The 144,179-nt window shown below is 49.4% G+C and overlaps 2 protein-coding genes across 2 annotated transcripts in view; both read right to left on the bottom strand.

Annotated features, from left to right (window-relative positions):
* Positions 1-32,556: 32,556 nt before the first annotated feature.
* On the bottom strand, positions 32,557-142,790 carry DCDC2C (doublecortin domain containing 2C). Its single transcript, XM_055327694.1, has 10 exons — positions 142,504-142,790; positions 134,829-134,880; positions 124,295-124,371; positions 119,360-119,488; positions 111,990-112,127; positions 109,112-109,154; positions 102,162-102,285; positions 99,837-99,937; positions 91,035-91,103; positions 32,557-32,775 (listed from the first exon to the last, which is right to left on the bottom strand). Exons 1-10 carry the CDS (start codon positions 142,788-142,790, stop codon positions 32,557-32,559), a joined length of 1,239 nt encoding a protein of 412 aa, XP_055183669.1.
* A 1,380-nt stretch (positions 142,791-144,170) lies between these two features.
* The window catches only part of ALLC (allantoicase), a 25,083-nt gene continuing 25,074 nt past the window's right edge, over positions 144,171-144,179 (bottom strand). Inside the window, exon 12 of the mRNA XM_055327491.1 lies at positions 144,171-144,179. This exon is cut by the window's right edge and continues 228 nt beyond it. The gene's annotated coding sequence lies outside the window, so the exon portion shown is untranslated.

Genomic DNA, 144,179 nt, shown 5'->3' with positions numbered 1-144,179 from the left:
TACAATTGCCAAATTCACGTTATCTTGTTTATTCAATTCGCATGACCCTTTGTGCAGTTCCTTGTCCCGTATTTCCGTTGTCCCAGATGGCTGGGGAAGTGGGCTGGGCTGACCAGTGCTAACTCATGACACTAACTACCAAGGAGCAGCCAATGTCTCTCCCTAAAGCCATCTGAACCCACGACCAGGAAGTGGTGTGGAGCGGGATGGGGGCTCTGCAGTAGAAAGTGGGATGGTCTGAGCCTTGCCCCGGGGCTGCTGTGTGGCCTCAGGCATCTCACTGACTGAGCTGGGCTCTTGTTTCCTGGGAGGAGCTGGTTCTAAAGACAGGCACTGAGGGGGGCACTTGATGGGATGAGCACTGGGTGTTACACTATATGTTGGCAAATCAAACTCCAATAAAAAAAATATACAAAAAAAAAAGACGTGCACTGAAATAACTTGCACAGCTCCCCAAGCCCTGCTGACTGCCAGGTACTGAAGCGAGCGCATTGACGGGGACGTTTATAAGCAGGAAACAAACACCATCCTTTGTCTAATTTTACAGATAAGACATATTCACAAAATCTCTGCCTCAACACTGTAGCTTCACCACTGGAATAACATTGCCAAACAGCAATGTTCGAAAATCCTACCAGGAAACTCTGGAAATCGTGGGGCACAAAACTTAAGCGAGTTCCCCTCCTCTCTCCTGCATGCTCAGCTTCACGTCTTAAATAGGCTCTTCCATCAGGTTCTGAGCACACTGCGGGGTCTCTCCATTACAAGGCAAGAAGACGGGAGCACGGCCCCCGTAGCAGCTGCCTCTCCCTCCTCGTCTCCACGGGCAAACCTCCTGCAAGTGCCATCCCACTCAGTCCACCCCCAGACCTACAGCGTTACCCCCATCTGTGCACACCTGAGACACACACAACACACGCTTCCACCTCTACCCGAAGCTCACTGTCCTGAGGCCCATGCAGCTCTGTCCAGATGTGCGATGGAAATGCTTGACACGGCCACTCCCCCATGTCGGGCCACCTGGAGCCCCGCATCTCCCCACCAGATCCATGTTCTTCCCAGACTTGTTCCTGCCCTGTCTTCCCAGCCCCACGCAACGGCAGCACCATCTGTCCACACATGCTAGGAACCTACACATCACCCCAGACTCCTCCATCTACCTCAGCATGTAAATCTATTCACTGCCAAGATGTGCAGGTTTACCTCCTAAAATAACTCTCACATCCATCAACTTCTCTTTATTTCCACCATCCCTAGTCCAACCTGCCATCACGTCCCACTGGGACATTGAAAAACTTCCTGACGTATCTTTATATCCACTCTGCCCTCTCTTGATAGATAGATGATAGATGATAGATAGATAGATAGATAGATAGATAGATAGATAGATAGATAATAGATAGATGACAGGATAGATGGATAGATAGATGATGAGGGATGATAGATGATAGGAGTGATAGATGACAGATAGATATAGATAGAATAGGATAGATGACAGGATGGATGGATAGATAGATAGATAGATAGATAGATAGATAGATAGATAGATATTTAGTTACAGATACACAGAGAGAGGGAGGGAGAAGCATCTCTATACTCATCTAGTTGTCTCTGTATTTACATATCAAATCAACCTGAGGAAACTTTCAAAATGTATATGTCATTCATCTCCCTAATGGGCCCTAATTGCTTTCAGGGTAAAGACCAAAATCCTTTGAATTTTCAGTTCTTCCAAAGCACTAGCCTCCCCATCTTCTGTCAGGTTTCTCTACTTACCCCTTCCACTCTGTTAGCTCACCTTCCTCCCCACCCATCAGATCCCAACTTGAAGGCCACTTCCTCCATGACCTTCCCTCCCGACCACAGAGAGAAATCTGCGTCTCACTGCCCTGCGCTAATCACAGACCGCAGTTAGGCATCTGTTAGGGACATTATCTGATTAATGTCTTCCTACCCTGCTTGACCACTGGTCCATTAGAACAGAGCCCATTATGTCCTTACTGCATAGCACAGTGCCTGGTACCCGAGAAAAGCTCAATGCAATCTTTAAATAAATATTTATTTTAAATAAATATTTGTTAAATGAAACGTATGAGTAAAAACATGTTTGTTGATGCATGATGGGGATCGACTCATATTCTGATTGAAGAGTTACCACAAAATACTTTGTTTCATCCATAAAGTGTGTGACTCCACTGTCCTACCTTAACACACAGCACAGAATGAACTTAATTGAATCTGTTTAAGAATCCAAGATCTTCCAGTGAGGTCATTGTCAACCTTTTCAGGGCCCCCGGTCCTTTCGTTGATTTTTGAGGCCTGCGTAGCCTCTCCCAGCAAATGCACACATAAACATGCGTGCACATCAGATGGGATTCGCTGCTCTACCCAGAGCGTTCCTGGACGTCAGGTGAAGGATTCCTGTCTCAGAAGAATCACCCTCAACAAATTCCGACAGTCCAGGATTCCAGCTGCAAAGAGAAGAAGGCAAGGCAACGGGGTTGAAATCATTGTCTTGAGGCCAAGACCTACCCTTCAGGGTGTTTTCACTTCCTTATATGACTTCCTCGCTCCCAATAGGCATTTTTCTCATTAAAAATCAAAAGCAGTGAAAGAGTCTGAGAGTTCTGACTAACGGGGTTTATTTCATAGTCACACTCTTTTCAGGACATGGCTCATATAAGGAACCCCAACCCCTCTCGCCCAAAACGATGCACACATTTATAGGTGAGAATTAACCCAATGGAATGTTTTTGAGTCTGATAAGTGGTCACTTTATCAAGAAATGATTTTGGCCTAATTGAAAAGGAAAATGTGAGCATCTTGGACTTCCTGATCCATGATTCTCCTTGCAGGGAGAAGCTGCTAGTTGTTATCAATCCTGTAAATAAACACACTGATGAGAAAGTCGGTCCCACTGTGTGCTAAATGAGTCCTTTGTGGGAAGCCACAGAGGCTCTGACAGTCTTTACCTCTTAGAGTCTGAGGATTGGAAATAATACGCGACATTCCTAGCACAGTGCTTGGCTCAGGATGGGGACACGATAAAGATGAGCCAATACTGAATCTTGCTAGTTAGTCTTTATTCTAAATAGCCAGTCCCAAATACCCCTTTACCATTAAATGTCTACTAAAGCTAAATAGCATTGAAAAGAAACTATGGCAAAACTCTACTTTCTTTCCAAAAATGCAAATTAAAAGCAACCATAAGAAAACAAATAATTTTCATACACGCAAAATGTGTATACACACACACACACACATATGAACCAGTTAAATGAACCAGATGAAAGAATTCACAGATGGTACTTTTAACCATATGCAGAAATGACAGTGTGAAGGGGAGTATGTCCTCTCCAACAGTCCCCAAAACGGGGGAAATCTATCAACAAAATGAGATGGGGAGACAAAAGAAATGATATTATTGTGGAAATGGTCAACTTATGGGTTTCTTGACTATTCATGTAAGTTTGGAGAAATGACTAGCATGTTAGTGAAAATGCATAACAGGGGAACAAACCTGGAAAACGTTGTTTGTGAACTGATTGGCAACTTAATATTTCAGAGGGCAAAGGGGATGTTTCAGACACATGTGAAAAAATGCCATCACTGTGACAGTCTTCATGCACCCTGTGAAAGCTCTGTGCTCGTGTCCCTCAGCCACGACAGCGAGCAGTGGGGGTGCCTCTCAGTTGTGCTCCTAGAAGACAACACATTTCTTCTCTCAAAACGTAAAGAAACAAAAGCATCTTTATGACTTAGGTCTAAAGCATTGGCTCCGTTACCAAAAAAATTACATTTATTCAAAATAACCAATTGGGAACTCTGCAAATCAACTGACCTACACTCTCAAAATGCCCATCAAGAACGATAAAGAAGCCAAGGAGCCATTCGATTACCAGAGAGTGGAGACCCAAGAGCTAGTGCTGTGCAGGGACTTTGATTGTTTTAGGTCAGCCTGAAGGACATCATTGGATCGACTGGGGGGAAAGAGTAAATAGTTACAATAATGCTAAATCTCCCAAGTCCGATAGAATAATATTCTCCCAGAAAAGGTTTTCAAACCCTAATCCTCAGACCCCATGCTGGATCACACAGCCAGAGGACGGAAGGCTGTAGATGCTCTATGCACTGGCATGAACAGGTCATGGTTTACTGGACCATCCAGGTGGATCCAGTGTCATCCCAGGAGCATCAGTGCCGGCGTGGTGTGCCTTGAGAAGTGTGCTCCATCAGCCACTGATGGCTTTGAAGACAGAGGGGGCCACGAGCCATGGGACGCAGGCAGCCTCCAGAAGCCAGAAAGGCAAGGACATGGATTCCCTCCTGGAGCCTCTAGAAAGAGCACAGCCCAACCGACACCAGAATTTGAGTCCAGCACTACTTGTTTCAGACTTCCGATGTCCAGAACTGCAAAATCATAACTTTATGGCTACTTGTTACAGAAGCAGAAGAGACCCCTACAGCAAGCATAGGAATCCTGTTGAAATTCTGTAGAAGGATGTGCTTGTTCCTGGGAAATGTACGTGGAAGCATCTAGGATTAAAATGGCACGCTCTCTGCAACCATCTCACTGACAGCTCAGCAAGAAAAGAAGGGGGCTGAGGTCAGACATCAACACGATGGTCTGAGCAATCTCCTGATCAATCTCCGTGAGAGGAATGTGGGTGCTCATCGCAGCAGCAACACTCTTGAGAAGGTCTACGAGTATTTCAGAATTAAAGTCCTGAGAATACGAAGAGGAAAAAAAAAAGGAAGTTGTAAGATTATGGATTATGTCAAAGTTCAGTCAGAAGCAAGGTTTTAATCCGTCAGCAAAGTCTACCATTGGCAAAGGAAGAGAGTGGCACCACCCACCAGGTGTCAGAGGATCCCAGACAGCCCACTGAGGAGGGGTGGCGGGTGATGGGACCAACCCCGGGTCCCCTCCAACCTCCCCTCCTTAGCAGAAATGAGGAGTTTTACTGTCTGGAGAAGAACAGAGGGTCTTTGGGTGGGGGCGCCAGGCCAAGTGAAGGTCGCTATAGCCATACCAGTCAGACAACGGGGGTTCAGTGAGCGTTTGCTTCCTGCACGCTCGCTCAGTCCCCACCCCCCCCCCATCCACACGGAGCCCCTAGAGCAGGAGCTCTGGGCAGGAGCCTGGCCGAGCCAGCCACAGCGGAAGACGTCACAGCACTGTTGGCAGGGTCCCCCCCACCCAACCAACCCTGCGGAAAAAAAAACAGGAACACAGGCCTTCAATCCCTGTTTCAGTGCCACTCTCTGAACATTTTAATACGAAACATACAGCCCAAAATAATATTCTTTGCTTTGCAAACATTGAAGACATCCCCTAAGATTTTACTAATAGTGTCAGAGAACAGGAAAAGGTAGTGCATCCATACAACATACCACTAAAGACATTTAAAAAAAAAAGAAGAAGAATATTTGGAGAACAAAAACATTTTGAGAATAAAACAACTTTTGGGAGTTGATATTATGGAAGAGCAGAAAACGTTTAAATTCAATGAAATAGTTGGAAGACAGAGAGAGTGGAGAAGACTTCACGGCAGAAGAGTCCCCGTGGGTCCCCATTTCCCCGTTTCCGTGGTGACCAGTCACCTTCTTACTGGCCTCTCTCAACGTGGCCACAGCCTAGATGCTCTGCCCCGGGGGCTGACCAGGGTCACCGGCTGGGGAATCTGTTCTAGAAACGCTGCACCAGCTTCAGCCAGTGCACGAAGCACGAGGCCGCCGAGGGACGAAGCTCAAGGTGTCAAAGTGTGAAACCAGATCCAGAATGTGGCAGGAGGGTAAAGGTGACGGGGACGGAGGGGCGCCGTGAAGCAGGACCCAAAGCTTCTCCCAGGCGTCAGGGCCGGGGTGGGCGCCCCTGCTGACCCTTGAGCAGCTCACTCGGCGGCTCTTCTCTGTCTTCGCCGGTCTCTGATCGGATCCATTCTGTTTTGGGTTTAAGGTGTAACTATCAAAGCCGACCTGATTTCGGATGCTTAACCAGCATCTAACTCTTGATTTCAGCTCAGGTCCTGACCTCAGGGTCCTGGGATCGAGCCCCATGTCGGGCTCCGTCCCCAATGAGGAGTCTGCTCGAGGATCTGCCCTCTCTCTCCCTCGGCCCCGCCCCTGCTCAGGGTCTGTCTCTCACACACACATACATACATACATAAATCTTCTTAGAAAAAGAAAAAAAAAGAAAAGTCAACCTGATTTTAGCCACTTCCATCCCAATATCTTAGGATATTCTTACATTTTCTGAAAGCAGAGAATCTTACGCGTATTGATGAACAAACACCTCTTCATTCTAACCTCACTGAAATTATAGTTTAGTCCGGGACCCTCCACCGGGGACACAGCTTCCCCTTCCTCCGGTATCTGTTCAAAAGTATTCGCCCTACTTCAGCGCGCAGCGCGCGTTTCTCCTAGGCGCCCTGGGTCTTGCCGAAGATAAAGGGGCCAGCCCTTATCTTCACATTTGGGATGCGTTCCCTCTTCCATCCACTGGTAATAATTAACATTTCATTTAACAAGGACCTATCATCAGCACGTGTCATACTCCCATTTCACAATTATTTTTCCAATTAAAACCCATTCTTAATTTGTCAGGTTTGTAAGGAACGACAACAACGTTCCCATTTAAGTACATGCTACTAGCAAGTGCCCTCATTGCGGAAGTCATCACTGAAAGAGCTCAAAGCTACGATTTCCATCACTTTACAACAATGCTTAATTTTCTTCTGTTTGATGACGTTTCCTAAGCATTCTCTCCTTGGAGACACTGACATCAAAGACAAGAAGGGCTGGCAAGCTACATTTTGAAAATTCCCATGTGACCCTCAGCCTGCCTGGGAGCCCTGAAGGCTGAACAGGGGGTCACCGGTTTCGCCCCCCCTCCCGCCGGTCCCCGATTCAGGAGCTCAGCTGGTCCCCTGCCAGGCCGTACCCTGTTTCCAAGTCCTCCCGAGTTCTCGGATGAAAAGCCAGTCTTCCCAGGAGCCTGATTGGCGCAGAGAGCAGGTGCCGAGCCCCGAGTCGCCCACACCCGCTGTGGCCGCAGGGGCGCCAGAGAGCAGACACCGGGTGTCCCCATGCCCTGCGCTCGCGGTGGCTCTGGAATTTACACCTAACTGGGTGCCTGCGTTCCGTCAAAACCAAACTCTTGGCCGTTAAAATTGATGTGGGCACGTGTGCTTCCAGCCACGAGGAAGTAACGGGTCCCAGACCCGCACACCGTCGGACAAGCGCGGGAGCGTGTTCCCTGAGATGGAACAGCTTCTGGAAAGGGAACCCGACAACCCAGCAGCAGCCAGACCAGGGTAGGGCCGGCCGGGGGTGCTGGAGCTGGCGGGCCGCTGGGGACGCTCAGAGCCGGCAGCGGGGGCCCCACGGGGACGCTCTCCGAGAGCACAGACGGCGGCCAGCCACGCGGTCTCCACGGCCCACACGGGGCCCAGGTGCAGAGGACAGGCTTCAGGGAAGGCGACGGGCATTCAGAAGAAATCCCAAGGGTGGCCCCGGGTCGCCCTGCAAAACCACCACCTGGATCCCCACCAGGGACCCGGGGGCCCTCTGGGCAGCACCACCCGATGGCCTCGGTGAATGGCCTGCCCTCGGGCCTCCTGTGGAAAGGGCTCTTGGGTGGGCTGGCCAGCCTCCGCCGTCCCTCTCATTCCAGGATGCCCACACCGGAGCCCGTTCCTCCCCCATGCTCCGACATGGGGTCCTGGTACGTGGGGTTCCTCCCGTGGCGCCGAGACCCCAGTACCACGCGGGCCCAGCATGCCGTATCCCTCGAGGTCCTGGACGTCAGCCGGACAGAGCGCCTGCGGGACGTTCCTCCCGCTCCTTGCGACCTTTGAGCGTCACTGTTCACATCCCCCTAGCGAGGATGTCGTTCCGAGGCAGCCGAGTAGGAGGTGCGCTGAGGACCGCAGTCGGGCCCGAAGGCCAGGCCTCCAGAGACCGCTCCCCCCGGGCAGGGGGGTGAACGCCAAGCTGGTGGGCGGCCAGCCGTCGCCGCTTTGCACTCCTGAAGCCCGTCCCCTGCCCCTGATGTTGTCCCTCACACTGGGTTCTGGATCTCTCCCCTCTGGCACCAGCTCTTACCTGGCTATTGCGATGCTGCTAACCTGGTCTTTCCTCCTCTCTGCGTCATCTCCTCTGCACACTGCGGCCAGAAAATCTTTTTTTTTTTTTAAGATTTTATTTATTTATTTATTCATGAGAGACACAGAGAGAGAGGCAGAGACACAGGCAGAGGGAGAAGCAGGCTCCATGCAGGGAGCCCGATGCAGGACTAGATCCCGGGACCCCGGGGGTCACACCCTGAGCCAAAGGCAGACACTCAACCACTGAGCCACCCGGGCGCCCCTGGAGGATCTTAACAAAACACAAATGTGAGCCCTCAATGCCTCTTGTCACCCTCTGGGTAGAGACCAAACTCAAAACTACAGAGCGTGGTCCCTCCGTGACCTCAGCCTCACCCTGTCCCGGCCACACTGTCCTTCCAACGCTGGCCCCGTGCACCATCCCCGCCCAGGCTCCGAGCCCTTCCTTCCCTCTGGAATGACCTTCACTGCTGACTTTCCCTCGACCTTCAGACCCAAACCCATCCCAAGCCTCACGGCCGTCCACTCCCCAGCAAGTCCCCCTTAGACGCCCCAGGAGCCCCCGAAGCTCTCACCGTGGCATTGGCACTTTGCACATGTCCGTGTAATGGTTTGACGAGTGTCTGTCTAGAGGAGGAGCCCGGTAAGGGCAGGAGGGCACAGAGACTGACACGGGGGGAGTTTCTTAAGAATTTTGGGAGGAGAGAAAGGGAAGAGAGAGTGAGAAGAGAAGGAAATGATGAGAGGAGAGGAGAGGAGAGGAGAGGAGAGGAGAGGAGAGGAGAGGAGAGGAGAGGAGAGGAGAGGAGAGGAGAGGAGAGGGGGAGGATGAAAGGAGGAGGCGAACCAGGAAGGGGAAGAAGGAAGGGCGGAGGATGGAGGAGGGGGGAGGGAAGGGACAGGAGGGAAGACTCACACCTGAGCCTGACCGTCACTCTTGCATTTCTGACTTCCATGGGGGATCGTCCGCCAGGGAGGGCGAACGGGGGATCTGGGCTCAGGGCACGACCCTGACTCTTCCCAGGAAAAAGCTGCATCAGAGGAGAAAATTGCCGATGATCACAGGCTCACAACGTGGTGCTCACATTTCATGTTCCCGGACCCCGGTCACTGGTGTCTGGTTGGGACCTTGGGAGCAGAAGTAGGAGGGGGTGAGGACATCCTGGCAGGAGCTCCCGTCCTGCCGCTGAGCAGAACCGGGCACCCGCTCATCCGTCTCCACTGAGAGTCTGTTACGTGCCAGGCGCTCTTCTGAGTCCTCGGGATCCGTGAGGTTAAAACAAAAAGCAGACGAGAGCCTTTCCGTTGTGCGATTTACATCCTAGTGGAAGTAGACTTGGCATTTTCTCATCCGGCCGGTGGAAATAAGTCGTTTTCACAGGTCATTGTAGAGACGAGGCCCCAGCACTCACCGATCTCAGCGGTGGGACTGTCCTCCTTCTGCCAGCAGCTCTGGGCTCTGTGCCTGGTCCCAGGCCACGACGCTGGAGAGACAAAGGTGAGCCTGGCACCCACAGGGCACCAGGGTACAGGACAACCCGCGGCGAGGGAGACACGGGTACGGTGAGCTTGGTGCCGTCTCCCGGGCCCATAATGCATGGGAGGCCCTTACATAACATAGGCAAAGGTTTAATTTAATCCTAGCAACGATCTACATTTAATTTAACAACAACGCTGCGAGCAAAGAACGGCCATCAAGTCCATGTTCCAGGTGGAAACAGGGCAGGGGTGTGAAAACACTCGCCCGGTGCACACAGCTAAAGGGGGGAGACTGAGATCCGAACCCAGGCTGGAGGAGTCTGAGAACCCAAGCTAAACTCCTTTCCACACTGTCCCCATGGATGCATCAAGAGTCCCTTCCAATACTCAGCACACACCTGGAGCATACCTGGTCCCTAAGAATGCTGAGTGATGGGGCACCTGGGTGGCTCCGCGGTGGAGGCTCTGCTTTTGGCTCAGGTCATGACCCCGGGTCCCGGGATCGAGTCCTGCAGGGAGGCTGCTTCTCCCTCCGCCTGTGTCTCCAACTCTCTCTGTGTGACTCTCATGAATAAATAAATAAAATCTTAAAATAAAAAAAAAAGAATGCTGAAGGACAAAATGGCATTCACAGGTAAGTCGTCAAACCACGGCTGCGTTAGCAAAAGTGAAGAGCGTGGAACGGTTTTACATGTGGTGTCTATTCCTCCGAGAGAAGCCCACTCATCCTGCCGGGCTGACCTGCCCCCGTAGGAGCGCGGTGTCGCACAGCCCAACCCTGCTGTCCCCGTCGCTGCAGCGCCTGACGCACGCCTGGCGTGGAGCATGTGCCCCCAGGTGTTGGCCCCGGAGAGTAAACACACAGCAGATAACCGCAAACACAGCCGTGCTGCGCCGTCAGTTCTGGAAAGCTGACTGCTCCCACCCGCACTCAGTATTACGGGAGCCCTTGAGACGATCTGACTTCGTTGCATTCAAAGCCCCAAGAATGGGGGCGCCTGGCTGGCTCAGTCAGTAGAGCGAGCGACGCTTGCTCTCGGGGTTCTGAGTTCGAGCCCCAACTTGGGTATAGAAACTACTTAGAAAATGAAATCTTAAAAAAAATGAATGGATAAAGAAGCTGTGGTCTATGTATACAGTGGGATATTCCTCAGCCATTAGAAACGACAAATACCCACCATTTGCTTCAACATGGATGGAACTGGAGGGTGTGATGCTGAGTGAAGTAAGTCAATCGGAGAAGGACAAACATTATATGGTCTCATTCATTTGGGGAATATAAAAAATAGTGAAAGGGAATAAAGGGAGAAAATGAGTGGGAAATATCAGAAAGGGAGACAGACCATGAGAGACTCCTAACTCTGGGAAACAAACTAGGGGTGGTGGAAGGGGAGGAGGGCGGGGGGTGGGGGTGACTGGGTGATGGGCACTGAGGGGGGCACTTGACGGGATGAGCATTGGGTGTTATTCTATATGTTGGCAAACTGAACACCAATAAAAAATAAATTTATTTTAAAAAGGCTTAGAAACCCCAAGAATGAAGAAGAAACTCCTGGGTGGTACAAATGGACAAGCATCACCAGAACTGATTTACGAAGTGTGCTTGTAATGGGCAGATATTACCTGCGTTCAGGAGTTCACGGTCATTTCCGTTATAAGCATAGGTCCCTAAGGGCCTACAATGATGAGAAATATGCGAAGGAAAAATGTCATATCTTATTCTCAGAATTGGGCCAGTTGGGTACATAGGCTGGAGGAAATCTGCTCAGGAATGCGTAAATATAAAACCATGAGTACGCGTCAAACCTATGTGAGCAAACGACAGAACAGAATTGCTACCGTAGAATATTTCCATTTCTTTAAAATTTTCACTAATAGCCTTGGTAATTACGCTTATAAGACTATAAGGCACTAACGTGGACTCACAACCTGTAATTCTATGGACAAAACATGGACATCGAGCGGCAGGTGCCATGTACACATTTCCACGCGCCAACTTCCAGGCTTTGCCCACAGACCTCTCTCTTTTTCACACCATCTGAATAGGGAATTAAAATTAATAACATGTTTTTTAGCTGGTTTTTCTAACTGGTGTTTTTTTTTAAGATTTTATTTATTTATTTTTATTTATTTATTTATCCATGAGAGACACAGGTAGAGGGAGAAACAGGCTCCCTGCAGGGAGCCCGACGCGGGACTTGATCCGGGACCCCAGGATCACGCCCTGGGCCAAAGGCAGACGCTCAACCCCTGAGCCACCCAGGCGTCCCTCTGACTGGTGTTTTTAAAAATCATAAATGCTTGACTATTAAGAAGTGGCACATTTTTCCCCACCTTTCCAATAACTGGCATGATTGGATCACGAAATAATCTCAAGTATTAAATTGCTTCTCCTTTCCTCAACGTCGTGCTTTACGGGAAGCCCCCACCCTTGGGCTTCCAGCCAAGACCCGATGACAATGCACGATTCGGGCCCCAAAGAAGCTAAAATGTCAGGGCGCAAAAGGTACCCGGTTTTAATTTGTGCAAAGCAGAGACATAAATGAGACCAACCTAAAAGCTGTGCCACGTCCCACTCAGGGGGCTCCTGTGTGCACACCTGCAGGCAGCACCGAGCTGCAGTTCACGCCAGGCTGCATTTGCACACAATTAACTTTTGCAGTCCCAGTTTATCGTTTTTTAGAGGTAATAAATTGCACCCCTTGATTTTTTGGCATGCCTAAGCATGTGTATTTGCTGTTGTGTCTTTTTCAAGTGCCTTTACATTTGAGTGCACATAAATTCCATCTTGCTGGAGGTCAGACCCTCATTAATTCACTTGACCCGGCTGCAAACTGCTCTTCAGAAAGAGCGGAGGGGGAGAAAATAAAACATTTTCCCCTGGTGCACCAACAAGGAATCAGCAATATAATAAATACCAGGAAAATCAGAGCAAAGGAAAACATAATGCAGCACTGACCGTACAATTAACATCCAGGTCCTACTGCGATTCCAACGTAATTGGTAAGAAGTAAAGTTAAAACACTTTTTTTTTTAAGATTTAAGTTTTTCCTTCAGCTACAACTAAGAAAGCTAATAAAACCACAAGCTGCATCCACTATCCCAATGAATCCTTAGACTCGGACAGACTTTAAGTCATGAAAATAAACGATGACACTGAATCTCCACGTGCTTGTGTAACGTGATGTATCCTCCACGAAGACCCCAAAGAAATAAATATTCCAAGCCGAGGTCGCCCTATTGATTGAGCAGGAAAGGGCATTCTGAAAGGCAAAGCATTTTTAAAAATTAACACTACACAGATGCACCTTAATGCTTTTAAGAAATGTCTCTAGCAGATGGAACATCAATTTAAAAAGCTCAAATAAAAAAAAAAAAAAAGAAATCTGCTCCTGACGGAGAAAACGCAGACTGGTATTTAGAAAGCGCAACGCACCTCCCTGCCCTGCGGTCCTGCCTCAGAGGAACGCGAGAGACGGTGGGCGACAGAGGAAGCAAGTCCCTTGGAGGGATGACAGGACCAGGGCACTTTGAGGGGCACTGACTTCCACGGTGATCTGAACACGGGATGAGAGGGGCCGGCCAAAGGTCATGAGGTCGGCCTGGGAGGTCGAGACCTCTGAAGCTCTAGTTCCATTTGTGAATAGCGGAGGTTTGGAGGGAAGAGAATAGAAACTCATTTATATTTTAGAAAATGTCATTGGGCCTGTGCCGCAGGGGAAGGGGGTCAGGAGGGCCAGGAGAGGTGGGTCACGGTGCTCTGGTCCCGGGGCACCGCGCGCTGCGTGGACGGTCCTCCTGCAGGGCGGCGGGGAGAAGGCGCAGTGACTCTCTGAGCACCGAGATCCCGACACCCTAAAGCCCCTTTTGATGCCTCCCGCCTCAGGACTTGGGTTTTGGCATCAAATAGCAAATCTCTGGTGCGCGAGGAGCTCTGACTCTCCGTTTTCATCTCTGGTTCCTCCCCCAGATCAATTGTGCTCATGGATGTCGACACGGGATTCCAGGCCTGCGGTCTGCAGTGCGATGACGTGGAACGCGCTCACGGGCACCCCTGTCCAGGTGCAAGTGGTAAGAGCGGTCGCCAAGTCCATCCCCTCAAAGCCACAGCGGGATCCGCTGGCTTCCGCTCTGCACGGCCCCCCAGCCCCTGTCCCATGACCACGGGCATCACCCTAAGTCTCAAAACTTTAGGCTGCAAGAGACCCAGGGCGTGTTTATTGGAATACGCTACTCTGCGCTTGACTGTGATTCCAGTTCAGTTAACATTTCCTGACTCCAGGAAGTGCCCCGAAGACCCCAGAACCCACGGGAAAGCGCTTCCTCTGTGCCCAGAGGACTTTGCCGATTTATGCTCCCCTTTGCAAGTCCCAGCCCCGCGATCCCCAATCTAGCGCAGGTTTGGGGATCCCAGAAGGTCGAAACCCCAACAGAGAGGCCGGATAAACTTCAAAAGTCCGATCTGCAGAGCACAGGGGCCCGCTGGCAGACCACGGCATGCCCACACCCACCTGGGCCCACAGTCCTCTGCCAGCGTTTGTTTCCTTTGACCTTGAGCTCTGCGCCAAAATGTTAACAGTTGGTTTGGGAAACTCAAGCACATAGCGAACGCTCTCATTTTTAGGAACCTTGAGCTTCCTAGAGTTTCCGTCAGCTGTTCCCAGCAGAGAAGTCTGACGTGGGGCCCGGCGGTGTCCGGGGGGGCTCAGACCCCGCACACAACCCACGAGGCGCTGGGGCCGGTGCAGAGAGAGGCGGGTCTCCCTCTGGTGGCCCCAGGGGCCCCGGCCGCCACGCCCTCCGTGAATCCTCCCCGAGACCCGGCGGTCGCCCTCCCAGCTGCTCCCGTGCAGGGAAGAGTTGAAGGTGACAGACGGCCACGCGGATGAAATTGCGTGCACTTAGCCTGACCCCTCGCAGCGACTCCATGCGGTGACCAAACCCTTCGGCACATCAGGGGTTTGCTCTCACTCTTCACCGTCCACACCTCTCTGCTCACCTGTCCCCACGCCCACGTCTCCACCCGCGTGTCTCCACCTGCGACACACGCCGCCTCCGCTGGAACGCCCATTCTGACGGCAAAGGACATTTCCAACATCTCGAGTTCACAGGCCCTGTCCCTGGGCTCCCAGGGATGTGACACTTGAGCATCACTGAGGACAAAAGGACGTGGGAAAACCTCAAAGCACAGGCTCTGTTTCTGCCCCGAGCACACGCCGTGCACCTGCTTCACTAACGAGCATTGGCAGGAAGCAGCACTTGGAGACTCCCTGGTTCCCACAAGGTTAAGGTCATGCAGCCCTGCAGGTCCTGGAAGCTTGACTTAAGGTCTGCAGCTTTCTGAAATGTCCTATGTCTCGTGATTTGTGACTTTTTGTGTAAAAACTGAACACAACCCTCCACCAGAAGCCCCTCTGCTGGAGCAGGCTTTTCTTCGTGAAGACCCTGCGTCCCGGCACCTGTCCTCACTGGGGCTGGAAGAAAACTCTCTGCCTTTCTTTCTGAAGTTCTTAAAGGTTTGTTCATTACGTGCCGACACTGACACGAATCTGCGCCCATTGACACGCGTGGACAGACGTGCCCCACGAGGCTCCGCCGTCCTAAAGTGGCCACGAGGAATCACCAGGAAGACTAGAAACGAGGAGACATCACGCGTCGCCTCCTCTTCTGTGTCACGAGCCGCGCGGTTCCCTTGCCGACCGACTATTCCTGCGATGTGACATCGACACTTTCCTGATGCCGTACAAACATGATAAAGGTTTCTAGGCTAAACTAGGCTTCCCCATTTAGCAACAACCAAAAAAATAAATCAACAAAGATAAAGTTCAAGAGGCTCATGTAGGTTCTCTGCGTTACTGAGTCGCCGAGCCGTCCGCCGGGATGCGTCACGCTTGCGACATCCTGCAGAGCTGAGCTTCACTTCCCAGAGGCATCCGGGGGAGGCAAGGGCTCAGCTCCGACATCACCTCTTTAATAGAATTGATTTGGGTTTTCATCGTGGCAGGAGACTCCCTCTGGGCCCAGCGGACAGTCCTCTGCTCCCGCGATGAGCCCCTCACACCTTCCCAAACGCACCCGCGGAAGTGGGTGAGCTGACGGCCACGCTTCCTTCTGCTCGGGTGGGGACCGCGTAGGTGGAGGGTGACAGTGCTCACCTGATTGGGCCCCCGCCTCCCTGTCCACCCCGGACCCGCACCTGTGCTGGAGAGGAAGGCCCAGGAGGGTGGAGGGGCTCGGGCCGGGGCAGCCACTGGGCCCCCGGCGGCCCTGCTCTGTGCCAGCCCCGAGAAGAGGACAGAAGAGATGCTCTGAAAGCTGCCACGGGGCTTCACAGCAGGAGTGGTTAGGAGACAAGAGGGTACGTCAGGAAGTGTTCGGGGCGCTTCTCCCCACGGAGCAGCACCTCCCGGCCTCCAGGGCGGAGCCCCGCTGCGGCCCCAGAGCCACCCGGACACACGCCACCCGACGGCACGTGAGGGGCAGCAGGCCGCCTTCCCCACTCTGAGCTCACCTGTCACTGCATCGGTCTCCCTCACGGCGCCCGGAAAGGAGCGGGGTCAAAGATCCAGTCCCCGACAACGATGATCCCGGCGTTACAAGTTCTGCTTGGAGCTTCCAGGAAGGAGTCACCAAGTCCACAAGTGCTCGCTCGCTTTTCCCACAGACCCGGGATCCTGAGCGGAAATGATTCCACCAATGAAGGTGGGCAGGGAGCGAGGGCAGGGAATTCCCATCGCCCGGAGCCAGAGCATGTCCTCCGGGTTTCCAGAGCCGCCCCTGCTGCTGGGCCCCACGCAGATGCTCCGTAACCTTCAGGACCAGGTGGGTGCTAGATGTGCTCCCGATCGGCCGTGAACGCCGGAGCCAACACGGGGTGGTCGGGAACCAGAGCGACGCCGGGAAACAGATCAGGGAAGAAGCAGAGGAGGGGAGAGCAGGGGAGGAGGGAGGAGGAAGGACAAGGAGGAGGAGGAGGGAGGGGAGGAGGGAGAGGCAGGGAGACACGCAGGAAGCCTCGCCCACATGCCTCTGAGTTAAATCCAGGCAAGCGAGTGTCGCCGGGCAGTGCCGCCTGGTCAGAAGGCCGTGAAGCGCCCTCGCGCCACACTTTGGGAAAAGGTAAGAGGTGAAGTTAACTGTGACCACACGGTTCACTGAACTTGATATGTGCAGACGGATTTTCATTCGAACATGAAATCAATGTAAAAAAATGATTCATGAGCCGTTTTACATTCTTTCTTCCTACTAAGCCTTGGAAACCGGGGTTTTGCACTCGCCTGCGGCACCTGAGGACGAGCCGTACTTCACGCACACAGAGGACGATGCCGGTCTGGACCCCGTGACAGTTCATCACAGGCCCTCAGGGCAGGTGCCCCCTTCCCCCCCACCCAAACCCCCTCCGGGGAAGCGTGATGTTTTAAATAAAATCCACGCCTTGTGGCTAAACTGGTCCAGGTTCTTTTTTTGGAACAAAAATCCTTTTTCTCTGAACCTCCAATGCTGTTCTACTAGGACTGGATTGCAGGCCTTATCGGCACAGGGCGAGGCTCCGCGTCTCCTTCAGCGTGCGTGGGAGGCCTAGAGCTCAGCACACGTCCGGTCGTGAGTCCCCGAGGACACCCGGGGCCCTGAGCGGACCCCCAGCCTCGAGCTTAGACCGATCCCCGCGTGCGGAGCTGACCCCGCGGCCCGGAGAGGAGCGCACCTCCCCTCCCTTGTGCTCTTCTCTGCTTTTGCACGATGTCACTAGGTCACTGGAGATGGTCACGGTTTTCCCTCCTTGCTAGTGAACTAGCGGCCGCTCTCTCTTTCGTGGGTGGTGACGAACAGGTCTGCTTGCCTGCAGGTGGTTGAGGGGGCTCGGTCTCTTCTGGGGGCCTGTGGTCACGATGGAGCCACCATCTTCTTGTCCTCGGATGTCACTCGTCTTCCTCCTCCCACGCAAACGGGCGTGGGAAGCTCTTGTGCCCAACGCCGCCTGGAGATAATGCCACCGCGTTGTCCCAAATGTCAACAATAGTGGACGTAATCAAAGACTTAAAACTCAACAAAGATGAACCCAACTTCAACTTCTGTGGCTGGAGCCCCGTGAGGGCAGCCGGCGGGCAAGTCCTGAGGGACAGCGAGGCTCGGGGCCGCCCGGCCAGGAGGGGCCTGAAACGCCTTCACCGCGCGGCCGGCGGGGGCTTTGTACCTGGCCCGAAAGGAGCCCGCAAAGATACACTACGACAGCGACAGTGGGTCCCCAGGGATCCTCTGATCCGCCAGGCCCCTGGGGGCCTTCCCGCACCAAGCCGAAAGCCTGAGCCTCGGCGGACCCTCGGCGCTTTCTTTTTAAATTAAAAATGATTCCAACCCAGAGAGGAAGACGGGTTCCCCGCGAACGACACTGCACGAGTGGCTGTGTTGAGCTGTGTTCAACCAGAGCGTTATGTCTAAGGGATACAGTATCTGGAAAAAACTCAAATCATAATTTCTGGTATTCCCAACTGAGCCACGCAGGGAGATAACAACCCCACGCCCGTCTGAGGTCAAGAGCAAGCAGCACGAAGCCTTTTACACGTTTTCTCCCGCCGGGAGTGGGAACTGAGTGGGACAGGGCGTCCAAAACTCTGTCTCGATTCTTCGCTGAGCTCAGCCTCTCTGGCTGGGAAAGTCGATCTTGAGAATCCGGAGTCTCGGAGTCTACAAAGGCCAAAGACGATTACACGGTCCACACCCGGTTTTTTATTTTGCTCCTTCATTGTGATAGAATAACCCACGGTTTGGGATGGCGGCTCGGGGACAACACTTTACGAGCATTTCTCAGGAGAATCCAGTCTGTGGTTCAAGGGCACGCTGTGTCCCTGTGAGCAATATCCAGACCCGTATGAGCCCCACGTCCAAGGGGCCGTGGACACCACCCATCACAGATCTCTGCTGGGAGGTGCACATCCTGGATCCTGGACGTGCCCCAGGAGTGCCTAGGTTGCCACGAGAACACATTCTGACTCTACCTCCCCTGTGTCCTTCCTTTGCATTGTCATCATGGTGGCATCATTATACACAACAAACAGGGCAAGGCAAGGCTGGCGTGGGGAAGCCGGGTCTTACCACTTTTGGGGTCCTTTTCAATCATAAAGTAAAGGGGTTTCTGGTTGCTATTTCCTTGCTTTTTAGGGCTAGGTCAGGCCTAAGTTGGTTTCTCAGCAACAAAAGATTGCCTTTGGAAGGCAGCCCACTCAAGAATCGTTTTTTTTTTTTTTAGATTTTTATTTATTTATTCATGAGAAACAGAGAGAGAGGCAGAGACACAGGCAGAGGGAGAGGCAGGCTCCCTGCAGGGAGCCCCATGTGGGACTCGATCACGGGACCCAGGATCATGACCTGAACCAAAGACAGATGCTCAACCACTGAGCCACCCAGGTGCCCCTAGAATCACTATCTTTATTTGAAACTGCTAATCAGTCCAATATCTTTCTGAAAGTGAAGGTACCATCCCATGTGTGTGCACGCGTGTGGATACACACTCCGTAGTAGACGATGGTCATTCACAATGTCCCAGGAAGCGTTTAAATACCTTTGCCCTAAAACCGAAGCAGAGCATGTGTTTCCTGGTTGCGTTGCCCGGCACCATAGAGTAGTCACCCAACAAGTTTCTTCCTCAATGTGTGTGGCAAGAAGTAATGAAATAAAGTGCTGGGCTCTGGGTCTTCCGGCCACAGACATGCCCTTCCTCGCACCCAGGAGTCGTCCTTACCTGGTTACTCACCTGGGAGCTGTCTGGCCCTTCCGCCCGGGGTGATCCGTGCCACATGCCATCCTGGTCCTTCCAGCCCTGCTTGGAAGAAGAGGAGGACAGCCTTCCCACACCTACAGTGTCGAGGACCAACAGCTGGAGGCACACAGCACGACTTGCACATGAGCAAAGGACAGGGCCCACGGGACGACCACAGGGGATGTACTCGCAGCGCGAAGATACTCTCCAACCCAGAGATGCCTTTTGTGGGTGGTGAGGAATCACGGGATGTCGTGGAACTTGGGTAATTTCAGCTACCTAGAAACTAACCCTGTCATGTTTGATGATTTGTCTTTTTTTTAAAAAAAAATAAAAGAATCTCCTGATATATTATGCATAGCTGATTTGCAACTGAAGGGCTCAGGGCTATAGAATATTCTCAAGATTTCTGGGTAGAGGCTTTGATTAAAAGGAGGATAAATACCAGGACCTCCCAAGCACTCATGCTGGTGTTTGGGGCCCTAAATCATCTTAACCTGGTTCGTTTACATGACTAGCTTTCTTTCAACTCCCGAATGTTCTACAGGCATGGGTAGCGGGCCCTAAGAGGCTGGAGTTGGGGCTCAGAGGCAGAGCGACCCGTGTCGTCTCCACTCTGGGGACGAGGAGACCCCGGCAAGGGCGTCGTGCAGACTGGCGTGGGGAGGAGTGAGGCTGTGCGGGTGCAGCTGGCTCTCAGGTGCGAGAGGGAGACACTGGGGTGGCGGCTCCAACCTCCTGCTAACCCGGGCTTGCGTGGGTGAGGTCCGAGCGCTGTCAACCCGCAAAGGAGGAGCTGCACAGCGCATGGGGCCAGGCCCTTCGTGCATTGGGTCCCAGAGACACGACCGGCAGACATGAACTGGTTTGCCCCTGGTGCCCAGAGCACCTCTCAGACCCTCGGACTGTAGGAGCACGTCACTCAGGAGGCCCGGGGACCACACGCAACCATGCAGCGCGGACGTGCGGTCCCCGGGCTGCGCGCATTGGCGAGCGGGCACCTGCCAGGCGCCTCCGGGGACTGCACACGAGGACAGGCCAGCACGGCTTCCGGCGGCGTCGGGGATCCACACCCCGCCTCCAGCTGGTTCCAGGCAGGGCTCATCCCAAAGCATCTCTGCACCGACACAACGCTGTTTTCTAAGGCGGGTCCCCTCGTCCCCACCATTTAACGCTGTCCCCTAAGCCGTCCAGGCAGTGACAGAAATTCGCTACTTTCTACACAGCGTGGCCGTTTCCCCTCCAGTTCCACCCTCCGTTCCCACCAGCTTCTCTGCGCATTTGCACGACCCTCGGCTTCCCACGAGAGGCCCGTCTTTCTGCATCCCCCATCTCAGCCAAAGCCAAGTGTTCCTGGGCTCACAAGCAGGTCCCACACCCACTCTCTTATTCAAGCAAGAAAAGGAGAAATATTCACTACGAGTCAGGTCACACATATGTAATGTCCACTCCAAAAGTCTACGTGAATTGTTAGAAAGTTGTAGGATACCAACTCTAATTCTTCATTTTTCCAAATATGACATCAATCTCTACCTTAGAAAAAAAATCTTAAGCCTTTTTTAATTTTTTTTATTTTTTTGCTATTGTTTGCTCTGCATCCCAGGAAGGCTTCATAATGAGATAAAAATCCAAGATTTTTTTTTTAGAAATGTATTAACGTATACCTCTTGTGTGTCTACATCTTTATTATTTATATATTTTTCTGAAATAACTGAATAACCTTTGAACCTTTTCTAGGTAATCATCCTCTTCCATATGATCATTACCATTTAATGAAGAAATACTCTCTCCTTCTGAGGTATTATCTACAATTCGGTTTTAAAAAAATTAACACTCAACATGCCTCAAAAATAATAAGATCCCATGGCAAAGCCCTGCTGTGAGATATATATGAGTGCAACCTGGCTAAAACAAACAAGAGTAGCATGTCTGTCTCTAAGTATAAAATTGAGCCTCAGTGAATTTTACTGTCCATGAACTTGCTCTGATGTTACAGAATTTACATTGCACCAAATGGGAACAATTAATCTAGGCCTAGCTGGTTGGCTGGACAATAAAAGAAGAAACTTCTCTTGATTTATTGCCATGCCTTTATTTATTCCATAATCATTTTTAATTTAGTCTAGAAACGAAATCTAGACTGGGTGGCTCAGCTGTTGAACGTCTGCCTTCGGCCCAGGACGTGATCCTGGGTCCCGGGATCAAGTCCCACATCAGGCTCCCTGCACGGATCCTCCTTCTCCCTCTGCCTGTGTCTCTACGTCTCTCTGGGTCTCTCATGAATAAATAAAATCTTAAAAAAAAAATAATAAAGAAACGAAATCCGAAGAGCTTCCAGGAATAGATCGGCTACCAAGGTGGGGTCACAGGGTCTTCATGGACGGATGGCCCCTCCCGCCCTTGCGACTTGGGCAGATGACGGGGATGGTGGACGGGGAAGGGTACATGGGAGTGGACACACCTGAACAGGTGCTTCCTTTGTGCAGGGCACCGTGTGGGGTCACTTGAGAAGGAAGAAGTGTTGGCCGCAAAGGGCTCGTACCCTGGTGCCCTCCTAATCCTGTCCCTAACAAGGCAGCCTCAAAAGATGGACTAAAGAGAGAAAGGGCTCAGGACCGATGCAGACACACGTCATCAGGCTCTGTGAAAACCCCACTGAAGAGCACACAACGTTCTGCAGAAACACATGCACACACGGAGGAGCTGAGCCCTGTGGGCCTTAAGAGGACCGTGGGTTTTGACCAGCCAAGGACGGGGGGACGGAGCTGGTGAGCGAAGCCGCACGATGTGAGAACACAGAGCATATTCAGCGAACAGTAAGAAGTCCGCGATTAATCCCAAATCGTTGAGAAACAAGTCATCTCACGTGTTCTCACGCTGAGACGAGACCTTTGTGGCTTCTTAGTTCCAAGAAGCTCCGTGTCACACTTCCCGATTCGCGTCTCATTAGGTGGCGATGGCAGGAGCCGCATGGTGAGGACGGACGCCTCTCGCGCTGGCCCATGGGCTATTGGTCCGGACTCGTGGTCCTTTTCCTGTGGCCTGACGGTCGGGGTCCACACCACTGGCTACAGTTTCTGGCAGCCCCTAAATGAACTTGGAGTCGCCATGTGCTGACGACGGTCACTCTAAAAATAACAAGGGGAGCTGTTGCTGTGGTCTGGGGTTTGCGTTCACCTGTAATGATTCTTTCTGTATCTACGGTTGCTGTTTTCCAGCTCAAAGATTCATCTTCTTTGATGATTACCATGAGAAAAGTCAAGAAGAAAAGTCAAAACAAGGACTTGGAAAAGTATTTGTGTCTCCAAGTCCAGATGTAAGGAACACGGGTGAAGAACATGATCTTCCAATAGGTCGGAGTCCAACAGTCTTACACTCAGCAAAATTATCTAAACACATATTGCTCGAAGGTACGAATCATCTGCCAAAAACCACCGCCTAGTTTGATCGTAGAGCTCCGTGTGCAGTTGCAAAAGGAGTTAACTCTGAAGGCTTCAAATAAATGTTCATCGTTGCCAAATCATTTAGGGATCTCCAGTGTATATGTGTATACACGTCAGTCCTTCAAAAACAACAAAGAATTGAAACATGTGCCCAGGGGAAGCCCAGGGGCTCAGCGGTTGAGCATCTGCCTTCGGCTCAGGGTGTGACCCCGGGGTCCTGGGATCGAGTCCCGCGTCGGGCTCCCCACAGGGAGGCTGCTTCTCCCTCTGCCTGTGTCTCTGCCTCTCTCTGTGTCTCTCATGAATAAATAAATGAAATCTTAAAAAAAAAAAAAAAAGAACATGTACCCAGAGCTGCTAAGAAAACACGGGAAAAATCTCCCTCCATGGGAACAGCTTTCTTGAGTTTATCAATTAGCAGAATCAGCAGTGGGGAGGAAGCAACAGGTTTCACTTTAACGGGACATCTAAAGTCCCGCAGGAGCGTCTTAAACACACACCCCAGTCTTGCCTTGAAAGACCCTAGCCCCACGCCATCTGACAGCTGTGGGGCGGGAGCGGTGCCCGGTACAGCCCCCGGCAGCGTTCTCACTCCCAAAGAAGTCCAACACTAAGGAACGATCCACCTCTCCCTCTATCAAAAAAAAAAAAAGTGATTCTCTGCATCTTCTATCAAACTAAATGACCCCACTAACAAAAGGCTGCCTCACATTTGGGAATTTCTCAGGGTTCCAGCTGTGCCCAGGAAGCGTATCCTACTCTCAAGTCGAGCAGGAAGTGCTGCTGCTCCCAGTCCAAGAGGAGACTTTGGGGAGCACCTTCCAAAGCCACAGGCTGGTGCTTGTGAATATGACCTCACTTAACCTTGGGGAAGCCCTAGGACATGGACACTATGTTAAGAGGAGGAAGCCGGGGCTCTAAAGATACCTTTATGGCCCAGAAAGTCATCTTTGTTTTTTGGTTTGTTTTTTATTTTATTTATTTATTCATGAGAGACAGAGAGGCAGAGACACAGGCAGAGGGAGAAGCAGGCTCCATGCAGGAAGCCTGATGCAGAACTTGATCTCAGGACCCTGGGGTCACGCCCTGAGCTAAAGGCAGACGCTCCGCCACTGAGCCACCCAGGTGCCCTAAAGTCACCTCTTTGTAACATTAAGATGCCCACTTGGTGCCTTGAAAAGTGGCCTCCGCTACCAGCCCTGTGGGGTTCTTAAATCCCAGACACTCACTGCAAAGTGAGGTGGCCCAGAGTCCCGCAAGGAGGGGACCAGGACACAGCCTGGGCCGGGAGGCAAGGGGGACCCACGGTCAGAGGCCCTGCACACTCCCTTCCATGTCTCCATGACATCCTGGGGAGAGAAGTGGGAGCAGAAGAGCCACCACTCGCAGAACCCCCGGTGTGCCAGGCCTGGCGGCTGGCGTGGGGTGCCAGTGCCGTTCCCAGACCATTTCCTGCCCAACGCCGGGCAAGCACAAAGCCAAGCCTGGAGCTTCCACCCCTCACCCGAGTGGTACCCGGGGTCCAGCTAAGGCTCAGCGTGGGAGAACCTGCCGGGGGATGCAGGATACTTCCTCTCCCTCCCATCAGGGCAGGTGACCCCAGAGCACAAGGGACAGTAGGATCATATCCACGAAACCTCAGATTCCCCGCAGGGGAACATCCAGACTCAGTCTCTTCAAAGTCTTGTCTTTTATGATTATCTGTGCAAAGCAGAACCCGCCAAGGGTTCCAAGAGTCCTCTCCTTACCTGCACCTGCTGTCCCCAGTCCCGGCCATTGTCTCGGGTGGCGAGATGCGGCAAATTGTCTTTTGTTCTCAACCGCAGGCTTTTGCAAATGGTTTACACAACGAGCACACATAATTTTTATTTTCAGAGGAAAAGAAGGTTCCGCTTCTTGAAAGGAAAACCGCCTTGTCGTGTTTCTATCCTCATCTAGGGGCATGCGGAGGCGGCGGGATCTGCGAAGTCTTCGACCACTTTTACAGGTGAGTGAGCTTCAGCAAATCCTAAATATGAGGACTCCTAGGGGACCGATGGCCAGTGAAACAGTCCACACGGGGACGAGCACAGGGCTTCCCCTCTATGCCTAGGGCGGTGTCACACAGACGGAGGTGACCTAACCAAGTTCAGTCAAACAGATCAGTGACATTTATTGAACCCATACTAAGGGCAGAGCATTAATACCAAATCCTGGGTCCCCGCGGCTAGAGCTAGGGCCCTGCTCCATGGTCCCTGCCACCCGGGCCAGGGAAGGCAGGGCACCCTGAACCAGCGCGATCTGAATGAGAACTGCGTGCCAAGACGGCGACACCGGGTCAACACCCCAGCACAGGCCCTGGACAAGCATCCCCACCGCCCCCTCCACGGGGCACGTTTTTGCCCACGCGCTGTGTCCACGTAGCAGACTTACAGTGACTTAAAGCAGATGGTGACGTGTGTCCCCTGCTGAAGCCGTGTCATCTGCACCTCACTTCCAAAGATTCCCGCGTGTAGGGCTCGGGGCCCGGGACCCCGTCTTCGCAGGTGCCCGCACGTAAGCGACCCCGTGGTTTGGAGGTTGGGGTGACTACGTCCCAAATGCGTTCTGAGCTTTCGGAGCAACCGGGAAAAGAGCACATGAAATGTCCCCGTGAGTGAGTTGAGGAATGTTTTATATGCTGAATGCTGGGGTATAATTGATAGAAACACAGCTCATCGTGTTGAAGCAACTGAGAAAAACACATTCAAAAGAAGTAAAACAATATAAAATAGAGCTGGAGCTCGCGAGCGATAAGCCATTTATTTTCCTTTCACACCATATTGGATCACAGGGAGAGTGATGTCATTGTTTTATTATTTATCACTACTGGGACGTAGCCATGTGAGACTTGGCTGAGGGATCTGGATTTCAGACCATTTGTTTTCTGCTTTTATCATTAATCATTCCTCTAGCCAAACACTGAAGCTATGGAAATGCAGGCGTCCCCAACCCCCAGCTGTTACGGTCGTGGAAGACTTACTGCCACATGCCAAACGGCACGTCGGCATGTACACCGTGGGGCCAAAGACGCTGCTGACACATAACGTCTCCAGGGCTCGCGCTGGAAGGGGCGTCCGGAGTCATCTGGGCCCCTCACTTCCCAGGCTCGGGGTCGAGGCCTGGGGAGAGGCGGCTCACGTCGGAGAGCACCCGTTCTGTGTGATTGTCATTTCTAGATGGGTGACTTCGGGTGACTAATATACGTGCTTCCAGCCGATTTTCTTATTTGTAAAATCGGTGCCCCCCCACCCCCCTCCTCTTGCTCATCATCCTGGCTCCCCTTCTGAGAGGCGCGCTGCAGAGATGGGGAAGGTTCGCGGCACATGTTCTAGAAGCGGCATCCGTCCACGGAGGCTGGCTCAGACGCTTGGCTCCACATCACCGCGGGGTCCCACCGTGACGCCCAAACCCGGCATGACCTCCCATGGCCATTCTCTCTCACTCTCTGCCCAAAACGGTGGCCACTGGCCACGTGTCACTACTGAGCACTCGAAACGTGGCTACCCAAGCTGAGATGGACTGTGAAGGTAAAACACCCACCGGACTCCAAGGCTTACTACAAAGAGTCCACAACCTCCTTCCTATGTTCATAGTAATTACCTAGAAGTGATAACATTTTGGAATACAAGGTCCAATACAATATATTGTTAAAACTAATATATATTGGGATCCCTGGGTGGCGCAGTGGTTTGGCGCCTGCCTTTGGCCCAGGGCACGATCCTGGAGACCCGGGATCGAATCCCACGTCGGGCTCCTGGTGCATGGAGCCTGCTTCTCCCTTTGCCTGTGTCTCTGCCTCTCTCTCTCTCTCTCTCTCTCTCTCTGTGACTATCATAAATAAATAAAAATTTAAAAAAAACTAATATATATTACCTGTTTCCTTTTACTTCTTTTGATGCAGCTACTAGAAAATTTGAAATTGTACATGTGGCTCCCACGTTCACTCTCTCTCAGGCAGTGCTGTCCTAACAGCCCCACGCGGCCCACGGCCCGGTCAGCAGAGTCCGCCTGACACAGCCACCCTGCGGGGACGTGGGGGCTTGTCCCAGGCAGCCCAGCCCTCGGCCTCCGTCTGGCCTGGCTGTTCCTTCAACCTTCACACAGCAGTGGGAACTCAGACTACACCCATTCTTGCCTCCTGCTCTCAATGTTCACATGGTATCGTTTAAAGCAGGCACCCCCCTCGGGGATCCCAGAGTGGCTCAGCAGTTTAGCACCTGCTTTTGGCCCAAGGTGTGATCCTGGGGTCCCGGGATCAAGTCCCGCATCAGGCTCCCTGCATGGAGCCTGCTTCTCCCTCTGCCTGTCTCTCTCTCTCTCTCTCTCTCTGTCTCTCATGAATTTATTTAAATATTTATTAAATATTCAAATATATTTTATTTATTTAAATATTTATTTAAATAACTAAATAAATAAATAAAATTTAAAAAATAAAACCAGCACCCCCTAGATACTTGCACTCCCAGGGCCAATGACATAGCTGAGGGTTATGGGTTCATCGTGTCCGGGTCCTAACCTCCAGTGCCATGCATATGAACTCTCATGGAGATACGGTCTTTGCAGATGCCTTTAGCTAGGCCAAAGTCCTACTGGATTGAGGTGACCCTAAGTCTAAAGATTGGGGTTCTTCTAAGAAGAGGAAATGCCTGGCAAAGACAGACCCACAAGGAGCATGCCCTGAGACAACAGAGGTGGGGGGCAGGGTGATGCCCACCAGGACAGCAAGGACTGCTGACCACCACCAGATGCTGCAAGAGGCAAGGAAGTACCCTACCCGGAGTCTCAGACAGAGCGTGGACTTCCGGTGTCCTGCGAGAGGATATGTGTTAGTTTTAAGCCACCCTGTTTGTGGTACTTTGTGACAGGAACCCCAGAAAAGGAATTACAGTGTCAGGGAAGGATCTCCTTGCAGAGCTCAGGTGTGCTCCCATGATGGAAACAGTTTCTTTTGCAGGTTCATAACCAAAGAGCCATCATTGTAAGAAAAAAAAAACATATTTTAATAGTAATCATAAGACATAACCTCTAGAAAACAAAGCATAAAGAGTACATAGTGTCCAATTCTACTTATAAAAACACAATTTAGATGAATGCCCACTATTTGCTTCGACATGGATGGAACTAGAGGGTATGACGCGGAGTGAAGTAAGTCAATCGGAGAAGGACAATCGTCATATGGTTTCACTCATATGAGGAATATAAGAAATAGTGAAAGGGATTATAAGGGAAAGGAGGGGAACTGAGTGGGAAAAATTAGAGAGGGAGATAAACCGTGAGAGACCCCTAACTCTGGGAAACACGAAGGGATGTCGAAGTGGAGGTTGGGGGCGGGGATGGGTAACTGGGGATGGGCACTGAGGAGGGCACGTGATGGGATGAGCTAGATGTTGGAAAACTGAATTTAAATTTTAAAAAATGTGAAAAAAATAAATTTAATTAATTAAATTAAATCTTTAAAAACCCCACAATTTAGAAGCAGAGACCTGATCAGTGGTTGCCTGGGGCCAGGTGTGCAGGAAGAAAGGGACCACCAAGGAGTGGCAACTTTTGGGGACGATGGAAATGTTCCGTATTTTGAATCAATGGCGGGTTCGTGGGTCTATACATTTTTCAGAATTCTTGAAAACGCACGGCTCAAATGATGCAGTTATTGCGTATTTCAATTAAGTTGATAAAAAGCTAAGCAAGGCATTGTAATAGAGACATTTTACCAGTGTCAGCGGGACCGTCTCCATCCTTATGTGGCACTAGCAAGGTCCCCGCTACGCCGCACCACCGACACCGGTTCAGTTTCCCCGACAGGCTCTGTGCTGTGAAATCTTCAGTTGTGCTGCCCATGGCGCTGGTTTTATTATTTTTCATTTAAGGAAAGGTTTTCACACTGAGACACAGTGAAAGGAAATGGAAAATCGAATGTTAACAAAGAACACACTTTTAACGATCACATGCAGGTCAGAGTCTTTTTATACTAACATTTTTAACATACTTGTCGTTGCGGTGCTTTTCACTTTTTAAATATTTCACGCGACGTATTGTGTGATTCCGTTGGGTCTCTTCACATCTCCTTTGCACTGTCGGTACGTCTTTCTCATGAGTGATTTTCCATCCATTTGAAAGAACGGCTAGAAATAAGAGTGCAAACAAATAAATCACCGGATGTCTGAGTCTTTAAAGTCTTGTCTAGATGCGTCATACTATTGAAGTCACGCCGTGAAAAAGGGTGAACCACTAACTCTTCACGGAAAGCAACTGCTAAAACTCAGAGGCTAATCACATATGTTCTTGTCATTAATTACACTAAGCAAACAACGGAAATAGTATTTTAAATACCATTGGATCCTAATAAGGTTTCAGGTACATGAGGGACATTTTTTAACATGAGACACACACACACACTAGTTTTCCTCTAGCCTTAAATGATGGCATCTTCCACCATTAATAGAAAATCCAAAAACAGGGAGGCCTGGGTGGCTCAGCAGTTGAGCGTGTGCCTTGGGCTCAGGGCGTGACCCCAGGGTCCTGGGATCGAGTCCCGCGTCGGGCTCCCTGCATGGAGCCTGCTTCTCCCTCTGCCTGTGTCTCTGCCTCTCTGTGTGTGTCTCTCATGAATAAGTAAATAAAATCGTTTTTAAAAAATAATAAAATAAAATCCAAAATCAGTTTTGGTATCCTTTCCACTAAAAAGTGACCACATAGACAAAAAAGTTGCCAGGTGCCATGGCAAGACTTTGTGTCGTCAACACTCACAGAAGAGCTCTGATTCCTTTCAGCCGAAGCAGGGGGGAAAGGCTGACAAAGACCCGAGAGTTCTCTTAGGGCTACTTCACGTCCTTGGAAGCCGGGTAGACACTGATATCATCTCCCCACGCATCACCATAACCCAGGGATTCCACAGAGTCAGAAATCCTTTAAAATAGTCTTGGAAAAAAAAAAAAAAAACAGAAAACATCTAGATGGGAAAGGGCAAATGTGACCACCATAATGATGGTATTAATTTACGTGCCTCTCTGTTTCCCTCCACCCCATACAGCTTCATCATGCACCTGCTTAGAGATTATGAGAAGGCGGGACTCTTACCTGGTAACTGGTAGAACGATTGTTGGCTCCAAAAACTGTCAACAGTATAGACAACGACACTCTAACATTTATAGGATTTTACCAATCTGTCGTTAACCCAAGCCCAACACTAAGATAAAACCTATGTGTCAGCCTTATACAACGGTCATCAGACTGTGAAGGGGAGCCAAAGCTGAGTTCTTTCAAATAAAAGTGTTAGTAACATCATATTGGATTTTTAAATGCATTAATTTTTCAGTGATAAATGGAGCTTGTTATTAACAGATAGGCTCCTCCGTCTACTCCGTGAACCACTGAGTTTTACTGAAATCAGTGAGAGAATTGGCCCAGAATTGTATGTCTTCTGACATTTATTTCACAGGACTTGTGAGGATGGCTGTAGCTGCCCACCCATCATCTTAAAAAATTCTAAAAGCAGGGACCCCTTGGTGCCTCAGTCAGTTGAGCGTTTGACTCTTGGTTTCAGCTCAGGTCATGGTCTCAGAGCTGTAAGATCGAGCCCCGAGTCTCCCTCTGCCTCTGCTCCTCCCCCTGCCCGATCTCTCTCTCTCTCTCTCTCTCATAAATAAAATCTTTAAAATAAAAATCTTGGGATGCATGGGTGGTTCAGTGGTTGAGCATCTGCCTTCGGCTCAAGTCGTGACCCTGGGGTCCTGGGATCGAGTCCCGCATCACCTCCCCGTGAGGACCCTGCTTCTTCCTCTGCCTGTGTCTCTGCCTCTCATGAATAAATAAATAAAATCTTGAAAAAAAAATACAATTCTAAAGACAGAACTCCCCCAGCTAGCTGCAATTCTTCAATATCTAAACAAAAAGAAACTCCTCCATCAGGCTGACAGCCGGTCCCAGGGCACCTCCAAGGCTGCACCGGGCGCCAGGCTGACCTGACGCTCAGACTCGGCACGACTTGGCTCTGGGAGGCCTCTCCTATCTTTGGAAATAAAAAGCACAGAAGACGACAGTGCAAACGGCAACAAAGAGATCATCGTTCCAGGATTGGGCCAGGCGTGGACCGGGCCCTGTCTTCCTCGCGGCCTGTGGCTATTGAGTGTGGCACTTTCTCTCCACCGCGAGCTCACTACCTGTCGGACACACGAGGGTGAGCGATGGTCTTGTCGGGCACGCATTATGACCGGTGATTAGGAAGAACTATGTGTCCTGACTCTGTCCAGCAAGACCAAGCGCCGTGAAAAGCCAGGTGGCGCGAGCCCAGGGAGGCGATTCCTGGGAGCCCCTGCCCCTCTGCCTGCTGGAGGTCAAGCCCCCGAGGGCCCGCGTCTCGTCCCGTAGGGAAGCAGGAGGCCACGAGCTCACTGCGAACCAACCCAGCTTTGGTGCTTAAAGTTAAAGACAAGTGTAACGGGCACCCTGGGGGCTCAGCGGTGTAGCGCCGCCTTCAGCCCATGGCGTGATCCTGGGGTCCCAGGATCGAGTCCCGCATCAGGCTCCTGCATGAGCCTGCTTCTCCTTCTGCCTGTGGCTCTGCCTCTGTCTGTCTGTCTCTCTCTCTCTCTGTCTCTCATGAATGAATAAATAAATAAAATCTTAAAAAAAACCACTAGTATAACCTCAAGGACTTGGAAATGCCACATGGTTTTGGTCATCGATCAGCCAGTTCCACGTATAAATCACCCATTTTTGTGGATTATGAACAACGAAAAAACCCAAACGAGTATGCTGAGGCTCACCGACTTCGGGTGGGCGATCAGGGCCATGGGCTGGGTGTGCAGGGTCCGGGATCCCGGTCTCCTGACCCCAGGTCACGCTCCACGCCCAGGGCACTACTGACCCCGGCACGGAGTGTCGGCCTCCCCGTCAGCACAGTCCCTGCCGGGTCAGCGACGAGGAAGGACCTCGGCCTCCGGAGAACCAGCGGACGACGGCTCCCGTACTTGAACCAGACACAAGGGGCTGCTGGCTGCTGCGGGCGGGAACTGACGCCCCTGGATTATCCGCTCCACTTTGCTGACTGTGGCTTCTGCCCACGGGCCTCGGGGACATCAAAACACACGCAAAGTCGTGGCGCTCTGCATGTGCCTCGGCACACTGGATTTCGTTCGTAGCTGAGCCCAGGTACTGTGTCTTCACAGTAAGACACAGGCAGTACAAGAAAGCTGCTCGCCAAGTGTTAGGGACCGGGGGGGGGGGGGGGGAGGAGGGAGGGATGGGGAGGGCTGGGGAGGAGGGGAGGAGAGGGGAGGGGAGGCGTAAATAGACACAAACGATGGACCTCAAACCACTACTGGCGTTTCTCAGTGTGCAAATTATTTCAAAATCTTTTCATTCGTAAACTATTGTACCCACAGCAGGTCACGGCACGGATTTATGTTTAGAACTCTACCTTGCCTCTCTGATCTGATATTTCTAAAGGCCTAGAAGGACTAAGTATTTTGTGGTGAGGGGGATCCCTGATTGGCTCAGTGGTTTGGCGCCTGCCTTCGGCCCAGGGTGTGATCCTGGAGTCCCGGGATCTAGTCCCACATCAGGCTCCCTGCACGGAGCGGGCTTCTCCCTCTGCCTGGGTCGCTGCCTCTCTCTCCCCTGCCTCTCTCTCTGTATCTCTCATGAATAAATAAATAAAAATCTTTTTTTAAAAAAAAAGTATTTTGTGGTGATGTTTTAGAATACGAGCCACAACAAAAAGCCGGTCGGCCACCGGCAAGGAAATCCTTTAGGCTTCATGCTCGCAGCCCTGAATGGCGGCGGTGGCGGCAACACCGCCCGAAGCCCGCTGCGGGGTCCGGAGAGCCGTCGATGCTTCCCCGAGCCAGGGCAGCCGCAACTCCAAACCCCACGTCGGAGGTCCCTGGGAGCTGCTCTCTGGTAAGCGGTTTCCTCGAGGCCGGGTTTTCCTGCCCTGCCTCTCTAGAGCCACCCGCGAGTGCAGCACCTATGGTAGACAAGGCAAATTTGGAAGAGGGTCCCCCATCTCCTGTCCGACCTCAGTGCAGATCTTTCCAGCAAGCGCTTTCTGAGAAACTTCTCCAGAGATGCCAGCCGCCCAGAGGCCTCCTCCTCATTCTGCTCCTCAATTTATCCTTTGCATCAACAATCCACACCACCGGCTGTCGAATGGCAGATTAAAAATCAGAATTAACCATCGGAGGGGCTAAACCAGATAGAAAAAAATTAGAAGTAAAATTAGAATTAACTCACATTCCTGCAAGGGGTGCAGTGGGTAGGTCCAGGCGGAGAACAGATAGACGGAAGCTCAACGGGTCAGAGCACGTGGAGGCCTGGCCCCTGGTGGGGGGGTGGGAGGGGGACACAGGGCCACAGCTCTCTCCAGCCTGTCACCCTTCCATCCTGTGTCCCCAAAGTGGTACAGGAGAGTGCCAGGAAGGCCTGTGGGGTGCACCGGGGTGCCGCTCCAGAGCGGGACCGGGGCCATCCAAGCATTAGGTCACCCCTTCCCCTCAGAGGGCACCAGGCAGCCAGTCCTGACCGGGGCCCCTGCCCGAGGCCCCTCCCCTTGCTGCTTCTAGCATCCTGATTCCTGCTGCGCGAGGATTAGCACAGAGGCATCAGCAGCAAATATGCAGGGGGCTGGGGAAGGTTTTATCCTGTCTAGATTAAGACCTTAAAGGTCTAGATTTATCGTGAGTGAAGCATCATATGGATTCTGGACACAGCATTTACGAGGCATGATTGTGATTCTTCACAACCAAAACTAGATAGACACTGAACAACACAAGTTTTATGAAATACTTTCATTGTTATAAAGCAATTAAATCTTGCATAAAGTACATTTCAACTATTAGCTTTATTAAAATAATTTTTTTAAGATTATTTATTTGCTCATGAGAAACAGAGAGACAGAGAGACAGAGATACAGGTGGAGGGAGAAGCAGGCTCCACGCAGGGAGCCCGACGCGGGACTCGATCCCGGGACCCTGGGGTCACGCCCTGGGCTGAAGGCAGCGCTAAACCACCAAGCCACCCGAGCTGCCCATATTAAAATAATTTTTATTTAGTCTTTTTATAGTCACTCAGTATTGTTTCTATTTTGCCTCTTAAGTTGAATAATTCTGATTATTTTACCAAAAAAGCTCTCTCAAAAACATCCTTAAAAAATACAACTAATTCAACTTTTATTTACCTCAGTTTATATTTTATTGGTAACATGTTGAAATTTGATATTTTTCAACTGCATTTCCCTTTCTAATCTTTTAGATCAGGGGTTGATAGATTTTTTTTTCTACGAAAACCCTGTGTTACATCATTAAGAATGACGAGAGTTGGTATTTTGCTACAAGCAGAAAACCTGAAAATGGGGTATAAAGACAGAGAAGAAATAGGGACAGAAAACATTCACAGAGGCAGCCTGCCAAAAAAATTTAACAACAGTAAAAACGAGCACACTTTTGTCAAATGTAACCCACATAAAATTTGTGGATAGGCACCACTAGTTTATTTTATGAAAGTGTAATTATTGATCAAAACAGCAAATATGAGCAAGAAAATTATTCTAAATCAAATCCACAACTTGAACAACTTGCTATTTTGCCAACTTCAATCATAAAAAAATACAACGTCACAAATATTTTGATTTTGTTTCTATGAACCAATATTGATTATAACAAACATAAAGAATTTCTCTTGTAAACATTCATAGCTTATTTATAGTTTTTAAATGCTAAAAGATGGAACGCTTGGGTGGCTCAGTTGCGTAAGCAGCCAGCTCTTGATTTTGGCCCAGATCATGACCTCCTGGTCCTGGGATCGAGCCCCATGTGTCAGGCTCTGAACTCAGAGGAGACTCTGCTTGCGACTCTCTCTCTCCCTCTCCCTCTGTCTTTCTCTCTCTCTCAAATAAATAAATCAATATTTTAAAATAAAATAAAATAAATATTTTTAAAAAACCATAGTGCTTGGGTCTCCGTTAATCACAGGCACTGCTAATGTCGGGGCAAGCCCAAATAAAAGCACAGGAGGTGCTATTTTCTGGGCAAACATGAAAGAGGCCTACACACCCTCATCAGAGGTCTTTCCTGAAAGGCTGGTTTTGATCATGGAAATCTCATATCAGAAGCCGTATCCACCCCACCCTCCAGCACCTTAGTCTCCAGCCCAAGTTTCTTAGGCCAATGTACAATGATGCCCACACTTCTTCTAGAATTTACTTTTCCTCCCTTAGTTCCCAACACAATCTAACCAAAGTCTCCACTCCAGAGACCAGCTGCCCGGGCCTACTGCCCAGCCATTGAGAATCACGCCACCTGGAAGGGCGACACCAGCCCACTGCACCTGTCTCAACGCTCGGGTCACATCTGCCACCTTGACGAAGCTTTCCCTGACTATTCATGACAGTCTTATCCATCACCTTGGATGGCACATTCGCTCTGTGTCCCAGGAGGAAGGCGGCCTTGAACTTATATTACCAGTGAATGCTGCCTTCCGCCCTAACCATGAGACCTGACATTTGTTGAGGCGCTGCTACTTGCCAAGTACTGGTAGGTATTTTACATTCACTCTCAAAGCAGCATTAAGTGAACTACATTGACAACTCTTCCTCCCCCTGATGCTGCAAGTTCTGAAATTTCCTCCACACTCTACGTTTTCCAAATTCTTACTGGTCACGTTCATATTTTATGCAAACCAACATACCCCACAGTATTTCATTAAATGTTCAGAGCAGAGCAGAGCAGTCACTCAACAAAAATGCAGTACTGGGGGATCCCTGGGTGGCTCAGAGGTTTGGCGCCTGCCTTTGGCCCAGGGCGCGATCCTGGAGTCCCGGGATCAAGTCCCACGTCAGGCTCCTGGCATGAGGCCTGCTTCTCCCTCCTCCTGTGCCTCTGCCTCTCTCTCTCTCTCTCTCTCTCTGCCTCTCTCTCTCTCTCTCTTTCTCATAAATAAATCTTTTTAAAAAGTGCAGTACTATTACTGTAGATGTCAGAGAAAAACCATATCGAATCTTTAATTATGCAAAAGCTATAGCTTATATGTTCATATTTCATTCATAAAAATAACTCTAGCTTAGCCTTACCCACTATCTATACCATACATACAACATACTTGTTTTTTTCATATCCCAAATATGGCAGGTTTTAGAATGATTTTTTTAATGGTTGAAAAGATGACCAAGAAAAAATTATTTCACCCAAAACAAAATTACCACTTCTCTGATAAATTCATTGGAATCCTAGAAAACATACCGAAAGGTTAACTGATAGCATAGAACTGTTATGCTATTTTTTTCAAATATCAATATAAATAGATGAGATCTACAAGGAAAGAACCTACATCTGGTTGCTCTTTCTCATTAACTGCTTGGCTAGCCGTGGCACCATAAGAATGGGAATCCATTGGACTGTTCACAATTTTTATGACTCTATTATCTTGTATAAGATCTGTTTTATCTAAATAAAAAAAAAGATCTGTTTTATCTTTTCCTAAAAAGGGAAGGAAGCGCTTGGGTGGCTTGGTTGATTAAGCATCTGACTCTTGGTTTCGGCTCAGGTCACAATCTCAGGGTCCTGGGATCGAGCCCTATGTTGGGCTCTGCACTCAGCAGGGAGTCTGCTCAAAATTCTCCCTCTCCCTCTGCACCTCTTCCCACTTGCACATACACACTCTGTCTCTAAAGTCTCTAAAAACAATAAAATAATAAAATAATAAAATAAAATATTTTTTTAAAAATCTGTCTTCACTACAGAAATATGAGAACTACGCTTGCATAGTAAAAAGATACTTTGAGATAAATCACTGTTTATAGATATCTAATCCAAGTGTTTAGCTTGCCCCAGATTTCATGGTTTTGAGAAAATAGTTCTAGAAACACATGGACCTTTGGGGGCTTAGTACAGGAAGCTGAGTTTCCATTAAGCTCATTTGTCTGTGCAGGGGTGGGCTGGCGCCTCCTCACATGGGGTCACAAACGCTGATTACACACAGCTCTTCCCAACAGGGCGGTCAGGGTGTCCCCGTGACGGCTGGAAATCAGCCATGGTGGGAATAGTCACAACTCGGAAGCTGACAAATGTTTATAGTAAGGGCTGCCCCCACCCCATCCCAGAAAGCCAATTGTTCAACATTTACCAGCACACCATGGCCTATTAGCTAAGATTCCCCCACCCTGCCAACCCCCAGAATGTTCTAAGTATAAGGGAAGAGGAGAAGAAATAATGTAACTTTTTTGAAAATATAACCACAGACGTGGGTCCAAAGGCCCAAACTTCAGTTGTAAGATGAATGAGTGTGGAAAATCTAATGCATCGTACGGCGATTGTAGTTCACCCTACTGTATCACAGACTCGAAAGTTGCTGAGAGTAGATCTTCAGTGTTCGCACCCCAAGAAGGAAATGGTGATTGTGTGATACGATGGAGGTGTTCGCTAAAGCTACACCTTTATGGTAATCACATTGCAGTATAGAATGGATCAAAACAACACATTGTATGTCTTAAACTCCTACAGTGTTATATACCAACTGTATCCCAATAAAGCTGGAAAAGTTTTTTCAAAGAAAAGAAAAGAAGAAAGAAAGAGGTTGCCTGGGTGGTTCAGCTGGCTAAGCGTCTGCCTAGGGATCAGGTTGCCATCTCAGGGTCCTGGGATCGAGCCCCGTTTCCCATCGGTTGGTCTGGTCGAGCTCCCTGCTCAGCAGGGAGTCTGTTTCTCCCTCTCCTTCTGTCCCTCCCCCCTCATTCGTGCTCTTTCTCTCTCAAATAAATGAATGAATGAACGAAATATCTTTAAAACAAAAAGAAGAAGAACATTTAACTCCAAAACTCCTAAAAAAACAAAAGGAATATAAAAAGAATTATCATGGAAAAATTTCTACAAGGATAATGAGGAGTCAGTGATTTTTGGCTAACAAATGAGGTAGCTGATGTTGATCATTAAGAAGTCGGTCTCCCATACTTTTCCTTAAATTTTCTACCAGTCTTGTATTAAAACTTTAATAGTACCATTTAAGGTATAAGTGATATGGGCCTTAAAATTTTTCAAAAGAAATTAAAACATGCCGAAAATCAGCATTTCATGAAAAGTCTTAAGTTTTCATTGGACAGATTTAAAACAAAAATAAAAATAAAAGAAGTTATGACATCTGAGAGCTTCAAGTTACCAACCAGCTCATAGCATCTGCACCTCTAGGAGGTAGGTGTTCCCTGACCTTCTCCCATGTCAATCTGGAATTAGCCCATTATGCAGAATGCCGGAAATAGGTCAAAATATACCACTATGAGAAATAAGGGGAAAAAATTAAGCTCACCAATTCTCAAATTTTAAAAATTTTTAATATCTTATGTATTCTTCCCTCTGCCTCCAGAAAATAAGTCATCTTGATTAGCATGTAAACTTGTTTTCACACCAAAAAATATGACAGGGAAACTTTATTCAAACTAATGTGTGTTGGTGTTACCCGTGTACAATGAAGACTTACCACATCTAACATGTCTTTTAAAATTCTCTGAGTAGGCCATTCTAAACCTCAAAGTTCACATTCAAATCTGTTCTAAGTGCTTTATTCCAACATTTAGAATGAGAAACAGGAGCTGAGGAGCAAACAGAGCATCAAATGAGTCCATGATGTGCAGTTAAAGCTGGCTTTTCACTGAATTTTCTTTTCAATCGTTTAGCTGAGTCACCAACACTGAATCATTCTGCATATGCCTTATGAATAATAAGCAGAGATACTGGCTTAAAAGCACCCCATAATCTTAGTGATGAATGGCATTCTTACAGCCAAGATGCCATTTCCAGGTACAATTTGTGCCCACCTTGTTTCTAAATGGATTTCCACATCACTAACATTTCATTAAAAGACAAGGTGCACCTCGGGCCAGCCCCAGAAGAGCTGTAAGAAATGACCAGGGAGCCAAGTAAGGGGAGCAGCCTATTTCAGAATGAACAAAAACATATCACTTCTCTATCCCACCTGGACTCATCCAAGACCCATAAAGCAAGTGCACGAAGCTGGTGGCTGGGACTTGCCTGAATAGTCTGTGCTTTGAACTCATACATTTTCCACAAATGAAAGTTCACAGCATTCACCCATGGTCTTCAGCACTCTTGACTTGTACGTCCTTATGACGTCTTGTTATCTTGTTTCTGGTCTACAGAAGATTGAAGGTAGTGAATTACAGAGGGGAAGAAGTGTTTAGACAAGTTCGGTGGGGTAGTGAGAAGAGCTGACAGGGAAGAGCCAGAAAGAGACACTAAAGACCTATAGGGGTCTTGATTCCATACACTGTCACACAGTGATGTATTCTTAATGCTCATCTTGAGTCGTTGAGACAATTATGTTGAGTGAGAATACATGATGCACTTTCATGCAGATTTACCCTCCTAAGGTGGGCACACAGGTGTGTGAGCACTCTGCAACCACGGCTCAGTGAATAGCCACACCTCCACCCTGGTCCTTGCAAGGTACCTGCTGCCAGAGTTACTAAAATCCTATTCTGGGTCTGATGAGTGTCTGTTCACTTATATGGTGCCCCTGGGTCAAGTGGAGACATACATAACACCCTTCCTTTCCATCTCCCCTTCATACAGCTTCAGAAGAAAACTAGTCCACTTGTCCCTAGAAGAATGAGAACCCTAGTCTACAACTGTTTACCATCACTGTGCAAAATACCTCTCCTCAATTTCCAAGTATTTCTCCATCAAAATTATTTATCCTCCCCAAAATTTCAAAAAGGGCAAAAAGGCAACAGAATGTTCTATCTCTGATACAGAGAAATTCTAGCAAAAAAAAAAAAAAATCCCCTCAAAACTATGAAACTAAAGGCAAAACCCGGGACATCTATTTGAGGCCAAGATGTAGTAACAGGGACTGGATTCATTCTCTTTGCTTAAACAACTACAAAACATATGATTTTCTGACACTGGACAGCCAGCATCACTGTGGTCTCTGAAGAAGGGAAATTAAAAAAAGGAGTCACAATTTATTGGCTTTCTGCCTAGAGACAGTTTCCAGGCCACAGAGCAGACAAGCCAAGAGAACCCAACAAGACTGAGAATGGGGGAGAGGGGGATGGAGGGGGCTGCAGGGGCAAGAGTATCAGTGAGGAGGGAGCTGCCCAAAGAGCAAGCTCCAAGATCTGCAGACAACTCTGGTGAAAAATTTATCTGTATATCCAGGAGAAATAACAACCCAAGGAAAGACCCACCATGAAGACAGACAGACAATTCCCAAAGCCCACCTAAACTAGAAATGGCTGATGTTCCTGCCAGCCATGAGAGAAGACCTCACAGCACTTGGGATGTCAGATAGCCTCCCCCTAACGCTTCCTTCCCCATGATCTGGAGACCAAGGCGAGTGCATGCCCCCTATGCTGGGATCCTCAGGAGGATGCCATGCTGAGAACCTCACCTCAATGGACACAGCCCATTCAACCAAGGATGTGAAATGAACCCAAAAGTCTGTCTCATGGGCTCTGAGGTGGTCTGGCTGGAGTTCAGCAGAGCCAGGGTACCCCAAACCAAATAGAAACTGGTCGCGTTATCAGATCTTCTCCTTCCGCATTACGTCAAATGATGGGTTTTGTAAATTAATGTGGCTCATTCTGAGCTTTCCTGTTCACGTACAAAATGTGAAGCAATAGCTGTTAATGTGCTGGCTCCAGAAGAATACTCCGGAGTTAAATTATGCCAGTTTCACATCAGCGTCACCAGATACTGAGAATAGAAAATTTAACTAATTCTGGTGATTCAGTTTTCCATCCAATTCATAGAATAAAGTAAAAGGTTTGGGAATTCCGTTCTGTTGAGCATCTGACGTTTCTGTGAATGCTACTGCAAATTCAGTTTAAAAAATGAATATTAGGGGGATGCCTGGGTGGCTCAGCAGTTGGGTGCCTGCCTTCCCTTCAGCTCAGGTCATGATCCTGGGATCTGGGATCAAATCCCACATCAGGCTCCCTGCAAGGAGTCTCCTTCTCCCTCTGCCTATGTCTCTGCCTCTCTCTCTCTCTCAGTCTATGTGTCTCATGAATAAATAAATCTTTTTTTAAAAAATTAAACATCAGGCAAAATAATAGGTTTTGTGGAGATCGCATGAGTCCACATTGAAATGGGGCACTGTGTTGTGGTTCAGTAATATTCTTACCAAATTGAGGACTTAAACGGAGCAGAGGGTACTTGGAATGGTTGTGCTGTGCATGCGACATTCCACCAACCAGAACAAAAGCTGTCATTGTCAAAATTGATATTTTTATATATCAAAGAGCATGTGAACTACAATGCTTTTGTGATAATGTGGTTAAACAAAAACAACTTCCCCATGCATGCCAATAGGCTCTTTTCTCTCTGCTTCCTGCCATCTGCCATTGCAGAAATGCTTGAGCTTTGAAAACCCACTTTGTACATCAAACTAAGGATTCTACAATCAATTAAATATTTCTTACATCTTTCTAAATTTTTGTTGTAGTTTGTTCAAAATTTGTTGTAAGCTTTGATCAGATTATTCAACCCAAAGAGCCAAATAAACGTACTTTTGAAATCCGGGCAACTTGCAATTATTGGGGGAAAGCTTGAAAACAGGACTCATTGGCAATAATACTTACCAAAAAAAGAAAAATGCCCAATATTTTGAATGATGAGAGGTCAACTGGAGAAGAATATTTCATTCTGAAAATCTGTAATTTTGCTTGAAAATAACTTGTAGGAAGAATTTGTTGATGAAGCATCTATTTTTAATTGTATGGATTTATATACTATATTATAATAAGATAAAATTCAGAAGCATTGTGATTCTGCAGCATACAAATTTAACAAAGCATTCAAAGAATCATCAAAAGAAACAACTTCTCTGATGGGTTTATAAAAATATTTGTTGATGAAAGGGGCCCTAAATGGAAACAACAAAGACAATAACCACAAAAGTATTTGCTTAAAATATTTACAATTTCAGTATTTTTAAATACTACTGATAATTTTTTTGATAATTTTCTATACTTAGCAAAATTTGCTCAGAGTTTACCAGGTCCCTAAGCACCTCTGAGAGAGTATATTCTCAATTAAAAATCTGATAGTACATAGAGAAGAGTTAAATGAAGGTGTCAAAAATTTCAAATTCATGAACTACAGAATGTTATTTGGAGACAATTGCTAAAAATTTTATGAAAAATTAATAATTTACTATATTAAAACATACATTTTTGGGAAAATTATCAAGGACATGGTATTAAAGATAATTTTAAGATGCATTAACACATATGAACATATACCAAGATTATTTTGCTGAAGTTCAGACAATCAATATCAAAAATCTCCAAGTTTTGTTTTAATGCACACAGATATTTTGTGCTTATTTTATATAAAAACTAGTTTTAAGAACAGTTTTTCTAGGAGAACTATCTTCAGTTGCACCAATGTCATAAAATTAATTTGGAGTTAATCTCTCTTTTCCTGTGTGTGTGTCTGTGTATGTCTCTTCCTCTGTGTGTCTTTCTCTACTTATCTTCCTTCCCTCTTTCTCTCCCTCCGTTTGTGCACACATACATATACTAAATTATCTTTAATACCCTTTTTTCTATTAAAAATATCCTCATTCAGATAATAGATTATATGAGCATCTTAATCATTGGCTCAGTGGAGAATGCTTCAGCTCTTCCTTCCCTCCATCCCTTTAAGTAGAGGGAGAAAAGTGCTTGCTCCCACACCCACCCAGTCAAGTGAAGGAGGCTGTCACATGTACCAATCACAAAAAAAATTGAGGGTTTGCAAGAAAGACAACCTGATGTGCCATTCCCCAGTTGGGAGCCTGCATGGCAGCTGACTTGCTGATTTGCCTCTCTGTACTTACGTGAACCAAAGGAGAACCGAATTAAGAAAATATGGCAGGTGCAAAACTGGGGAAGCACACACTTCTAGCATTTCATGAGAGAAGCACTTCTGAGATGGCAGAGTAAGGGCCATCAGAAGACCACCCCTCTATGTAAGTCATTCTGACACCAAAAAGTATCAAAATTAACTTTTTCATAATTTATGAAATTATCCAAAACGTTGCAGCTGTTCAGGGGGCATTTATTCAAGACAATAACTGAATCTCACTAAGAACAGCAAACCTATTCCAATCTCCATCTCCTCAGCTTAACAGGAGCCATGAAAACTAACAGTCTCATAACTGCAGCAGCTGTGAAAGACTGTGGCTTAGCATCCACTGCGGAAAGAATGGGTTAAGAACTCCCCAGAAGTTCATACCCAGATATCTGTCCCTATTCAGCCTGTCTGGCAACATTGTAAAAAGCCCTATTCTCAAGGCTTCTCTTTGTTTAACCTGACTCAGAGCTCACTTTGTACAAAGAGCCCTATCCCCTGGGGCATTTCTCAAAAACAATCAGTGGCGATTGTTTAATATCACGGCTGCTTGAAGTGGCAACATTAGTTAGAGCTGACGAAAAATTCTTAAGTTTCAGTTTAAAGGAAAAACTAGGGAATGAGATGTCAATATGGGGTTTTTGCAAAGTTCTGACATATTTCTGAGAAGCTAAAAGGCCACACATAGGTGCAGTGCCACATGTATACCCAGGAAAGACGTGGGAAGGCCCTAAACTCTCACCTTTGGCTGATCTTAACACTGTGCAAGCAAGACGTAAAGGCAAAGGCAGAGCTGCAAATCCCCCGCAGGAGTACTATAGGCTCCCCAACACACACATAGAGCCCTTCGGGAAAGGCTGGAGACTTTCTGGGTTGATGTGTTTAATAAAATCTCTGTCCAATCAGTAGCTGAACACTAAACAAACATCAAATCAGATCAACTCAAAGAGATCTGCAGCTAGACACATCATAATCAGACTATCCAAAGGCAAAGGCAAAGTCAGAATCTTAAACTGTACCAAAAAAAAAAAAATCTTCTCACAATACAAATAACACCCATACTGCTAAAAACTACAGTAAAGATAGAGGCCCAGAGAGAATCGCCACTGGGCCGGCAGTCATGAGAACAGTCATCCCTGGGACAAAAAGAAGAAATACCTGAGAAGCAAGAACCCCAGCCCCTCAACAATGATCCCTTGGGATGATGTGTGCCCTTCCCACAATTTTATCAGGGGAAGCCAGTCACAGTTTTCCCAGCCTTGAGTAACTTACCTGTGCTAGCTACTTCCATGGGAGCAGAATTTTTTTCTTTTGCTGTGTCTTTCTCTGTAAAGGAGAAATAAGTTCCCACTGTACCTTTTCCTTCTGGTTTCCACCACGAAGTTCAGGCAGTTCAGCAGACGTCTGCAAACGCTCCTCTTTTGCTTACGTTCTCACTTTTCCTCGTGTGCCCCATTAGGGTCTGACACTCTCAAGCCAGCATGCTTTCTTTGGTTCCCGTTTTCCCCAATCCAGATATTTGTTTTCTGACATTCTTCCATAATGTCGCCCTTGAGGGAACTCCCACAGCAAAAGGTATAAAATTAATAAATTTTTATTCTGCCAAAGCATTTATTATTTGAACAAATTCTGTGCCTCCTCAACTCCGTGTTGTAAAATTCCACCTGAACCATTTGCTCCCCAGTCCACCATGTAACCCACGTGCTAGGAACCTGCCTGCCTGTCCCCAGCAGCCTCATGTTCTTTGTACCTTCCCTTAGAGAACTAACTCTGTAAGCTACCCATGCAGTTTAGACCTGCTTCCCTGCCTAAAAATACTGCGGCATCTTCATTCATCTTGTAGGCCCTGAAGTTCTCTCTCTTACCTTCCTCTTCTCTCATCTAATCTTTCATAGTCCTGAGTCTTTAGGGGACGGTTATCCAATTGCCCTTATTAATGAGTCCCTATCAGCATCTTTAATGGGTTTCCTGTCTCGAGGTTCATGACTCTAGGCTCCCTTTAAGGAAATAATTCTATTTCACTCCCTTAAACTTCATCCTCTCTCCCTGTGTTATATTTCTTTAGGCTCCAATAATTCTTTTCTGACATAATAGCAACTATTATTCCTTTTCCTAGTTTTATCTTTTTTCTTCCCCCTAGTTTTGTCTTTTAAGAGCAGTTTTATAACTCTCTAGCCTGGCCTCCTGTATCAAAGTATTCCTTAGGGTCTGAAAGCATCAAGTCTTCCCTTGCAAGGCTAAGCTATCCTCTAAGATTGCAAACTTTGTCCCCCCGCAAAAAAACATTTCATCTCCCACCTAAAAGAACTTACCATCCTTACTTTTTCTTCTCTTCTCCTTTTTTAATCTCAAGATCCAACCCTGAATTTGGCATGTATCACTGTCCCTTTCCTAGTAAAGTGTATTTTATCCTCCTGCCTTCTCTTACAATTTCTTATATCCCATCTTCACTCTCCATTGCTTACCCCAATGCATATTTCATTAAAGCAACAAAGATTCCTGCCAGAAAACCTACAACCATGAGTACATCTGTATCAGTGTCCCACTCACTCTTGTTACAAGGGAAGTGTGTGCCAACAGTCCATATAGCCCACTGTCCACCTGGTCTTGCTTCCTTTCCCTGTAGTTCCTTAAAATTGGCCCATCTCACTCTTTCTGTGGAATCATTCTAATAATGACCTGCCACATTTTGAGTATCAATCATCTGAAAGGAAGTGAAAGGAAAGGAAGGGGAGGGGGAAAGAGGGGAGGAAAGAGGAGAAGCAAAGGGAAATTAAAACCTCCCCGCGCTCTCCATCTCCCTGCTCTTCCTGACCCACTTCCCTGTTGCCATTAACAGGATTACTTCCCCCCAAAGTTCTCCTGCCACATTCCCTCTGTCCTCTCCTTCTGAGACCCACCTTCACTGATAGTAAACCTTCTCACTACATCATGCATGCCCCTTAGGGTCATTTATGCATTTTCTGTTCTTTTTTCTCTCTGTGCCTCAGTCAGGCATTTTCTGTTGATCAGTTTATAGTCCTGTTTTCTGCCGTATTTGACATGTTATCTCCATTCATTGCTACTTTCAGATATCATATGGGTCTGTTCTAAAATCTCCCTTTGACCTCTTTTTGTAGATTCCACATCTTTGGTAAATGTCTCTATTATTTTCCTTCTATATTCCTGAATATACTGATTCTTATTATTGTCAAGTTCTTTGTTACTAACATCAGCACTCCTGTGAGATCACTGTATCACCTGTGCTGCCCCTGCCTGCTTAGTCTCTGGATTTTCAGCAACAGAATCCTGCATCTTATTGAATGCAGGGCACTGTGTAAGACAATGTTATTTCTCCAGGGAAGATTCCCCTTTTCTGCTAAACTTTAGTGGGGGTGATATTTTTGTTTAAGATTTTGTTTTATTTGAGAGAGAGCGAGAGAAATCACAGAGGGAGAGGGAGACGCAAACTCCCTGCTGAGCAAGGAGCCCAATATAGGGCTCGGTCCCAGGACCTCAGGATCAAGACCTGAGCCAAAGGCGGATCTTAACTGACTGAGCCACCCAGGGGCCCCTCGTGGGGGGTGATCATTGAACCCAATTAAAACTAAGGAACGAACTAAGAACCAAGTGAAATTGGGACTGGACTGCAGTGCTCCTAAGACTCAACCACCCTCTTTCTCCTACTAGAATCAAAGTTCTGTGAGCAGACGGCTTTCATGGGTTTTGCTCATCATTTTTCTCTTATGAAAGATACACAGAAATATTCCACAGGGCATTACAGAGGCTCAGGCCAATTAGAGCTTTGATTCTCATTATATTTTCAAAGAGTGGACATACAGGAAAAAAGAACTGTTCATCGTTCTAAGCTTATAATTACAAGAAAAAGGAGTCTATAGGTGACTCTCACCAACTTTGTCTAATTAATTTAGTGATCAAACTGATTCTTGAAAATGCAACTACATTACATGTAGATAGCCTGCTAGTGGGGGCTAACATATAGCAATAATTCATCAAATCATTATGAAAACATTTAATTTTTACCAACATAGATTTATGCTTTATTTTTTCTACTCACTTAATAGATAAACCCAATCAAATGTAATTAGTAAATCTATCAAACAACTTAAAGGAAGAAGGTCATGTATTCCAGAAAATTGGCAGACATAATTGGCAATTTGTAGCTTCATTCTGGAGGAAATCTTTTTGATAGTGGCAGGGGCTCAGTGTGGTGATAAGATGCCCCCATGTTTTAAACTGTCCCTCCATGAAAAGACCAATACAAGAGAAAATGATTCAAAGAGGGAAATGTGCAAAATATTCCTAATGCCCAAGCATCAGCCCCAAGAGCCAAAGTGGGTGATGACTCACCCGCCACTGGTCCAGTGTGGAGTCCCGAGGACTTTGAGGAGATCCATCAGTGAAATGATGGGAGTGGGACTTTTAGGTCCATCCAGCTTGCAGAGATGGTCATTAAACTGAAGAAAACAGCAAACAAGATGCTTGGGTAGAGGGGAGTAGGGGGATATATGTGTTAATGTTTCTGAGGGCATTTCTGCAACTCAAAAGAAAGCTAATTCTCTGCAAGTGTTTGTTAGTCAATGTATCTGAAGCAGATGAAAAAAGGAATACAGACAACTGAGTTCCAATCTGCTCCACTCTCTGGCTTAAATAAAAACCAAACAAGACTTCTCTTGATAATCTCTTTCCCACAAACACAGAAACACACAGTATTATCTAATTAACAGAGAAACAAATGAGTCTTACCACATTTTAAATTTGCAAAAACATCCCTGAAAACCTTCATATGTTTCCAAGTGCTTGAGACCTTCAGCCATTTGGGTGTGCTCCAGGGAAAGACTCCACCCGAGCCCCGGAGGCAGCATGGGGAATCAGCACAGCAACCTTGAACAATTCCAACCAAGAAAATCACTCTGCAGGGAAACTAAAGTTCATATTCAACTTTCTATCAAAGACTAGTTTGATTTAGTGGCACCTGGGAGGCTCCATCGGTTCAGCGTCTGCCCTTGGCTCAGGTCGTGATCTCATGGGATCGAGCCCCATGTTGGGCTCCATGCCTCTCCCTCTGCCCTTCCCCCTGCACAGTTTCTTTCTCTCAAATAAATAATCTTTAAAAAAAAAAGACTAGTTTGATTTAGAGTGTATGAAAATGGGATTATGAATTATTATAATTCTTTGAAGGTTTTGAAAATGGACCCATATGCCACATAAAATCTGGCTGTTTTCAAAAGGCAAACATAAGAGACTTTTAACTCTAGGAAACAAACTGAGGGTTGCTGGAGGGGAGGTGGGTGGGTGGATGGGGTAACTGAGTGATGGGCATGAAGGAGGGCCTGCGATGTGATGAGCACTGGGTGTTAAAAGCAGCTGATGAATCACTGAACTCTACCTCTGAAATTACTAATACACTATATGTTAACTAATGCGAATTTAAATTAATAACAAAATAAAATAAAATAAAAAATGAGCTACACTCCAGGAAAAAAGAGGCAATATGAGTTTCAGAGCAATCTAGGAAATTGACATTTAAAGTTAAATAAAAATAAACTTTAAAACAGACCAACTTCAAAAACAGAGTGATGTGAAGGCAGATGTCATTTGCTGACATTAAAATCTTTGCCAAAGAAAATTTAAATCTTCATACTTAATTGCATGGGTATTATGGGTATGGGTATTATGAAATACCCTTTACGAAAATGAATGAATATAAATAAATATGAAAATGAATAAATGAAAATAAATTATTTATAAAATAAATATGAAAATAAATAATAAATAAATAAATTAGTAATATCCTTTTCCCACCTAACCTTGGATATTTTTTTTCATTTTGAACTGATCGTTCAGAAGGTAAAAATATTTTCTCACTTAGAACTTCATATACCAGTTCTAGATAACTCTGCGAAAACTTCTAAGCTGTATAAAAAAATTCAACAATAGGGGCATGTGGGTGGCTCAGTAGGTTAAGTGTCTGATTCCTGATTTCAGCTCAGGTGGTGATCTCAGGGTCATGAGATCGAGCTCCATGTCAGGTTCTACACTAGGTGTGAAGCCTGCTTAATATTCTCTCTCTCCTCCCCCTCTGCTCCTCCCACCCTCTCTAAAAAAAAATTAATAAAAATGTAATAATACCTTCTAATACACATCCCAAAAAAATAAATGAGGGGAATATGTGCAGTTTATTCCAAATTCCTCTGTTTTTTGAATGATTTTTATGAGGTTTAATTATAAAGAACCACATTTCATTCTTTTAAATGTTTACTAAAAAGAAATACCACCAAGAAAAGGAATTAGAACACTATGGAATCCATTGGAAAATCTTCCTCTTTAGCTTTTGAGAAGACAGAGTGTATGGGCTTATTTCAATCCAGATGTGATTTTCTCGCTGTTAAAATGTCCATATGTGAGATGGAAGCACGATGACTGAAGAAAAACTGATGTCAAGTAGATATAAAGGTGATTTTTTTTAGTTTATTGGTTTCCACTCCCAGGCCATCTGAAACACATTTTTTAAAAGCAGGTTAAAATGGAACTTCCCAAACCTGTTATCTGGTCACATTTTATTCCCAGATCCCAAGAGCTGATATTCCTGTTAAGAGTCTAGATTCTGGGTGTTTTTCTAGACAGCAGCCTGTAGCATGTTGAGAATCTACAATATGACATGAAAGCTAATCACAGGGCATCCAAACAGCCCTTTGCTTCCAGGCAGGTACCGATACAGAAACACCCCTGAAAACCTATTTTGAAATTATTTCAGTAGTCCTCTGCTATCTCATTAGTTCAGTGGTTGATCTAAAGAAGCCCCTTCCTGAAATGCTAACCAAAACCACCACGAGACATCACCTCACACCTGTCAGAATGGCTAAAATCAAAAACACAAGGGACAACATGTGTTGGTGAGGACGTGGAAGAAAAAGAACCCTCTTACACTGTTGGTGGGGAATGCAAACTGGGGCAGCCACTGTGGAAAACAGCAGGAGGCTCACTGAAAAGTTAAAAATAGAGCTACCCTACAACACAGTAGTAATGATTGCTACTAGTAGGTGTTTACCCAAAGAATACAAAAATACTAATTTAATCCCTATGTTTATAGCAGCATTGTCTACAATAGCCAAGACGTGGAAGCAGCCCAAGTGTCCTTCAACAGATGAATGGATAAAGAAGAGGGGGTTTGTATATACACAAGGGAATATTATCCAGCCATAAAAAAAGAATGAAATCTTGCCACTTGGAACAAAAGGGTATTATGCTGAGTGAAATAAGCCAGAGAAATACAAATACCATAAGATTTTGCTCATATGTGGAATTTCAGAAACAAATGAACAGACAAGGAAAAAAAGAGACAATACAAAAAACAGACTGTTAAATATAGAGAACACATGGACGGTCACCAGAGGGGAGGCGGGTGGGGGTATGGATGAAATAGGTGATGGAGATGGAGGAGGACACCTATCAGCCCCGGGTGTTGGAGGGAAGTGTTGAATCACTGTATTGTATACCTGAAACGAATATAATACTGTATGCTAATGACACTAGAGTTAAAAACAAAATAAAGATGGCCCTTTGTTCATCTTCTCCCCTCCAACCTCAGCCCCACTTCTTCAAATGTGCTAAGACACCATTGCATTGTTGGGTCTGCATTTTTTTTGTTTGATTTTAATACTTAATAACTCTCTGAAGGAGTTAAGCAGTCCATCCCTCTGGCACCTAAACCTCCCTGAAACTCCACCCCATGAACATCATCCAGATGTGGTATTTTACATGAAGACCAGTATTCATGTATTCATTAAAATTAAATGAACCTATATTACACCAGGGTAGTACTATGAATTTCAGAAAGCTTAATTTCATTTGATTCATATGATAATTCTGTACTAAGGTAGGTTGAGTGTTACGGTGGATTTAGAACATTTTTTTTTTAAGGAAGAAAGGAAAGAAACACATGAGTCCATGCCCTGTACCTGCCACCTAAAGCTACAGTTACACATGACTCAGGACCAGCCTCCAAACCCCTGTGGTGACCACGGTACATGCCCGCTGTAACCTCTGCCATCTCTAGATTTGCTCACGGTTCTAACATTCTCATCTTACGGAAGACAACTGATGCTCAGAAAGGACAAATAAATGTTCAAGACCATACAGTCAGCAAAGGTGGCACATGGACTAGACCCAAAGTTCTCACTCCCGATCCATCCTCTTCCCATGCCAGACATCAGGACATGGGGACAGAAGCCTCTGGCAAAAAGGAGCAGGAAATGCCATCCTAAAGTTATTTTTCAAGCACCAAAATATGCACTAAGCATGAAGTTAGATCAGAATCGGTGGGCTCTCCACCAGAAACGTTATCAGTTAACCAAGAAAAGCAACAGATAAGATGGAGGTGGTTTCCATGTGATTACAATTCCCTCCTTACGGTGTCGTAAATGCTCCAGGCACGTCCAACAAGAAATCAAGAAGCCATCGTTACCGTGAAGTGGTAGCTTTTCCTTCTCCATCGACAAGTCAACACTGTATACTAACAACGGTAAAGACCTTGACGATCCCAAAATCCTTGTTTCCATTTTTGTTCTGGCAGCCAAGAAGCTCGGTTAACCGTAGGAGTCAAGTACACTAACAATCTTAGCAGAGAATCTGGGTAGAATAACCTGCTTGTCTTCTCTCATTTAATAACAAAGAAAAAACAGCCAAAATGAAGTAAAACTAACATTACTAACATAGTTTAGTACCCTCTGTGTGTCCAGCACTGTTCTTATAATAAACATTATTTCTTTAAGTTATCCCAACAAACTATGAATTAGGTATTATTATTAGCCCCAGTTTATGGATGAGTAAACTGAGGCAGAGCCATAGTTCATACACTTAGTGGGTATAATCTGTATTTTCTTAATCGCCAAAAATGTACCTTTCCATGGGTTCTACTGTCAATCTCTGACATATAAGGCATATGTGTGTGCATGTGTGCGTGTGATGTATATATGTGCTTGGGTGTATGCATATAATGTGTATAATTATAAGATACCTTTACTCATTTTTAATCAATGATTGATCACACTATGTAAATACATGTCATTTTCAGGGCAGATGAGTCACTCTGGAATACCAGGTACAGACCAATATCGTAAATAATGAGGGTGGGAGCCAGGTGGGGATCTACATGACGTCTCACTAGTCACTTCCCCCACCCCCTTCCAGCTTTACATTCAGGGAACACAGGAAGGAATTCCAGACGAATTTAGTCTTAGTCATCCTTTTTTAACTTTGGCTACCAAAATATGAAATGCACAATTTTAGTATTGTGCTAGCATACCTCTTCAGTATGATGTGAAAAAAAATGTCTAATTTTATTTTCATTTGCCTTCTGGTCCTTTCTAGCTTCTGACCGTTGTTCTTTACAACATGGCTGATATTTTGTTTTCATGGTTTTTGTTGTTTAGTTTTTTTCTCCCTGGGTCATCGCTTTTTGTCCCAAGGATGGCTGTTCCAGGGATTCTTGTTCCTTGGGCACCTGTTCTTGGGATGCTTGCCCCAAGGATGGCTGTTTGAGCAATTCTTGTTCCTCATATTCTTCTTCTGATTGTCTTGATGATGATTCTTGTGGTTCTTGTCCCATGGGTGGTTCGCTTTGGTCTTCTGTTTTTACTGCGGGTTCTAGTAGTGCAGGTGTGTTTTTTTCCTCTAGAATGTCATATGGTTCTTTTTCTTGTTTTCAGTAAACAAAATAAAACAGAATCACCAGTAAACATAGTAGCCATCTAAACCAAGTGAAATAAATCATAAAATGACAAACATTGCCACTATATCCTTGGACTTCATATTGATAGTGATAATATTAACAAAAACAAGTCTCACATAGGACATCACATTTACATTGTGCTTTACATACATTATCACTTTCATTCCCACTTGGAAATATCTTAAGCATAAAATAGGTAGAATGTAATAGTATCAGAGAAGCTTAAGAGAAGAATAATGTGTTACCAAATATTAAATAGATACAATTCTTTAGTTGTCTAAAAACTGAAAAACCATAGGAAAGGCTCTTGCTTCTTCTGCAGGTCACTGAGGTTAAAAAAAAAAAAAGCACTTTTAGTAAAATTTTAAAAAAAGAATCAGAGTGCAGGAGAATCCAGAGCCACTGTCTTTCTCCAGAAGAGGCACCAACAGAAGAAAATGACCTAAAGAAGCAGAAAGACTATGAGGGACTTATCAACCTATCACTTGCCAAACCACATTTGTCGATGCCGAGACCCACTATTCCTAGAGTGACACAGGCCACCGGGCACAGGGACTGCAAGGCCGGTCCTGGAAACCGACAGGAGAACCCTTGGAAGTTACTCCTGGAAGGACATCTTCACCGAGAGGCTCACAGAACCGCAGAGAAGCCGGGAACTTTGGATAATGTGCTGGCCTGATGCCTCCCCAAAACCGCTTCTTTCTCTCCTTGGCGGAAGCAAGACCGCGACCCCTGTCCAGAAGCCCAACTCCAACCTCATCCCCACCGCAGGTGTATTGACCTGCCGCCAGGTCTGCTCAATCTACTCACGTCCACAGGTCTTCCCGAAAAGACCTTTCTCCGCAGCCCCTGCCCCTCTAGGGCCTGTCCCCTCAGGGCACACTGTCCCCTCCAGCCCATGCCCACCCCTACAGACGCTGTGGGTGAAGGCAATGCTCTCACCCTTCCCCTACTGCCGCCAACGTCACGTTCACATAAGTCGAGCACGTCGGCCCTGCCCTGCGTAGCGGCAGGATGACCCCAGCCCCTCAGAGGGACACAGCAGGCCGCAGCAAGGCCGGCCAGTCCCCTTCTAGGGCCGAGCCCGGGGCCCCTCAGCCAGGCCACCCCACCCGGGCCCCCCCTGGCCCAGGCTGCTGTGTGGGGTGAGTCCCAGTGCTGGCACCGTGTGCGGGAGACGGCAAGCCAGACGCCCCGCGGGGAGGGCACCCAGGGGCGCCGCGGACAAAGGACCACGTCCTGTGTGACATCCCTGTGCCCAGCCCACCCACCGCTGGGGCCCCCGACGCTGTGACCCGTGTCCCTACCTCCGCCTCCCACTGGGCCTGCTTTCCACTCGGTGTCCCCGCAGGAGGCTGCTGGGCCACGGTGCTCAGGCCGACTCAGCGCTGCCGCCGGGATCCGCACCCACCTCCACGCTCACCTGAGCAGACCTCTCCTGTGTCACACGGTGCACACACCCCCGCAGCCTCTGTCCTGGGCCCGGCAGGCGGCCGTTGGCCCTCCCGGAATATTCCGAGGCTTCTGCACATCCCCCACCTGTGTGTACCTGCGCCACCCCCACCACACGTGAGCTCCCCACGGGCAGCAACACTGAGCTTCCTCCAGCCTCCCCCTCGGCGCCCAGCAGCAGCCAGCACCCAGCACAGGCCAAGCCAGCACCCAGCACACACCCGGGCAGCACCCAGCACACACCCAGCCAGCACCCAGCACAGACCCAGGCAACATCAAGCACACATCTGGCCAGCACCCAGCACACACCCAACCAGGTGCCCAGCCACCTGGCCAGCACCCAGCACAGACCCAGGTAGCATCGAGCACACATCCAGCCAGCACCCAGGACATACCCAGCTACAACCCAGCACACACCCAGCCAGGTGCCCATCACATACCCAGCCAGCACCCAGCACAGACCCGGCTAGCACCCGGCACAGACCCGACGGCTCCACACTGCTTCCTTCTGTGTTCATGCAAGTCCTGGCTCCCTACTTTATGAATAATATTGGACAAGTCTCCTTCCCTCCCTGGGTTCCAGTCATTTCTTTCTTGAAACCCAGGAGTAAATGTATGAATCTTAAAAATGTAGGATTACGGTGGTGAGTGAATGAAAGCAGACAGTGAGCCTTAAAAACTCATCGTGACCAACTCGCGATCATATACAAGTGTAAACAGCAAGGGGGAGGACTAAGAGCAACCACAGGGTCACATGATCATGTGCCCAGTGACAGCAGAGCAGTGAGAGGCACACGGCCGCGGCCGCCCTTTGCAAACCCCGGGGAGGCGTGCAGCGCCGGGGCTCACTCGGCAGCATGGGGCCCTGCACGCTCCTCCTGCAGGGGGTGTGATCCCTGCTCACAGTCCACCTGTCCCCACACGCAGGCAGGGCTGCCTCACTCCGCCTTGTGTCTCCAGCACCCAGCTCAACCCGGCCCACGGAAGGTACTCAGAAAATGTTGGAAAAATGAAAGAATAAGGTAATAAATAACGAATGAACTGGCCATCCCCCAGTCCTACACATAAAGCATTCCTAAACATAAAGAAAATTAGAATATACAAGATTAAAAAAAGAATTAAGGCAATAAAGCATGCTTATGTGAGTAACAGATTGCCGTAAAATGTATCAGAAAGTCATGTTAAATATTAATATAAAATAATATAGGCATTATATTAATATAGAAAAAAAACATATTTACAAACTCCTTGAGCTCTCTTTGCCTTTAACTGCAGCTGCCAGTGAGATGCTGCTGGTGCCACACACACGTGTGCGACATTTCTTACCAGAGCTGAGCCCACAGCCCAGTGCACCTCTTCATGGGGATAAAGTGTGTCATCTGGGTGCGCGCATCTGTCTCCTGAAATCTGTACTCCTTGTCACAAGTGTCAGGAGCTTTGGTTTTTTCTTTCTCTACTCCTTTTTTTCTTTTTTACAAAATATTAGAAGGGTATGCAGTGAAATATTAAAATATTTGCATAACGCCTGGACTGAACTGTGGGCTGCCAGACAGCACCACCGTATGGTTGGGTCCAAACCCATTCTTACCAACGACCAAAAAACCGGGCCGTACAGAGTGTGGCTTACAGGGGTCCCTGCTTAGTGATGAAAGAGTCATCTGTTCAAAGCCACATAATACAAGTGGAAAGCTGCCAGTAGACGGAGGGCCGCTGGGTGCCCGGGCTGGGGCCATGCATAGAGTGACCCACTGGGGACATTTTCAGTGGGAAACTCCCAAATGGACAAAGAGAGCCCAGAGCATGCATCTCTGCATGTCACACACGCCCCACAAATGATCACCGAAAATTCACTCTCTTACCAGGAAACGGAACCACTTTTTTATTCTTGCTGAGGTTCTTGAGAGATGCTGAAAAAAGAGAGAAAAATCCAGATATTAATAAACTGACCAGAAGGTTTACATCCCATGAGATTTAGATGTAAGACCTACGGCTAAAGGAATCGCTGGGATATAACCATGTTGACCAGCGTAGAGGGAGTTTAGAGCCAATTTGAGTAAGAGGATAATCGTGCATCATAACACAGAAAGTCCTGCCAACATTATTGCAAACTGTAGTTTCTGAGATCGCAAGGCAACTGGCAAAATTCTGATCTTTTTTTTTTCTTCCTCTAAAGAAAAGCACATTTTTCATAAACTGCTTCCTTGTGCAGTTTCATCGAGGGAAGTCAGGGGCATATGGTGGCATTTCCTCCGCTCCACGCAAGATTTAGTAGGTAACAGAGTCTCTCCGGTTACACCAGTAAACCGTAAAATGCAGGTGTCGGGTGTACCCTACGAATAACCAGAAAATGTAAACCAGCTCAACTTACACAGCAGCTGCCTTTCAAAAAGCCCAACAGTAAATAGCAATAAAAACGGAACATTCAGCCTAAAATGAAAAAAAACGCTAAAAGTAGAAACGCATGAGTTCGCGTCAACGCCTGCAAGATCGAACACGCCGATGCACACGGCACGCTGCACGTAACGCAGCAGCTTGTGCGGATCCGCCCCATTTAACAGCTTATCTGGCAATTTCGCTTTGACTTCAGGTGTTGTGAGGTTTTTATGGAGTCCCTGCGAGCGCAGGAACATAGCATGAAAACACGGGCCCGTTACAGATACGCGTTTCTGCGCAGACCGGTGGGGCCCCTGCATCCGGGATGAGTAGCACAGGAACACTTTTGCTAAGAAGCACGTCCGAGACCTTGAACCCAGGAGCCAAACAGCTGGATGGAAGCCGCGCTGGGAGGCCTGACGCTCTGGCAAAGGGGGATGGAAAGGATGCACCACAGCAGCCGGGGGAGCTGCCAGCCGCTGCAGGAAGGAACTCGAGAAGCTGTCACAAGACTTGATGGGAGAGATTAAACTGCCAAGGGCAGCAGCCAGGGAATCTGAAAACCGGGGCGGATGAGAAGGAATGGGAGACCCGGGGATTCCAGAGCAGCGGGCTGGGGGCCACCGGGGACCAGAGGGGCTCAGGATGCCCTGCCGCTGCCCCCCGAGAGCTCCAGCACCCGTCCGCTCTCCAGCACGCGGGGCCCGGAAGCCATGTGTCCACTGCCACGGACTTTTGTGACTGCCAGGCTACCCGGCAGCCGCTCCTGATGGATTAAGACATCAGGCTCAAGTTGGTGAAAATAAACCCAACGTTTTGGTTCAAGGTATAAATCGCTGGCAAAAAAGTTAGAAGCCCAGAGTTAGAGAGCAATTAATTTTCGTAGTCCGTAACTGTTACCTAACGCGTCTGGTTTCTCTGTGGGCTAGAAGGTTTGTTTGTTCTTTTTATTTATTTATTTATTTATTTATTTATTTATTTATTTATTATTTTTAGAATTTTTTTTTAAAAATCGGCAAAGACATTTCCCAAGTCCTTAGAGGCAATTACAAATTCCAAGCCAAAAAGTAGTCTGGATTCGCAGCCTCTCTGGTAAGTGGCTTGAAGGAGTCGTGCCCCACGGGGGACCTAGAATAACGGGGTAGCCCAACGAGCCCGCCCGCAGCCAGGATAGACCGTTTTGTTCTTAGAATAATTTTAATCGTTCGTTCGTATTCAAATGTGCTCATGATAGAAAATTCGGAAAAACAAGAGAAGAGCCCCTCCTCCCCAACCGGAAATAAATTTAAGTCCCAGATGCACCGGCTTGCTGTTTTAAGTGGGAATCTACAGAATAAGAACTTGTCTGACTTTACAGTCTTGGGGTGAACTTCCAGATGCAGGCCGCTGGCCCAGAGGTACGCTAGCTTCCGAGTGCCCTGCAGGACAGATGCCCCAAGTCGCACCCTCCTGAGGACACAGCCTCCCCACTCGTCTTCCCAAGCGATGGCAGCTTGCTCTTCACACGCTCGGAAGTGGGGACGGGTCCTCCCTGCACCTCACCGCCGGTCAGGACCTCCAGGCCTCCCCCCTCCCCGCTGAAACCTCCGAGCCCCTCTGCACACACCTCGTGTCCTCAGACTCCACCCGCCGCCCACCCTCCCCTTGGCCACGCCCATCTCCCCCCAACTCAGGCCACCCCCTCCCTCCCAGAGCCCCCGGGTCACCCTTGGGGATCTCAGTAGCCACTTGCGACACACCTTCCCGTCCTGGTCTCTCAGCTCTGACACCTCGTCACGTCCAGCGAGCCTGTTCTCCAGCCTCCCCCCAAGATCACACCTTGGACCTTGTCGCTGCCAAGCAACATGATGACCTGTGTCCACCGCCCTCTGCCATCCTGACAGAGTCCCAACACGCCCTTCACCCCGCTCCGTCTGGAGTTAACCTCTCACCTAACCGTGGTGCGGTCACGAAAACTAAAATTAACGTTAAGACGGTACCATGGAACTACAAGCTTTATTTGGATCCCAGTAGTTTCTAGGATCCGATGCGAGACAGCACCTTGCAGCCACTGGTCGTGTGTCCTGGCGTTCTCCAAACTGTGACAGCTCCTCAGGCTCTCCTCACTCCCCATGGCCAGGACACTTCTGAAGACTCCTGCTCGGGTTCCGTGGAGCGTCCCCCAGGCTGACTGTGGCCCATATATTCTCACGAGTGGACAGGAGTCACGGATTGAGGGGGCAACACAGAGGCGCAGTGTCTTTCCCACTGTGTCCTCCCAAGAGGTACATTAGGTCGACGTTACTTCATCCCTGGTGGTACCAGCCCTGACCCCGCGGTCTACACTCTACAACATGCCCCAGTGTTTTCTTTCAAAGATTAAAAACTGATTAATTTGGCCCTTTAGTCTACACCTAAAAAATAAGATCCAGATAGTAGTGAGAGTAGAACCTCATCAGAAGAGAAATTGCGGAGGAGATGAGGGGCCCGGCTTCTGGATCTTTAAGGTCCCTTCCTAGCCTAAATTCCAATCATGATATAAGCTGTTTATTCTTCTTTTCTTCATGCATCGCATTTGAAAGGGACAACGGCACATTATGCTACAGGTATCATTCCTGTGGGACTGGCCAAGAAATTCAACAAAACTATACAGTGGAAGCAGGAGAGGATGCCTTCCTGGATCATTTCAACCTGAACAGTCGCTCGGCACACAAGGACAATAAAATGCCACCTGGAGGACCTGTCAAAATCAGGTGTGCAGAGATGGCTGGAAATTAAAGGGAGACACTGCTGAAGGTGTGCCACGGCAGGAGAGGGACCCTGGGCCCAGCCGAGAGATGCAGGTGCCTCGGCGGGACATGCAAACAGACGTGCAGGATTTGGGGGCTCCGCGAGAAGGAAGCGCAGAATGAAGAACCGCCTTGTGTTGGAACCCAGTGTAGAGTTCCCAGCATGTCTGTCCTCACTGAACATTACAACAGGGCCATATGTTATGGATTCTATAGGTGAGGAAAGTAATGCTCAGAGAGTCTCAGTGACTTGCTTGGATGCCGTAGACCCCGGGAGCAGGGCACGTACTCGCCCCCAAGCTCTGGGTCCAGCACACTTCCCTCCACACACACAAGGTTCATCCGAATGCTCAGTGCCTCTGATGAATACTTGGCTTCTCTTTATCAATTCTCGAATCGTTTTGATACAACTTAGAAGTAATTACACATTGATGTTCCCTTATCAATTTTATTTTATCCGAGGACAGCCTCTCCAAGACCACTGTGGAGGAGGGATGCCGACAAACAGGAGAAAGCCCACACCCTGACCTCATGGCTCTCGGGAAAGGCAAGGGAAACAGCGCCTTCTCCCCGTGTATACGGCACGTAGTCTCCCATCACTGAAGAGGAAAGCAGCCAAATAAACTCAACTTGTTGTACAGACGCCAAGAAACAATTTTTATGAACTTGAAGGATCACTTAATCGAGCTAACGTTATTGATCCTACAAAACTGGAGCAGGGCTTCGTATGCGGGTGGACCTCCTTTTATTGCAGTTTGCTTTATTGCACTTTGCAGATACGGGGGTTCTTTTACGCACTGAAGGCTTGTGGCAACTCTGCATCAAGCACGTCCATCAGCATTGTTGTCCCAACAGCATTTGCTCGGGTCTCCGTGTCACATTGTGGTCATTCTCGCCATATTTCAACCTTTTTCATCATTGTCATTCGTGTTACGGTGATGTGTGAGCAGTGATGACCACTCCCCGAAAGCTCAGACGATGGTATTTTTTGACAATAAGGTATTTCTTCACCCAAGGATGTGCGTTGTTTCTTTAGATGCAAGGATGTTGCGTGCAATTACACACGCAACAGACTACAATATAAATGCAACTTTTCTGTACGGTAGGAAACCAAAGGCTTCGTCTGACTTCAGTTTATTGCAATGTTCGCTCTACTGGAGTATTTGCTTTATCGTGGTGCTCTGGAAGCAAACCGCAGCATCTCCCAAGAATGACTGCAGATCAAGTGCTGTACAGGACCCAGGGTGGTCCGGCTCACACAGGAAGGAGGGATCTTAGATGCTCAGAAACGACTGAGGTTTAGGGGTAAGGAAAGTATCTAAGGAGAAAAGTATAGTGAAGACTTTTTTCTAGAATTACTTGGATCGAGTCCTGTCTAAAGGTAAAGATCAGATTCAAACTCAACCCCTACGTCATTCCCATCATACAGCACATGGGGCCACTGAGCTCTCGTCCCCCAGGGCAGCTGTCCCCACAGTCACCTCCCAGCCCTCCACGCAGCCTCGGCGTGGGCAGCCTCATGGAGGGACGGGGCAGCGCCTCACACGCTCACCAGCTCAGAAAAGCTAACAGAAGGACTTGAACCACACTCAGATTTCACAAATTCAGCCCAACTTGAACTGAAAGGGAGCTGCTGATGCCACTGCCTCCTCTGACCAGTGAGCTCAGGGCCTCCGGACTGGACTGAGCTGACACAGCGGGAGACAGCAGGCTGCGGGGCTACTTGTGGATGCTCGGCGCGCACTCCCCTTTGTACCACGTTGTCGTCCTAAGCATCATTTTCTACCTACGAAAAGATCACAGGATATCACTAAACGAATTTGCCCAAAAAAATAAAACCTCTCAAATAACAGCGCTCGTAAGGTACAGAAAGGAAGGAACTGCCAGCTGGCCGAGTTCCTGCCCACCAAGTACCAGGGCCCGCATGGAGCACTCGGGCACGCTGCGGGTACACGGGGAAACCCAAACCAGGGCCAGACTCCAGGCCAACAGTGACCATTTGCTTTCCTCTCAATTTTCCCTCTCCTTTGCTAAAGTAAGATGCACGTTCAGTGGAATCGTTTTCTGTGTGGTCAACACCCTCCCCTGCCACCCAGGGCTAGCCCCTCACAAGCCTTAGAGCTCAGCGACTTCCTTCCCACACCTACTTACCAACAGTCCACTTCTTCAAGCAAAGGTGGCTTCCAAGCATAAGGGAAGCTGAGACACCAGCTTGGCCTCACTCTACGCTGTAGAGAACTGGGAGCAGCTCCCTGGAGCAGAGGCTCTATCCTGTGGCCTCCCGATAGGAAGAGAGGGAGCCAGGATGCACCCACTGAGGGGTGGGGACACGGGGAAGGGGGATGAGGGCCGACAGCCCTGCAACCAATCACCACTCCGCTCGGGGTCGCTCGGATGACACCCTTAAGAACAGCAGAGAAGTGAGCAGAAGCCTGGTTCAGGCAAGTAAGTCCCCTTCACACTCGAAGATAGGAAACGAGTTAAACGATAAACCGTCATAATTCATTTTGCCGGAGCAGGCTGCTGTTACCACAGGTCAAGAGAGGCGGTCAACACAGACCACGCTTAAGAAAAGCCCACAATGGGCAGCCCTGATGGCGCCACCTCCAGCCCGGGGTACGGTCCTGGAGACCCGGGATCGAGTCTCGCATCGGGCTCCCTGCAGGGAGCCTGTTTCTCCCTCTGCCTGTGTCTCTGCCTCTCTCTCTCTCTCTCTCTCTCTCTCTCTGTGTGTGTGTGTGTGTGTGTGTGTGTCTGTGATGAATAAATAAAATCTTTAAAAAAAAAGAAAGAAAAGAAAAGAAAAGCACACAAAATGGTGATGTGCTTTTGAACTAAAAATGCGTTGAGCCAAAAGACAAGGTGGACGCTAGGTACGTGTTCTCCGCTCTCTCTGAGGCCATCCCACCTGCTGGACCCACAGTCTCACCAACTGTTAGCAGCTCTTTGAATGACAATCAGTAAGTCACAATTTTTTTTAAATGAGTCCTGTTTCCAGATTGGCTAAAATCATAGGAAGGGGGGAACAGAGCCACCTAATGAAGCCTCTGAAGAGCCAAAGAGTCTGGCCTGGCCATGCTCCACCAGGTGGCTGCGAGCCCCTCGGCGTCCAGAGGAGCAACAGGTGAGGGCCCCTGGCACTGAGGCTGCAGAGGGGGGTTTCGAGCCAGGCACCCGGGCACAGGGCGGCATCGTGCTCGGTCCCTTGACTTTGCCCCTGGAACTGTGAATACTTTGAAGCAAAGTAAAAAGGCTGAAAATGACAGCAGGAAAAATATTGGTCTTTTTTTTTTTTCTGATTCTTTTGTTCCTTCACTTTGAACGTCCCTCAACTTCCCAGTTCTCAAAAACAAGCAAAAATAACAGCAAGGGTTACACAGCCAAACATCACTCCGAGGAACAGAAAACAAACAAATGAACTTATCACCGCCTTGGATTAAACCTCGAGGACGTGGGACGCCCAGGTGGCTCAGTGGTTGAGCATCTGCCTTCGGCCCAGGGCATGACCCCGGGGTCCTGGGATCGAGTCCCACGTCGGGCTCCCCACAGGGAGCCCGCTTCTCCCTCTGCCTGTGTCTCTACCTCTCTCTGTGTGTCTCTCATGAATAAATAAATAAATAATTTTTTTAAAAAAAAGAAAAAACCCTCAAGGACTTAAAACGGCCTCCTTTGCCCCAGAAAAACAAATGCCACAAACACTGAGAAAATGCCAGAAGGCACAGCACCGCTCTGGAAATAGGGCTAGAGCTGCCAGGACTCCAGGACTGGAAGCACCTGCTTCCTTGGCGTTTGCAGGACAGATGGCCGCTGACAGCCGTGCGCGCTTGGTAGGAAAGGTGACATCTTCTAAGGGAGGTGTGAAAGGGGCTCATTACCTTTTCCCAAATAAATCCTTGTGCCAGGCCACAATCTCCAGTGGCCCCTGACTGGCGGGCTAACCCCAACAGCCCCATGGACGGCACTTGAGTGGAAAAGGGCCTGCGACCTTGAAGGCTGTGACTGACCCACAGCTCTATGCAGTCGAGCCCACAGGGAACCGGACGCTTGGAAACTGACTGGACGGGTCACAGTCACCCACAGCCACCTCATGGGGCAACAACATTAATATATATATATTTAATATAATTTAATAAAAATTAAATTAAGTTAAAAAATAAAAAATAAATAAAACTACAAATCCAGGGGCACCTGGGTGGCTCAGCGGTTGAGCATGAGGGGCAAACCCTCCATCCGGCGGGGGCTGGTAGGACCAGGTTCAGGGGGGCGCCCCCAGGCCCTCAGGGCAGCGCCTCACCAACGACGGGGCGGGGAGTGGGGAGTGGATTTGCTTGAATTTCTGCTGTTTCTTCTGTCACCTGTGCCACCAAGGACAAGGCAGGTCGTCATTCCACTCTCCTCTGAGAAAGGAGGATTGTCACCTGGCAAGGTCGTTGAAAGGAAAATAAAACCAAAAGGAAATGTCTACGGAGGTGTCCTGGAATCTGTGCGTATTTTACAAGTGCCCTTAAAGCAGATGGTTCAGCGTACGTGTCCTGCACTTAACACTCCATGGAAGCCCCTAGCGTTCCATGGGATGATTTTTTAAGTGTTCCAGGACTCGAGCGCAGGGAGCCGCCCGAGCACGGCTGGCAGGGGGAGACGCTTAGGCTTGGCCACTGGGATTTCTCTGGCGTGACCCGTCACCTGAAGAGCACCCTTCGTTAAAAATCAAAGAACAAATAAAGACGCCGTGGTTGGGACCCGTTCAGCTACAACTGCATAGGTGCTGGGGGCCCACCTACCAGCCTGCCCAGCGGGCTCGCTCCCTGTGGTCACCAGGCGGCCATCGGGGGCCCTCATGTGGGCCCCACACCGGGCACGCCCCACCTCCCAGTTGTACCACCTGGGGACGTGCTTCACACACCTCTTTTCTTCCAAACAAGACAAAACAATCCTCTGATCATCTTGTTAGCGGATTGGATTATCCTACGGGGATAAGGATTGAGGATTATCCTACCAAGTGATGATTTTCCCAGGTTGCCGGGAAGCGTCGAAAATCAAGAGGTGGGCATTCCCCTGACATTCGCTGGAGACTCTCTTTCCCCAACACCCAATAGAAATAGTTGTTGAAAGATTTCCATCATGGAGATGCAAGCAGTTCAAATTAAACTTTAAAACTTGAAGCCCCCAACATGATAAGGCGGGATGGGTCCCGAGCCAGCCGGTGCCCACCCCCAGCCACAGACGGGAAATAGGGTAAAGACTCAGCCACAGGGATCCCTGGGTGGCGCAGCGGTTTGGCGCCTGCCTTTGGCCCAGGGCGCGATCCTGGAGACCCGGGATCGAATCCCACGTCGGGCTCCCGGTGCATGGAGCCTGCTTCTCCCTCTGCCTGTGTCTCTGCCTCTCTCTCTCTCTCTCTGTGTGACTATCATGAATAAATAAAAAAATAAAATAAAATTAAAAAAAAAAAAGACTCAGCCACAGCACAGAGAACCTCACTACCGTCTCGGAGCCTGAAAAGCAACGACTGTCCTCTAGCCCGGCCTCGCTGGCCCGCAGATGCCGTCCCTCTGCTCCACGGTGGCTCCGCCCGACGGGGACCCGGTGCTCCTCACCCACACAAGCTCCAGGCTCTCCTGGTGGTCAGACAGACGTGACAGGTGACAGCCTGCCCATGGGGCCAGGGAGTTTGGGTGCACCTCCTCCCCATGAGCCAGCAGAGCTCCCTTCAGCCCCTCCTGCATAGACACCCCACTATCTTTTCCCAAGGGGGACAGTACACAGGTCCATGGAAGGAGCGGGGGGCAACCAGCAGAGCGAGGCAATCCCGACTACGAGGTAATCTCGGAAGACACTACCGTCTCACGGAACTGTGTTCACTCACCAACTTCCGAGAGCAAAGGGACTGCAGGGGCTCTGTCTGGGGGGCTGGGTTCCATCCAACGAGCACAGTCGTTGCTGATAAAGGTGCAAGTCATGATGCAAGGCTACGAACTGCCCCCTCCCGCCCCTACGAGACCCTCGGACCCCGAAAGACACGCCGTCTGGGTTCTGCTGCAGCAGGAGGATTTGGAAACAGGAAAGAACATGTGACCTCAGAAAGAACACCTGCCCACTCTGTGCCTCAGCCCCCCGTCTGTAAGGTGTCCCACTCACCTAACGAAAAGACAAATGGTGCATAGGTCCATAGGATCTTTACAATTTGCAAAGCATCTCCCAAGCTTTTCCCAAGTTCCCACTCCTCGTGGCTGACATGTTACAGCAGAAAGGCCTACACATCAAACTGCTTTTAAAACTACAAATCCTGGGCAGCCCCGGGGGGCTCAGGGGTTTAGCGCCACCTTCAGCCCAGGGCATGATCCTGGGGTCCCGGGATCGAGTCCCACGTTGGGCTCCCTGCATGGAGCCTGCTTCTCCCTCTGCCTGTGTCTCTGCCTCTCTGTGTGTGTGTGTGTGTCTCATGAATAAATAAATAAAATCTTTTTTAAAAATTAAATTAAATTAAAAAATAAAAAATAAATAAAACTACAAATCTGGGGGCACCTGGGTGGTTCAGTGGTTAAGCATCTGCCTCCGGCTCAGGCCGTGATCCTGGAGACCCGAGATCGGGTCCCACGTCGGGCTCCCTGCATGGAGCCTGCTTCTCCCTCTGCCTGTGTCTCTGCCTCTCTCTCTCTCTCTCTGTGTGTCTCTCATGAATAAATTAAATCTTTAAAAAAAATTTTAAATAACTACAAACCTAAAAAATATATGATTACAAATAAACAGTTGTGAAGCAATGTAGGAAAGCATTTACACTCTGGTGATGTTATTATCATTCTGTGGGGTTGGGATGGGGGGCCAGAGAGGGGTGGTGGGCAAGAGGTAAGACCTTTGCTCTATGGAATGTTCTCTGCATATTTTAACCGTATTTCAGGAGACCAGCCTGACTCGCTATTTATAACAGGATCGTATCAGTGTCCTCACCCATGGTGGAATTATGACAGAGTATATACACGTTTCTATTTCTTCAACATCTACATGACATACCTTTTTTCTTTGTGTTCTGTCTTAAGGGAAAGCTTTTCTTAAAAGACATTCGTGAATTGTCTTCCTGAAATAGAAACCATCAGTGTTAGCAGCTGGAACTTTTTTCTCTAACCTATAACCAGGAGTCCCAAGAGCGGGGCGCTCAGCTACAACCTCACCCTGAGAACTGAGGTTTGCAGCAGGCGTTAGCCCACCGGAGACACGACTGCACTCAACACTGATTTGCAAAAACGTGACAGCCCGCGCTGGAAGGCTACCTACCTTCCCATGAGACGGCAGGTGCCACCTTCACTCTGGCCGGGGCCGCGAGTCCAGACCAAGATCAGTGAAGCCCGGGGGTCAACATGGATGAGAAAAGCTCCCCTCGTCTGGTCTCAGGGTCCAGCCCCGGTGTGCTGGAGCCTTCGCTCCGGGCAGTTCAGGGACCGAGCCAGACACTGGGACCGACGGACCCGGTTCACACGGATTCCCGTGGGCCTCTCCAAGTTTTCTACCACCGTCTCGTCCTGCCCAACATTTCCCATACCAGAAATGGCCCAGCTTCACCGTGAATGTGGAAACCTGGAAAGAGAGTCCCTCCTATCCTAACAACAAGAAAACGTGAAAAAAAAATCTATGACACTATAATCTTCTCGAGCTCATCAGAGAGAGTTGAGGCCACAGGGAAACCAGTCAGCCTAGAATGTAGGACAGACGGACGCAGCCACGGAGGGACAGGGCCTGAGCGAGCGCCCACCGGCTGCCCTGCGGCGGAGCGTGGCCGCGGGCCGAGCGGTAGGAAGATTTCAGAGCGAGCGCAGAAGGCCTGAGGGCGCACAGCCAGGGCCCCCCGGAAGGCGGCCGATTCCAGGGCGGAGGCAGAGACAGCGGACAGGCCTGGAGGAGCTCACGGCAACGGGAGAAAACGGAGTTCTTCAAATAACAAAGCACGTCAAAGGATCCGGGGCCGGGCTGAAAGAATTACAACAACGACCCACGCCGGAGCCATGAGGACAGCGAACAGCGTAAACCTGGGTTAGAAGCCAGAGCAGAACACGAACGTGCAGAAGTCCACACTGACACGAATACATGGTTGCGGAAACAAATAACTGAATTGGAGACAAGAAGCAAATATTCCCAACGAGGTGGTGGTGAGTTCACACTTCACGTCCTCTGGAGGCGAGACCTAGGGACTGGCTTCCGACGCACACAGTAGGACGTTCACAGAGGAGAACCTGATGAACACCACGCCCCCGAGGGACGAAGGGTGCTGACTGGGGACGCCACACGGATGTCCCCCCATGTGGTAGGAGAAGGGCGCTTTGCCTCTCGGCGCTCTTTCTGGACCACCCCTCTCGGGGGCAGGTTCTGGGCCCCCCTGGCCCTAGTAGCAAACCTGTCAAAGTCAAAGGCATCGCATGAAAACCGCGGGCTCATGACCCTCTTGAAACCAGACACTAGGATCCTGCACAAACGTTAACACACGGACTACATATGGAGAGACAGAGGACACACCAACAAGGGGGCTCCACGGAGGGCGGAGTGGGAGCATGTGCCCGCTCTCCACGTGACGAGGCTACGTAGGCTTCGCAAAACCCAGCACCCTCGCCCCTGGGTACTTAGTCAATCTGCGCGTGGAGGCCCACGGCAGCTCTTTTCAAAACAGCAGAAAACTGGGAACCCCCCAACGTCCTTCAACCAGCGAGTGCGCAACACACAGTGGTAGATCCGCAACGTGGAGCACTGCTCTGCAGGCGGAAAGGCAACTGGGGTCCCTCTGAGCCACGGGTCCTGTAGACGCTGCCATCGGGCTGCAGACGCGCCGTGGGGCCGGAGTGAGGCCCAAGGGCCCCCGGTGACCCAGGCTGGGAGTGAACAGACCCAGCAAGCCACCCCCTCCCATCGCCCAGAGGCCCTGGCTGACCGACAGCTGCTCACAGCCGAGCCCAGGGACCCAAACGGGAAAGTCCCATCGGTTCCCATAGGTCCTCATCTTGCCCCCGTCACTGCTGCCCCCCACCGCTGCCCCCCAGCAGACAGCCTCCCCTCTGCGGCCCTCCGGGCTGCCCCCTGCAGCACAGTCAGTCAATCCCTCTCCTGCCTCTGATGAAAGCTCTCACCACCCCGGTCTCCCCACGAGTCCCACATGTATCACCGTAGGTGGAAGACTCCTCGGGGAACACAATGCACAATTCCTGTTCCACGTCACCATGGGAGAGGCGGGACCTCAGGACAGAGCCCCCACCCCCCTACCCCCCATCGAGTGTCAACCAGGTCACAGGGGAGCGAGGAAGGGCCAGTGGTGGAGGATGAGGGGCGCCAGGGACCTGGGGGCGGTGGATGTCCCGTCCTCGTCTGACTCGGTAGGAACACGGCTGCGTGGTTCCCAGACTCCACACTGCGAAGGCGGGGTTCACTGGACGTAAGCTACACTTCAGTCTTTACGAAGGAGGTAAACGGACCCGAGAAGGAACGATGGTGCCAAATGCTGAGTGGGGTGACTCTTCCTGCCCATTGGAATTATAAAACAAAAGAAATCATTACAGTCCTTAAAAACAGCCATGACAGCCCTTAAAAGCACCAAGGAAGGACAGAGACACGGGGGGATTCTCTGCCCACGGGCAGTGCTGGTCCCTGACCCCCGCGGGCCTGGCCGGGGTGCTCCTCGCCCACCGTGGCTCTGGTGCCAGAAAACACAGTCTCTCTGCCCACGTAGGCCGGGGGGCCGCTCAGGACAGCTGAGCACCTGGAAATCTCAGGTGAACTCTCAGAAGTGAGGAAGTCGCAGAAGAACCAAGAACCACCGTCTGGTTGGAAAGCCCGCCCCGCTCTCCTGCGCACCGCTAACTGGGCATTCGGATACATTTGCCAAAGCCCCCCAGATCCCAGGGCTTGAAAATTAGACCTCAATGATGCTGCTAAAATCACATTAGCTTTCAAAGGAAAAAAAAAAAACAGGACCACCCTCTGGCACTGATGTACCCAACAGTTCCTGGCTCTGCTAAGGCGAGCCTGCGAGAAGCTGCCCAGACAGACGCCCAGACAACAGCAGAACGAGCAGAGGCACATGAGTCCAGGGACCCGGGAGCAAGCCCTCCTTGGCCTGAGATCTAGAATGCCAGGGACAGCCCCTCAGGTGGGAGCCAAAGGTGGAGAGGAATCAAAACCATTCCACGAGGCCACACGTGCAAGTCCACGCGCTCTGTCCGTGGGAAAGTCCCAGTCTCCCCCCGGAGCCCGCAGGTGCACCTCCAGCAAGCGTCCCTCTGCCTCCCGCCCACGAGTGAGGCCGGAGTGGGCACGCCAGCCCCAGGAGGCACTCCTAGTCCCACGGTGAGAGAAAGCAGGAAAAAACCAAAGTTCGCAGGAGAACCCGGAAAGCACGGCAAGCGGGAGCCACTCGGCAAAGAGACAGAAGCCTGGGACCCCAGTCCTCTCTGGAAACATCAAACAACACAGCCAAGAGATTTGCTGTGTGCAAAAGGACGACGGACTTCATCAGGAGACATATTTTTCAAAACGAAGAAATCGTGGCTTATCTACAGAGGCCTCAAGTATACGGATCACTTTTGCAAAACTCAGTATTGCTTAAAAATGAGAGGTAAATGTGGTTTTTCTGTACTTGCACTTTATCACTGTTCTCACTGGAACTGTTTGGTTTGGCCTGCGGCATCGTGGAAAGCATGTAGTAAGCCCTTCGTACGGGCTTACACCGTCTCTAAGATGGAACACTAAAAACAACAGTTGCAAAAACCTAGTTGCAAAAAAAAAAACCTAGTCGCCATAAATACTTTCTAAAACATCTCGCATCAGACACCTGGGGTGGGGGGCGGGGGGGGGGGCGGGCTCAGCGGTTGAGTGTCTGCCTTCGGCCCAGGGCGTGATCCCGGGATCGAGTCCCACATCAGGCTCCCTGCATGGAGTCTGCTTCTCCCTCTGCCTGTGTCTCTGCCTCTCTCTCTGTGTCCTTAATGAATAAATAAATAAAATATTTCTAAAAAAATAAATAAATAAAAATAAAACACCTCGCAGATGCGAAGAACTGAAAACACAGGCCCGAGATGACACATTCATTCTTTGTCATTTTGCAGGGTCACTAGTGGTGCACATGTGGCTCCTCCCCAAGGCACCAGCATCACCGTGATCCTACGCGCACCTTTCCTGGCTTCCCCTACACGTAAAAGCCATCCTGTCTTACCCCAAATGCCTTCCAGAGAGTAAGCAGAAAGGATCAAAGGTGTATTGTTTGTCATCAGCTCTGCGCGGGTCCTCATGGGGTTGGATTAGGGATGTTTCACTTAAGTGAGATTATTTGGGTTATTTCCTTGATTTTCAGTTATCCATATTATTGATAAGGAAAAAAAAATGTTAAGTTGATACAGGTCAGTGACTGCTTTCATCCTCACTTCAGTTTATATTTCCAAGTTTTGTTCTATTTTGCTTAAAGATTTTATTTTATTTGAGAGACAAAGAAAGTGTGCACGAGAGAGGTGGGGAGGGAAGGAGAAGCAGGCTGCCTGCTAAGCAGGGAACTCCACGCGGGGCTCGATCTCAGGACCCAGGGACCATGACCCGAGCTGAAGGCAGCTGCTTAACTGATTGAGCCACCCAGGTGCCCCTATATTGCCAAGTTTTGAATCTGAATCAGTCTAGTACAAATAGATCTAGAAAGAAAATGTCGCTAATAATTCGATGGAAGGTAGACTTTTCCTAAATCTACATTACAATTCCCTGAGAAGCCAGAATGGGGGTAAAAGATAACACCATGAAAATCTCACTGCAAAGGCCCTGCAGTTGTAGTAAAGACAGTCCAGGTAGGCGCACTCTGAAATTAGGTTAAGAACATTTTTTTAAAACTTCCTGCATAACAATGAACCTCCCTTACACATCATGGGTGTGTTCCCCCTTTTCTGCGGGATAAAGGAAATGCGATATTTTAAATAAATGTTTATTTTTGATATCAAAATTATTTACTGGGAAAATGATAGGATTTGGGTAAGTACTGATGATCATGTAATAGCTATGGCCTCATGGAAAAAGCGAGTACAAGCAAGGTAAGAAAATGTTTCTTTAAAAAAATGAGGTCACAGGATACAAAAATCAAGGTACAGGAATCCACTGCATTCCTGTACACTCATAATGAAGCAGCAGAAAGAGAAATTAAGAAAACACTTAAGAGAGAGCAAGATCTCAGCAGGTAAAAGAAAAAAAGAATAAGAACAGGGACACGTATAAATGGCTACAGCTCTATGTGTGTGCAAAAGCCAATCATCCCTGCCATGGGTCCGTACTGAAAATAGTACATGCTGAAAACAGCAACACTGGTGGGTAGATGGTCAGGCCTGCTGGGTCAGGTCTCTGTCACCCTCGGCCCCCTAGTTAATGCCCCCCCCTGAGATCCATGCACATAGTCACGCACATAGTTCCCTGCTGCCCTTCACGTGACTGGTTTCTTGACTCGTTTATCCTTCCTTGTTCCCACATACTTTACATTTTACGATAATAACACCGAGAGCCGACCCAGGCTTGGGGTTTGACCTCGGCACCCACGCTTCTTGGCGGTGTCTGATGGTGTAGCCCCTTCGGGCCTCTCTTTGTTCCAAGATACTGGACTCTGAGTAATCATTTCATCTTTCATCAGAACGCACCATGTGGCAAACAGCACCATTTAGAATTGCACCAAGAAATAATAAAATATCTAGGAATAAAGCTAACCAAAGACATGAAAGACCTGTCGACTGAAAACTATACAACACTGATGAAAGAAACTGAAGATGACACAAAGAAACAGAAACACATTCCACGCTCATGGATTGGAAGAACAAATACCGTTGAAATGTCTATACTACTCAGTCTACGCGTTTAGTGCTCTCCCTGTCAAAACACCAACAGCATTTTTCACAGAACTAGAACAAACAACCCTAAAATTTGTATGCAACCACAAAAGACCCCAAATAGCCAAAACAATCTTGAAAAAGAAAAGCACAGCTGGAGATGTCACAATTCCAGACTTCACATTATATTACGAAACTGTAGGGGGCGCCTGGGTGGTACTGTTGGTTGAACGTTGGACTTGGTTTCAGCTCAGGTCAGGATCTCAAAGTCATGAGATCGAGCCCCACGTCGAGCTCTGTGCCCAGCACTGAGTCTGCTTAAAAGACTCTCCCTCTCCGTCTGCCCCTCCCCCAATAAAAATAAATAAATCGAAAAAATTACATCAAGACAGTATGGTCCTGGCACAAAAATGGACCCATAGACCAATGGACAGAATGGAAAGCCCAGAAATCAACCATGATTATGTCTTCAACAAGGGAGCCGAGACTATGCAATGGGACAAAGACATCTCTTCAACAAATGGTGCTGGGAAAACTGGAGAGCCACATGCAAAAGAATGAGACTGGACCACGTGGGGGCCCCTGGGTGACTCAGTCGGTTTAGCATCTGTCTTCGGCTCAGGTCATGATCCCAGTGTCCTGGGATGGAGCCCCGCATTGGGAATCTCTGCACAGTGGGGAGTCTGCTTCTCCCTCTCCCTCTGCCTGCTGCTCTGCCTGCTTGTGTGTGCGTGTCCTCTCTCTGCCAAATAAATAAAATCGTTTTTAAAAGAAAAGAAATTGGACCACTTTCTTACCCATATACAAAAGTAAGCTCAAAATGGACAAGGACCTAGATATGAGACCTGAAACCATAAAAATCCTAGAAAAGAGCACAAGCAATAATTCTCCTGACATCAGCTGTAACAACTTTTTTCTAGACATGTCTCCTGAGGCAAGGGAAAGCAAAACAAACAAACAAACAAAAAAAAAAACCTATTGGGACTCCATCAAAATAAAAATCTTCTGCACAGCAAAGGAACAATCAACAAAACTAAAAGGCAGACTACTGAATGACATATCTGATGAAGGGATAGTATCCAAAATATATGAAGAAATACAACTCAACACTCAAAAAACAATCCAATTAAAAATGGGCAGAAACCCCAATGTTCACAGCAGCAATGTCCACAACAGCCACACTGTGGAAGGAGCCACGATGTCCTTCGACAGATGAATGGATAAAGATGTGGTCTATATATACCAGGGGATGTTTCTCAGCCATCAGAAAGGATGAACACTACCATTCACTTTGACCTGGTTGGAACTGGAGGGTATTATGCTGAGCAGAATAAGCCAATCAGAGAAGGACAATCATCATAGGGTCTCACTCATACGTGAATATAAGAAATAGTGAAAGAGACCATAAGGGAAAGGAGGGGAACTGAGTGGGAAAAATTAGAGAGGGAGACAAACCATGAGACACTCCTGACTCTGGGAAACACACAAAGGGTTGCAGAAGGGGAGGTGGGTGGGGGGATGGGGTGACTGGGTGACGGGCACTGAGGAGGCGCTTGATGGGATGAGCACTGGGTGTTAGACTACATGTCGGCAAATTGAATTTAAATAAAATATTTAAAAATGGGCAGAAGACATGAATAGACATTTTTCTAAAGAAGACATACAAATGGCCAACGGACACATAAAAAGATGCCCAACATCCCTGATCATCGGGGAAATGCAAATCAAACCCACAGTGAGATACCTCACACCTGTCAGGATGGCTAAAATCCTAGCCTCAGCAATCAGACAACAAAAAGACATTAAAGGCATTCAAATTGGCAAAGAAGAAGTCAAACTCTCCCTCTTCACCGATGACATGATACTCTACATAGAAAACCCAAAAGCCTCCACCCCAAGATTGCTAGAACTCATAGAGCAATTTGGCAGTGTGGCAGGATACAAAATCAATGCCCAGAAGTCAGTGGCACTTCTAGACACTAACAATGAGACCGAAGAAAGAGAACTTAAGGAGTCAATCCCATTTACAATTGCACCCAAAAGCATAAGATACCTAGGAATAAACCTAACCAAAGAGGTAAAGGATCTATACCCTAAAAACTATAGAACACTTCTGAAAGAAATTGAGGAAGACACAAAGAGATGGAAAAATATTCCATGCTCATGGATTGGCAGAATTAATATTGTGAAAATGTCAATGTTACCCAGGGCAATGTACACATTTAATGCAATCCCTATCAAAATACCATGGACTTTCTTCAGAGAGTTAGAACAAATTATCTTAAGATTTGTGTGGAATCAGAAAAGACCCTGAATAGCCAGCGGAATTTTAAAAAAAGAAAACCATAGCTGGGGGCATCACAATGCCAGATTTCAGGTTGTACTACAAAGCTGTGTTCATCAAGACAGTGTGGTACTGGCACAAAAACAGACACATCGATCAATGGAACAGAATAGAGAATCCAGAGTGGACCCTGAACTTCATGGTCAACTAATATTCGATAAAGGAGGAAAGACGATCCACTGGAAGAAAGACAGTCTCTTCAATAAATGGTGCTGGGAAAACTGGACATCCACATGCAGAAGAATGAAACTAGACCACTCTCTTGCACCAGACACAAAGATAAACTCAAAATGGATGAAAGATCTAAATGTGAGACAAGATTCCATCAAAATCCTAGAGGAGAACACAGGCAACACCCTTTTTGAACTTGGCCACAGTAACTTCTTGCATGATACATCCACGAAAGCAAAAGAAACAAAAGCAAAAATAAACTATTGGGACTTCATCAAGATAAGAAGCTTTTGCACAGCAAAGGATACAGTCAACAAAACTCAAAGACAACCTACAGAATGGGAGAAGATATTTGCAAATAACGTATCAGATAAAGGGCTAGTTTCCAAGATCTATAAAGAACTTATTAAACTCAACAGCAAAGAAACAAACAATCCAATCATGAAATGGGCAAAAGACATGAAGGAAATCTCACAGAGGAAGACATAGACATGGCCAACATGCACATGAGAAAATGCTCCGCATCACTTGCCATCAGGGAAGTACAAATCAAAACCACAATGAGATCCCACCTCATACCAGTGAGAATGGGGAACATTATCAAGGCAGGAAACCACAAATGTTGGAGAGGATGCGGAGAAAAGGGAACCCTCTTGCACTGTTGGTGGGAATGTGAACTGGTGCAGCCACTCTGGAAAACTGTGCGGAGGTTCCTCAAAGAGTTAAAAATAGACCTGCCCTACGACCCAGCAATTGCACTGCTGGGGATTTACCCCAAGGATTCAGATGCAATGAAACGCCGGGACACCTGCACCCCGATGTTTCTAGCAGCCATGTCCACAATAGCCAAACTGTGGAAGGAGCCTCGGTGTCCATCGAAAGATGAATGGATAAAGAAGATGTGGTCTATGTATACAATGGAATATTCCTCAGCCATTAGAAACGACAAATACCCACCATGTGCTTCAACGTGGATGGAACTGGAGGGTATTATGCTGAGTGAAGTAAGTCAATCGGAGAAGGACAAACATTGTATGTTCTCATTCATTTGGGGAATATAAATAATAGTGAAAGGGAATAGAAGGGAAGGGAGAAGAAATGTGTGGGAAATATCAGAAAGGGAGACAGAACATAAAGACTCCTAACTCTGGGAAACGAACTAGGGGTGGTGGAAGGGGAGGAGGGCGGGGGGTGGGGGTGAATGGGTGACGGGCACTGAGGGGGCCACTTGACGGGATGAGCACTGGGTGTTATTCTGTATGTTGGTAAATTGAACACAAATAAAAAATAAATTTATTATTAAAAAATATAAAAAAAAGAATGGCTAAAATCAACAACACAAGAAATAACAAGTGTTGGTGAGGATGTGGAGAAAGGGGAGCCCTTGTGCACTATTGGTGGAAATGCAAACTGGTGCAGCCACTGTGGAAAACAGTATGGAGGGTCCTTAAAAAGTTAAAAAATAGAACTACACTACAATCCAGTAAGCACACTGCTGGGATTTACCCAATAGACAAAAACACTAATTCACAGGGATACGTGCACCTCTATGTTTTGCAGCATTATTTCCAGTAGCCAAATTATGGAAATAGCCTGGGTCCAACAATTGATGAATAAAGAAGCGGCATATATAGGCAATGAAATATTACTAAGCCATAAAAAAATAATGAAATCTTACCATTTGCAATGACGTGGATAAACCTAAAGAGTTTAACGCTAAGTGAAGTAAGTCAGAGAAAGACAAGTACCGTATGATTTCATTCATACATGGAAATCAAGAAACAAATGAACAAAGGGAAAAAAAGAGACACCAAGAAACAAACTCTTAACTACCAAGAACAAACCAATGGGGAACGGTGGGCAGATATGCGAATTTTTTTTAAATTATTTACTGGGAAAAGGGCAGGATTTTGGTCAATATTGATGATAATGTAATAACTATGACCTTTTGGTCATAAAATCAAGTACAAGCAAGATAAGAAAATGTTTCTTAAAAAAAGGTGTCTGATCCTACCGAGTCCTTCCTTTACAGATTTGGTGTCAGCCTTAACGTTTTTAAAAATCAGAAGCCAGGAAACAAAATAAGGGGTGGCACATAAACGGAATAGAAAGTAGCTCCTCAGTAAATTAGGCAGAAAGGAGAAAAAGGGGAAGAGGTCCTCTCTAAAAACGGAGGCACATCCCAGCTGCAGGGACAGAGGACAAATTTTGACCCTCATCTTAAACATCTGCTTCCTGAAAATCTCAAATGTTAGCTAATCACCAATTACCTTTTGAGCACCTACTATGTGCCCTGGGCTCTGCTGGTCACTGCTGAGGGCCACGGGGAGCGTAAGACGTGGTCCTTACGATGAAGGAAGAGATGGTTGTCCTGAGACTCTTGTTTTAATTCCTATTTGTCAAGAGGAACCACATGCCCCATGAGATGGTGGGTAACAAATCTGCAAAACGCAACGTTAATAACTGTGCACACCAACCCCGTTCACACAGAGCAAGTTGTGCAGGATTTCCAAAACTGCCAAAGTTTGGAGTGTCGAAGATGGTTTCACAGAAGCGGTCAGCCCTGGGTAGGGGCTATAAAGGTTTGAGAACAGCAGGGCTATAGTTCAGGGAGAAAGGGTGGACAGGGGTAAACAGAGTCAGGAGAGCAGCGTGATGCCAGGAGGTGACCAGCACTGAGGCACAGAGCCAGAGGGAAGACTCGGAGCAAGGGACGTTGGGAAGCCGGCACCAAGTGGTGCCTAAATCTTTAGGGAAGAACAAAGTTGCCATGACAGAGACAAGGAGGAACCGAGAGGCATTCAGGACGTGTCCTGTCTGAGGGGACATCTTAGTGGAAATGCAGAGGCTCATGAACATCATGAGGCTCTACGTGCTCTGAGGGTCTAGAAGAAGGGAAGTCGTCCAAGCTTCTGTTAAAAAGACAAGGGACTGGGGATCCCTGGATGGCTCAGCAGTTTAACGCCAACTTCGGCCCAGGGCGTGATCCTGGAGTCCCGGAATCGAGTCCCACATTGGGCTCCCTGCATGAAGCCTGCCTCTCCCTCCTCCTGTGTCTCTGCCTCTCTCTCTCTCTCTCTCTCTCTGTGTGTCTCATGAATAAATAAATAAATAAATCTTAAAAAAAAAAAAGACAAGGGACTGAAATGGCATTTGGAAAGAGGAGGGGGACCAGCGGGGAAGGTCAACACAACTCAAATTTCAGTCATCAGGGTAAACTCCCCCGTGAGGGCGGCCACAGAGAGGGGAACCAGAATGACAGAGGTGTCTGCTGGGGACGGGCCAAACCAAGACAGAGACGTCAACAGGCTGTTGGGACAAAAGAGTGTCACACCATGGAATGGAGGGGTTTGATGGCCAAGAGATTGATATGCTATAGTAAAAAAAAAAAATTTAATGAAGGATGGAGCAGCAGATGAGAAGTGTTCACAGAGCCTACCCATCATGAGGGGGCAGCTATGGGACAGCGGGTGGGCCCATACCTCAAGGGGCCCCCGAGGAGAGACAGGGAGAAAGTGGAATGATTTCATGTGGACACCTGACACAACAGCAGCCGTCATCACGTGGGGCTGTGCACAAAGCCGACGAGCACTCGAGGTTGGCCAGTGAGGACAGGTGAGGTCACCTGCTGGCCGGCCATGCTCCGCCACCGCCACCGTGCTGGGCCTCCAGGACAGCTCCTCACAGCGGGCAGCCCTGCTTCCTGGAGAGTGGCACAGACGTCCCCCGGCAGGGGAAAGACAATGACACAGACGAGGCAGACAGAAATGATAGACGCAGCGCCCCGCACAAGTGGGGGAGAGAAGACATTGGGGACAAGGGTGGAGGGTGGGCCCATTTAGGAAAGAAGGGGTGTGTGTCTCTGCCTCCGGGGCTTGAAGCCACATCTGACTACAAGGCAACCTCAGGAGGCTGTGCAAGGGGCCGTCCTAGGAGAATCCCCAGGACGAGATGGCCACCTCCACCTTGCTCACATCCAGAGGTGCCCTGACTCGTCCCAGAGTTCCAAATAGTTACCAGAAGCCACTGAAGAGCCACCTTCATTTACCTCTAGAAACACACGGGCTGGAAAGAGTAGAAAAGTCAGTCCTGGAACGTACAGATGAAGGTCTGGACCAGATCGCTGCAGCCAAAGAGGCAGGTGAGCAAGCCGAGCATGCGGGGGCTTGAGGAAAAGCAAGCAAATCTGTGTGGAGCACACGGCGCCCTTGGTCCCCACTGGCCACAGCCTTTCTGTGGGACCCACCGCCACCATTCCCGCTCCGACGACAGAGCCCAGTCCTACTGTCTCTGAACCTTGCCTGGAGTCTCGTGCAAATGAACAGGCTCTGAAGTCAGAGAACACCCCCACTGGGATCTGGGATTGGTTTCAGGCATTTCTTTTGCAATAGGGAAACTTCTAAAACTCGCATTATTGAGAGAAGAGATGTTTCCATTTGCTCCTCAGTAACATGAAGGATTGGAGAAGAGTCATTTCTAGGGGTGCTTCTGGCTCAGACTTCTTTTTTAAGATTTATTTTAGAGAGAGAGCGCGCATGCACGTGAGCAGGGGGAGGGGCAGAAGGAGAGAGAGGATCTCAAGCAGACGCACCGCTGAGCGCAGAGCCCAACATGGGGCTCGACCCCACAACCCTGAGATCATGACCTGAGCCAAAATCAAGAGTTGGACAGTCAACCAACTGAGCCACCCAGACACCCCTGGCTCAGACTTTTAAGATCCCAGAGACCTGCATCCTCCAGCAACAGACTGTCTGGGCCGTCGGTCAGTGGCAGGTGTGTAGGTTCATGACACATGTTTGGACAACAGTGACAAAGAATGTCGAATATCGCACAGGCTCTGATTTAATTAGAGGGTGGATCCAAGGGATGTCTAGGAGCATTTCACCCACCCCGGATAGACGTACGGTTTGCTGGAATTCACTGCACTCTGTGCTCATGACCTTTACCAATTTGTGAGATGCATTAATTGAGGCATTTCAGTGTGAAGTATATGTTTTTTGACTTATCACACATTTAAAAAAAAGCCTATTTTCTCTGTATTCATTCTATTTACAAGCAGAAAATGTGCATTTTATTTATAGAATTTTTTTTTTGGACCACCATGGATTCTCCTCCTTCGGTACCAATATAGACAAACCCCGAAGACGAATAAAGAACACGCCTTGACTTGACTCGGTATCACATGGCTTCACAGATGGCATCTCCCAGCAATCTTAAGAGCAGACCTGGGTTTGGAGTTACGGGTACCCGACTATTTCTCATCTCCGCTTTCTCTTGGGGGAAAGCTGCCAGGTTCACAGAAGATAACGTGGAATCAAGAAAAAAGGCCCCTGAACAATCTCCTTGTCAATTCAAAGTGCCCGTGGCCCCTCCAGCTCCCTCCTTCCTGTTTTTAATTTTCTTCTTTTGAACCTACTCACAGGAGAAAGTATTTTTTTCTCCAAAATATGGCTATCTGTTGTGGGTAACTAGGTAATAAATTCACCTAAAAGTACCTTCCCGGAACATGGCACAGGCCGCCAGTAAAGGTTTCTCATGAAGCTTTCCCAGAAATGAGAATTTAAAATGTTACTTTCTGCATCCAAAAATTATATTTGTGGCCCCATGTTACCCAAACCTAAACTCCAGGTTGCTTGGTCCCATACAACACGTTGTCAATTGTCCATGTATACTTTCACAATTAAAAATAATTCATACATCTTGAAAATTATACATGGCATCTCTATAACTCACGTGGAAAACCAGGGAAATATGAATAAAATGCTTTCCCTTTGTGACTGTGATGCTTTGTGCCCTATGTGGGGATATTTTGATAATAGGGCGCCTGGGGGGGTGGGTGTGCAATGAGTTGAGCATCTGACTCTTGGTTTCTTCTCATGGGTGGTGAGACCGAGCCCCACGTCAGGTTCTGCACTGAGTGGGGAGTCTGCTTCTCTCCCTCGGCACCCCCTTAAAATAAATAAATAAATCTACAAAACAAAAAACAAAAAAACCACTCTGCCCGCCCAAAGACAGCAGGAGTGTGAGAAGAGGACCACCCATGAAGAGAACCGGGCCGCGATGTCCGCACGCGGGCTGGGCTCAAAGCTGCAGGGACCACCTCGCTGAGCACAGAAAGACCCTCTCCCAAGTCCGGTTTCTGCTACTTAAACATTATAAGTTGGGCATAAAGTTCTATTAAATTCCTTGCTCTCACCCCCGAGGAGGTACCTCTGCTGATGCTTTTCATCAAGCGTTTGCTCGCAGCAAAATCCTGGTGCTATTCTTGGCTGTGTCCTAGCAGATGGCTCCAAGAGTTTTGTCCATCTGCTAAAAATTCATTTTCTATAACAGAAAGCATTGTAGACAGCAGGTGAAGGAGACAAACTACGGAGTGAACAGCCAAGAACCGGCTGATGAGGAGCAGGGCGCCTACCTGAGCATCTAGACTGCCTCCCTCCCTCCCCGCACAGCGACAAGGGTCGCAGACACATCAGGGGTACGTGGGGACCCAGCTGGGAGCCAGAGAGAGCCGGGAGCTGGAAGGAAATCACCCTGCTGTCACCTTCCCTGGGGGGGGAGCCCCGCTGCACACACAGGGCTGGGAGGGGGGCGAGGGGTGAGGGGTGAGGACCGAGGACGGGCAGGCCCGGGAGGCTGCGGAGGGTCCCCAGCCTGGGAGCCAGGAGCGAAGTGTAGATGCTTCCAAGACAGAAGACACAGGCCTGCACCTGCTGGTCTGCTTTCCCAGCCTCACGGAGGTATGAGGATAAGTGACAACTGGACGTATTTGGGTGGTGCGACACTGTGGTTTTTAAGAAGTGGTGACCACAGACAAGGTAAGGAGCCCATCCACCTTGCAGAGCCACCTGCTGTGCATGCGTGGTGAGAACAGGTGAGATCTGCTCTCAACTAAACGATACACACTGTTCACGAGACATCCCCGGGCCTTGGTCCTCTTATATCTCACCGATCCTCTTTCACTTGCTGCTTCTCCGGACTGGAACGAAGCCTTTCATCTCCTCCTCCAGGTCCTTAACCGAGATTTCTAAAATTGTCATGAACTCAACAAAAGTGTTTCAATGGAGCCCCCCATATGAAAAAATCAATTGGCTCATCCTATTATAAAACATATATTCAATACCTTCCATTTTATTAATAAAATCCATTACACAGAATATATATATTCATATATATAGTTGAATACCTATATATTTTGGAGACAAAGCATCTCTTCTGTTTTAAAGTGCAAATTTCTCTTTTTGTTCTAATCCAAATGAATCCCCTATGTAATAGGGAAATCCAAGCCTTATTTTTCTCCAACCATGTAATTCTCTAAAAATTTCATTACTTAATATCTAATGCACCGTATCCCACTTAGCATTATTGATGACTTACACTTAGCTTTTGAGACTCCGGTGTTGATCAATAACGAACCTCGTCTCTCAGGGAAGCAATAAAATACTTAGCTGTAGCGACAGAATGGTATCAAGATAATAAAGAGGGGGGAAAATGGTAAAGATACCGGGCAGGCAATGAATTTCAAAAATCAATTAGAGAATCAATGCCGTTTTCATTTTGTCACAAAACCCCTGAGTCAGAGACAATGCTAGATCAAAAGCTCCCTGGTTTTATTGGCATTTCTGGCAATGTTAATTAAATGAAAACCGTCTCCTGATTGACTGATAAAGCATACAATAAGACGGAATCACAGTTACAGGCCGGGGCCCCCAGTTACCGTCGCAGGATGCTCACACAGGGTTTCCAGCAGTGGCTGCAAGCGAAGGAAAATGCCTCTTGTTCTGAGCTTGGCATTTATTAAGTATGTTAAATCATTTAAATACGATTTATGTCAGTTGACATAAACCATTACTTTGATTACTTTTTAGGTCTCATTGTTTTGTCACTCGTTTTATGGCTAGTGACACATCAACTACTCAGTCTTCTTGTCTGATCTTGTCGGCCACGAGGACCACCGTTTCCAGCCTCGGCGACCCCACTTAGGGCGGGCGAGCTTGTAAGGTGGGGAAGTGCCTGTTTCCTTCAAACCCCTCTCCCTATGAGACCTGATCCTCAATGAATGTCTCAGCACAGCATGATTTGGGGTGGAGTCATGACGACAAGAAAACCAGAAAACAAAACAGAACATGACTCTTTTTTTTTTTTTAAGAAAATGAGCCCACAGCATTTGCCAATGATACATAACTCCTATTTCATAACTATGGTATCAAAACTACCCACTGTTTTGCTCTATTTGTTTTTCAATTTTCTTATGACTTCACTCAAATTCATACTGTGTTTTGAAATCTCCAACTTTTTCAACAACCTAAGCACTGAAGATTGAAAGTGTGGAGAGGGCCAAATCCCTGCCTCTTTCTCCTGCCAGATTCTAGCCCCATTTGGTGAAGAATTTTTCGAACAAGCTGTGCTCCTGGTGGGTAAGGAAGGGGAGGCTCTGAGCAGGAGCTACACCCCCAGCCAAGGGGCAGACTGTTCAGTAGGGAAAAATGAACAAAAGGCACAGAACAGGGAGTTGTTGAAAATCCGAAAGCACACACAGAATAACTGGGAGGGATTGGGGGCGGGGACCTATGACAATAGCCAGCACAGTCGCTAAAAGCAGAGAACAGTAAGAAGTGACCAGAGGGGCGGTTCAAACACATCTTGGAAGAGGTGACAGGCGAACCAAGTAAAGATCAGCACTGGAGAGAGACTGGGAGTCGGGCCAGACAGCAAGGCTCAGAGGTCAAGCGTGAGAATCGGTGCCACATGGCACGATGTTCCTTCAGGGGAAGCGGGGCCAGCCCTCTGCTGCAGGGGAGGTTGGGGCTCAGGCCTCAACACCACACCTGCACCCCACCGAGGGCCTCACACCTGCACGGCCAGGCATCCTCTGACCATCGTCACTGCCGTCCCTCACGTGGGTCCTGCTCCTCCCCACTGCCGGCACAAGCAACATCACTTCTGCACAACCTCTTTGTGCAGAAGACACAAGACTTGCCACTCAGAGATGCGCTCTCAAGTTAGCCAACGGCAGATGACCTGCCCGCAGAATGATTCTCAACGCCTCATCGCCAAATCCAAGACTGGATGGCAGATTCTCGGTGTTCATTTACATTCTAATTGTTTCCGTTTATAGACGTCAAGATTTTATTAGAACAGGTGACAGATATATAAAAGTCTACATGTATCTCAAGGAATAAGTTTAATAACTAACAGACGTAAGTTCTATTCGTATGTTGCGTGATACCATTTTTCTTGTTTTTCCAATGGGCTACAATATAAATGCTTCAAAAACAGACAAAACCTGCTATTTTCCTGTCACACTGATGGAATTTAACACAGATCTGAGGTATGGTCCACAGTTGCCATCACCATGCATTTGGAGGAACTTGGGCTTGATCTCATCGTACATAACACTGTCGTAAAACCCTAAAAGGTGATAGACCATTTTATAAATCGATGAGTACCTATGCCAAAAATCTTACTTCAAGGTACTTTTTCCTACCGGTACCATGCTCATCAATCACTTTAGGCTTGGTATTTGAAGTCTCTGAGAAAAAAAAAGTGTCACAATTATCATTTCATCATCTTCCTTACTCTGCGCCTGGAACGTTCACTATGGCAATCTGTCTTCTGAACCAGAAGTGAGGTGCACGTGCTCTATCCTAAAATGAAAACCTAAACAAAACCACCAAAATGCACAAGTGGGGCATTCCAAAAGTTCTTTGGCACATTTCAGAGAGTTACTATCAAAGACACGATGGAATAATTCAACCCCTGGATTCACGGCTTCTGTTTCATTTTGCATTTTTAAATGTTATCACTGGGTAAAGTCTTCCTTCTGTTTTCGTAAGCCAAGCAACTTCTGCTCAAGTTTTCACCACAGTAACAAAATAAACCTTGTGAGAAATCAATGGGATATTTATTCCAGTAAAAGAGAAATGGAATGGTCTCTTTTGATCCTGATATGAGATCAAAGGGTCAAAACAGATGATGCCCAAAGCAAAACCTGTAACACTACTCTGTAGAACTCCACATACGCATGATCCATGTGTTGTCTTGCTAGTTGTTGGGGGTTTTTCTTAATGTGAGTGGCATCTCTGATCAAAAACATTTAAATCTATTTCCAACAAATGAAATCAACATTCTGAGGTATACCAAGAAAAACTTTAAAATACCAAAAGGTATCCTAAATATTGATTCTACTAGTATTGATTAGTTTTTTATTATCAGCAACGTCAAGATCCCTTTAACACACCATGGAAAAACATTAATGGAAAATTGCCCTTAAGAATACACACAAAAGCTAAGACAGATTCTAAGCAGAAGAATTCAGGGTTTTTACTGTTCTCATCTGTATTTATAATTCTATAATAAATATTATTTTTCCATAATTTGATAAAGTGTTCTTAATTTTTAAACCTGTGAAATTCAATTTCACAAAATAACACCAACAATGAGTAAGGCACTGTGTGTGCCTGGTGCTAAGAGAAAATGATAATATAGGGGTGCCCAGTGGCTCAGGCTATTAAGTGTCTGACTCTTGATTTCAAGTTCAGGTCACAATCTCAGGGTCGTGGGATCAAGTCTTGCATTGTATGTGGAGTCTGCTTGAGATTCTCTCCCTGTCCCTCTGCTCTTCCCCCTTCCCTGTTTCTCTCAAATAGTTTTTAGACAAAGAAAAAGAAAAATGAAAATATAAATAAAATGGAATTCCTCCTCCTAAAGGACCTGAGCCTGCAGTAGGCACCACCATTAGAGAGAATAATCGTCCCTATAATTTACTCCCCACCCTCTGGAGAAGGCACTTTATGGGATATGTCTAATCTTTGTACGGACATCACAGGTTGGACGCTTTCCCCAATTTTGCACCTAAGGCAGATGAGCCTCGGGGCAGGAAACTGCACCCCAGACACAGTTTCTGTGTGTCCAGAGTTTGTCCCCCTTCGTTCCTTCATGTTTATCAACACTTTCAGACTAAAAGAGCAAGGAACACGTATGCCAAGCAAATAATGTATTTTCCAAAGAATTACTCGGCCCTGAAGCCTGAGAGGGTGTTGTCTGAGCTTACGGGGACATCGCACTGATCACCCACCCATTGCCCTCTCCCTGCAAAGTGCACACGCGCTGCTGGCTGAGATTCCAGGGGACGGAATTTAAGATAACAAAATTGATGACGCTGATTTTAACGGGAAAGTTACTAGTGGGAACAGCCAAGTGTCTAGTTTCCAACTGAAACACACTTTCCTTAAAATATTACAAACACAGATATGGTGCTCTTTTCAAGAACTTTCAAACCCATGGTCTCATTCCATTCCTGGGAGGCAAGTACACCCATAAATGTGCAATGTAACTGCTGATTGGGTTATTGAACGCAGAGAGGAGAACTCACTGCACAAGGGGCGCCTCGCGAGTCTGCGGCAGAGCTGGGACAGGAACACTGCGCTTTCAGGTGGCCGCACGCGCCTCCACACGCGACAGGTGCACTGGCAGCAGGTTCTGCAGCTCGTGTGCGTACCCCGCCCCCGCTGCTGTCACGATGCTTTTACAATTCAGTTATCTCTGAGATCATAAATAAAAATCATAACGTCGGGGTTAATTTGGCTGATAAATAAACCATCAAACAAACTTCAGAGGAAGAGACTGAGGCTCTGATCTCCTATGGGGTTATGCCAAGGTTCACGCGGCAGGAAGCGACAGACGGGGCATTCCAGTGCAGGTGGATCTCATGTCAAATCCCAGGTGCCTTCCGCGTGCCGGTTTTGATTAGATAACCTTCCCCAATATTAGTATTTATGGCCCAAGTTCCTCAAGGAGCGATGAGGAAGCTAAGTGAACTAAGGAATAAGTAAAATCTTGCATACTCAGACAAAAATCATTATGGCCACTTAATCATCTAACAAATAGCAGTGAGACTTTTTAAGTAGGTGCCACCCTCAGCACAGACCCCGAAGCGCGGCTTGAACTCATGACCCTGAGGTCAAGGCCTGAGCTGAGGTCAAGAGTTAGACACCTAACTGACTGAGCCACCCCAGCCAGGTGCCCCACCAGTGAGGCTGATTCTGTGTAGGACGGAGCTACCACCGGGAGGGCAGGACCACGGAGATGGACGTGTCCCCGCCTGCCACGTGGGGCCAGCTGTCCAGCCAGAGCCACACCTTCCCGGGGGCTGCGAGTGGTGCGGCTGTGGGGAGCCCATCCTCCTCCTGCGCCCTCCCACGCTGACACGCTCACCCTGAGCCTGACGGCCGGGGCCCAAAGTTGTATTCCTTAAAAAGCATCTGGTGAGATTTGGGCATCTCGTGAGGTCTTCAGAACACCAAACACAAAAATTACAGAACTGGTTGGACAAACCTTTCTTTCATTATCTTCATAAGGACTTTCATCTTCTTTTTCCTATTATTAAAAAAATACGTGATCAACTCTCTGCAAGCAGGATAGTGTCAAACAACTTACCCTCCTGTTGCCCTCACCTTCCCGGTTGGTAAGGAGGCCCTTGGCGGCTTCCCTCCTCCCATGTCCTGCCCCGATCCTGGCACCACACCTCTCCTACTCTAAATTCTGCATTTTCACACACTTCTAGTTAAGTACTTTATACAAAACAGGACACGTTATCTTCTCTGGGGCCTTCACTCCTTGGACGTGCGTGCGGGTCCACCTGCTGTTTGTGCGGCACCTGTGTTTCCCATGGCGGCCAGAGCCCCAGGGGGCCCTAAGAGTGATCCCACCTGTTTCTGTTTGGTGTTATCAATGTGTATATTGTGGGCTATTGGATTTGGAGAGTTCTCAAGCACCCAGGCCAGTTCACAGAGGGTGCCGTGCACACAATGTGACACAGGTAAGATGTACACACATCACTTTTATCAGTTCACAGAAGAGCTTTTCAAATGAGCTAATGAACGATGATGGTCCGTGTTAAGGTGAAAGTATGACTGAAGCATCAGATACAGTAGGGCTGTCACCGCTGTAGAATCAGCGTCGTCGAAGCATACAGAGGAGGGAGTGTCGGGTGAAAGCACGGCTCTATTTTCTACCTCTGCTCTTGGTTTCACCCACTTCTGTGCCAGTAACGTGCATAAGGACAAAATAAGACATGTGTCCAATTCCCTGGGCTGGTGGCGAGCATCTCGTCCTGACACCTACACGGACGTAGCTCCTCCAGCCCCGGATTGTTCTAGTGGCAGCAGAGGGGAGGCGATGAGGAGTCTGAGCTCGGTGCACAGAGTTTCTGCTTGGGACAGTGAGACGTTTGCACATAGACGGTGCTGATGGCAGCACAACACGGCAAAGGGACCTACTGCCACTGAATTATACACTGAAAAAATGGCTAAAATGGCAAGTTTTCTGCTTTACATATACATATATTTCACCACAAAAAATTTTAGGTGATAACAGACACCCTATGATCAAACAGCAGACATACATATTTTTTAAATGTTGTTCACAATCACATGCTCTCTTACAACCTTGCAAGGTGATTTTCATTTTACCCCAGGGATTATATACTTAAGCTTAAGTACCTTAGCCATTGGTAGCTCAGAGCAAATCCACAAACATTTATGGGACGCCTACTGTGTAGAAGGCACTGTCCCAGACACTGTGAGGGACACGGGAAGTGCCAAGGCATGTGCTCTGCTCTCTAAGAATTTCACAATTTAAGGGGAGGGGGAGATAACACACCAAAAAAAAAAAAAACTTAATATAGTCAGTGTCTAATAAATATCACATGACTCATTTTTCAAATCAACAGGGAAATGAAACACAAAATAAAACTGCAGTTCTCTGGGGCTACTGGGTGGCTCCGGCCGTCAGCTCAGGTCATCATCTCAGGACCCCGGGATCGAGTCCCGTATCAGGCTTTCTGCTCAGCGGAGAGTCTGCTTCTCCCTCTGCCACTCTCCTCCTGCTCGTGATTTCTCTCTCAAATAAATAAATAGTCTTTAAAAAAAAAAAACTATAGTTCACTGAGAGCAGATACGGATCACTGTGGCCAACAGCCAGGAAGCGTTAATTATTACTTTATTATTATTACCAGCTGTTATATTACACATAAGATGCTTGCTCTCCTTCTTGCCTCAAAAACACAGGCTAGATTTTCATGTCAATAATGAAAAACACCCACAAAGTTCTATTTCGGTCACACAAGAAGCAAATATGGAGTGGTGTGGACCTCATAGAAGTAAACACTCCTGGACAGGAGTAACACAACACTTAGCATCACAAGGGACAGACCTGGAGCCTGACACAGTAAACGGCTGTCCTGAGACATTAGGCACGAGTAGTAGAGCTCACCGTGCAGACAGAAAGCACAGCCCTGGATTGTTCAGAACTGAGTTCAAATGCAAGCCCCCCCCCTTCCTGACTATAGGGTGGTAGCGGGTTACCAAGCTCTCAAGCTCTCTCCTGTCTCATTGCTTCTAGGTCTACAAGGGTGGGTGCTGACACCCAGGTGAGGAGTGCACATGAGGTGAGGCGGCCGGGCAGCAGGGCCAAGCACAGTGCCCAGCAGAGCAAACCCCCAGCTCCCCATGCCCTCCCTGCCCCCCTCACATCTTGCCGCTGCTCTGTATCACCGCCTTTCCCCAGGAGCTGAGATTGCAAACCCAGACATTTAAAAACTAGGTGACGGGATCCCTGGAGGGGCTCAGCTATTTAGCACCTGCCTTCAGCCCAGGGCATGATCCTAGAGACCCAGGATTGAGTCCCACATCGGGCCCCCTGCATGGAGCCTTCTTCTCCCTCTGCCTGTGGCTCTGCTCTCTCTGTGTGTCTCTCATGAATAAATAAATATAATCTTTTAAAAATAAATAAATAAAATAAAAATAAAAACTAGATGCTCAGGTTTGCCATTATTCCGATCCTGCATTAAGAAAGACACTCTGATTCACTCTAAGAAATTAAATCTACTGATTGATGTCAAGTTACTAACACCCACAAACTCCCAGAGGCCCGAGTCGATTTACATAAAGAGTCAATAAGGCAAGGATGGCAAAGTCCCATGGCCAGTCCCCGCAAGGTGCTCAGGCGTAGCGCGAACTCAATGTCGTCACAACGCCTGTGCCCTCTTTCTAATAAAATAAAAATTGACACACATTAGTGCCCTTCTCTGCTACGCCCCAGTGCAAACAGGTGATTTCCGCACCCCTTCACCTGACGCTGCAGGACTGACATTCCTCTGACTCCCAGAACCCAGTCTCACGCTCTGACACCAAAGCAACTAAACATTCTCTTTCCTCCTCAGTTGAAAGTCTTGCCGACCATCTAGATACACACCGTATGCTTTCACTGAAATCCGCCTCCCAGTCAAAACTGTGGAAAAATATAAGGAAGGAGAATTGTTTGAAAGCCCGATCCCTTTGACCGTCTGTTTCAGATCATAAATGCCACTGATGTTGGAATAACCCAAACAGACCTCCCTTCCCACAAATGCCCCTCCCAAGGTGGGCGAGAAGCCGGAGACAGTGCCGAGTGGCTCCAGCCCATCCCGGCGGCCCCCCGGGCTCACCTGCCTCTGTTCTTGAATGTGGGAACCAGGAGGCCGCCCGGCAGGTTGAAGAGTGGGGAAGGACGGCTCGTAAGGCCATCCCATATCCCCAGGTTTACTGGTAGTTCTGGAGGCTTTGGCATTAGAACGGACTCAGATGTGATACCCCAGACCTACTATACAACCCCCTTCCTGGAGCCAAAAAAAATTAAAACAAGAGGGGTGCCTGGAGGCTCAGTCCATTGAGCATCTGACTTGATTTCGGCGCAGGTCATGATCTCAGGGTGGTGCTCTGCGCTCAGCACAGAGTCTGCTTAAGATTCTCTCTCTCTCTCCCTCTGCCCCTCCACACCATCTCCCACTTGCATTTGCATGCTCTTTCTTTCTAAAAAAAATTTTTTTAATAAGAAACTACTCTGAAAAAAAATCTAGAGATGGGATTTTCAAAACAAATTCTCAAAAATCTATCTCTTACCCACGTGAATTACGTAAAGTAAATTTTGTCTTAAACGTTCCCCCCATGATAAAGAAAAAAATGGAAATGGTAACTACCTGTGGTGGATATGTTAATCAGCTCTAAATGCCAGATATTCCTCAAAAAAAAAAATAAGATCAAAGCAAAGTAAATTTTGTTTCCCCGATACACATGACCTCATAGAGGACCACAGGAACATGCTCCCTGCTCGGACGGCACATCTTCAGCATCTGGACGGGGAGAGGAGCAGCACCTGGACACAGACACCCGCAGCCAGGATTCCCCCCTGCCTGGCTCATGCTGCCATCTATGGAGCGTGCACCATCCACGTTCTGCTTTGTCCCACAAGAAGACTGTTTACACAACACGTACGCCCCACAAAGCAGGATGCCCATGGTGTCCACAGACGCCTACGTACCTACACACCTGCTGCTAGTCACCTTGAGACTCTTCCCTCCAAAAATATATCTTCAAAGTTGTTGTTAAAACAGTTTTAAGTCTGTGACTGGGAACACAGTAAAACGTAACTGGGATAAGTATAGAAGCCATTAAAATTACTCACGTAATTTCTGGCACCCGAGAGACCAGATCTAAGGCACAGCCTGCCTGGGAACATGCTATGTTTCTAATTCCATGCTCATCTCTATTCTGGAATGGACTGGACTTTTAGATTCTTTCTTCATCAAACGTGAGCTCCACCCAACATGTTAAAAAGGAATAAGGAGGTGCCTTCGGCCCACACCATTAAACTCAAAATAAAAGTAGAATTGGCTCACCTTGTCGCTTTCAAGACCAGGGGGGTTATCGTGGAACTCTTCATCTTCCTTAACTATCTCAGCTGGTGTCTAGAGAGAAAACACACCACGTTTAGATTTAGTGGCAGTCAAGCTATGTCAAACCCCATGAAGGAGCAAAGGGCGGAGAAATAGTGCAACTCCGTGAACCACTTCTGTGGACAGAGCTGAAAATACCGCCGGCTTTTCCACGGTGGTTACTTCAAACCCAGAACTGTGTCTGCCTTTTTACCTTTTGCTCCACTTATGAAATGCTAACCTATTTAACAAAATTGTCGGGGAAACCTTTAAGGTTTGCTAACTAGAAACCCCTTTCATGTAAATAGGAGTGGCTCATCCCTCCAGATGCCTCCGGCCTGCAGGTAATAAATGCCCGAGATCCTCCGTCCGCCCCTGAGGACCCCAACCAGTGTCCTCTTTCCCTGTGTTTGAGACCCGCCCGCCACCGCCTGGGTGGTCCCGCTCCACACACAGTGGTGCTGCTCACATCCTCGCATATCATGCTCCTGTTTTCATGACTCACTGGCTAAAAGCAGTGAGCTCCGTGTACCTGGTGCCCTGGAGCCTCTCCGCCAGACGAAAGCCATGTGGTTCTGTGGCTAAGAAAGAAAGGGCCCCCCCAGGGGCTACTTCCATCGTAGTTCTGTACCAGTCAGAGTGGGCGCAGCGAGTGCACACGCCTCACGTCCACTGCGGGCTGGCATACAACAATGGCAGGAATGCGAACCAGCGTGGCCCCCAAGAAGCTCACTCATATGGGGAGACGAATGTTAATTGAGTCGCACAAGTAAGTATAAAACCACAACTGTGATATGCTTTGTAAGAGAGATACGTGGAGCTAATAGGATGTACCAGGGTTTAACATATACTCTGATGTGACTACAACTTGAAATATGAGGGATTAAAAAAAAATACATAAAAAGGCAAAGAAAGAATATTCCAGATAAAGGCAAGGGCACGTGGAAGCTCTGCTGCAGGAGGAAGCACTGAGTTTGAGGGGTTTCAGAGGTGGTTGGACAGTGGAGAAAAAGAGATCACAGTAATTTAGCCAGGGGATGGTGGTAGTCAGGATGGTCGATTCTAGACGTATCTAGGAGGTCACACTTGCAGGCGTTGAGGTGGTCTGGATATGGAGGAGGTGAAACAATCAGTCTCAGGAATATCTCTACGTTTCTCTTTGTCTTACTTGTCTTGACGGGCGTCATACACCCCCTGACGGGAAGAGAGCAAGGTGTGCAGACGGTGTGGAAGGACGCGTGTTCATTCTCACTGTGAACTTCAGTATCTCGGAACATCCAACAGGTGATGTCAGTTCACAGTATGTGTGTGTGTGGATGTGTGTGTGTGCGTGTGTGTGTGGAGATGTGGGTGCGTGGCTGTGTGGATGTGTGTGTAGAGGTGTGTATGTGTCCGGATCTACAAAAGATGTATGTGTGTGTTCATCTAGATGCGTGTGTATGTGTCTCTGCGTGTGTGTTTATAGATGTGAATATGTCTCTCTGGATGTGTGTGTGGAGATGTGTGTGTGTGTGTGTGTGTTATGTCTGGATGTGTGTGTGTGTACATGTGTATGTGTCTCTGGATGTGTGTGCATGTGTGTGCATCTGCATCTGGAGCCCAGAAAAGAGACCTGCAGAGAGAGTGGCGCCGCCTGACAGAGTTTTCTATCTGGGGAGATGACCTAGAGCGAGAAGAACATTGCCCTGCCCTGACCCATGCTGACTTCCAACATTCCAAGCCAACTGGAGGATCAGAAGCCTACGGAGGACAAAAAAAAAAAAAAAAGAAGAAGCCTACGGAGGAGAATGGGGCCCCCGGCCGGCTCAGCGGCAAGAGCATGAGACCCTCAATCTCAAGGTCATGACTTAGAGCCCCAGTTGGGTGTAGAGAGGACTTAAAAAATAACACTTTAAAAAGAAAGAGAATGAGAATGAGAATGAGAATGAGAGGCCAGACAGATGGAAGGAAAATCAGGAGCCGGGTGGGTCTTGCCAAAGGAAGAAGGCGCTTGAGGAAAAGGGAGCGGCCCGAAGTGTCAGCTGGAGGAGGAAGGTCAAGCGCCCTGAGAACTGAGAAGTGTGTTGGATTTGGGGCATGAGGCAGCGAGCTGTTCTGTGTCCCTGTGGACAGAAGCCGGAAGAGGGAGAGGAGAGGAGAGGAGAGGAGAGGAGAGGAGAGGAGAGGAGAGGAGGGGAGGGGAGGGGAGAGGGGATGGAGGAACTGGGGAGAGGAGGGACCATCCCTCCAAGGACTGGGAGAGACAGAGCTGCTCGCAGAGGAAGGAGGCCAAGGAGGGACGGTTCTGGTTATAACCAGCTTGCTTCCAGCATGCGTAGCATCCAGCCAGGAGTCCAACCTACCCAAAAAGGGAAGACAAATAACCTGAGAGCACCAGACCCTTGAAGGGTTTGGAGGGGACAGGATCCAAAGCCCAGGAGAAGGCAGGAGGACAGGCAGCTCCATCGTGATAATGGGAAGGTGCAGAGGGATTTGTGTGTAGACACCAGAGCTACCTAGCTCATAACCAGTCCCTACCTCGCCCCTCGATGAAGGAAAAATCACATAATTGAGGAGAGCCCAGGCCACTTTCCAGACACCAGACGCAGACCCTGGTTAGTCTACACCACTGGAGGCCCATGGCGTCTCCCCAACTACGGCAAGGACTAGGCCGACACACGGTAGAGTTCGGGAGGGCCCCTGGGAATGACTGTTCTCACCATCTGGAAAAGGCACAAGGGAAGGAAGTGGGGTCTCCATTCGTCACATTAGCCTTCACGTCTCAACGTGCCGCCGACAGCAGAGGCAACGTCTTGAGACCGTGAGGAAACAAGCCTGAGGCCCAAAGTCGATGTGCAGAGAAAGGTGGGTGCAGCGACGCCAGCGACCAGCCCGGGGTGACACGGCTGGGCCAGCCGACCCTGCAAGCTCCCATGACGCAGGGGGCCTCCAGACTCCAGATAAGTGTCCCTCACGTGTGAGCCGCTTCTCGGGGGTTGCTGTTCTTTCCAGCTAGAAGCATCCGAACAGATACACTACTAATTCTGCTTTTTAATTTATTCATTAAAGGGAGCATCCCAGGGACCTTAGTGAGCCTAATCCGACCTACTCCCTGCACCTACAAGCTTAAAGCTTAAAGCTCCATTATGTCTTTTCTAATTAAACAAGTGGGAGATTATACAAATGCATACTGACCTTCTCCTAATTAATCCAAATTATTTTGGTTTTAATTTAGCTCGTGTCTCATTCTTAGCTCTTTCTCTGGAGTGAAATGAATTAAAGTTCAGGTGCATTGCTCGGGTTGCCACAGGGAATCTAAGCAAAGCCGCTCTCTGCTGGGACTGGCCCCGGGGGACTCTCTGAAAATGACCACGTTTCAGTAGATGTCAGGAGCCAACCCGGTCCCCTGATTTCCCTTCCCAAGCATCCACTGGACGTGCCCAGCGCCCGCTGGAGAATGACGACATAATGGCGCTCTAGGCGAGTGGAATTGGTGAAAAATGCTAAAGTATCTCTCCCTTCCCCCAGAAAAAAATCGAAAGTCAGAGTCCTGCACCAAAGAGAGCCCACCATTCTAGGCACTCTTCTGTCTTTTTAAGATATTTATAAAAATCAACATGACCTTAACTCTGGCAGAAGACATTGCTTTTGTGAAAAATGCGCACCTTGAATCAAGGAAGAATTTCAACCTCAGTGTGTTACTATCTGGGTGGCATTTTGTGTAAATTATAAGAGCTAAGAAATGTTTCCTTAACATTGGGGTATAATAACTCACGACTTTGAAATGGAAGCCGGTGTAAAAATTTATCTCCCCCAGAGAGTCAAAGCTGATAGAGCATCTTCTCTTTTAGACCTCCACCCAAGGCCCGCGGGTAGAAATGTCGGCAAGGGGATACAGTGTGCGCTATTAACACCAGAGACAGGGACGCCTGGGTGGCTCCGTGGTTGAGCATCTGCCATTGGCTCAGGTCATGACCCTGGGTCCCGGGATCGAGTCCCACATCGGGCTCCCTGCATGGAGCCTGCTTCTCCCTCTGCCTGTGGCTCTGCCTCTTTCTCTGTCTCTCATGGATAAATAAATAAAATATTAAAAAAAATAAAACTAGAGAGAAACAAAAAGCATTGGAAATAATTTGTAATATCTTAAAAACACAAACTCAAAAGGAAACAACATAGCACAGGAAAAAAGAAAACGTGAGTCAAGACCGACTATTAATCCAGCGTAACACTTGGTAACATCCCAGTGCCAGACCCTAGCGCTCTCTCCCCGTCCCTTGCATTGTGTTCCCCATGCGCTACGCCTTCCGTCTTGGTCAGGAGCCACTTGGTTCAGGACTAATAGGGTTCGGTGACACTGAAGCTGTAGCAGTGACGACACACGTAAGCGAGATCACGTGGTTACTGAGAAGAGCGCCGCTGACCTGGCATCTCTACCGCATTTCTCCCATGAGCCAACGACGACCATCAGTGGAATTCTACAAGCATCTCAGCGCCAAGTTGAGAAAAGCCTGGGGATGCGCTCTCGCCACCAGGAGCCTAACGTGAGCAGGAGAAAGAGGCTCTACCGAAGCAACTGCAAATGTCTCCATTGGGAGAAAACCAAGAGACAGAAGGTGGAGGCTAGAAACAGTGGTGTGCATCGCTGCAAGGACGCATCGATCTTTGTGAGTAAATCACAAAGAAAACGGGTAGGAAATATCAGAAAGGGAGACAGAACATGAAGACTCCTAACTCTGGGAAACAAACTAGGGGTGGTGGAAGGGGAGGAGGGCGGGGGTGGGGGTGACTGGGTGACGGGCACTGAGGGGGGCACTTGACGGGATGAGCCCTGGGTGTTATTCTGTATATTGGTAAATTGAACAACAATAAAAAATAAATTTATTATTTAAAAAAAAATCACAAAGAAAACAACCGGAAGACAGGACCACAAAAATAGGACATTGTAGGAATCAGAACGCAGGTCAAAACGTGCGATCAACCATCGTCCTGGACTGCCAGGGAGCAATGCTCAGAGCAGCCGTGGCCTCTGCTCATCGCTGTTCCCGACACCCCCGCCCCACTTTCTGACTCCCCCGTCCTCCCCTCTCTGTGCAGCAACAAGAGATTCTCAAACCAACTTAAAAGTACAGGGAAGTTTCTAGCCCTTGGAACACAGGCAAGATGAGAGGCCACAGCATGAGTCTCGCTCATCACCACAAAAGGTGGACATTCCGTGACGTCACCCAGCGGGAGCAAAGGACAGGCCACCCTCTCCGTTCATCGGGACTTGAACTTGGAGTCCTCACCTAGCGGAGGGAGTTCAGTGACACGACACGCAGTGATGTAGCCATGGCGAGTGGAGCGGCCTCCAGCACATTCGCCCCTCGCCGAGGCTCCCTCCAGTCCTCTGCTGGCAACTGGTGCTCTCGACTGCAAGTGAGTATGCTCAGCTCCAACGATGCCCTCGGGCTTGGGGGACGCCCAGCTCTTGAGGTTCCCCTCACCAGTCTAGGCTGGACTCCAAATTCATAAATGGATTCACTGGGATGTTATATTTTGTAATATTGTATTTTCACAGCAACACTAAAGTGACGACAAGGTGAGGCCCCGGGGATAAGAAATAACATGTGACAGGACACCTGCGGGCTCAGCGGTTGAGGCTCTGCCTTCAGCTCGGGACGTGACCCCAGGGTCTCAGGATCCAGTCCCACATCGGGCTCCCCACAGGGAGCCTGCATTTCCCCCTGCCTGGGTCTCTGCCTCTCTTTCTGCATCCCCCGTGAATAAAAAATAAAAAAATAAAAAGTAACATGTGACATCATCAGGCTCACCCACAAGGTGAAAACCAGTTCCTCAAAAACACGAGCAAAGTACTCCAGGTTATTATAAAAGCCAACACTATAAGCTAATAGTTTAATACGGAGGCCAGACCCTCCTTCATTAATGGGCTGGGAAGTCCCAAGGGCATCAGTGGGAGCATCTTCCTCCCCCCACAAGGAAACCAGCAGCCGCAACACGCGCCCAGAGCTCACTCAGCACGTAAACACAGAACCAAGACAAACACGTGGTTCTCCAGGCGTGGGGGCCACTCTGGGGCGAACCCTCACCCGGGCTGGGCCACTCTGATGCGAATCTCCACCCAGGCTGGGCCACTCTGGCATGAACCCCCACCCAGGCTGGGCCACTCTGATCGAACCCCCACCCGGGCCAGGTCTGCAGGTAGCAGAGCATCCGTCCCCTGCGTGAGGACCCCACCCGGGGGACCTGCCAAACCACATCCTGCTGCCCTGCTCCACAACACCACCTTCTTCCCCCCTCCCCCAGGGCAGAAAACCACCCCTTGGACACTGCATCGTGGCAGGGCCTACACCGTGCTTCACGGGGATCCCAGAAGGAAAATCATTCCTGGGGAAGGAAACCGGCGTTAACCCAAAAGCCTACACGTTAGTCTAATGTTAGGACTTCTCTGAAACACCGACTCTGCTAACGCGCACCGTGGTCTCCCGGGGGACGGATGGAGAAGGCAGTGACCTCAGGGAGTCCTGTCCTCAAAGACGCAGAGCTCAGTCCGGGGACGGGTCTGTCTACAAACTTCAGCTCAACCTGCCCCGCGGGCATCCGTCTATCCAATCCCTTGGGACCCTCTTGCGTCTGTCCCCTGGGACTTACGGAGCCGGAGCCGAGCCCCTGCCAGTTTGGGGGGGGGGGCGGTAAGCGGAGCTCCAGGTGTGCCGGGCACCCACCGCCCACTCAGCCCCTCCAGCCGCTCGTCTCCAGCCCCACAGGTGGCAGCAGGTGTGTGTCTCTGCTCACACGCATGTGCACGCGCACCCCCCCACTGGCCCAACCCCCACGCCTCTCGTCTTTAAGCCCATGAGGCAGCTGAGCTGGGAGTCCCATGGCCTCCTTGTCCTTCAAAGCTGCAGAACTTGCTTTGACATCGTCCCCTGACACCCAGGCAGTCCCAGGCACCGTCACCCCCCCCCAGGGGGAGAGGCGTGGTTAGCGGCAGTGGCTCTCCTGACCGCGGGGCCTGGCCTCCTCCTCCCTCTGACCTTCCTGACCCCCTCCATGGAGGAGTGCCCCGTTGGCCCCAGAGCCCCTCCTCCCCCCCACTACTCGCCCTTCTGGGGACCCCCCCATCACCGCATCACCCCGAATACCACGGAAATCAAACACTAGCGACACAAACTCCCCAGAACGTTTCTCGGTCGCAGTGATGGAGATTGCGTGACACTAGGGACTACGCTTGTGCTGCAAACCTGCCCAGAACGGGAACACCCCGAGGACCCTAACCAGCATTGGAGGGGGGCCGGGTGCTAATTTCTGGTATAACCCTAACTGCCGAAAATGTCTGCATTTAGTTATTACAAAAATCCTTAAATGTGCAATAAACATACATGGTTAGTTTGGGTTTTAAGAGAGAACTGAATCTTCTGGTCATTTCTCGCCACGTTGAGGAAAAGAATAAATGCTATCACTGGCGATTTAGAGAGCACAACGGGACCCCCGGGGAAAGTGCTCCAGATGCCAGAGGAAGTGGCCAGGGCCGGACGCGGCCTGTCTCATTCGTAAAATATACCACAGGAAAGAAAAATAGAATAAAGTGAGAAAATTACGCGCGATCTTCCAAAGAGGAGCGGAAAGCTCGCTGTCGCCCGGGCTTGGGCTCTAACCACACGTGCAGGACTGACGCCGAGTCCACGTCAGAGGGAGGAAAACGGAGCTCCAGTGCCCACGTGGACCTTGCACAGAACGCTGGGGCGCCGGGGGGGCGCCGGGGGGCTCCGTCGGTGCAGCGTCTGCCTTGGCTCAGGTCATGATCTCAGGGCCCTGGGATCGAGCCCCACACCCCGCTCCCTGCTCAGAGGGGCTCTGCTGCGCCCTCTGCCCCTCCCCCTGTTCGTGCTCTCTCTTAAATAAATAAATAAAATCTTACTAAAAAATAAGAAATGTGTTTCTAGTGCCCTCAGGTGGATACTGGGGACAAAGCCGTGCATCTCAGAGCCCACCCGGCCCGCTGGCCCTTTGCAGGACCAGGGGCTGGGGACAGAGACCTGGGAGATGCAGCTGCAGCAGGTGGGCGTGGGCCGAGCCGGGCTGGAACCAGGCCCCTGTGCTTCTGTTCCCATCCAGGCTGGGGTGGCCCCCTCATGCCTCACCCACTTCCCTCCACCTCATGCCTCTGTGAGCCTCAAGGAGGCGGGGCGGGGGCGCACCAGGCTTGGGACCAGGTACTCACACGTGCATGACCTCACTTTGCCCCCCACGAGCCATCCAGGGGCATCATGCCCACTGCACAGGTGAGGGGGTGGGGGACGGATGGCCAAGCAGTGGGAGACCCGCGATCCCCAACCACGTCACCTGGTGCCCCACGCATCCCAGCACCCTGTGGTCTCGCCGGTGGTTTCTGAGGGCCTCCCCTGCCAGGCACTGACCCGGGGACAAGGCTGATGGCAGCGAGCACAGCAGGCCGACCCCGTCCTCACCGTGAGGGAAACGGACGGCACTCCAGTGACAACACAGCTGACTACACGGTCACAAACCTGACAGGACCTCACCAGTCTAGGCTGGACTCCAAATTCATAACGGTCCCCATAGCAGAAGAACCCACCAGGGAGAGTAGCGGGCAGGAAAACGTGTGATGCAGGACCTGAGGGATGAGCAGCCACCGACCAGAGGGGCAGAGAACATTCTAGAGCCCGGGCGAGCCTGGGAGCCGGGGGAGGAGGAGACAGCAGCCAGGCGGGGCTGACAGAGCCGAAGGAAGAAGGCCGAGGGCACGGTCGCGTGACACCTGCTACCCACCTGGTCCACGGGCACCTCCACCTGCACGTCCTTGTCTTCTCTGACTTCCGGCGCTCCCTGGGTTTCCGTGCTAGGAGTCTGGGCTTTGTACACGTCGCCTTCTGGAGAAAAACAGCACAAACAGGTTTTCACGCCAATGCCCACTGCACATCTTCTGGCCCAAACCAAAGTCACGGCTCGGCAACCTCTGGGCTTCCTCTGCCCGGGGCCCAGGTCAGAAAGAAACTCCGAGAACCCCGCACACATCACAATCATGGTCTGGGCACGCGCACCTCTGTCACTCCCAGGTGACTTCAAGAACGTGTTTTGAAGTAATGAACAAAATGAGTTTTGACAAACGAGGTGTTAAAATCGCACGGTGTGACGTAGTCCCCGGAGCCGACACGAAAACCATCTCATCAGCATTGCAGCCGGGTGTATCACGTGCTTACAGAATCCCGGGGCTCTGGAGAACCTCATCCTCCGCCTGAGACTAGGTGACGGCAAAAGAAAAAGCAGGAGCCCGGCCCCTTCCCTCAACGCCCAGAGGAGGTACCCGCGGCGGCCAGGGGTGCAGGGACCCCAGCTCTTTCCACTCCTTGTCCTTCCCACCCCGTCCTGGCCCTCGGCCCCCCAAGGACCCTCCCGCAGTCCTGGGCGGAACGGGTGAAGGTACGGAGGAGGCAGAAGCAGCATCCGTCAGGTCCGCACGGCGCTTCCAGGCTCCCCTCTGCGTGCTTGAACTTAAGAGCCTCCGAAGGACCCACTGCGCCCGTTTGTAGATGAGGAATGAGCCGAGGGCCCCAGGCTCGGGAGGGCAGTAGGAACCCGGGTCCCAGCACCCCGCTCCCCGGAGGGAAGGTCAGATGCATGCCGGGCCGCCCCAGCCACAAAGGACAGGCTTGGCCAAGAAGGAAATTTTATATGCGCTGATTAAATTCTCTATTAGTGGTGACATATTATAGTATTTCGGGGACTATGGGGCAACAGGCTCTGGTCTTGGGCCCATCCGGGCTGCGGTCAGGCTGCATCAGCACATGGTGTCAGCTGCGCCCAGCAGGCGGGAGCGCCATGGAAGGACAGGTGTCTCAACCCCCCCGCCCCCCGTCCAAACCAGTGCCTGGGGCACAGCGGGACCGGGCCCTCGGGGCACAGAGGTATGGGGGGGCCTCCAGAGGTGCCCTGCGGGACAGGGACCCAGGGGCACAGCAGGACAGAGTCCCCCAGCCACAGTGGGACAGGCCCCCGAGGCCCCACCAGATGGGGCCCCCGAGAGCAGTAGGACAGGACCATCATCTGGGACAGGAAAGCCCAGAGCGGGCAGGCAGCAGGAGAGAAGTGCAGGGAGACAGTAGAGACTGTCACCTGGAAGCAAGCAGAGGGCTCCCCGGGAGCTAGGAGACAATCAGAGTACAAAGAGGAGGAAGCCTGACCCGCGGTGTGTGATGAGGACCCAGGGAGGGGAAGTCTTCAAGAAAAATGATGCCCCCAAACTGTCAGATGCTGCAGAGAAGCAAGGCAGAGCCCTCCTTCCCCTGGTCCTATGCTCCACATCACCAGCCCCCCGCGAAGCACCTGCGACACACGCTGAAGGGACCCCAGGTGGCCGGCTCCCAGCCAGGGCTCCGCAAAACAGAAGCAGGAGCGGAACAAGTATTTTTTTTAATTATTTCATTTTAAAATCAGCTCCAGGGGCGCCTGGGTGGTTCAGTTTGTGAAGCATCTGCCTTCGGCTCAGGTCATGATCCCGGGGTCCCGGGATCGAGTCCTGTACCGAAGAGGAGCCTGCTTCTCCCTCTCCTTCTGCAGCTCCCCACTGCTTCTGTGCTCGCTCACTCTCTCTGTCTCTCTCAAATAAATAAAATCTTTAACAAATAAATAAAAATAAAATAAAATCAGCTCCAAAGTCTAATCTTTCAAAAGTCCCTCACCCTCAAAAAAAAAAACAAAATTCAGGCAGATTTTCGTTTTGCATTTCCATCCAAAGGCTGATTGGTTTGTGGGTTGTTTGCTGTGCCGTCGGCCCTTACGGGGAGAGCTGGCGCCTGCCCTGATGTGCACGGGGAGGACGGAACTCCTGCATTGATCCGGGAGGGCTTCCTGGCTGGAGAAGCCCATCGCCTTCACCAGCGGGATTTTGTTTCCCTCCTCCCACTACCACGGCCCTTGGAGCTGAAGGTCTCGTAATAAATCAGAAAGTCACAAGTCAAGTGTCAAAATCAGACAGTTACAAGCCTTCTCCCTGCAGCATGAAACTGACCCCCCCCCAAAAAAAACAAAAAAAAAACACATTCTTAAAATGGCAGCATTTTTAACGCCCATTAAAAATGATGAAATCCACATTACCTGCGCCGTTTGGGATTAAAGAGTCTACCAGCATTTTCTTCTTTCCCTCTTTGGCATAAAACACAGAATCCGGTTCCTTACGGGAAATGTTGTATTTATGAGGTTCTTTTCCTTGGGAATCCTCCTAAGGCACAAACCAAGAATGAAAACTACATTAGGAACAGCAGCGAGCCATGAGTCTGACCCCTGGGCAAGCTCCGGCCTCGTTCGGGCGCCCGGAGGAGACCTCCCTCCTGGCACCGTCCAGACGCCTCAGTCCCTTATGCTTGTCTCCAGCAAAGTGGCACAAACACTCGCCTCCCAGGGTGAGGACAGCACCTCCGGAGGTGCCCCAGTAAGGCCTGACACAGCGAGGGGCGGCTTTGGAAAGGGCACAGGTGCGTCTGAGGAGGCCCGTGTGGTTTTAGACACACCTGGAAGCTTCAGGAATAAACACCCCTGTTTCCAACAACTTACAAAGCTATTCCCGCTGGGACCTCTGAGCAAGGCGAGGCATCTCTGATAAAAGGATATTAAGCACATGGCAGGTTTGTTTTGGGTTGAGATAAAGGGAAACTCAGGTGTCTAAAAAAATCTACTGACAGCGGAGGATGACCACGCACGTGGGAGTCACAGTGGAAGCGGAGCTAACGGTGAGCACATCCCAGGGGCCCTCCCAGCTCCGTCCCACAAACTGTCCCCATGATACAAAGCGCCGTCCCAGTTTTCTATCTTTACCGAACGTAGGCAGAACTATATACGTAGAGGTTTCTCCTGAGCTCTCCACGGCACCCGAGAAACGTCAAACCAAACACACCCCCCTGTACCATCAATAGATTTACGATGCAAGTGACCGGCCGGCTTCTCCTGGCAGAAATTAAGGTGCATAGAACAGTCCCACAAGCAAACACAAGAACCAAGCAAAATCTCTCTACCCATTTTAAGGGGCTTCTGTAAAGGTTGAAATCCTGCTCAGAGCACAGGAATCAAGATCTCAGCAGAACTAGTTTTAGTGGGCAGCCCCGGTGGCTCAGCATCCTTCAGCCCAGGGCCTGGTCCTGGAGTCCTGGGATCGAGTCCCGCATCGGGCTCCCTGCCTGGAGCCTGCTTCTCCCTCTGCCTGTGTGTCTGTCATGAATAAAGAAATATTTTTTTAAAAAAAGAACTGGTTTTAGAGACAGAACATGGTACATGTGTGTGGCTCGTGTTTTGCAGGCAGCGGGGGGGCCGGGATCCTGACAACCTGCCGGGCTCCTGGAGCATCGCTGACACCTATTTCTCGCAACCATTTCCCTGATCCTCGGCCCCTCTGACAGACACCACGTATTTACCGTGTTACCTCTGAAGTAATGGTCAACGGACGGTGACACAGCACGGTGCCCTCACGAGGACACAAGAGCAGTGCTGGCACAGAGCCAAGCACACACGAGAGCCAAGACCGTCGCAGCCTGGCCACCGGCCCGGTCACCCCTGGGGCGGCGACGAGACGAAGATGAGCTGGTCCACACCCAGCTGGAAGGTGGCCCGACACACACAGAACCTCGGGCCAGCGCGATGGCGGGTGAAGAGTGGCCGCAAGTGCAATAAATTGATTTTCTTGTTTAATCTCATACCTTCCCTAGAGCCTGAAGGAAACACCAGTGTTTTAAAGCACCTTATTCCTACGATATCCAGTGAAATGTGGAGCCGGCTGGTGTGGCTTCTCGTCTCGTCTTAGCCCAAGGCCTGGCTTGTCCCCGTCTGTCTCCACAAGGACCGCGATGGCCTGCACACCCAGGGCCCCTCCTCCCCTTCATCCTGTCGCCCCAGCCCCGCAGGCAGCCTTCATTTAGGATGTTTACTGTTTGCCTCTCACCACTAGGACGCTGGAAGCCTCATGGGACAAGGGATGTTCGTCTAATAACGGATTCCCGGAGCCTGGAGCCGGGTGGTATACAGTAGGCACACAGTAAATACTTGCCCAATGAGCGAGCGGCGCTGGAATCTCCTCTCCCTGCGCCTTTCAGACACTCACGGGAGCGTCCCAGCCGCAGGATGAAGTGCCCATGCCTCAGCTCAGCGCCGTGAGCGTCCAGTCGGAGCCCGTCCACCTTCCTAGCCCCCGCGGGCCCCCCAGCACCGCCCGGGCCTTCCCGCCCACCATCCAGCCATCTCCACCTGCAACTCCCTTCCCCCCTGGCTTCAGGCCCCTGTGCTGGGTCCCTGGAGCACCCACCCACACGTCGCCAGCAGAACCCAGGAGCTCGGGATCCCTGGGTGGCGCAGCGGTTTAGCGCCTGCCTTTGGCCCAGGGCGCGATCCTGGAGACCCGGGATCGAATCCCACGTCGGGCTCCCGGTGCATGGAGCCTGCTTCTCCCTCTGCCTGTGTCTCTGCCTCTCTCTCTCTCTCTCTTACTGTGTGCCTATCATAAATAAATAAAAGTTAAAAAAAAAAAAAAAGAACCCAGGAGCTGCCCTCTGCATTCCTGGGCCCAGGCAATCGGCGACCTCACAACACGGATACGGGTCCTATGGAGTAATCCCAGCAGGTGCTCAGCAGATCTCTGCTGGTGTCCTGAGCTAAGTGGGAAGATGCAACATGGAAGAGTAGGAAAAGAACAGAGAAAAGACAGGGGAAGGGCTGCCGGGGTGCAGGGTCTGGGAGGTGACTGGGCTCACATCCCGCACACGGGCCTGTCCGCCTGCCTTCCTGAGCCCAAGGCGCAGCCTCACGCTGCCCTGCTGCCCCAGATGTGCCTGCACAGCTGGCCCTGCTCCAACGTCACCGTGTCCCAAGCGGAGGAGCCCTCATCTGCACTCCCACCCCCTGCACACATGCACCCGGTGGCCATGCACCTGCAGCTTCCACCCACCAGCGCCCCCCTGGCCTGAGCTCCCCGAGGACGGGGCACGCAGCCTTCAGCTTTATACACACACGTGGTGTGCAGTGGACACTCCGCGTGCTCCTTTATTGTCAGAGCAACCACAGACTTACGGCAGCTCTCGGAAACATCGGATTGAGCAGGAAAACAGAGAATCTGTGTCTTCCCCACATGAGGAAACTTCTAGGTGTCACCTGTCCCCGCTTCTCCCTGCTCTGAGTCCCAAATCTGATATCAGCACGAGCGCTTCTTGCAAAGGTGACGAGGGCTGTTTTTCAATTTCATTCATCGTTTCTCCCATTAAAAACATCCTCAGGAAACATACGTGGGGCACGCTGTGCTCACTTCTCTGTAGCGCTCCCGGGACTACCATTCTTCTCTGGAGAGAAACTGTCCAATCCAGCTAAACTCTGATGCTGCTGTAACAGATAGTCTTGCTCCGGCACATGAAAGGCAGCCTCCCGGGGTAACGTGGACGAATTACAAGAACAGGAACCACCCGGCTAAGTTCAGAGTCAGGCCACGCCCTCCCACCAGCTTCCAGAGTGACCGTCCCGCTTCCAAGTGGGTCGAGGTCTGCCATCAGTGAACCAGCCCCCACTCTAAGCATTGCTAAAGTGCAACATTTGCTAACATTTGAACCAAACTGTTGCACCTTCAGGCCACTAGAAGGAGACACAAAGGCAGCCTTGGATATTGTGTGATACTGCTACGGTCCTGACGTCACTGGCCTGCAAATGTCAGTTCCAAGGCACTTGCTCCACGCTGCACTTTACAGTTTAGACCTGGTCATTAAAGCATGGGTGTCCCACAGTAGGCATCTCTGTTTCTCACGTGTGCACACACACACAGGCGCCTCTAATTTGTCAGTGTTTTAGCTAGTCTTCATTTCTGTTCATTCCCCAACGTTTGCGCTCTATGCCCAAAAGAGAAGTAGGCAGTATCGACATTCTGGTTATGGATGTGATATAACAAAGCTTATTAATTATTTACTGATATTTTACAGAGGCTTACACTTTAAAATATTCATTTTAATATAAGAATGCAGTTTTAGGGGATCCCTGGGTGATTCAGCAGTTTAGTGCCTGCCTTTGCCCAGGGCGCGATCCTGGAGTGCCAGGATCGAGTCCCACATCAGGCTCCCGGCATGGAGCCTGCTTCTCCCTCCTCCTGTATCTTTGTGTCTCTCTCTCTCTCTCTCTCTCTCTCTCTCTCTCTCTCTCTCATAAATAAATAAATAAATAAATAAATAAATAAATAAATATATCTTTTAAAATAATAATAATAATAATACAGTTTTAAACATTTATTAAATTAGCTGTGCTTCCTTGAAAAGAATAGACATAAAATCACAGTAAATGAGTTGCTGTAAAACTGGATCTGATATTACGAAACAAGAATAGGTTCACTCAGTCATCTTCATTGGACTAAACAGTATTGGCTCAAGTTAACGGACACCTGGATCCACGCCAGCTTCTCCCACTTTCCCGCATCCAGAGCCACCCAGACACCTGTGCTCCTGGCCATTACCTGCCTTCTCATTTCACGGAATCAAACACCATGAATCATATGACACGTGGTGCTCATTGCTGTTTTCATCTCCTAGACGTGGGCATGGCTGGCTCCCCTGTAATACACGACTGACCGGTATCTTCCACTGCCCAATGGCAACTTCCTTTCTCAGGTCCCACAAAAGAGATGGTTGTTTCTTTGCAAAAATATAAGGAATTCAAGAAGAATGTACTCCACTAATAACAGACTGCCCTTCTATCTTTATATACCTTTCTGGGAATATAATAATTTTTCACTTCGATTCAATCATCTTGAGGACTTTGCACAGCAACAACGTTCAACACATGTGGTGCCAACCACACGCGTACCTCAGTGGGAGAGACAGCAAATTGAGCCGCTCTAGCCGGGCTCACCGTGATGACAGCAAAACCACACACGAGTGCCAACAGTAGTGGTCAGAGGCCACGTACGTAAGACGCACCCCATTTCACATGGAAAACAAATCAAAGAAGTTTAATAGGAGACACGTGCAAAGCCTGGCACACGCACATACAGAAGCAACCGTACTTACCAAAATGTGGTCGCTGTGACTAATTCTAAAACCCAGCCTCAGAAAATAAAGTGAAAAAAAAAATAAAGTGAAATAAAACCCAGCCTCCTGCAGCCAGAGAAGCCTGACACATGGGACAGTTTTCACCCTCAAAAATGTAATGGTTCCTCACATGGGGCGAATTCTCAGCTCAACAAATCACGTAGACCTCTACACGAGGAACAACAATAAGGTAAAAATACCTTGACAGGTGTTTTTTACAACAAACGCAGAGATTTTTATATCAACCTTTGTTAAAATCAAGGCGTTCTTTTCTAGGACTTTCCGTTTTCTGGGATGAAGTGTGTTTGCTCTGTTGTTACGTGGCTTGTCTCATGTCACAGAATATTTTCAATGATGATTTTTCGTTGACTAACACCTTGTGTTTCTGATGCAGCGTATGCATATTTGTGATCATTCTGTTTCAGGATTCTTAACGTTAAATATCGTCATCAAACCCCGTTAACTTCCCCAGTGATAGATTTCCAAAGAAAAGAAGCAACGTCAGAACAAACATGTCTTAAGTTTTAGACCAAGGAGAACAAATATCTAACAAAAGGAAAATAAAACTATTCCTCCCTATGGGAACCCAGCGTCACAACAACATAACGAAATGAGGGCATTAACAAAAGCAAGTAATGACGACCCCGGGCTACTGGCTCTGTCCTCTGAGCTCAGAGGCCTCCCAAACCACTGAAGCAGGAGATTCCACGGTTGTACCACTCGTGTTGTTTCAACATTCAAGCTCAGTACCCACGGCACACGTGAAAACACCGCTGAGGAAACTGCGAGGCTGGAGTCCTGTGCACATCTCCTGGGCCCTCTCTCCACCTGGAAAATCTGCCCTCTTCTCTGACCCACGTTAGGACCCGTGCTCCGCTCACCCATCTCCACGTGTCGATTATCCTCCTACAAACCATCGCCCCCACTGGCTCACTCACACCAGCTTTTTAACCATGAGACAAATCCGTGTGTCGTCCATCTCCACGCGATGAAGCGCATCCGTAGGGCAGGATCACATCTATCGGTTCTGTGTTCTCGATGGTTCTCGCCCATTCATCTGACAAACACTTAATCCCAAAGGCAACCCGTAGAGAAAGAAAACTGAAAATAAGATGATCATTCAGCTCAGGAAGCTCCCAAAATAACAACAGAGTCGATTCAGAAAAACCCTCACGCCAAAAGCCAGATGAGGACAACGTAAAAAGAGAAGTATTATCACTTATCAACAGACAATGCAAAAATCCCTGACAAGATTGAGCAAAAGGTATTCAGAAAAGCATTTTTTTTTTAAGCAGTATGGCTTTTCCAGGGAAGCCGGGGTGAAGAGTTGGGTCAGTCGGATTATCACCCCCAGCGACGCTGACCCCTTCAGGGCAGCTACGGGCGGGCGAGGGGTTGGGCTCATCCAAGGCTGGACTCGGGCCAGGCAAGCACCACGGTGGTTCAGGGGCGTAAGGAAGCCAGAGTACTTCCGAGAGGGAGGTTGAGATGTGGTTATGAAGTCTGAGCTGCACCAGGGGAAAAGCCACATCAAGGGCTGACCGTTAGATACTGGGAAAGAACAGGTCAGCTCGAAGTCCCAGCGGGGAGCATGCCTGAGCAAAGGGGACCTGGCAACAGGCCCCCAGCAGCTTCACGGAATGAATACCAACATCAGTAGAGCCTCTGAAACAGTTTAGATAAGATGGTTAGAGACGTTGGCCATCACAGACACGGGTGGTAGGGACCCGTGCGGCCGCCAGGACCCGGCTTCCACCTGCCTCTGGGATCAAGCACAGTTCTCATCTTTGCTGCATGAAGAGGACTTTTTTTTTTCTTAATAAAGAATGATCTGGGGAGGGACAGATGGAGAGGGGGAGAGAAAGAATCCCAAGCAGGCTCCACACTCAGCACAGAGCCCAACACGGGACTCAGTCCCATGACCCTGAGACCATGACCTGAGCTGAAATCAAGAGCCAGACATTCAACCTACTGAGCCACCCGGGTGCCCTGAAAAGGACTTACTATTTTCTTCCTTCGTGAGTACTTCTCGATGTCCGTATACTTTCTGAAAGACAAAAGACAGTCAGCTAGAAATCTGTAAGAGTCAACCAAAAGACAACCTTCTATAAACATAGGCTGCAGCCGTGGCTTTCGGGAGGGCAAGGCCATTCCGAAGGCGCATCCAGTCCCCCCTCCGGCACCGACTCACATCGACAGGTGTTTCCCATCCTCGGAGCAGAAACGGTCCCCACTGAGCTCTGCCCAGCTTCCTTCCTGGACACCTTGGAAAATCCGATGGATTTCCATTTATATCAGGATGGCATTCTGGCCCAAGGGCAGCATGGTTACAGGTGGCTCATGCCCTAAAGCTTTTATACAACCATGGGGGGAAATTCTAACAGCTTTGAGGTTTTCACAGTTGACAGCCACTCCCACAAACACGGATTTTTCATGCACTCTCGCGGGGACCTGTGGCACATGCACCAGGCTCTCCCTGGGCCAGAGAGAGAGCACAGCTCAGAGACACGAGGGTCTAGTCAACGCCGCTCCGCTGACCAGGGGAAGCAAGGAGACCCCATGCCCATGCAAAGCCCAGCCCAGCCTGCTTCCTCCACACGACAGCCGCCTGCCCCTCTGACGCAGCCCGTGGCACCCAGGCACACACCCCGCTCCTGATCCCTCCGTGTGGGGGCTGACCCCCGCCGTCGCTACACAAGGAGGGAGCACTTCTGGCACCCAGCTCCCCAGCAGAGGGGCACCTCCTGGGTCCACGTCACATGTGAGAATGGACGTCACTCTCTTAGCAACTCTGTGGACTCTCTTCCTCTTTGGTGAGGGAGAAAGCTATTCAAGCAACCAACAGACCCAGCTCAGGGCTCAGCACACGAACAGGTGACAGGGGAAAACAAAACACATGGAGAAGCCAGGGGACTCGTGTGGGGAGCGGGGGACATGGGAGCAGAGAGGACCGTGCACCTCATCTCAACAGCCCCTAAGTAATCTCCACCCACCGCGCAGGTAGGACACTCGGCATGAAAGAGCAAGTGGACAAAATCAGGAAATAGCCGCTCTTGCCAGGGTCACAGGCAGGACCCTAACCTAACCATCTGCTGTGGGGTCATCCCCTCGGACAGGACAAAAGCCATTCTCTGCCTCAGAGTAGAAGCCCTAACAGCACATGAGTGCAAATAGTCACGAGGTCCCATGGCAGCGTCTCAGCTTCCCAGGCTCTGGGCAAGGGAACCCAAAGGGTGGGTGGGGGGCGAAACCACCTGCCTGTTCCACCATGAGATGGACACTGACACCTCTTTTTCTTCGCTCAAGAGAATGACCATTAGAAACATTAGAAGGTCCCTGGCAGGCTCTCAAATAGCTGCTGTCACTGCCTGTAGTTCAAACACACCCATGGGGCTGAGCAGTCAAGGCCGCAAAATCCCAGCATCATCAGCTGGAAACCACTCCTCTCAGCCAGACCCAGAACGGGCGCCAGGCGCCCGAGGTAAACTCTGCATCCCACAGCCCCCAGGAAGGAGAGCTCCGTGTGCACTGGAGGGAGGCACCTGACACTCAGCTACCAAATTAGGGAGGAGCAGAGCCCCGCCTTCCAGGACGGGTGACAAAGGGCACGGTTGGCAGGGCACATCCCCTTGCGGCTCAAGGTCCGCGGGCAGGCATACCCGAGGCAGCCTGCCTGCCATCCCACGTCCCACCCTGTCTTCTCAGAGGATCCAAAGGCAATGAACTCAGACTCAGTCCTGATGCTAGGGCTTTGATTGGAACAAAAAAATTGAGGATTTGGATCGGTATGTACCTCTGAACTCCAGTCTTACAGGTCACCTCCTCCTTCCTGACCTATCACCCAGCCTGGACACCCAGTACTGTAGCCCCTGAGGGCCCCAGACTAATAAACAGGCTCCTGAATCTGGCCAGTACAACACCAGGGAAGTCAGAAGTGTTCTGGACTACTGCTGGCCCTCTGGGTATTTGGAGCAGGAACACTGGAGCTCTTACCTACGACACAGCTAAAAAGCAAGGTGGGTGGAACACGGAAGTCTCTCTAAGGAAGCATCAAGTGTAATTGTGTGCTGGGAACGTAACTGAGACCCTTATGAGGGGACTTCAAGGTCCTTGAACTGTGAGAACTGCGGGTGGACGCAGAGTCCACGCCTGCCTACGTGAGCATCGGTGCGGGACTCTGGGCAAGCAGGGCAGAGCCCCAACGCTGGGCTGCTCTTCAGAGTAAGTCCACAGGGCGTCCCTCAGGCAGGAGCCTACGGGGGAGAATTATGCTCTAATTACAAGAGCTCGTCTGGCCAAATCCAGACTGCAAGCAGCGGAGTGAGCAAAATGCCCCAGAAGGGGCAGCCGCTGTGCGTGCTCCTCGGTGATGGGATGGGAGATCCCACCCGTGCCTTCGTCTTCCTTGTAGACGTTCCCACGACTCTCCAAACACGCACACCGTGGTGTACCCCGTACGCCCGGGCTGGGCTCCGCTCTAACAGTCACCACCTTTTCCACCGGGAGAGCCCGCTGCCCCACACAAACTCTGGATTCCAGGTCAGGAAAAGCCGGCTAAATTCAGAAAACAGAACAAGGCGCCAGATGGGCTATCACGACTGTGTCCCGGGGCCCGCTCTGCGACTGTTGGGCACACGGAGACCCTTCCTGTCCGAGGCGCCCAGTGTCCCCAGGGAAAAAGCAGAACACACAACACAAGGGCTCACTGTCCTTGTGATACATCGAACGACAGGGGTTCCCGCGTGCCCAGCTGTGAGAATCCAAAACTGTGTCATATACGCAGAAAAACAACCCACAGCTGAACTGGCCATGCTCGGGGGCGATACTAGGAAAAGAGGCAAACTGCACCAACTCCAGAGGTTAATTTACGAAGCGTGCTCACTGTTGGACCTCACTGGGCACCTTTGAGGATTTCCAGTAAGGGAAATATTTGAAGGTCTCCAGTCCTGCAGCAACATAAAAGTGGTTGTCTTGCAGATCCTTGGAGTTGTCCAAAAGGTGCCCGTTCATGGTAAATAATCTGTGAAGAAAGCAAGAAGAGACAGGCAGGAGACTTCAGGGCAGCGACCTCCGGGCTGGGGGCATTGCTGCAGACCATACGACTGGGACGTGGGTTAGGGGCAAAGCCATGACCGCGTCGGCGAGCGTGATCCAGACGAGCTAATTAAACCCCGTGGGAGCTGCTCTTCCAGAGTTAGGCTTGCTTTCCAATTTTAGATTTTTTAATTAAAGTATATTTTTAATTATGTACAAGTACTCAGAGGCCCCTGAGAACATTTTAAGCTCTTGGTTGGTGTTCAATTAATTTTAACTAATAACAGCAAGAATTAATACAAATTGGCTTATATTATTATAACAATACTTGGAAAACAAACCAGTACTTATCAGCAAATAATGCCCCTTTTTATAAGCACCAAAAGACTAATATTTGTCTACCTTTTACTCTGTACTCTTTTTTAGCAAGTATTCATTCATTCATTCATTCATTCATTCATTCATCTTAAGAAATGATTCCATCCCTTCAATGCTGAGCATTTGTTATGCACCGGACAATGAGATGGACACTGTCTTGGACATAAATATGAGGAAAGGAAGTCACTGCTCGCCCAAAGCCAGGGTTTGGACACAAACCAAGCAGAGAAGGGCAAAGATCCGGACTTTTGAGAGGAGGAAAACCAGACTCAGCTGTAGGCCTCACAAAAGCAGAGGCACGCAGGAGGGTGGGGACAGTGGGAGGGCTTCCCCACGGAAGATGGTAACGCCATCTGGGGAGGCAGGACGCAGGGGTCGACTGTCGCTGCAGGTGAAAGGCACACAGGGAACTTGCACGGTGAACTCTGGAGCCTAGAATATTCTAGGGAAAGGATGATTGATTTTGCTGCAGTGACTGGAGATTGCCATGGAAGACCGGACAAGAGCTACGTGCAGCCAACAGAGAGCTGACCCCGGTGGGTGCATCAGGCCAATGCGGCTGAGGGAGTCAAAGGAGCCCGACCTGGCTGCCAGAGCAAGGGTGTGCGAGGCGATCGGGAACCGGAGCAGCGATCTCCAGCGTGGGAAGGGGGCAGGCCACGCTGAAAAGGTAGAAGCCAAAAGACTGTCCTTCCCTCCATCAATCCTCCCCAAACCAGAGCGCAGGCCAGCTGGAAGGCTTGCTAACACGCAGACAGCCGGGCCCTGCCCTCGGGGCCTTGGATTCGGTGAGTCTAGATGGACCGGGACACTCGGTCACCTCTAGCAAGTGCCCGGCTGCTGCTGCTGCTCCGGGCCCCAGGGGAATGGCTGCCTAAGACCACCCCCTGGTGACCAAGAAGAATTTTGAGGGAGACAGTGTGAGAAGCCACTGGAGAGCGTGTGGGCAGCAGGTGGCCGTGACAAGAAGCACAAGGCTCCCAAGGGAAGAGTGAGGCATGGAATTCTGTTCCCCTCTGGGCCCGTGGTGCCCAACGGCTGGAACGAGTGGCCCCAGGACTACGTCAGGGGAGCACAGAGGCCGGCAGCAGGCCAGGGGCGGACGGAGGCAGGTGGGCCGAGGGGCTGCAGGGCCGGGCGGGCTGGCCAGCGAGGCTCCACCGCGGAGTGCTCCGTGGGTTCCACCAGGGGCAGAAGTGATAGAGCACATGGGCCCAGAATTCAATATAAACGTGAAAAATATTATAAACGAGATAGGAGGAGATAGTATCAATATATGTATACAATGGAATATTCCTCAGCCATTAGAAACGACAAATACCCATCATTTGCTTCAACGTGGATGGAACTGGAGGGTATTATGCTGAGTGAAGTAAGTCAATCGGAGAAGGACAAACAGTGTATGTTCTCACTCATTTGGGGAATATGAATAATAGTGAAGGGGAATATAAGGGAAGGGAGAAGAAATGTGTGGGAGATATCAGAAAGGGACACAGAACATAAAGACTTCTAACTCTGGGAAATGAACTAGGGGTGGTGGAAGGGGAGGAGGGCGGGGGGTGGGGGTGAATGGGTGACGGGCACGGAGGGGGACACTTGACGGGATGAGCACTGGGTGTTATTCTGTATGTTGGTAAATTGAACACCAATAAAAATTAATTTATTTAAAAAAAAAAAGAATGCGGAAAAAAGAAACAGAAATATGGAAGCGAAGACGGAGTCGTGGAGACGGCACCGTGCGGGGCGCCAGCAGGAGGGGTGCAGACACGAGCTGCTGTGGGGAAGACGCCGTGAGGGGTGTCCCAGGGGAAAGCGGCGTGAGAAGGAACATGAATTCGAGAAAAGCCGAGAAATGAGGCCGAGCAGGAGTGCCAACAGCCAGAAAGTAAGAATCTCAAAAAAGTAACTTTAAAGTGGGAAGGAAGAGAAATGCATGAAGGTGAACTTCTCGGGATTGAAGAGAGGGAGAGGACCTCGCTTGAGTCAGCAGGCGTGGAATCAGAGGCCACAGAACCCTGGCCCGCGGGCACAGGATGGCACGGAGGGAGGCACGCGGCCTCCGAGGGCTCGCCCCAGAGGACGGGCAGCAAGGCACCAGAGCTGCCCCGACATCAGATGTTTCGACAGCACAGAAGGCACAGGACGGGGAAGTGACACCTTCCAAACCTGGAAGGAAAAACACTTCGCAGCAAGCCACGCGCTCCTGCAAACGGGAAGGTGCGCCGGAGCCCGGTCGCCTTCACGGGCCTCGGAAGGTTCCCGCACAGACTCACGCGGACCACGGCCCTGCAGCACGGAGCTAAGTGCGAGGGAAGCGACTCCCGCAGACGCGCCCATGAGGAATTGCGGGAGGCGGGGGGACAGCCTGGGTTGCCGTTTGGAAAACTTCAAGGAGGGCACTTGATGGGATGAGCACTGGGGGTGATACTATACGTTGGCAAATTGAATTTAAATTTTTTAAAAATGTAAAAGATTTAAAAATTCGGTCAAAGAAATCCTACTCGCCATAACGCCCAATTCAAAGGGTGCCTCACGGCAAGGCGGTGGGGCCGTCGAGGGGAGCAAGCAGGGTAACGGTCCCGTCGGGAGGGAAGGAGGCGAGCAGCCCAGCACTTGTGAGGCCCGGTGGGTGACAGGCGCCCGAGGAGCTGGAGCCCGGCTCGGATTCTGGGGTCCGGGAGGATCGGGGCGCCTTCCACAGAAACAAGGATGAGGTGAGCTGGCGGCTCGGGGGACGGAGGTGCAGAGCTGAGCTCTCTCTCGACAGTGGCGGCGCTGGGAGGAAACCAGACCCTGGAGAAGCTCGAGTCAACACCCCAAGAGCGTCAGGTCTTCCCTCGGGCGAGCTCCCCTTGCCAGGACGAGACTGGGGGCGCGGGTCTGTTTGGACGTCTGTTCTAGAAGGCTAAGTGTTCCTTCCAGGCAGTGAGGAGACCAAATCAACCTACTATTCGTACGTCCAAGCATTTCTTTCATTCCCGGGCTCTGCACTTCTTCTAAGCTCAACCATAAAGAATTGGGGGGACAAAAAGTAATAAGCTTATTCATCTTACGACCGATTTTCCCTCCGAATGTCCTGTTGCCTTGCTTGCTTCGCCTCTGCCATTTCACGTGTGACACGTGGGATTAATTCCACGACCGCTCCTGGCTCCTTCCAAAAGGGCACACAAGTCTGTCTGCCCCGCACGATTGTCCCTCTGTCTTTGAGAGTCACACACCGATATTTATAGCTGCATTCTGGAACCACCCGGGACCCGCGGTACTGATTTTTAGGTGACATCTAACTTGCCCGGCATGCGTAGGGTCACCTTGGGATTCACCTCCCTCGCTAGGGCTAATGACGACCCCGTGGCTCTAAACGCCCAACAGTTTGTCCTGCTCACCAGAGATGCTCAGTCTCCCTCGGTGCTGTCACAACCGTTGATTGTAAATGTGATTGTAAATCAATCGTGTACATTTTAATTTACCCCCAAGAGAGATAATCGACATGTGAAATAGGAGTAAAGGCTTTGGCTCTTCCACCCCAAGGCCCACCGTCTGGGGCCCATCACTGCTCATAAAGATGATCCTTCTGCATGTGGATGTCCAGTTTTCCCAGCACCATCTATTGAAGAGACTGTCTTTCTTCCAGTGGATCGTCTTTCCGCCTTTATCGAATATTAGTTGACCATAAAGTTCAGGGTCCACTTCTGGGTTCTCTGTTCTGTTCCATTGATCGATGTGTCTGTTTCTGTGCCAGGACCACACTGTCTTGATGAACACAGCTTTGTAGTACAACCTGAAATCTGGCATTGTGATGCCCCCAGCTATGGTTTTCTTTTTTAAAAATTCCCCTGGCTATTCGGGGTCTTTTCTGATTCCACACAAATCTTAAGATGATTTGTTCTAACTCTCTGAAGAAAGTCCATGGTATTTTGATAGGGATTGCATTATACGTGTAAATTGCCCTGGGTAACATTGACATTTTCACAATATTAATTCTGCCAATCCATGAGCATGGAATATTTTTCCATCTCTTTGTGTCTTCCTCAATTTCTTTCAGAAGTGTTCTGTAGTTTTTAGGGTATAGATCCTTTACCTCTTTGGTTAGGTTTATTCCTAGGTATCTTATGCTTTTGGGTGCAATTGTAAATGGGATTGACTCCTTAATTTCTCTTTCTTCAGTCTCATTGTTAGTGTATAGGAATGCCATTGATTTCTGGGCATTGATTTTGTATCCTGCCACACTGCCAAATTGCTGTATGAGTTCTAGCAATCTTGGGGTGGAGGCTTTTGGGTTTTCTATGTAGAGTATCATGTCATCGGCGAAGAGGGAGAGTTTGACTTCTTCTTTGCCCATTTGAATGCCTTTAATGTCTTTTTGTTGTCTGATTGCTGAGGCTAGGACTTCCAGTACTATGTTGAATAGCAGTGGGGAGAGTGGACATCCCTGTCTTGTTCCTGATCTTAGGGGAAAGGCTCCCAGTGCTTCCCCATTGAGAATGATATTTGCTGTGGGCTTTCGTAGATGGCTTTTAAGATGTCGAGGAAAGTTCCCTCTATGCCTACACTCTGAAGAGTTTTGATCAGGAATGGATGCTGTATTTTGTCAAATGCTTTCTCTGCATCTATTGAGAGAATCCACATGCAGAAGAATGAAACTAGACCACTCTCTTGCACCAGACACAAAGATAAACTCAAAATGGATGAAAGATCTAAATGTGAGACAAGATTCCATCAAAATCCTAGAGGAGAACACAGGCGACACCCTTTTTGAACTTGGCCACAGTAACTTCTTGCAAGATACATCCATGAAGGCAAAAGAAACAAAAGCAAAAATGAACTATTGGGACTTCATCAAGATAAGAAGCTTTTGCACAGCAAAGGATACAGTCAACAAAACTCAAAGACAACCTACAGAATGGGAGAAGATATTTGCAAATGACGTATCAGATAAAGGGCCAGTATCTAAGATCTATAAGGAACTTATTAAACTCAACAACAAGGAAACAAACAATCCAATCATGAAATGGGCAAAGGACATGAAGAGAAATCTCACAGAGGAAGACATAGACATGGCCAACACACACATGAGGAAATGCTCCGCATCACTTGCCATCAGGGAAATACAAATCAAAACCACAATGAGATCCCACCTCACACCAGTGAGAATGGGGAACATTAACAAGACAGGAAATGACAAATGTTGGAGAGGATGCGGATAAAGGGAACCCTCTTACACTGTTGGTGGGAATGTGAACTGGTGCAGCCACTCTGGAAAACTGTGTGGAGGTTCCTCAAAGAGTTAAAAATAGACCTGCCCTATGACCCAGCAATTGCCCTGCTGGGGATTTACCCCAAAGATTCAGATGCAATGAAACGCCGGGACACCTGCACCCCGATGTTTCTAGCAGCCATGTCCACAATAGCCAAACTGTGGAAGGAGCCTCGGTGTCCATCGAAAGATGATGGATAAAGAAGATGTGGTTTATGTATACAATGGAATATTCCTCAGCCATTAGAAACAACAAATACCCACCATTTGCTTCGACGTGGATGGAACTGGAGGGTATTATGCTAAGTGAAGTAAGTCAATCGGAGAAGGACAAACATTATATGGTCTCATTCATTTGGGGAATATAAGAATAGTGAAAGGGAATAGAAGGGAAGGGAGAAGAAATGTGTGGGAAATATCAGAAAGGGACACAGAACATGAAGACTCCTAACTCTGGGAAATGAACTAGGGGTGGTGGAAGGGGAGGAGGGCGGGGGGTGGGGGGGAATGGGTGATGGGCACTGAGGGGGGCACTTGACAGGATGAGCACTGGGGGTTATTCTGTATGTTGGCAAATTGAACACCAATAAAAAGTAAATTTATTATTTAAAAAAAAAGATGATCCTTCATCCCACACCTCTTACTTTTCAACCTGGAAGGTGTGTGTCTTCCCTACGGCTCCTCAACCCACCCCCATGCAAGACGCTGGGGCTCCTCATCCCCGGCGGTGCTCCCCGCGCTGAAGCCCTAGCCTTTCCCTCTACAACCTGCTAACCCTGCTGCTCCCACTGCTCTGTCCTTCTGGTCCACCGATCCACACCAGGCCCCTGGTCTAAGATCACCAGACTGTCCCTGGATTCACTCCCACAACCAGCCATGGCCACCCTGCCTCTCCCTGTCCCTAAGGCTGTCCCTTCTCTGTCCACCCCGCCTCTCTCTATCCCCATGGCCATACCCCCACTGTCCCCTACTCCTCCCCCTATCCCCATGGCCACCTCACCTCTGTACCCCCTCTGTCTACCCCACACCACTGGACACCTCACCTCTCCCCATCCCCATGGCCATACCCCCTCTATCCACCCACCTCTCCCTGTCCCCATGTCCACCTCACCTCTGTCCCCACTCCAACCCCCCTCTATCCATCCACCTCTTCCTGTCCCCGTGGCCACCTCACCTCTGTCCCCATTCCGTTCCCCCTCTATCCACCCACCTCTTCCTGTCCCCATGGCCACCTCACCTCTGTCCCCATTCCGTCCCCTTCTATCCATCCCACCTCTCCCTGTCCCCATGGCCACCTCACCTCTGTCCCCCCCGTCTACCCCACCACTGGCCACCCCTCCTGTCCCCATCCCCATGGCCTCATTCACCAAATTCACTGCACCTAGCACATGTCAGATGTTCAATAAACTATGTTGAATGAAAAATGAAATAAACCGGTTAAAAATAAATGTGGTAAAAAGACAGGAAATACTGTCTCCCCCAAAGAATCAGACTCAGAGTTAACGATGTCGCATCGCAGGCCTTGCTGGTCCAGGCCAGACATTCCCGCGCTGGGATCGGGTCTCCCACGGGTGCCGGAGCCTTACTTTCGCACGCCTCCTAGAGGGAAGACTTTTTCCCCAATCGTGGCCAGCACGCTGTTCCATTCGGTCAGAGTGAACTTGGGTATGATAATCTTTACAGGTGGGATAAACAGTCTTCCATTTGTGAAAACACTGTAAGAATGGGGAAAAAAAAGCATTCATTACTACCTTACACTTGAGGGCGAAACACTGGAAATTCCAAGAAGGACCCCCATTACAGGACTAGGAGGGGCACGCACCACACCAGGCGGCCCTCGGACACACGGCCCGGCCCGCCGGGGACCGTCACCAAGCAGCTCGATGCTGAAGGCCCAGCGACACAGCAATACCCCAGGGAAACCTCTTTTCACAATCAAGTGCCCATGTGAACAGAACGAAACTCCACTTTTTAAATAACATGCCTCCACTGTGGTGAGTAAACTGGAAGAAAATTGTGCCCATTTGGCAAATAAAGGGGGAATTCTGACTTTAAAAATGCAGTTACTGTCCCTTCCCATGGAGTCAAGTTAGTGTCCCAGAGGAAATAACGTGCAATCCTCCGAAAAGATAATAAAACAACGGATTTCACTCGTGCAGTTTTAAGGCAGCTTCGCCGAGGTTCCAGCGGGTTTATTTTTCTTCTGTGTTGGGGGGAAGCGGGGGGTCAGCAGAGGGGAGAGACCACATGGCAAGGTTCTCCCGTTAATGAGGCTGTGCCACCTGGTCCAAGTCACCTGGCAGCAGTTTCAGACTCTTGTGACTCCTACTAAAATAATGTAAAGTACGAGCCTTGTTTCTTTAAGTCTAAAAGCAATGAATAGTATTTAACCTTAAGGAGCTCGATTTTACGATTCCAGCTTTCAATTTTTTACATTATTATTTATGGTTACTGTTGTTTTGTTTCCTGTAATGCAAGTAACTTAAAATTGGATGAATACATCTCTTTTTCTTTTTAGAGCAAATCTAAACTTGAATATGTTTATGAGAAAATACAGAGAATCTGTTTTCTTTTCTAATGCTCTGTGGTAAGGGGCTTCCAATCAATGCAGAGACCACCTCCTTCCATGGGTAAAATATTGCCCCAAAATAAACCCTAGAAAACAATGTTCTGTGCGAGTTATATCACAATGCACTTATGCGCTATCACTCCAAATAATAAATATTTGCTACCCTGTTCCATCTATTGGTTTTCCTAAGTGTTTTATTCCAAAAGTCTTTACAAACACAGATTACTAATAATGAAACAAGTGTTTAAACAAGGTCATGTTGGGTTTTCATCTAAATTTTCGAGGATATTTAACATACATGCTTATCCTGAGTGTGGGGTAATGGGCACTCTTATGAACTGAATTGTGTCCCCCCTAAACTGTGGCAGCCCCAGCAGACAGACACACAGACACATACACCAGCGCTGCTCAGAGTGTCACGATCTTCCTCAGGCGCAGCTGGTCACATAGACTGAGGAGATGCGTGGGATTAATAACCATTGACCCATTCTTTCCATTTCGCAAAATCCCATGCATGGAAATGAAACAGATTTATATGTAAAGATGTTTCCCACAGGATTATTTATAGAAACAAAAACATAAAAACAACCTCTAGGTCCAGGAACTGAGCAATGGTTAAATAAATTGTGGCCCAGCCATACAATAATCACTTATGTATCCGTTTAAAATTGTTTATGCAGAATTTATATTTACAGGGGAAATGGTCAAATATAATTAATGTCATAAAAAAATGCACAACAGGAGATACAAAGAGAACAGGAAAAGTAAGTGTCCCTCCAGCTAATAGTGGTTGTCTGAAGCGTAGCATGAGGGATTTTTATTTCACTCTTTAAGCTTTTCTAGGTTCTCACATTTATTTATAATAAGCATGCAAACATGGGGAAAGCTACCCATATGAATATTTTAATTTTAAAAGACCAAAAAAAGGGAAAGAACTGTTATCTCCAATTTATAAGTTAGGAAATCACAAGTTCAGAGGGCATGCTGGACTAAACACGTCACCCAAAGTTTGCTGGTTGAGCTGAAGAATAACTAGACCTTCTTGCTACACCAGAATTCAAGCATCAGACCGTCCGCCGGCCACCTGGCATTCCAGGCAGCTGGATGGCTGACCGACCAACCCCACTGGAACACCCAAGAACGGTTGCCCAGGAACGCAGGTGATGGAGAGGTAACAGGTGGGCAGGAGCCCCTGGCACATGGCAAAAGCCCAGCACCTTTAGATTAGAGCACATCCAAATTTTGGGAAACTATGTAGCCTTTTTTTTTTTTTTTACTTTTTTTTTTTTTTAAAAGCACAGCTTATCCATGTGTGCTCATAAGGAACCATCTCCAAAATACACTATGCGGTGAAATAAAAGGAGACTGCACAACAGTATTTGTAGGATATTATGTTTGCCAAAGTGTGTACCTGGGAGCCTGCGCTCCAAGGACCCTCCAGAAGGGTCAGCAGTGGTTGCCTCTGGGGAAGTCACTAGAGATATAGGAATATAAAGTGGGAGGAACACTTACTTTTAATGTATACCTTTTAAAACTATATATTTACCGTGGGCATGGGTTGCTCTGGTCACAAAAAATCATTGATTTTCAAAAATAACTGAAATAAGAGAAATTAAAGGCATAAAACTATATAGTCAATGTACCGCCAATGGTGCTCATTAATGTTTAATAGGAAATATTTTAAATATTCTAAGGAGGACATATTTTAAATTATTAAAATAGGAAATATTTTAATTCTTTTTTTTTAAGATTTTTATTTATTTATTCACGAGAGACACAGAGAGAGAGAGAAACAGAGACACAGGCAGAAGGAGAAGCAGGCTCCATGCAGGGAGCCCAATGTGGGACTCGATCCTGGGACTCCAGCATCACACCCTGAGCCGGAAAGCAGACGCTTAACCGCTGAGCCACCCAGGCATCCCTAATTTTTTTCAAATAGGAAATACCACATGGATCTAGGAATGGACTTCAGTCAGGTGCCTGTGATGATGATTACAATGACCCAACATGTACCAGGTTACACAGCTTGCTTAGTGGCCGAAGGACATAAATCGAGCCTCAACCTCCACTTCAAATATATATCGCCTGGACCAGCTCAATTCTGAGGAGACCCAGACAGGGGAGCATGGGGCTCTCCCTCCAAATCCAGCACATGTTCAATGAGCCACCCCAACCCCATCACCCCACCACCCCACCCATGAGGATGAGAGAAGCCTCTGGAACCCATCTTAACTATTTTGTTTGCTTGTTTTTATAGTTACAAGGTCTCCAAGCAAAAATGATCAGGTCTTTGTAGACAAGACACTGTGTTTCAATGGATATTTGGGTCCATCTAGTGGAATTTCTGACACACCAATATAATGCATGGAGTACATGCGTACATGGTCTGCATGGAGCAAGTGTAAGTGGTAATAGAAAGAAAAATGTCCATCAAAATAAGTGAGAATCACTGATGTCTTGGCTCATGCCCGGAAAAAAAAAATATATATATATATAGCTTTAGCAATATGCTTCTTTGCCAGGAAGGACCATAAGCCAATCCCGTCCTCTGAGATTTCTATACATTCTTCAGAAACAGAGGTCTTTCACAAAATTCGGAAACGCTGTGCCTCTCATCCCTTCAAACCAGCTCTTAGACCTGCAGAAGGCACAATGGAAAGGCCTAGCTGTTGACGTGTGTGCCCTGCACACGAGCAAGGAAAGGTATTTGATCGTGGAGGCTCTGAAGAGAGATGAAAGAGGCCAAATTTGGCTAATCAACAGGTCACGTTTCCCACATCCCTCCACTTCCCAGTCTGGGCTCTGAGGAGTCTATGTAGCAAGGGCTTTCCATCCAATGGGTCCCCAGCCCCCCGACGGTCAGCACAAGCATGAAGGGCACCGGGTCAGGAATATGGCAGATGCTGATGGCAGCCAGGACTGGACACCCCTGCTAGTGTCACCTGGACATGGAGAGCCCCTGCCTCTTGCTGAAATTCTGTCCTCTGGGAGAACATGGTAAAAGGGAGGGTCCTATGCCCACCTCAACACCAGAGACTTTAATCTGTAAAATATTATGGATTAAAATTAAAATATCACAATACGAGGAGGATTTGGAGAGAACTGCCATCTGGGGAGCGTCAGAGCTGGGACCGGCAGCGTGGGCCTTTTGGACAGGTCGCCAGGGAGCCCTCAGCGCACCTTGCCACGCGGCTCGGGAGTCCCGTTTTACAAGCAAGGGAGCCAGTTCAGGGAGACCAGGTGTGTGCCATTCACAAAGACAGTAAAATAAAAGTAGGATTTGAGGGATCCCTGGGTGGCTCAGCAGTTTAGCACCTGCCTTCAGCCCAGGGCATGATCCTGGAGTCCTGGGATCGAGTCCCACATGGAGCCTGTTTCTGTCTGTGTCTCTCATGAATCAATAGATAAAATCTTTAAAAAAAAAAAAAAAGGCAGAATTTGAGCCAATGATTTGTTGAGTCAAGTATGTTCTTTGTCCCAACCCCAAAACGTAAGCCAGACGGGCCCAGAACATGGCCTCCATCACTCTGGACAACTGCACACCGATCAGCACAGGAGCAGGACTCCCTGTAACCCTAGGGCTCTGCCAGCAAGAGCTCAGGGTGGGGAAGCTACTGAGTGTCCTTTCAACACCCAGCAGCTGCAACTGCTAGATTGAAACCAAATAAATAAACCCTAAGACTAAATTGTCTGCATGAAGCCCTTGCGTTTCCACCTCCATGTAACCTGTTGGACACCACGGCAATTGGATCGTTTTTCCAAAATCAGGGTTCGAGGGAAGAAAGGATATGTAGCACCTGCTGAATCATACAGGTGTCCCTGCCAGAGAGGGAGAGAAGGAGGAGGGGAGGGGGAGAGGGGTGAAGGGGTGAAGGCGAGTCCGTGTAGCTCGAACACTTATCTTTAAGGAGCTACAGCAGTCGTGATTTCTCACCCACAAGACCTTACTCACTTAACGTGTCGGGATGTACGATGAAATGTCTGCCACCTGGACGGCACAATCATATCACAATGTACCACTGGTTTGATCTGAAAAAAAGAAAAAAGCAGGCCTGAGACTTCAGTTCAAACTGGCGAACACCTGGTAAATACCAATGGCCTGCAGAGCACGGCCCCGAAACCTAAGTGAAGGCAGGGAGGCCCCAGGATGGGCTCCGGGGAGGCCGGATTCCCTGCTGGGAGCAGAACGGGACTCCCACCCAGCCAGGCCAGGTGACGGGGACGGGGATCAGTGGCTGTGGACTCCAGTGGGGGTGAAGGTCCCGTGCGCAGGTGCAGAGCACGGTGGGCTGGAGCGGTCACGGGAGGTCAGGGGAGACACACCGACCAGGGTGCTAAGGGGCGCCCAGCAGCTCATCGCCAGGCAGGTGTCGGTGGGCTCCCCAGGTATGTGGCTCGGGCAAACTGTGGGCACCAAGAACGACCAAGGTTTCTGAGTCAGGCCATGGGGGTCGAGCTAAATGTCCTGCCAGGTGGTGAGAGGGCCTCCCCGGGCTCCCCGATGCTTCTCTTCCCTTTCCTGCGACTCCAACCTAAGGGGCTGAGCCACCCCTGGGGCCTCATTCACCTTCAGCCTCACACCCACCGGGGCCTAGACGCTCCCGGGCGACAAGGATGGGAGCCCTGCCGCGGACAAGCAGAACCTCTCTTCTTCACGGTCTTCTCCTTTAAGAGAGTCCGGACAAGCAAGAGGAGGGATTGCACCCCTGGAGCACTGGGGAACAGAGCCCATGGCCCCGCGCAGCCCCGGAGCTTCTCAAGGCTTCTCCATCAGCACCCCTGAAAGTTGCCCCAGCTGTGTTCCTTCCTGTCACCCAGCCCACCCAGCTGGAGGGCTTGGGGCCTCATCACCCTCCAGCCCTCCATAGCCCAAAAGCCTCCCCGGGCACACGAGGCCCCCACATTGCCTCTCCCCGAGTGCACCCACCTCATTCCACTGCTCCACGCAGGACCCCGGCAGCACAGGGCCTTTGCTCAGACTCCTGCCAGCTCAGAGCCCGCGTACCACGCACAGCACAGCCGCTCCGTGCCAGCGCTAAACCCATTCCACCAAGCACCCTCTAATGACACCCTCTAATGAGCGGGTCGCCCAGGCCACACGCTGCTGTCCCTGTAAGGTGGCCCCGCTGCACAGTGAGCTCCTGGCTGAGATGCACGAGCCGCCCTTCCTCACACCAAGGCCACCGGAAGGCCTGACCTGGAGCCTCACCTCCCCAGAGGCCTACCTGGAGCCCCGCCCCCCAGAGCCCTGACCTGGAGCCCCGCCCCCAAGAACCCTACCTGGAGCCCCGCCCCCAGGCCTGACCTGGAGCCCTGCCCCCGGCACTGCTGCACCTGCACACCTGCTGCTGCCCCTCCCTCACCCGTCTCAGGCCCACCATGCAGCTCACAGCAGGGGACGAGTCACTCGGTACCGGAACCCTTAGCTGCAGGCCTGGGGCTGGGACTGGGGTCCAACCACGAACCCCCCCCCCACTCCTGAGCCTCATCTCTGCCCCTAGCGCTGCCTCCCTGAGCTCCTCTCCCTGCCAGGCCTGCAGCTGGGAGAGGCTCTGCCCGAGGTGGGCACTGGCGCTCAGGGCACTGCTCCAGCAGGGAGGGCAGGAGGGCAGAGGCCGACCGCCCGGGCCCACAGCTGGATCCCCCCACCCCGCTTGCCTGGACACCCTGTCTCCCCCAACCCCGCCTGCCTGACGGCCCTGTCTCCCCGCCCCCACCTGCCTGGACGCCGTGTACACCCTCACCCCACCCCGTCCTGCCTGACCGCCCTGTCTGCCCCCACTCCCTAGTCCTGCAGGGCTGCCCCGCTCACGCCCACCCAGACCACCCAGACCTGTGACGTTGGCGCAGCTCTCCCAGTTACCCCACGTGCGTTGGAGTCACCTACAAAGCTCCTTTGCCAAGAATAACACCGACCTGCGTCCTCCGGGTTCACCATGAGAGGGAGGAGCGAGCTGCACGGACCATTAACAGGGGCGACAAAGTTTGGGCATCTCCTGCTCTCCCCGGCACTGTTTTTTAAAAAGAGGAAGAGAAAGTGCCATTCTGGGTCTTCTGAGGCCCCGAGGAGGCAGCGGGCCCACCGGGCGGAGTGGAGAAGGATCAGAAGGACGAGTCACGGCGAGGTGACCGAGGAGAAGGCCCGTCCAGCACCTGCTACGGCTTGAACCACCGAGTCAGGAGGGAGGGCTGCCTGAGAGGCCCGGGCGGCAGAGCAGGCCACAGGCAGCCGCAGGTGGGACGAGGGCACGTGGACCCTGCAGCCCAGGCCTCACGTCCAGCCCGCCTCGCCCTGCCCCTGCCCGCGCGAGCCTGCGGGACCGATGGAGCCCTGAGCTGAGTCCAGTCCTGTCTGCAGGGGGGACGACACAGCTCCCAGGGGCCTGTGAGATAACAGGAGACGCGCGACACCACACCTGCCCCGTAGTGATAACTCCCCAAGCAGTGAACCCGAGTCTCCCCACACATCAGAGATGCAGAGATGGAGATGGCGGGACGGAGAGAGACACAGAGAGATGGCAGGACAGAGAGAGATGCAGAGGGATGGTGGGATGGAGAGAGGTAGTGGGACGGAGAGAGACAGCCCCTGGGCATCTGCATCTCACTGAGGCCCCAAGAGAATGCTGGTCTGACCCACAGCCAGCTGCTCGTCCCCCCACTTCCCCATCTCTGAAAGCGGCCCCAGCCCGACCCATTTGCTCCACCCCAGAACGTGGGGGACACTGGGGAGTCCTTGCTCCCTTACAGCCCGCAGCTAAACCATTAGCATGTCTCCGCCCACCCCCCCCCCCCCCCCCGAGCCGTACCCCCCACGGCGCTCGCCCTCCCTGCCTCTACCGTGCCGGCCAGGCGGCTGTCCTCGCATCCCACCCTCGCCCCCTCCCCACGCGGGGCAGAGCCGCCCTTGGACACAGCAGTCGGCGTGGTCACCCTATGGCTCAGCCCCTGTGGTGGCGATGGCCACTAGCCCACGACGCCCCCTCCCCTCCCGGCCTCCCCACACCACAGCCCCGCACGCACTCCTGCAGCTCTTGAACATCAAGACCTTGAGCCTGGAACGTTCTCTCTCTTTGCACACCTCGCTCTTCCCTGCACGAGGAAGTCACTTTGGAAGCAGCTCCTCAGAGAGGCCCTCCCGGACCAGTCACGCCCTAGATTCGTTTCCACCACAGCATTTAACACAGTCTTAATGTTTGTGCTTATTTATTTACCTATTATCGATTCCTCCTTACAGGCTGCAAGCCTCCTGAGAAGCAGAGCTCTCGACTGTCACGTGGGACAAAGGACCCCCGGAGCCCGAAGAGCGAGCGGCCCACAGGAGGAGTTGGAGAAGGACGTCGTGACTGTGAATGAATAGACGCTGTCACGGCAAGTGATAAACAGCCCTGCTCCTCCAGGAAGAATCCAGAAAACGCAAGGTCATTGGAGACCTAGAGCCATGTCACACCATCTAGATTATATCCACCTGCCTGCTGATAGCAGCACCATCAAAGCCTCGAGCATCAATAGCTACCATCAATTTACTGACCTAGTTTAAAAACAAAACAACAGAAGTTATTAGCTGCAAAATTCTATTAAGGTACAACTACCCTAAGAAACAGCTTTCTGCTTCATCGCCTCAAATTATGGAAACAATGAGCTAATTGGTTTTTTATGTGTTAATGATTCATTAACCCTGCTATCACCTGCCTAATTAAATAACCCCAGCAATTAAATACATGATTCTGGATTTTTTTTTCCTCTGAACTGCATATAATCCCCTAAGAAAGCTCATGTGGCTTTCTGTAACTGTCTGGCGGGGATGACAGCTTCAGAGATCGTGTCACCCATCTGCCCCGAGAGGCTGAAGGGCTCAGTGGGCTTTGCGGCTCCTTAACCAACTGTCCGAGGTAATTAAACCAAATCCACACCGACGCCAGAAGACCCTCCAGGTTACCGCAGGTGTATTTCCGGCTCTGGCTTACTGAGGCCTGCTCCGCGGCAGGAGTTGCATCCACACCTCACCCTCAAAATAACCAGGCCAAACACCTGCGTGTAAACAACCCGAGCTGCTAAGAACCTTCACCAAGAACACACCGTCGCGAAGCGTCCTGGCCGTAATAAGCCATCAAAAAAAATATTTTATCATAGATTTTAGCAAACTGGGGATTTGAACCTCTGCCAGCGGGGCACTTAGGAGGCTGTGTCCTGAGTCTGAGTCATCCTCGATTCGGGCACTGGCTCCATCACCTTCGATTTTGATAACCTTGAACGGGCTGTGCACCTGTGTCCTCGCGTGCGAATGCAGACGAAAGTGGTGCCTGTCGTGTAAGGTCTGCTTTCAGGATGTGTGACAGGAGATGAGAAGGTGCAATTGTGGGGCGCTCAGCAAAACGCCAGGAATGCGTTAGGAGCTCAGCTGGGAGCAGCTGTGGCGGTGGGGTGGTGGTGGCGGCTGTTATTGCTGTTAGCCTCCCAAGTCTCTGCTCTTGGCACCTCATCCAGCTGCTCCGACTACCCTCAGTGAACATCCTCACAGCCTGTTTGAGGTGCAAGACCTCAAACAAAAAAGACCCAAGAGAGTCTAGCACCAAGAAAAGACCCCGTCATGTACCCACATCAGGGGGAGAGTCTCATAATTAGTGAACGGTGCTCATCAGGGTCTGGAGCGTGTGCTGTGCAAGCTGGAGTAACAGAGAAGCCCCTACACCACTTGACAAGTGGCCCTTTGCTTAGCCTAAGGGCCCAAACAGATATACTTGTAAAGGGACACACAATGGCCACAGGTCACAGAAACCCCACGGAAGATACAGTGGGCTCTCCTTTGCTCATTCTGTCCATTATGGAAAAGGTCACCCTGGGCCACCTCCGAAGGCACTTCAGTTCTCGTTCTGAGATCCTCTGAGTCCAAAACAGACAAAAACCAAAAAATCAGCTTAAACTCTTTCCAGAAACTTCCAAGAATCATCATAGGTTAGCCATTCTGGAGCAGCGAGGTACGGGGTGGAAAGGCAAGCAGGTGGGGAATCACGCTTCCCCCACCCTGGCACCATTGCCTGCAGAAATGTGGCAAATCTGGGCAAGCCCTCCCCCGGCTTTTACCATGTGGGCGCTAGAGGGGGAGACCAGGCAGCTGTGTCTAAGACACGGGGGGACTCAGTCGGTGAAGCGTCTGCCTTCAGCTCATGAGCCCGGGGTCCTGGGATGGAGTGTCAGGCTCCCTGCTCAATGGGGAGTCTGCTTCTCCCTCTCCCCTCCCCCCTGCTCACACTCTCTCTATCTCTCACTCTCTCAATCTTAAATAAATAAAATCTTTTCTAAAAATAAAACATGGCTGGAGAAATAGGTTCTTGGCCTTCTTGGTCATGATGATGATGAATTTTTATTTCCCATTTTTTGGAAAAGAGGGGTTTTTTTTTTTACATTCAATAAAACAGAAGAATCATGACTAGGGTTTTATAATTGCCTCAGCTGATACCATGTACCTTGTAGAGTTCTATCATGATTCTAAAAGTTCGGATTGCCCCCCCACCGGCATGTGGAGAGGGCCACAGGGAAGCCGCCCAGACCTCCCTGGGGGTTTCTCCATGACGATGGCACAGGAGGGCAGGTCCCTGTCTGGGTTCCCGTGTGCCCTCCAGACTGCGGCTGCGCTGGGTGATCATGAGCCTTGAGTGGAAGTCGCAGAGCTAGAGGAGCAGAAGGGCTGAGGATGGGCCAGGCTGGCATTCCCAGGTCTCTGGGGAGGCCTGGAGACCAGCCACTGGCCTGGAATCAGTCAGGTAGTTCAGAGCAGCTGACGCGAGAGCTCCTGCCCCGACGACAGCCCCCGCTCTGCAGCGGAACAACGACAACAGCAACCACTGTCCACTGAGCTCCTAACTCACCTGGGGCCTCTTGCTAGGCAGCGGGCCGTGGGTTGCCTCATCTTGTGTTACTCTTACCAAGAGCAACAGTGTTTCCCACCTAACTACTCCTATATTTCAAATCCTACTGGTTTGATGATTTATTTCTTCATGTTGTAAGATGCTTTATCTTCTCCAAACTATTTTGAACTGCCGGCTGCTCCTCGTACACCAGCATCTCTCTTGCCCACTCTCCTCATCCCACCTCGGCAACCTCAGGCCTCTTCTTCAAACAGAGGGGGCCACAATATGCAAAGCAAGCAATCACCCAGCGAGCATCTGTGGGGTAAGCTCAACATTTAGAGAACATCCTTCAATGACTCCTTTTGGAAAAAATAAAATAGTAACACGTGAGACCAACCACTCCGACGGGCCTGGTGTCAACCGTCTACATCACTATAGAGTCTCAAATGATGGCGTATGAATAAAATAAACAAAAAGGAAGAAAGAAGAGGGAGACTAAGGGGGTGGAGGATTAGGAAAACTGCAAACAGAAGCAGAGAAGAAAAGAACGAAAGCAGAGTGAGCACAGGACAGCACATTTATACTTCACCAGTATCCCCAGGGTCAGAGGTGGTTAAGTCTGCTCCTATGTTCACAACATGGGTTAGAAGAAATAATGAAGCTGCTGACAAATGCCAGCCAACGGAGGAGGAAGTAACCCGCATCAGCTTCCACTGTGAGGCTGGGAAAAGCAGTTCTACCCAGCAGTCGGCGGTCAGGGGAGGAGGAGGCAAGCAAGCAGGTCAACGCAGCTTGGTGGGCCCCAGCTCACACCAAGCCAGTCACTCCCCTCCTCCGCCTGACATGACAACAGAAATCTCCATCGTAACTGGAGGGAATGATGCTGAGTGAAGTCAATCAGAGAAGGACAAACAGTATACGGTCTTATTCATTTGGGGAATATACAAAATAGTGAAAGGGAATAAAGGGGAAAAGAGAGAAAATGAGTGGGAAATATCAGTGAGGGAGACAGCACATGAGAGACTCCTAACTCTGGGAAACAAACAAGGGGTAGTGGAAAGGGAAGTGAGTGGGGGGTGGGGGTGACTGGGTGATGGGCACTGAGGGGGGCACTTGATGGGATGAGCACTGGGTAATATGCTATATGTTGGCAAATTGAAAAATTTTTTTAAATCTCCATTGTTGAGCCAAGACACTGTCTCCACAGTATCTCTGACAAAAATGCAAATGCATCACATGGCAGAGAAAGAAAGCCACTCCCTCCTGTGACAAAGACACAGAAACCATCCATGAAGGCCTGAGCCCTGGGAGGGAAGGGCACTTGGGGGGAGCATGAGAGGAGAGCGATGGCTCAGAAAGGAAGTGAGGGTGCAAGGAAGTCACCCCACACAGAAGCATGGCTCCCTACCCAACAACACAGGAGAAAGTTCAGAGCAGAACCAATGAAATAGAAAGCAGAGCGAAGAAACTGAGAAAACCAATCGTTGGTTCTTCAAGATTGTTAAGATTGATAAAACTATAGACAGTATCACCCGGACAACGGAGAGAAGACACAAATGACCAGGAATGGTAGGCATGAGGGAGGTCACATCATGGGATCCCACAGATGTTTACATGATAAAAGAACACTATAAACAATTTCATGGGGCACCTGGGGGCTCAGTCAGTAAAGCTCCAGCTCTTGGTTTCAGCTCAGGTCATGATCTCAGGGTCATGGGATGGAGCTCCGCATGCAGCTCCACATTCAGCAAGGAGCCTGCTTCTCCCTCTCTCTCTCTCTCTCTGCCCCTCCTCCTGCTCCCACATGCCCACTCTCCATCTTTCTCTCTCAAATAGATAAATAAATCTTTTAAAAAATAAAAGGGAAATGACTTCATGCTAATAAATTCAACAACTAAAATGAAATGGACAAGTCAAAAGAGACAAACTAGCAAAGTTCACTCAAGAAGAAACAGACAACCCTAGGAGCCCTATACCCAGTGCAGCAGCTGGATTTGTAGTTAAAAACTACAAAGACTACCTTCCCACAAAGACAACTCCAGGCCCAGTTGGCTCCACTGATAACGTCTATCAAACATTTAAGGAAGAAATGATACCAAAACTAGAGAGAGACATTACAAGAATAAAAAGCTACAGACCAGCATCCCTCTACGGAACATAGACGCAAAAATTCCAAACAAAGGTTAGCAAATAAAACCCAACAATGCATAAAAAGGGCAGTATTTCACGAGTGGGGTCTGTCTCAGGAATGCAAGGTTGGCTTAATATGTGAAAATCAATCATGTATTCATAATATTAACAAACAAAAAATGAAAAGCCACATGATCATGCCAGCAGACACAGAAGAAGGCCTGCCAATTCTAATTTAAATCTGAATCCTACATCCCACGCTCAGGCCTGACCCAGCCACAGTGGGCACCATGTTTTATCTTGTCTGCCCTCAGCCTTCTCCTCCTCCCTGCTCTTCCAGGGCTGGGCTGGAGGGCATGGGAAGGACAGTGTCTACTGTGATTGGAGCCGCTGCAGCTGACTTCCTTAGCAGGTGTCCAATGTGGCAGGTGTCCAATCAATAAAAGACTAGTCTTTTAGCTCATTATTATATTATCCCCAGAATTATGGGTATGGCCCCCAAGAAACACAAAGACATGGTGTATTAAGTAATAGTAAGTAATCGATATGGGGGCACCCAGGTGGCTCAGTCAGTTAAGTGTATGCCTTCAGCTCAGGTCCTGGGATCAAGCCCCACATCAGGCTCCCTGCTCAGTGGGGAGTCTGCTTCTCCCTCTCCTCCCTGATTATGCTATCTTGGTCACACTCTCTCTCTCTCTCTCTCTCTCTCTCTCTCTCTCCCTCTCTCTCTCTCTCAAATAAATTTTAAAAATATTGTTTTAAAAAAGTAATCAGAGATGACCAAAGGGGGGTAAGGTAAGTAGTTTAGGTGAGCAGTAGAGAATAGCAAGAGAGAGACGTCCACCGGTATGACCTACAAACCTCAGCCCTGTGACTCTGGCCCTCCATCTTCGTATGGGACAGAAGGGCCCAGATCTTAATTTCAGGCTATCTTTAGGGTCCACTCATGGGAACAGATTTCTTGGACCAAATCTTCCTTCAGTCAAAGCTCATTCGAGGTTGGCTACACCACAGATACACGTCCCTGAAAATACTACACTCCCACCAAGACAGAATTTACATATCCAACAACAATAACACAATCTGCTTTCAGTGACTTCTCCCACCACTCGTGCTCTCTCTGACTCTCACTCTCTCTCTCTCTCTCAAATCAATAGATAAAATCTGAAGAAGAAGAAGAAGAAGAAGAAGAAGAAGAGGAGGAGGAGGAGGAGGAGGAGGAGGATCACACACCACCTCCCACCCTCTTTATTCAGGTGGCCCTGAACTTCTGTCACTGCTAGGAGTGTTTCTTGTTGGAAAGTTGCCCACTGCCCCGGCAAGTCACAGTTTAGGGTGGGTACATGACAAATATGACTTGATTCATCACGTGCCTTGCAATGCAGACCCTAAGGAAACAGCTCAATGCTTCTGAGGGCTCTTGCTTGAGACCTGTGCTGGAGCTCCTAGGCTGCCCTTTACTGGACCTCGGGCGCAGATTCCAGGGCACACAGAAGCCCTGCTTCTTTAAACTGCGGAGGGAGGGATCCCTGGGTGGCGCAGCGGTTTAGTGCCTGCCTTTGGCCCAGGGCGCGATCCTGGAGACCCAGGATCGAATCCCACGTCGGGCTCCCGGTGCATGGAGCCTGCATCTCCTTCTCTCTCTGCCTGTGCCTCTGCCTCTCTCTCTCTCTGTGTGTGTGACTATCATGAATAGATTAAAAAAAAAAAAAAAGATAAACTGCGGAGGGAGGGGACCAGCATGGATGTCTTCCTGGTACATGATACATGTCTCACCATGCAGCCGTCACACCAGTTCACGGAGCAGAAAATTCAAAATACCAAAACTACCACTGAGAGAAGCAAATACTCTTGAAATCTCACCTCTGAATACCCAACAAAATGACAAGTCTATGTTTAAAAAAAAATAAAAACCATATTACATCCTAAATATCAACAGGATATCTTGCTTAAAACCTAGCAATTTCTGTTGCTTATTTTAAAAAGTGGATCTCTTTTATACTTATTAAATGGAATTTTTTTTTTTTTTGCTAAGAATCAGGTGATGTGAACAGAGTGATGGAAAGCTCCACCCTATAGACCTTTCAAAAGTCTGTCAAGCACAACAATGTCGAGAACTGGGGCAAATCATTAAATTTAGCATGATAATTAGCTTCAACTTTAAGTGATGTAACTTAAAATAGCCTTTCCTGACGCCTGTCTATCCAAATCTCCCCAAAACAAAAGTGAAGACTTTCAATAAATAATTGCACAAGTGTGTCTCAAAGATGACGGTCTTCCTAACCACGGTCTTAGAGTATTTTTACTGACTTCCATCATATTACGAAGTGCTTTGATGAGTATGACAAGCTTGTACAATGGATTCAGGCTTTGAGAGCAGCATGCCCCTATGGGCATCGCCTACAAAATGCTGATTTTGTACAACTGACATGATTCAATACTGACACTAGACATTTTCCCAGGTCACCCCATTTATCCCATCTTTGATAATTAGCAGTGAATACTTACTTCCTTCAACTTTCTCATCTTTGTAGGTTTTCTGGGCACTATATGAATATAACTGCAAAAGAAGAAAGAAAAACCTAATTAGAAGGTAAGTATCTAAGTGGAAGACGGGAGCCTCTTCAAGAGAGGACTCCTTTTTGGCATTCCCATACGCGACTCCACAGCAACTTAAAACTAGAGTCAAGAGGAGCATGTGGGATGTTGACACCCAACAGCAAGGTCACCGCAGGACCATGTCACACAGCAGCTGCCATTGGCACCACCCACGGGAAACTGCCTCCTGAGTGACACTCTTTCCTTCCCATATCCTTAATAATCCAAAAGGAACTGTATCAATCATCTCATTCAACCTCCTTATTTACCAGGTCACCAAAGGGCCCAGAAGTGAGCTCACCCAGCATCCCTCCTGTGCAGCTCATCACCTGCACCACCACCACCCCCCATCACACAGAATTATATCATTGTCCCCATTCTTCCAAAAGTGAACACCAAGAAGAGTCACCAGCATAACACCTATGTGAGAACTTCCAGAGAGCTCTCCATATGCCTCAAAAATAGGACACATATTTTTTCATGATAATAAACACCTTAATTTTAATTATATCTTTCAAAGTCTCTTTCTGATTTAAAAAAAAAATTACATATCTGAGATTGGTGTTGTTGTCAACAGTTTTAGCAATATTCAGACAGGTATGGACCAAGAGTTGGCAGCTGGAAGGAAAAGGGAATTAAGTATTCAGTCGAGTCAAGAGTCACGAGCCAGATGCCTACAGAGGCCCGGCAGGTAATGACGATGCTTACACAGGGCAGCATTAGGATGCTGGGACTGTGGTGAGTGCAAGCCCACTTCCCATCTGAGCTGAGCAGAGCTCATTGCTCCAGGACGCTGTTTTCACATGGAAATGCAGACAACTAAAAACACTGTCCTTTTGAACAATCAAATCCTCTATTTTTTTTCAATAAAACTAAAATGTCGTGCTATTACATGAACACCCTTGCTATAAAACGTCCCAGCCAACTCACAGCTTTGAAACCCATGGGACCCAATCTACACGTGGCCGCCCCAGATCTCTGGCTTACCACCGCTGCTTGCAGCCTCCTCTGAGCTCTGCTTCCAGTTTTCACCCTCCAAATTCCATGTTTGACTATGAACACTAATCCCCAAATGGGACAACTTATTCTATCATTAAGTGGAAACAAAAAGTAAAAATAAGTGCCTGGGGCACCTGGGTGGTGCAGTCAGTGGGTGTCCAACAATTGGTTTTGGCTTGAGTGGTGATCTCAGGGTCATGGGATCAAGCCCCACATGGGGCTCCATGCTCTTCGTAGAGCCTGCTTGGGACTCCCTCCCCTCTACCCCTCCCACTCATGCTCACTCTCTCCCTCTCCCTCTGTCTCTAAAATAAATCAATCTTTTTTTGAAAAGTAAAAATAAATGCAGAAAAACTAAGGCATAAAAAATCCTACAAAAGCACAAATGCTGTCTATTGTTTCGAAGCTGGATTCCAAAGAACACACAAATACCACAGAAACAGAGAACAGATAATTCCTCAGAGGTGCAGTGAACTGGAATCATCAGGCTGGTGCTCGGAGAAGGCTATGGTGGGGCGTGGGTTTCCTTGGGGCTGGAGAGAGGGGAGCAGGCCTTTGAGCAGAGACTGGACATTACTGTGCAATATCCCTCCTTGCTGCTTCCAGAGAAAAATGAAAGGAAGAAGCCGCCTATTAGGATCCAGCCAGGCATTCACTAAATTTTAACAGCACCACATTGGCTATGAACTAACCCCATGTTATCGATGAGGACATGGGCCCTCAGCAAGGTCATTTAATTGGCTAAATGCTGAGATAGGAACATCCAGGGTTCAATTCAGCCCAGGTCTCTGTCCCTGAGTCCACATTTTTGATACTCTTTTCCTGCAGGGTACAAGCGGGAGGCAGGGAGACAGGAGTAATGTTTGGGTGCGGGCGAACTATGACAGTGTGATTTAAGGCTCTTTCATTTCAAATCTCAACAGCAAACTCATATGGCAAACAGGAAATTTTTGGTATAATCCAAATCCTATGGCGTCTCCTCCGAACACGTGCATGGACACGCACACACACACACACACACACACACACGTGCACACACACACAATGCCCTGATTTACATTGTTTTTGTGAATATGGCTTTCTCCACAAAAGAAACCATGAATTCTAGGTTTTACTAGACTTTTTTTAATGCAATTACTAGCCTATGATATTTTGTTTTATAGAAGGAAAACTTATGTTCTTCACCTCAAATTAATTCATTCCAGAAAATGTAGGAACTGTTTGAATAATGACTGGATTCTATACAGATTTTCAATGTACCATTCTGCAGTCATTATTATGCTCAGAGCCCCAGGATGGCTAATACATCATCAGATTTCACCGCAAAGTTCATTGGCTGGTGGCACAATTAGAAGATTATTTGCTGGAGAAAATTAATTTTAACTGCTCAGTGGCTCGGTAATTATAGAATACACATTCCAACAAGTGCTAGCTTACTGATACCAGCAGAAATCAAGCCAAAATATTTGTCAGAGCTTTATTCACCAAAATCTGGATTCTGATTTCATAGTTCATTGATCTAAAAAGTAGTGAAGAAAATGAAATTTAAATGTGTCTCCGTGATGAACTTCACGTGCAAACAGCATCCACCTACGTACAGCACTGAAGGTATATGGATAATGGCAGGGAATCAAGGCCACCACAGGAGAACCCCATCTGCCCTCCCCACCCCCCGTTGGCCAACTGGACCACACTGCCTCCCTCATGGAAAACACTAATGACAACCATTAAGAGATTTGGAAAGAGAAATGCCTCAAAGTCTCAATATTTCGGCCACATGTCCAAAGCTTTTCTTTTCTTTTTTTTTTTCCAAAGCATTTCAAATAAACTATGAGTTTCCCTACCAAATCAGGGATCTAATAGAGCCTATTAGAAAACGCCTCGACCCGCAGGACAGAGGAAAGAGGAAAATGTATTGAGCATGTTGCAGGCATGTTGGCCCGTGCTTCTCAAGCTTCCTTCCTCATCAGCTCACACATAAAACACACACTGATTTGACAAGGAGATGGGGGGGGGATTAATTACTTTTCATTATACATGCATTGAAAAGGATTTTAAAATCAATTTTTGTAGCAACATGTTCTCCTACCCGAATACTGGATTCTGGTAGGAAATCAGAATTCAGCATACGCAGTATCTAAGTCCGCTTGGGCTATGGTAGCAAAGACACCAGACCACGTGGCTTCAACAGCAGACATCAGGGTGCCAGAGTGGTTCGGTTCCGGCGAGGGCCCTCTTCCTGGTTCAGGGATGGCTGCCTTCCTGCTGTCTCCTCACCTGGCAGCAAGGGCAGCAAGCTCTCTGGGGTCCCTTTTACAAGGACACTAATCCCATTCATGGCCCGATCACTGTCATGACCCATTCACCTCCCAAAGGCCCCACCTCCTAACACCCACACTGAAGATTAGGTTTCAACATGAATTTGCAGAGGAAATTCATATAACCAACCTGAAAAAAATCATCACAAAATCAGACATCTCTATGGATACGTTCTTGCAGGCAGTTCCCACACACAAGATTATCATTGTAATGAACTTGACTCTAAAATGTCACGGCATTAGTCCAATACCTCTCAGCAACTCGGATGTCTGTGGATTAAGATTTTCCTTCAAAATCAACAGGATGTTAAATATGCATCTTTGCAGATGCCATTAAGAATTCAGATCACAAGCCAGCTTGCTCACAAAATTACACTATCTGGTGGTCCCGAAAATCTCACGTTACTAACTGAATCGGAGTGCTCTGAGGCTGGCAGTATTGGCATCACACAGATGAGCACAGATGCCCTCTCCAAAGAACCTCACCTTTGCCTCAGTCCTGGACGAATTTCCTCAGGTAAAATCCATATAAAAGGAATCACTTACAGGCAGAAAGTAAACTAACAAGGAGATCACTATCTCAACTGAGAGAAAACAACAAAAATAACAGAAACCGGGTTCCAACACAGCCACAGGAGGACAACATTTCAATAAAAGGCAAGCCTGGAAGTACATGCAAGACTGAGAAACTCGAAAGAGTGACGTACGTGATTTGAAAAAGAATGAGGTAGAATTTTTTGAAATGAAAAAGTAAGTAAATTTGAAACTCAGTGAACTGGTTTGATGGCATCTTACACACAGCAGAAAAATTAGCCAAAAGACTGATGTGTACAAAGTACCTAAAGAACAGCACAAAGATAAAAGAGAGAAATTCGGGACAGAGAGGAAGATGCCTGGAGCTTAGCATCAGTGAGAAAGGCCGATCCACGTTGACTCTGAGGCAGGAAACACAGAGAGAAGACGAGGCATCCTCTGAAGACACAGTGGCTGATGAGTCACCACACCGGACTCCAGAGGGTTCGATCAATCTGCACTTGGACGTATCGCTTAAACCACAGTACAGAGGTCAAAAAATATATTTTTTAAAACAGAAAAGATAAAATATTACTTTCAAATAAGTAAATTATGAGAACTGATTTCTTATCTGCAATCTTGAAGTTAGAAGTCAATAGAAAAGTACCTTCTGGGGCACTTAGATGGCTCAGTCCATTAAGCGTCCAACTCTTGGTTTTGGCTCAGGTCATGACCTTAGAGTGGTGAGATCAAACCCCACGTTGGGCTCCACGCTCAGCAGGCAGTCTACTTGCGATTCTCTCTCTCTCCCTCTGCCACTCCCCTAGCTCGTTCTCTCTGTCTCTCTCTCAAATAATATCTTTAAAAAAGAAAAAGAAAAGAAAAGAAAAAAAATACCTTCTGTGGACTGAAGGACACTGTCATCCACAGGAATCAGACATCTATAAAAACGTATATGAAGAAGGAGGGAGACAAGGCTTCCACCCCTCGGAACCATGGACTAAGTAACTCTGATCCACCTGTCCACTAAAAACTAATAAAATTGAACAAAATGAAAACATTTACTTGAAACATAAGACACCTCACAAGGATAATGAGGAATTACTGGGCCAAGATCCAGGAAATAAAGGAATTCCAAACATGTGGGCCCAATACCTGGCGTCCCTTCATCCCAGAGCTTTCTCTTCAACTGTGGACAGATGGCTGAGAGGTTGAACCGTGTCCCTGACAGGCTCTGTGGCCAGCAGCCAGAAGCACTTGCTCAGGGCACACGAGCGCTGGGGCTCCTTGTGAACTACCTTTCTCTGTGAACTGGGACCCGAGGGGGGGGCCATCTTGTCTTCAAGTCTTCAGGATGGCCCAAGTGATCTTACATTCTAAAGGTGTATTAAGGTGATCAAGAACCGTTGATGACAGCTATCTGGCCCAAATACACAAAAAATCAACTTTGGCCAAAGACATATCACCCTAGGCCTCAAATTATTTCCCCAAATAAGTTTTGAAAGTACTGCCCAGCACACAGAGATAACTAGGCAGACAGAGAAGACGGCATGACAGAGAAACAGCAGCAACAACACACACACTGTAGCATCAGCTGGGCTCCGTCCCAGATCCCCGGTGCTAAGGAGAGCCAGCTGCTAAGTCACCTACGGAGGGGCTCCCACAGCAAGAATGAAGCTTCCGGCCTCGGCCCTGGGAGCGAACCTGGAAGCACCCACCCCAGTCAGGCCTTCAGATGATGGTGGCCAGCATGCTGATTACAACCTCAGGGGACTCTCTGAGCCAGAGCCACTCAGCTAAGCTGGTCTTGAATTCCTGATCACAGAAACTGTAAGATAATAAAGCTGTTTTGAGCCAAAACGCTTGGGGTGGTTGGTTATACCACGGTAGATCACGAATGCACCCCCCTGGAGAGAGTCTTACCCACGTGGACCAGCAGCCACGCAAAAGAACGTCTGCAACGCTGTCCTTATTTATTTCAGCATAAAATTTAGAACAACCCAAGTCAACCATCAACAGATTGGACAAGTGAACTGGTACTTTAGTCAATCAAAGAACGCATGTCAGTAAAAGTGAATGACCTACCGCTACACACTATTGACACGGATGAACTTCACAGCCTACTATCGGGTGAAAAAGCAACCAGCAGAGAACTGTATACGATTTGATCGCATTTACATAAAGTACACAAACGTGAAACATTGAAAAATCTGTCCTTTGAGGATTGATTATCATGAAAGGATGATTCAGTGGCCAAACTAGTGGTGGTCACCTGTGGGAAAAGGATGGGGACGGAGGTGGCAGGTTTTCAAATCCAGTCATGCCTTCTCTTGCTCCAGAGTGGTGTTTACACAGTTTTACTTAAACCATAAACTATAAAGCGCTCCCAGCCTCTACAGCACCCCAACTCTGCACCACCGGAAGAGGTGAACAACAGGTACTTGTTGGAGAACCGCAAGCTTGAACTTTGGGTTTTGAAGACATTTGTATAATGACAGTTGCTAAGAAAGTTTAGAAATAAAGGAGATTACTCTCGAGAAGAAAAGTATGAGTCTAAAGGGAACTACGCTGTGTTCCTCCATATGCAATGAGATCTGAAGGGGATTGTAGTGCCAGGGTCGGGCTAAGCCAAAGAGAATCAAACTGACATTTTGAGTGGACACCATCCAGTACAACTAACAAGTTGAGTACGGCCGACCGATTTCCATCAGGACTTTCTGCAGTGGCCCCGGCATTTACACACGGCCACCTGCCAGGGACAGCTAACATCCCTCCAGCTGGCTGTCTTGATCTCAACAGCAGATACGTTTGCTCTCCGCAGATATTCAAGGCCTGTACTGTTGCCAGCACCGCACGATGTGTCGGGATTCTGGAGATGACGGCCCAGCCTAGCAGGGGACGCGCCTGGAGGCCCATGATCACACTGCGTTCCTGCGGCCAGGCCAGGCCAGGACAGCAGCACAGCAGCCTGGGGCAGCCACTTGGGGGTGACCCAGGTGGGAGTCCCGACTTCCAGCCTGCTTCCCCAGCTCTGCGTATGGCTAACTCCCTTTCTCCCCCCAGATCTTTGAGCCAAAATTGCCTTTCCAGAGAGGCCTGCCCTCATGGCCACTGCCCGCCCACTCCTCTTCCCCAGGCCCTTTCTGATGCTAACACAGGTGCTGCCGGCAGGTGGACCCCAGCCCTCACCGCGGCCCACCAGGAGGAGCCGGCTGTGTGCACAGGAGTGCTGTCCGCTGGGGAGTCACCAGGTACAGAAGGTGACAGGTGTGCCTCACGCTACTGCGCTCTAGCCAGGTCACTGCACGGAGGATGACAGGTGCGCCACCCACACTCCACGGGTCAGGCTCAGGGAGGGCAACAGGTGCGCCCCACGGTCACCCGGGTCAATGCGCACCGAGAGGAGGGCGACAGGTGCGCCCCCACGCTCGCGCCCTCGCGGGGTCAGCACGCACCGAGGGCGGCAGGTGGGCCCCGCGGCCACCGGGGCAGCGCGCACCGAGGGCGGGGCGGCAGGTGCACCCCCACGCTCGCGCCCTCGCGGGGTCAGCGCGCACCGAGGGCGGCAGGTGCGCCCCCGCGGCCCCCGGGGCAGCGCGCACCGAGGGCGGGGCGGCAGGTGCGCCCCGCGGCCACCGGGTCACTGCGCACCAAGGGCAAGGCGGCAGGTGCGCCCCCGCGGCCCCCGGGTCAGCGCGCACCGAGGCGGGGCGGCAGGTGCGCCGCAGAGGGCGCCGGGGGAGGGCCGCACTCACTCGAGCTTCTTGAAGGGCTCGCGGCCTGCCGCCACGTACTTGCCGCCCGCCTGCAGCGCCTGCAGCTCCAGCACCCGGTGCCCGCGCGTGGGCGTGAACAGGCGCCGCACCCCGAACGGCACCTCCACCTGCTCGGTCAGCTGGTCCAGCAGCGCCTCGAAAGTGGCCGCGCGGCGCCGCGACAGCACGCACCTCCGGCCCGCGAAGAAGGCGTCCCCGTTGCGGTACACCACGATGGCCTTGGCGGGCGCGCTGTCCACCAGCGCCGGCGGCCCGCGCCACCCCATGGCCCCGCCGCCCGGGTCACCCGCCGCCGCCACCGCCACCGCCCGCGCTCCAGCCCCCGGGCAGCCAGGCGTGCGCGCCACGCCTGCCATTGTGACCACCCCCGGCCTGCAGCGGTGGGGGGGAGGGGGCGGGCGTCTGAGAGCCTAGGGAGGGGAGGGACAGGTGGAGAGTGGGGCAGGGGAGGGGGAGGTAGAGAGGGGGAGGGGGAGGGGGAAGGAGGGGGTAGGGGAGGGGGAAGGAGAGCGGGGAGGGGGAGGGGAGGGGAAGGAGGGGGGGCAGGAGGGGAGGGGGAAGGAGAGCGGGGAGGGGGAGGGGAGGGGGAAGGAGGGGGGGCGGGAGGGGAGGGGGAAGGAGAGCGGGGAGGGGAGGGGAGGGGAAGGAGAGCCGGGGGAGGGGCAGGGGGAGGGGAGGGGAAGGAGAGCCAGGGCAAGGGAGGGGAGGGGGCATCAGGAGCCTAACAGGTGGGGGGGGGCAGAGCTCAGGGAGAGGGAGGGAGGCGCCACCCTCCTGATTTCCCTCCCTGCAGCCTGGTAGGAGCAGAGGGCACCGAGGATCCCCCCCCCACTCACCACCTTCCAGCGCCAGTGCCCTGTGCGGAGAGGCTGGGGTTGGGGCGGGGGCATCGGGCCCCTCTTGCTTTTTCTTTTTCTTTTTAAAGATTTTTATTTTTTCACGAGAGAGAGAGAGAGAGAGAGAGAGAGAGAGGCAGAGACACAGGCCCAGGGAGAAGCAGGCTCCATGCAGGAGCCCAAGATGGGACTGGATCCCTGGGTCACGCCCTGGGCAGAAGGCATGTCCCAAACCGCTGAGCTCCCCCCCACCCACCCCCCAACGGCATCCCAGACCCCTCTTGTGAATCACAGTCGTGTCCAGGAAGACCTGTGTGGGCCCCACATGTGGGAAGGTGAGTTCCTGGTCAGCTGGCACCCGGTTTCTCAAATGTCTACCTCGGAAGGCACCTTCATTTGGGGAACACCAATTCCAGGGGGTGGGTGTCCTTGGGGTTCATTCCCTGTCCTGGGAGAGGACACCCGTCCTCCTGAGCCCAGACCAGGCATTCCAGACTTGGTGTTCCGGGGGCTTGGATGAGCTCGAACTTGCAAAGGCGATGGGCCTGAGGACACCGGCTGCCAAGGCCACCTACGGGCGCACGGAATATACTGTAAATACCGGCATCCTGTGTTTCTGACAGGGATCTTTCCCCACCCGCTGCCTCCCCGCGCAGCCCATGCGGAAGCGCCCACACCTCCCTGCACCAACGTGTCAGAGCGACCCCTTTATTAAATCCCCGGGGATTACATCCATCTTAAAAACATTGATTGCTGGAACCCTCTTCGGTTTTCGGTGTTAAAAACACTTCCGGAGGGGCGCAGGGCTGAGTCATCCCC

The sequence above is a fragment of the Nyctereutes procyonoides genome, unplaced genomic scaffold (genome assembly GCF_905146905.1).
Source record: "Nyctereutes procyonoides isolate TBG_1078 unplaced genomic scaffold, NYPRO_anot_genome, whole genome shotgun sequence".
Taxonomy (NCBI): Eukaryota; Metazoa; Chordata; class Mammalia; order Carnivora; family Canidae; genus Nyctereutes; species Nyctereutes procyonoides.
Note: the sequence above shows the minus strand (reverse complement) of the source record. Positions and strands in the feature narration are given on the sequence as shown.

Coding starts and splice junctions, on each gene's coding strand:
- DCDC2C (XM_055327694.1), bottom strand. CDS start 142,790: ATGGGGTGGCGCGGGCCGCCGGCGCTGGTGGACAGCGCGCCCGCCAAG. Junction 134,881..142,503: donor GAGCCCTTCAAGAAGCTCGA/GTGAGTGCGGCC, acceptor CTTCTTTTGCAG/TTATATTCATATAGTGCCCA. Junction 91,104..99,836: donor TGGAGGTGCCCGTGGACCAG/GTGGGTAGCAGG, acceptor TTTTCTCTCTAG/ACACCAGCTGAGATAGTTAA.